Source organism: Apium graveolens, chromosome 10 (assembly GCF_009905375.1).
Source record: "Apium graveolens cultivar Ventura chromosome 10, ASM990537v1, whole genome shotgun sequence".
NCBI classification, from domain to species: Eukaryota; Viridiplantae; Streptophyta; class Magnoliopsida; order Apiales; family Apiaceae; genus Apium; species Apium graveolens.
In genome coordinates, this window is record NC_133656.1 from 238082274 (window position 1) to 238225178 (window position 142905).

At 34.1% G+C, this 142905-nt stretch overlaps 16 protein-coding genes and 1 long non-coding RNA gene across 24 annotated transcripts in view; 7 read left to right on the forward strand and 10 right to left on the reverse strand.

The window, feature by feature from the left end:
• The first annotated feature begins 1747 nt into the window (after positions 1-1747).
• Positions 1748-3608, forward strand: LOC141693673 (putative 4-hydroxy-4-methyl-2-oxoglutarate aldolase 3). Of its 2 annotated transcripts, none has more exons than XM_074498822.1 (2): positions 1748-1902; positions 2970-3608. In XM_074498822.1, the coding sequence occupies exon 2, from the start codon at positions 2978-2980 to the stop codon at positions 3476-3478; it is 501 nt and encodes a 166-aa protein (XP_074354923.1). In that variant the 5' UTR covers positions 1748-1902; positions 2970-2977; the 3' UTR covers positions 3479-3608. The 2 variants fall into 2 exon arrangements, with proteins under 2 accessions (XP_074354923.1, XP_074354924.1); XM_074498823.1 differs by lacking the exon at positions 1748-1902 and adding an exon at positions 1987-2165.
• Positions 3609-12820: 9212 nt separating this feature from the next.
• Positions 12821-15800, forward strand: LOC141693672 (GDSL esterase/lipase At4g10955-like). The gene is made up of 3 exons (XM_074498821.1): positions 12821-12949; positions 13830-13936; positions 14506-15800. Exons 2-3 carry the CDS (start codon positions 13875-13877, stop codon positions 15470-15472), a joined length of 1029 nt encoding a protein of 342 aa, XP_074354922.1. The 5' UTR covers positions 12821-12949; positions 13830-13874; the 3' UTR covers positions 15473-15800.
• A 694-nt stretch (positions 15801-16494) lies between these two features.
• On the forward strand, positions 16495-26902 carry LOC141693668 (peroxisome biogenesis protein 5-like). Its single transcript, XM_074498817.1, has 15 exons — positions 16495-16866; positions 17513-17638; positions 17727-17883; positions 18268-18461; positions 18793-19041; positions 20001-20123; positions 20629-20796; positions 21494-21681; positions 22518-22764; positions 23022-23106; positions 23739-23848; positions 24845-25069; positions 25859-25924; positions 26254-26348; positions 26433-26902. The coding sequence occupies exons 1-15, from the start codon at positions 16747-16749 to the stop codon at positions 26509-26511; spliced, it is 2232 nt and encodes a 743-aa protein (XP_074354918.1). The 5' UTR covers positions 16495-16746; the 3' UTR covers positions 26512-26902.
• A 10542-nt stretch (positions 26903-37444) lies between these two features.
• On the forward strand, positions 37445-39142 carry LOC141693671 (scarecrow-like protein 18). Its single transcript, XM_074498820.1, has one exon. It carries the CDS (start codon positions 37445-37447, stop codon positions 38735-38737), a length of 1293 nt encoding a protein of 430 aa, XP_074354921.1. The 3' UTR covers positions 38738-39142.
• Positions 39143-52170: 13028 nt separating this feature from the next.
• On the forward strand, positions 52171-55360 carry LOC141693670 (uncharacterized). The gene is made up of 3 exons (XM_074498819.1): positions 52171-53160; positions 54584-54829; positions 55134-55360. The coding sequence occupies exons 1-3, from the start codon at positions 52240-52242 to the stop codon at positions 55266-55268; spliced, it is 1302 nt and encodes a 433-aa protein (XP_074354920.1). The 5' UTR covers positions 52171-52239; the 3' UTR covers positions 55269-55360.
• A 1633-nt stretch (positions 55361-56993) lies between these two features.
• Positions 56994-60100, reverse strand: LOC141692120 (pentatricopeptide repeat-containing protein At1g26460, mitochondrial-like). The gene is made up of 6 exons (XM_074496857.1): positions 60031-60100; positions 59778-59943; positions 58899-59148; positions 58076-58546; positions 57796-58002; positions 56994-57461 (listed from the first exon to the last, which is right to left on the reverse strand). The coding sequence occupies exons 1-6, from the start codon at positions 60098-60100 to the stop codon at positions 56994-56996; spliced, it is 1632 nt and encodes a 543-aa protein (XP_074352958.1).
• Positions 60101-64275: 4175 nt separating this feature from the next.
• LOC141693669 (uncharacterized) lies at positions 64276-66991 on the reverse strand. Its single transcript, XM_074498818.1, has one exon. It carries the CDS (start codon positions 66973-66975, stop codon positions 65023-65025), a length of 1953 nt encoding a protein of 650 aa, XP_074354919.1. The 5' UTR covers positions 66976-66991; the 3' UTR covers positions 64276-65022.
• A 3705-nt stretch (positions 66992-70696) lies between these two features.
• On the reverse strand, positions 70697-76575 carry LOC141692544 (uncharacterized). Of its 2 annotated transcripts, none has more exons than XM_074497418.1 (10): positions 76292-76575; positions 75382-75855; positions 74377-74506; positions 73675-74183; positions 72717-72797; positions 72483-72581; positions 72151-72264; positions 71977-72060; positions 71539-71610; positions 70697-71371 (listed from the first exon to the last, which is right to left on the reverse strand). In XM_074497418.1, the coding sequence occupies exons 2-10, from the start codon at positions 75703-75705 to the stop codon at positions 71105-71107; spliced, it is 1680 nt and encodes a 559-aa protein (XP_074353519.1). In that variant the 5' UTR covers positions 75706-75855; positions 76292-76575; the 3' UTR covers positions 70697-71104. The 2 variants fall into 2 exon arrangements, with proteins under 2 accessions (XP_074353519.1, XP_074353518.1); XM_074497417.1 differs by having other exon boundaries at positions 75382-75876.
• Positions 76576-78437: 1862 nt separating this feature from the next.
• On the forward strand, positions 78438-82737 carry LOC141689776 (uncharacterized). Its single transcript, XM_074494164.1, has 9 exons — positions 78438-78597; positions 78703-78805; positions 79542-79722; positions 80284-80356; positions 80446-80625; positions 80760-80857; positions 81060-81148; positions 81246-81419; positions 82328-82737. Exons 1-9 carry the CDS (start codon positions 78567-78569, stop codon positions 82497-82499), a joined length of 1101 nt encoding a protein of 366 aa, XP_074350265.1. The 5' UTR covers positions 78438-78566; the 3' UTR covers positions 82500-82737.
• On the reverse strand, positions 82671-89018 carry LOC141689774 (DNA repair protein recA homolog 1, chloroplastic). Its single transcript, XM_074494163.1, has 13 exons — positions 88631-89018; positions 86799-86890; positions 86540-86615; positions 86259-86321; positions 86004-86133; positions 85773-85858; positions 85557-85682; positions 85332-85436; positions 85155-85211; positions 84970-85032; positions 84815-84891; positions 83858-83930; positions 82671-83156 (listed from the first exon to the last, which is right to left on the reverse strand). Exons 1-13 carry the CDS (start codon positions 88880-88882, stop codon positions 83052-83054), a joined length of 1305 nt encoding a protein of 434 aa, XP_074350264.1. The 5' UTR covers positions 88883-89018; the 3' UTR covers positions 82671-83051.
• Positions 89019-91243: 2225 nt separating this feature from the next.
• On the reverse strand, positions 91244-91717 carry LOC141692121 (uncharacterized). The gene is made up of 2 exons (XM_074496858.1): positions 91459-91717; positions 91244-91383 (listed from the first exon to the last, which is right to left on the reverse strand). Exons 1-2 carry the CDS (start codon positions 91715-91717, stop codon positions 91244-91246), a joined length of 399 nt encoding a protein of 132 aa, XP_074352959.1.
• A 5568-nt stretch (positions 91718-97285) lies between these two features.
• LOC141692122 (uncharacterized) lies at positions 97286-98137 on the reverse strand. Its single transcript, XM_074496859.1, has one exon. The coding sequence runs from the start codon at positions 98135-98137 to the stop codon at positions 97286-97288; it is 852 nt and encodes a 283-aa protein (XP_074352960.1).
• A 3011-nt stretch (positions 98138-101148) lies between these two features.
• On the reverse strand, positions 101149-102786 carry LOC141689503 (uncharacterized). The gene is made up of 5 exons (XM_074493815.1): positions 102627-102786; positions 102401-102558; positions 102234-102315; positions 101474-101605; positions 101149-101331 (listed from the first exon to the last, which is right to left on the reverse strand). The coding sequence occupies exons 1-5, from the start codon at positions 102753-102755 to the stop codon at positions 101200-101202; spliced, it is 633 nt and encodes a 210-aa protein (XP_074349916.1). The 5' UTR covers positions 102756-102786; the 3' UTR covers positions 101149-101199.
• Positions 102787-102884: 98 nt separating this feature from the next.
• On the reverse strand, positions 102885-103939 carry LOC141692123 (uncharacterized). Its single transcript, XM_074496860.1, has 5 exons — positions 103852-103939; positions 103640-103768; positions 103285-103399; positions 103108-103196; positions 102885-103019 (listed from the first exon to the last, which is right to left on the reverse strand). The coding sequence occupies exons 1-5, from the start codon at positions 103870-103872 to the stop codon at positions 102885-102887; spliced, it is 489 nt and encodes a 162-aa protein (XP_074352961.1). The 5' UTR covers positions 103873-103939.
• Positions 103940-117061: 13122 nt separating this feature from the next.
• Positions 117062-120945, reverse strand: LOC141693404 (uncharacterized). The gene is made up of 11 exons (XM_074498499.1): positions 120742-120945; positions 120474-120632; positions 119524-119638; positions 119361-119449; positions 119143-119265; positions 118876-119061; positions 118383-118540; positions 118217-118298; positions 117935-118075; positions 117652-117807; positions 117062-117493 (listed from the first exon to the last, which is right to left on the reverse strand). The coding sequence occupies exons 1-10, from the start codon at positions 120850-120852 to the stop codon at positions 117694-117696; spliced, it is 1278 nt and encodes a 425-aa protein (XP_074354600.1). The 5' UTR covers positions 120853-120945; the 3' UTR covers positions 117062-117493; positions 117652-117693.
• Positions 120946-133543: 12598 nt separating this feature from the next.
• On the reverse strand, positions 133544-136714 carry LOC141693176 (SKP1-like protein 20). 3 transcript variants are annotated; one of them, XM_074498194.1, is made up of 4 exons: positions 136414-136714; positions 135271-136014; positions 134967-135120; positions 133544-134037 (listed from the first exon to the last, which is right to left on the reverse strand). In XM_074498194.1, exons 1-2 carry the CDS (start codon positions 136708-136710, stop codon positions 135877-135879), a joined length of 435 nt encoding a protein of 144 aa, XP_074354295.1. In that variant the 5' UTR covers positions 136711-136714; the 3' UTR covers positions 133544-134037; positions 134967-135120; positions 135271-135876. The 3 variants fall into 3 exon arrangements, with proteins under 3 accessions (XP_074354295.1, XP_074354296.1, XP_074354294.1); XM_074498195.1 differs by having other exon boundaries at positions 133544-133697; positions 133785-134037; positions 134967-136014; XM_074498193.1 differs by having other exon boundaries at positions 134967-136014.
• A 1473-nt stretch (positions 136715-138187) lies between these two features.
• Positions 138188-142905, forward strand: part of LOC141693538 (uncharacterized) — a 6401-nt gene continuing 1683 nt past the window's right edge. The window contains exons 1-6 of one of the 4 annotated variants that reach the window (XR_012563144.1): positions 138188-138268; positions 138808-138944; positions 139078-139200; positions 141133-141285; positions 142226-142318; positions 142830-142880. This is a non-coding gene — a long non-coding RNA (uncharacterized LOC141693538). Of the gene's footprint in view, positions 138269-138807; positions 138945-139077; positions 139201-141132; positions 141286-142225; positions 142319-142814; positions 142881-142905 lie in introns of all 4 variants that reach the window. The other 3 variants (XR_012563142.1, XR_012563141.1, XR_012563143.1) reach the window with 3 other exon arrangements.

The following is a 142905-nucleotide window of genomic DNA, read 5'->3' on the forward strand; positions in this document are numbered from 1 at the left end:
ATATCATCTCTAACCTCTATACATCTATGGACACCTTGGTTGACAGTGCCAGAGATCAAGAGCTTCATCAGGCTGACTTTCTCAAGAAACGAGACATGCAAAATCAGAAAAGAAAAAGAGAAGATGACTTTTTCGAGCGTCGACATGGATTTCAGAAAAATGGTGGTTCTTCAGGTGGATTCAAACCAAATGATCAAAGGTATAATACTCGGAATTTTCAGCAAAAGAATGGAAATCAAGGAAATGAGCAAAAGAGGTCTTTCAACCAAACTGGAAATAAGGAAGCATCTAAGTGTATAAATTAATATTTATAAATTAATATTTTCTGAAATCTGATTAATATTTATAAATTAATTTTGAATTATATATTTCCTAAAAAATAAGATAAATATATTAAATATTATTAAAATATTTAAATATATACGATTTTTGTTCCGATTAATCCCCTATTTGCCGATTAATTCCTAATCGGTAACTAAACCGATTAGTACCGATTACCGATTTTTACAAATATGATCATATTATATCTAATATGCATGGAATTTGATTTGGTTCTGGATTAAAATATGGACCCTTCCAAAATTTTGAAAACCTATATTTTAACCTTAAAAAGATTTATTTACATATGTAATCATAATTTTCAGTATTAATTATGACTAGTAAATAAGAATTAGAATTTCAAAGTAACAAGATTCATTTATATATGACTATATATATCCACGGTTGTGTTATATTAATTTTTACACTAAAAACAACAAAAGTCTTTGTCACATATATAGATGTCTCATTTCCCACTTCATAATTTTTAATATTAAATTAAGGAGCAGATACTTCATAATCTTTAATATTAAATTAAGCTGCAGGTAGATTAGTTGAACTAGTTATCAAATTTGAAATCAATAATAAAGCAAGCAATAATTTGAGTATTTGACAAGGGGTGTTCTTTCTTTTGTATAATTCCTCCGCCCCATTGGAATTTTTATATTGGGGCGAAAAATCTGTATATATTTTAATATTTTAAAAACTCTTATAAAGAATAGTTTTTTAAATTATTTAAATTTTTAATAAAAATATAATAATTAAAATTTTATTCAAAATAAAAGTTAAAAATTTAATTATAAAACAATACTAAATTGAGACGGAAAGAATAAAATTTATTATTTTCCTCTAATCGGATATTTTGTTTTTTATTAATTAGATTTATATATTTTATAAATAATTTTATATTTTAATAAAATTTGTGAATTGAACAAGAATCGAACTCGACAAGAAGAGATTTAGAAATGGCTTATAGCCATTGGAAATTATTGCATGGGTTTTGTATTCTTGTGTTTGATTAGTACAAATACTATTCCCTTTGTCGCACTGAATTCTCGACCGCTAGTTACTAAACATGGTATCAGAGTTTAGACTGGTCAGAGAACTAAGGTTCGATCCAGCCACCCCCAACATTTTCACAATTTAATGTGGACACTGAAGACAATTAATGCCCCAAAGATGTTCCACTCTTCGACCCATAAATGGGTTTTAGAGTGAGGGGAGTGTTAAATATATGATACAATATTGGGGTATTCATCTAACACCTTCATCTAACACTTTAAGGTTTTAGATGAGCCGGTTACTCAACACTTTTCAATACTCCTTTAAAGTATAACTCCATTACATTTTTTTTGAATTTTTTTTAAGTCTCGAAATGTGTGCAAATAGTAAACGTATCGAAATCAATTGGACGGATTTTAGCACTCATTTCAAGGAGAGATAACATGCCATGTTGTCAATCAATGACGATTGATCACTGCTGTCAACCTGCTCTGAATATTTAAACACACACATGTATACATTTATACTTCTTGTGAAGACACTGTAGCTCTTTGGTACTTCAAACTTCTTGCTATATTTCAAGTAAGTTTTCTAAATTTCTCAGTTTTCATTTTTGTATATGATCATTTGTTCTGCCTATTACCCTTGTTTTTTATTTCAAATTTGATATTTATATGCTTGTCATTCTGTTTAAGTTTATATATTCGACATTCATTCGATTCTCGCTCATTTCCGAGATTATACAGGATTATGTACTAACTACCTAATCAAGAAAAATATAATGAATATATCCATGATCCATGTGTTGGTTACTTAGCAAAGCAGTTGTTTTTATTGTGGCTAAGGTAATTGAATTTATGAGATCTTGATTTCAAGATTGCTTAGATCATGTTTTAGATTGGTTTGTTTAATTAGTTTAGTGAACATGATCTTATGCAATCTCAGCTTGTAACTGCTGTGCTGCATCAGGATCGACGATTATTTAGTCTTGATTGTTTTAGTACTATGGATATTGATCGATTCAGGTGATCCGATCCGCGTTGGTGCTTGTTGTTACTACTGTTATTGATTGTGCAAAATTGGGGCAGTATTTTGTTGTTTGGAACATTTCGAATAATAAGTCCTTTGTGCTACTTGATATAGGTTGATAAGTTAAGTAGATCGAATTGGGAAAACATGGATTGTTTTTGTTTCTTAAAGATTCCCCTAATTAAACTAGGATAGCTAGAACTCGGATAATTTTATGTTGGTTGAACATGTGTTGTTTACGTCCGAGGCTTGTTCCCCCGTGTGTCTCGTATTATCGATTGGTTAAATCTACATTATGATCTGTGTCTTTGAACATGAGCAGGCATATTCGTAGAAGTTTTTGTTGAATTAAGTGTGTGTAAGACCTGTATAGTTCAGTATACCATGTAAACAAGCTCTAAGTACGAGATCCATCAAGATCTGTATAGTTTCAAGAACACGTGATTGATGTTCTGTGCTGTTTACATGAGTTTGATTACAAGGCTTGTTTATAATGTAGATGTATGCTACTCTATCCGTAACATATTCCATTTCGTTATATTGGTTGTACCAGAAGTATGATTAGAAGTCCAATTTAATGTAGTGTTTCTAGTACACTACTGATGCATATGAATTTGCAGGGGAATATATGGCATCACTAGCTACAGCTGACGTCTGTGATACACATATAGCGCTTTTAAATAGCGGAGATCTTCGTGTTCTGCAACCAATTTTTCAGAGCTATGGCCTGTGTCGAGCATTCTCAGGCCCTGTCGTGACTCTCAAGGTGTTTGAAGACAATGTTCTGGTTCGAGAGGTTCTCGAGACCAAAGGCGAAGGCAGAGTACTAGTTGTAGATGGTGGAGGCAGCATGAGATGTGCCTTGGTAGGAGGCAATTTGGGACAATTGGCTCAAAATATGGGGTGGGCTGGTATTGTTGTTAATGGATGCATCAGAGACGTTGATGAGATCAACGGCTGTGATATCGGAGTTAAAGCACTCGCAACACACCCCCGAAAATCGAACAGAAGAGGCGTTGGGGAGAAGAATGTTTTAGTGCATTTTGCAGGAACAAGCATTCACGACGGAGAGTGGCTATATGCAGACGGTGATGGCATTCTCATCTGCAAAAGTGAAATCTCTCTTTGAAGTATGGTCATTTATTGTAATGTAATAACACTACTGTGATCAGTGATGAATAAAGTTACAGAGTTGACAGTATATGAACTTGTTGAAGGTGAATTGAACTTGGATTTGATGGTTGCATTATTTTGGGAAATTATATGATTTTTTTTGGTTGAATTTCTGAGAGTCACTCATTTTTAGACTCATTAGATTTCACTGGATACGACACGTGAACACGATACGAAACAATACGAATAATTAGAGTTTGAGTTCGAAAATTTGGTATACGAACACGATAGTACACGAACACGAAAAAACACGAATATAATTAGTGTCGGGCTTGGGTTTTTAATATAGGTACATGACATGGAACGAAAGTACACGGAATAAATAAATAATATAATTTTTAAAAATAGATAATATACAAATATATACTAAATACGAAATGTGAATTTTATCTATTTTAACTAACATATATATAATTGTAAATACTAAAATATATTTTATTATTTCTTGACTACGTGAGTGAGCCCTTTGCCATTTGATTATCTATTGTATTTTTTAACGATTAATATTTTTCGTAAATATATTTTTTAACGATTAATATTTTTCGTATATAATTAGTGTCGGGTTTGAGTTTTTAATATAGGTACCCGACATGGAACGAAAGTACACTAAATAAATAAATAATAAAATTTTTAAAAATAGATAATATACAAATATATACTAAATACCAAATGTGAATTTTATCTATTTTAACTAACATATATATAATTGTAAATACTAAAATATATTTTATTATTTCTTGACTACGTGAGTGAGCCCTTTACCATTTAATTATCTATTGTATTTTTTAACGATTAATATTTTTTGTATATAATTCGTGTACTCTGGTGTATTAAAGCGGATAACACGAACATATTAGTTTCGGTTAGTGTCACCAAATTGGTACACGAATGCAAATCTGGGTCGAGTTCAGATTTAAGTTTTGGTTCACGAAAACACGAAATATCTGTACACGACACCGAATGTTGTCGGGTCAAGATTTCACACGTTTTCAATATAGTCTGCTCGACTTTATTTCAGCTTATTAGTCTTCTTATTGTATCACTTATTTCATATTTGAAGTTCTTGAATCTTTGAATCTGTATTCTGAACTAATACTGGCTTGTGCAAGCTATAATCAAGCTCTATCTTCTGCTACAGCTTCACATCCTTTTCGACGGGATGTTTTCATAAGTTTCAGAGGTTTAGAAACAAGATATGTGTTTACTGATTATCTATATAATGCTCTGCTTCGTGCTGGTATTCACACATTCAAGGATGATGATAAGATACGTGGCGGAGAATCAATCTCAAGTGCATTGGTACAGGCTATCCATGAATCGGAGATTTACATTGTTGTCTTCTCGGAAAACTATGCTGCTTCTACACGGTGACTTGATGAGCTTGTAGAGATGTGCGATTGTTTCCGATTAAGATATAGAATTGTTCCCGATCAAGATATGAATAAAGGAATTATAAATACTTATAAGTTAAATGAGTATTTGGTTAAATGTCATAATGTTTTTTATTTAATTGAGTTAAAATAAATAAATTTCAAATATCATTATCTTAACTCGGAAATTTTAAATTAGAAAGACATGTAAAAACATAAATTTTAAAATAAAAATTTATAAAAAAACAAAAAATAAAAAATAAGTTATAAAAAAGTACGTCGTTGCTAATATTTAACTTACTTATAAGCTGAGTCGACACACTCATTGATAAGTACTTATTGACTTATAAATCAATAAATCACTTAAACGGCATTACTGGGTCGCGTCAGATTTGCAGGAACTTTTAAGCAGAAAGAGGTGATTACTTCTCAATTTCGAAACTGCAGCAAGTGTTGTGCTACATGCTTGTTTGGGTAACCAAATAAGTGGCTTATTGAGACTTATTATCAACTAGTGTTTGTAGAATCAAAGACGACTTTTCTCAACTTATTTCGTTTTTTATTTTTTTAGGGTAAATTATAAACCGCATCCCCCTGCTTATTTCCATTTTCACTTCACCGTAAGTACTTTTGAAAATTGCAGTACACACCCCACAGATGTTTTGGCGCTGCAAATCACAACCCGATGATAAAGTGTCGTTAAATTTTAGCGTTATCTCTCTAACGGCAAGGGCATATTAGACTTTTTACAGTTAAATCTTGCTACTGTGTCCTTTCATGTTATTTCCTAAATCATAATTCACAACCAAAATTTGCACAAACCCAACCCTAAATTCCCAAATCTGAAGATTAAGTCTTGAGAGGTCGATTAAGTGCATAAATTAAGAGCAATGAGAGGCCGATTGAGAGGTGTATTCGATGTTGATGATATTTTAACTCTTGAGAAAGCGAAGGGTGTAGGAGGATCAAATGAAGGCGCAGTCATGATTGATTACGGTCTACCTGATGACTTAGAGATCCCCACATATGACTGTAATTTTCTTTCTTTTCTTGTATATAATTGCCTTGCATGTGTAAACAATTAGGAATCGATATATGTGTTCTTCGTTGCATGCAATATGATATTGGTTTCTTTTTAAATGTGGTCCCATAATTTATGTCTTTTTTATTGAAATAATGACTCTGATATGTTAGGTAAAGTTTGAGTATTTTGTTCGATTTTTTCATTTTTTGTTGCAGTGTATTCACCTTACTTTTCGATGAAATTGCGATTTAATGGTAAATTCAATGTGGATTTTACTGAATGTATTGGTGGGAAGATAGCATATTATGACATGTGTTCTGTGAAAAATTTAACTCTAACTGAAATGGAGGCTATGTATGGAGAGGTATGATGTAGTACTTTGACGAGGGATATGTGGTATTTGAGTAATGAGGCAGAGATGTGTGCTGACAATTTATATCCTCTAGAAACTGGGACTGATTTGGAATTGATAATTGACATGGTCGAGGCTAATTATAAGTTGGTTACAATTTTTGCAACCCTAAATTGTCCTGAAGATGATGAACCTTGGGATTTCCCATTTACTCAAATGGCCATATATGATAGGAATTGCTAGGATAGAAGATATAAGAGTAGAAGTTGAAGATACTCTTATGGAAGATGATGTTGATGTGGGTAAAGCAGAGGCTGAAGATGAAGAAAGAATGAGTTTTCATGGGGACAGTTCCAATATGAACTATAGTGAGAGTGATTGTCCAAAACCTAAAAAGAAAAGGAGAGTGCCACCACCCAGTCCACCTTATAGAGCTAGAAGGACAGGGAGATATTCAATGTTGAGGGGTTTGTTCAAGAACACAGAAGAGACACCTGTCATTCTAGATGATGTTGATGATGAGGGAAGTAAGGGTAAAGCAAAAGGAAACGGTGAAGAGGTAAAACAGTCCAAACTTATGAAAGGAGGTGCAAACAATTCAAAGGGTGATAAAAAAAGGGCAAAGGTAAAAGATCATGTCCAATCAAAGGGTAAGGGTGAAACTGATAAGGGGAAACATGATGATAAGGGTGTGGCTGATCAGAGGAAATATGATGATAAGGGTGAGGTTGAGGTGCAGGCAACAACTGATGAGGAGCATTTGTAGCCAGTTATCAATGAAAAACCTGATGAGAGGAAGGGTGAAGATAAGGGTGCTATAATTGAAGTTGAAGATAGTCCATCTTCAGAGAGTGAATATGATAGCAATGAGGAGACGCTGGCTATTTCTTCTTGTGATGAGCAAGAGATAAAATACCCTGAATTTAATCAACTGAGTGACATGGAAGATCCTCAGTTTGAATTAGGTATGTTATTCAGTAGTGGACAGGTTTTTAGGGAGGCTGTTAGAAAGCATGCAATTGCCCACCAGAAAGGAATTACACTTAAAAAAAACCTAGTTAACAAGATCAATGGATATGTGTAGAAGGCGGTCAGTAGAAATGTTATGGTATTAGACAACAAAGATCATGTAACATCCAAATTAAGACCCTGTACAATAATCACACCTGTAATCCTACATGGATTCAGAAACAGGTGATTTCCAGTTGGATAGCTAGAGCATATGAGAATGTGGTAAGGATGAATCCAGATTGGCCTACATCATATTTTCATGCAAATGTGGTTAATGATCTTCAATGTAACATTTCTGATACCATGGCATATAGAGCATTGAGAAAGGCCAAGGAAACTATAACTAGGAAGCATGAAGATGAGTTTAAGAAGAGGACCAAGAAACCACTCGACCCCGTACCAGTATGCAAATGAGGTGAAAAAGGTGATGCCAACATCCACTATAAAGTTGATGATAGAGGCAGCTGAAGATGGTGTTGAGGGCTGGAGGTTCAAAAGATTTTATATGTGTTTGGCACCTCTAAAGGAAGGCTTTCTTGAAGGTTGTAGGCCATTAATTGGTTTAGATGGATGTCATCTAAAAGGTCCCTTTGGAGGCATGTTGCTAAGTGTTGTTGCTACAGATCCAAATGAAGGTATGTATCTCATAGCTTGGGCACAAGTTGAAGCAGAAAATACATCCAGCTGGTACTGGTTTCTAGGATTGTTGAAAAATGACTTGGGGATTGAAAACACTGGCAATTAAATGCACAGGTCTATCAAACTTGCTGGGAAAGCAACTCCTGTTTGGAATGGTGGAGACAAGTACCATGTGACCATGTCAGCTGGAGGGCATGAGGTGGTAGTTGACTTAAATAGGAGAACATGTGCTTGTAGGAAATGGCAGCTGACTGGATTGCCATGCTTCCATGTTGTGGCATGTATTTTTTTTAAAAGATTAGATCCTTTGGATTTCATTCATTAATGCTTTATTAAGGAGACATATATGCAAGTATATAGGCATATCTTAGAGCCAATTAGTGGAGAAGCCTATTGGGAACATACTGAACAGGAGGAACCTTTGCCTCCTCTGAAAAGGATAGCTGCAGGTAGGCCCAAGAAAGTCAGAGATAAGAAAAATGATGTAGTTCCAACTAGAGAAGGCAATCCACATACTTTGAAGAGACAGGGAACAAGTTTGAGGTGCTCAAATTGTAGCCAGTGGGGGCACAATGTCAGGAAATGTCCATTAAAGGTATATGTTTATCTTTGACTTATTTTTTGTTTGTCAATTTTCAGCACTTCACTTATTTTTTGTTTGTCAACTTTCTCAGAAAGCTGAGGCAAAAGAGGGAGAAGATGAGTTGAACTGGAATGCTAAACCAGCTAGGTGTTCATATTGCAAGGAGGCAGAACATAACTTAAGATCTTGCAGTGCTCGGGTATATGACTTTTACTTTGCAATTTACCCCTATAATTCCTATTTTTCTTTCACTTGTAATTGTGTTTCATGTAAGTGCAGAAGGTGGATATTCAAACTAAGAACAAAGATAAAGAGGTTGAGGAGTAGGCAGCCTTCAAGGAGAAGTTTGCAAAACTTCAGCAATCACAGAAAGAGAAGGCTGTTGCAAGATCTGCAAGAAAGGGGACTGAAAAGCAAGCCAAGAGTGGGAAGCATGGAGGCATTGTCAAACCCTTCAAACCCCCAGCACAAACAGGACCTTCAGGAATTGAATATTTTGAGGGGGATGGTGACAATATTACAACACTTAAACAATTGCAGACTGCCCTCATGAAGAAGCAAAAAATGTTAGGGAAAAGGAAAAAGACCGAGTAATTTGCGTGCCTATTTTGTGTTTTAGTATGTAGTAGACTTGGTTTTTGTTTAACTTTATGCGTGGATTGTAACTTATGACCATGAAACTCACTCCTATGGTACATTGGCAAGTCCCATAACATACAATTAAAAAACTAAAAAACAATTACAAAGCTTTTTATGATTCACATTAACAATACAATAGAAATACTAAATCTCTTCTACCTCGCCATCGACACTATTACAGATGATGTAAATGATAATTGCAACCCATGTCACAATCAGCAAGAAAAGTGCCAACTTGTTTGCTGATTTTTTTTCTTCAGTCTTTTTGCAGCATAAACAAGAACTTTCGGGTGCTTCACCAGCTTAATTGAAGGCACGCTCAGTCATCCTCATGCCATCAACTTCTTTTTCAAGATAGTTAATCCTCCGCAAAAGACCTAGAATGATAATTCTTGCACGCTCACACAACGGACCATCCAACCACCTAAAATAACGACATCGATCGCAAGAAAAAAACAACGACCGACATTTGCAGTTGTCCAAGCTGTTTTCGTCGTTACCCATGCTCCACAAACACACCTCTCAACCATGTATTTTATGAACTTAGTTTTAGCCCTCAAATAAACCATATTACCATGTTTATATATGTTTATATAACTGCAAAAAGGAAGAAGATGACCGTTGCCAAGAAAACATACTTTTAAGACAAATTTACCCTCAACATAATTGAGGATAACGGTCTTAATTGATGGAGCACTAACGGAAGGTTGTGATTTGCAGCGCCAAAACATCTGTGGGGTGTGTACTGCAATTTTCAAAAGTACTTACGGTGAAGTGAAAATGGAAAAAACCAGGGGGATGTGGTTTGCAATTTACCCTTTTTTTATTAGTTTTAGTTTTAAAATATATATTTATAATTATTATTTGAATTTAAAATTTACAAATTAAGATAATTTGTATTTAAAAATTATTTATCATAATTCATTTAAGTAAAAAGATATTCTGACTTATAAATAAATTATTCAAACATTTATATAACTTATAAGTTTTGTTCAATTTATCACTTATAACTAACTCATGCATTTTAAGTTATAAGTTTATGGGCGTGTTTGACCACCACTGAATAAGTGACTTATTGGCTTATGAGCCCGTAAGTAGGGCTGCACAAAGGTCAAAAATCGGACCGGACAGGACCGACCCGGACGGGACCGAAAACCGGATTTTTTCAGAATTAAGGACTTAGGACCGAACCAGCTTTATCCGGTCTTGAGACCGGACCGGACCGGAAAAACCCGGATTGGACCGGGACCAGACCGGTTTGGACTGGTTTAATTAATATTTATATAAAAAAATTATTTATATATATATTTTTTTAATTTTTTTTCCAAATTTATATACATTAAAAAATTTGTTACTTGGTATGTCCATAAAAATTTAAAAGTAAGTACAATTTTATTATTTTAAAAGTAATATAAAATCTTAAGAGTATGAATATCAATATTTTATTACATGAAGTACGAAATTTAGTAATTTAAAGTGTAGTATCGGTCTATTTCATTATATGAATTTATTATCTATTAACTTGAATCAATAAAATATGATATGAGTGAATATTTAACATTTATATATGATCTTATAAGACATAAACTAAAGGTAAAACAATTATATATGAGAATTCAGGTCCATTCAGGTCTGGACCAGATATTTCCAGGTCTTGGACCGGACCGGACCGAAGACCAGATTTTTTCAATTATAAGGACCGGGGACCGGACCGGATATCTCCGGTCCGGTCCAGGTCTTGGACCGGTAGACCCGGTCCGGTCCGGGTTACAGGTCCAGACCGGAATTCTGTGCAGCCCTACCCGTAAGTACTTATTGATGAATGTTTGTCGACCCAACTTATAAGTTGAATTTACAATTTATAAGCTGATAAGTTGAATGTTAGTCACGACGTACTTTTTCTCAACTTATTTTGATTTTTTAATTTTTTAATTTTAGTTTTTAAATGTTAAGTTAATTTAGAAGTCATGAATTAAGATTATAATATTTAAAAATATTTATTTTAGTTCATTTAAGTTTAAAAAAATTCTGACTTATAAGTAAAATTAATCAAACACTTAACTTATATATTTATCACTTTTAAGTCAATTATTAATTTTAAGTTATAAGTTACTTTTTTTTTAAATTTTCCAAACGGACACTATATTATCTTGAATAGCTAGATTAAGCGCGATTGTGAAAATGCAGATACTTCTCAAGTTTGTTGCACATTTTTTTTTCTAATTAAACATATTTTTGTTTACCCGTAAAGTTTGCTTTAACATGTTTCTGGTGTTGTCAATCCGTTGAATCAGCCTGCATTTTTGATTTTTAATACTTAGCGTCAAATATTTGTCGATACAATTTATAATTTGTAAGTTGAATTTTCAGCTTATAAACCGATAATTTTATTGTTTCTCACTTATTTTAATTTTTTACTTAAAAATATTTTTGATTTTTATTTAATCTAAAATTCACAAATTAAGATAATTATATTTAAAAATTATTTATTTTAATTTATTTAAGTAAAAAAGGAATTTGATCTATAAGTAAAATATCCAAACACTTTACAAAATTATAATAATTCATCTATTTATTAATTTTAAGTTATAAATTATTTATTTAAAGATTTGCCGAGGGTCGTTAGATGCAAACCGTCATGGTATAATCATATCATAAATTGAACTGAGTGAGCTGAACTATGGTCAGTTTTTGCTTCCTGGTGATCAAACTAATATTTCCTCCATCCCTTCCAATTGTTTACATTTCTAATGAAGTGTCCGACTCGCATTTTAAGGTGCATAAAAAATATAGTTATGTAACTTATTTTTATAATTTTTTTTTCTGAATAAAAGTTGAATGTTTTAATTTTTATTCAGAAAAACAAAATTGTAAAAAAAAATTATAGAACTATATTTTATATGCACCTTAAAATGCGTGTCGATACTCTCTAAAAAATGTAAACAATTGAAAGGGACGGAGGGAGTATAGTTTTGGTTTTGTCTCGACCTCTTTTTACGCCATTAAATTTTAAATTTTTAGTTAAAATTTTAACACTTAATATATATTATACACATACATACAAGTCTGGGTATTTCAGTAAACAGTCACTTCATCCTTCTGAATAAGTGTACATTTTATCTCCCACAAACTGTGATAATCTTATCACAGACCTTGTGATAGGTGGATATTTTGTTTATATTTGGTTTGGTTTGATAATAATAATATTGATTTTTTCTTAGATGTTCCCTTTTTAAAATTTGAAAATATATAATAAATATAACAAAAAAAAATGAACATAGGAAAAACGAGTAAAGTATAAGTTAAACAATTTTTTTATATAAAATAAATAAAAATAACCAAAATTTGAAGAATAGAGGAAAATCCGTGTAAAATACGTTTTAATCACTTTTTTATATAAAATAAATAATAATAATCAAAATTTGATATCAACTACATGAAATATCAGAGGAATAAATACCAAATAATTGGCGGAGATATTTTATATGAATTGAAATATCCAAAAATTGACCATTTTTTTAAAATACTTTTTTTAATTAAATATTTAAAAAAACAATTGTTTTGCCTTTTTTCACGGAATACAATAATTTTTGATGAATAGATAAATAGTTCCAAGATTCGAATATTTTATTCAAAGTAGAACTAAAAGTTACAAAATATCATTAAGAAAAAATATTGATTTTTTATCCAAAAGATAATATTGTTGGATAGTACAAAAACAAACTTTGAAATGACAATGATTGATCAAACCCTTTTAAAATACAAATAAGCTTTCTAAGATTCAAGAATACATACATCCTTCTTTAAAGGTACAATCTTTTTCTTGTTTCTTCTCAAATTACACACACAAACACACACTAATATGTATGTATACACACAACAACTTAACCTAGTTCTTTACTGTAATCATGTTGTTTTAGCTGTTAATCACTGACCCATTTCATGTAATCTTGCAATTGGTGTTCTTTTTCACTTTAATTTGTGTTTGCTGTGTGCATTTGGGTTTGATTTTTGTCGAAATTGCGTAAAGTAATGTTCTTGATAGGTTTTAGTTGGACTGATGTATAAATTTGGGAAATTAATGAGATTTTGTAAAATTGATGAGCTTGTGAAGAAGGTGTTTGAGTGTGTATTAGTATGTTTGTTGTCGAATTTTAGATTGTGTATTGTAGTTGTAAAAATGGATGAGCTACGATATTTTTGTCGGTTGAAAATGTAAAAGCTTGCTGAATTTCAAGGAATTTTGTGTGATCTACGCGTTATAGATTCTTTAGAATCAACCCTTTGGCTGTTTAAGTATAAAAGAACATGACTATATGTTAATGACATTTTATTCGATGTGTTGGTTGATCCAGATATGCGGGAATGCATAATAGTCTCTTCCTCTTGTTTAAGGGTTGTTGTGTTAATCGACGGATGACTATAATGTGAATTTAGACCACTCAACGTTTTGTGAATTATTTAGGGAGTTCTCAGTGGTAAAGTTTTTTTCGGGCGTTATTAGACCTTATAGGGGGAAGTACTTTGCGGTATTATTTATTCAGTTCATTAAGCTAATTTCAAGATGTAATTGTTACGGTAATGTCATGAAGATTGGTATTAAGTAGATGCATTTTGTAGGGGTTAAAAGTAATAATCTCACTGCCCATGTTGTTGTTCTTTAAACCAGTATTTGTTTCCGGCTTGCAGTGTATTGTTTCCAATTCTATGAGGTAATATCAAAAAGTCAAAGTCATGGACTCGCCAAGGGAAAATTTCAACCTTTCAGGACCGTTACATATAACTACCATTGATTGGTAAGGCATTCTTCCGCATAGTTACAGTTTTCTAATATTTGTTTTAGCTGACGTTAATGATGTGTTTACAATTTTGTAACTTTGTGCATAGATGTATTTTGTTAGTGTCGTTTAATCAATAATTGAGTGAGAGAAGTCAGACTTTCAGAAACTGATTTATGATTTAGTAGACTTGAAGAAAGTGGTTGAGTACATGGTACGTATGCTAATTAGGTCCTCATGGAAAAGGAATATTGGCAATCCCCTTGCTTTTGCTATACGTTGCAGACCTTCCTATAAGTTTGTATTATGACGTTTAAAGGGTTTATAGTTTCCATAAAATCACTTAAAGATGTACGACTGATTCTATATGCATCTCATATTCACACTTCATCCACAATTAAGTCCTTAAAACTAATATGAAAAAGAAAATCTGTGGATGCATTATAGTTTGTATTTCATGGTTGCAAACTACTTTTGGTTAGCCCAAGTGTATAATAATAGCATGGATAAATATTGGATAATTTATATTATCATCCTTTGTTGTTTTGGGCTGGCAAAGTAAGATGTAAAAATGATGCCCCATGCAGGAAAAATGTGGAGCACCAAAGGTCAGTTGCTGCCAGTTTGGTTCAGGGTGTGTACATACTAGAGAGAGACCGTCATGAGAAACGGGAAGGATCTCAAGCGCTTGCTCCTCCTTGGTGGGAATTCTTTCATTTCAAGTTGTACCGCCAGCTTGTTGATGATTCTAATTCATCCATTTTTGGTGCCATATATGAACTGGACCTCTCAAAACAGGATCACAGCCTCTCGTTGAATGAGATGCCACGTTATGTTATCGCCTTTAGAGGCACGATTAGGAAAGGAGATGCATTTTCACAAGACCTTCAATTGGATTTCCAAGTTATTCGAAACGGACTTCATCAGACATCTCGCTTTGAAATAGCTATACAAGCTGTTCGAAACTTGGTTGCTACATTTGGATATTCAACTATCTGGTTAGCTGGCCATTCTCTAGGGTCCTCAATGGCATTGCTTGCAGGAAAGAAAATGGCTAAAACGGGCATATTTCTTGAAGCTTTTCTTTTTAATCCACCTTTCTTGTCTGCACCTATCGAGAGGATAAAGCATAAGAAGGTGAAACATGGGATCCGTTTTGCAGGCAGTGTGATTACCGCAGGCCTTGCTTTTACTGTGAAGGCTAAACAGAAGAGCCGCTCTGAAGATCCATTTGTTGCTCTATCTGCATGGGTGCCTTCTCTCTTTGTGAATCCAGCTGACCACATATGCTCAGAATATGTTGGGTACTTTGAACACAGGAAAAAGATGGAGGAGATCGGTGCAGGGGGTATCGAGAGGCTAGCGACTCAGCATTCAATAGGGGATTTGGTCAGGCGTGCGATCGGAAAGGAGTCTGAAGAGGCACTACACCTTATTCCTTCAGCCAATTTAACAGTAAACCTATCCCCATCGGAGAGCTTTAAAAAAGCTCATGGAATTCACCAGTGGTGGAGAACTGACCTGAATTTGCAGTCCAAGCTCTACCGATTCTGATAAATTATTATTTTGAATTCTTGCGATTGTATCAAAATTACAAAAATAGATGTTGTTTTGTTTAGTAAAAGGCGATTGTGCTTTGAAATTCTTGGTTTTTGGCTGAAGCTTGATCTCAAAAGTTCATACACCGGCAGATTTAAGTACTGCAAGTGATTTTATTTTATGATTATTGGTATTGGTACTGTAATTTTAGTACATATTTTTTTTCCTTGTCTTTTAACAAGGAGAGGAGATATCGCTGGATCAAGAGATCAAAGATGATGATCCATTAAAATTCTTGGTTTTTAGTTGAAGCTTGCATTGTATGAAAATAAAAATTTATATACACTGATTTAAGTATTGCATGTGATTTTCTCTATTTTATGATCACTGGTATTAGTAGTAGATATAATTTTTATTTTTTTATAAAAAATACATTCACGCTCACGCACCCTTCATTTCTTCAACAAAATTTGAACTCTCGAGATCCCATAAAACAACAAAGGAGTTAGCTAAAAAATTTAGACTCTTAACATCTTGTCGATGAGCAAAGGAAATATTGCTCGATTAAAAGGGTGATACTAATACACTTATTTGTTATCTATTTTTTGTTAAAATAGATATCCATTATTCTATATATCCTCTACGAATTGACAAGACTAGTTATCAAAGATTCAAAAAGTAATATTTTTTTTTATTCCTAGGTGACGAGAGGATATTTATTCAATATATGAAATTTTCCATATTTTAAATATTCAATTAAGATTCATAAAAGCATTTAATATAATAAAGGGTTTTCAACAATTTGTGATTTTTAAAAAATTAATTAAAATTTTAGATGGTAAATTTATAAACCCGGTTCGGAACTATCAAAAAATAAACCCGGTTCGGGCATTGAAATCTTTCTCCAAACCGGAACGCTATCGACTGGCTAACAAAAATCGTCTCGGTGAGCGTGCTCGCCAGAAAAATCCAAATAAAACACCAACAAATACATACACCTTCCCTGTATCTATACATTTTATTTTATATTATAGTATTATACACACACACGAACAATCAAGGAAAGAGGATAGTCCAGAGCTTCAATAACAACTAATTTCTCTCTCTCTCTCTCTCTCTCTCTCTCTCTCTCTCTCTCTCTCTCAATTCTCTCCGTCTCTCTCCCCTCTCTCTCTCTCTCTCTCTCTCCCTCCCTCTCTCCCGGTCTCTCTCAATTCTCTCCGTCTATCTCTCTCTCTCTCTCTCTCTCTCTCTTTGTGTCTCTCTGAGAGAATTGAGAGAGACGCGATATGGCGATGCGCGAGCTAGTCTCAGGCGGTGCGGCGTGTGCAGTTCCTGGCTCATCATCGTCATCGAATCCTCTCGGCGCTCTCGCCAACGCTCTCATCGGCTCTTCTTCGAAAACTCAGGTTTATTTCGCTACTCTTTCGTGTTCAATTCGTCGAATTATACGTTAATTGAAGTTTGCTGATGTGGATTATGCTTAAAATTTTGAATTGTGTTAAGTTTGATAGAAGTTTAGACTAGTTGTTTTGTTTGTTTGATGTGGAATTAGTGGATAGTATGTCACAGGAGCTATCGTAAATCAACAAATCACGATGAATTAAGAATTACTGACAATTTAAAGTTGGAGGGAGGAAGAGAGATGAGGAAACAGAAATTAAGTCATAGTTGTGTTTTATTTGTGTGGAATGAGCTCTGCGCTAAATAAGAAATTACGATAAGTTAGGGGGAGAAAGAGAGATGAGGAATTAGAAATTAGGGCATAGTTGTTTCTTTTATCTATGTGGAATTACGGCATAGCTTGTTAGCGGAGATATGGAGCTCTCCTAAATTGGGAGCAATTGGAATTGGGAGAGTGGGATAATCATTGTTGTCAGAGAGGTCGAATTGCAATTTGTCGGCTAGTCGGTCGACTTGGTCGACTAACCGGTCGACTTATCGACTAGTCGGTCGACAAGTGCAAACTCCAATCAAAATTTAAAATTTCAGTGAAATATTATCAGTTGGCTCATTGCATTTTTATGACAGCTTTAATCTTTTGTATCTGAGCAGGAAAGATTGCAGGAGATTCCTACACAATCCAATGCCATTTCTGAAGGGAATTTATATGCAGGAGGTCAGGAGGCCAATGCGCTCCCGGGATCTGAGTTTGATCACTTACAGCATCCGAGTAGCCAGGTCTGTTTTCTTTCCTTGGGTATGTAGATGCATGCTATATTGTTTTTTGAATATTCTGGAAGCTTTTTTTAAGTTTGATTCTTTTCAGGGCTCAGCATTCCTTCAAAATTTCCGATCTTCAGATCAGAATCGATTTGCAGATGCCTGGGATGACATACAAACTCCCCAAATGCCTCTTTTTCAAGGCAGAAATGGTTTAAACAATATTCCGTTTGAACATAGTCAGGTTCAGCCAAATTTAGAAGGTGAATTTTATATTTCCATAAATTGTATGTATACCCATAGCAGGAACTGTTGGAAAGTGCAAAAACAACCACTCTTGCCTAATGTTTATTCTTAATATATATAAACCTCTTGGGGACAGTGACTGTATAATTTGTTTGAAGCTATTGATGATTTCTGTCACTTGAAGGCAATTCTACATTTTGTAGCTTGTAATTATTAATGTATGTATACATCATTTTGGGTGTTATATTACCAATTTTTTTCTCCATTTTAGGTTTATTAGAATCATTTGTGATTAACATGTGGATAAACCCTGTTGACATTAATATCTATGTCTGTTGATTGTAAGACATTTTCACTTTTAAAATTTCAATACTAGCTTAATTTTTTACCCCTAATTACAGGACCACCACAACGAGTATTATCAAGTTTTCTGCATTCTTTTGTCAACAGTGGCCATCAGGGTCTTCCACTCCATCCTACCCAGCTTCCTACTTTAGGATTGTCTGAAGGTGATAAAAAATGCATTCGTGATCGTAGTAGTATAATGGCTCGGCACATCTTTGCTGACAAGAGTGAGGACTTTCTTAATGCTCAGGTCTGGTACTAATTACGTGTTTAAAAGTTTTTTGCTGCTAATTACTGGTAATACCTTTCAATTTGATAATTGAAGTTTAACTTAAGGTACTTCCCATATGTGATCTTTCGATTTAGTTGGCATTGCTCATACTTTGACAAAATTAAAAGTAATAAATAATATTTCATTGGTTGTTAAAACCACAGTATTAAATAACTTCTCATTATTTAGTCCATGGCAATTAATCTTCTAATTGTGAAGTGGGTATCAGAATTATAATATAATAAGTATGAACCCACTATCCTGCATTTCTAAATTATACTGAATATATTTCTCTCTACATTTTTCTCAGGTAAATGCACTGTTGTCTTCTTTAGATATTGATACTGATATCCGATCTCGAGTGGGGCCACCAGGAAGATTTCAAGAGCTGGAGGAATACTGGAATGATTCTCAAGCTATGCAACCTAACCCTCATGCAGCTGATGGATGGATTGCTGAATTTGGCCAAAATAGAGGACAACACGCTGACCCTAATGCGTGGGCACACTCATTTGAGCGTCAACATGGTGCTAATGGCTGGGCTTCTGAATTTGAGCATGTACGTACTACTTTAAGATAAAACTTGAGCTTGGCTAGTTTTTCCTGATGTTAGCATGTTCTCTTGGTTGATGTTTATAAGTGCTTTTGTTGAATCTTAAATTAACTTGGCACTTTTATTAGTTTGTTGAGAACTGGGTGCTTGTGCTGCTGCATATATATTTTAAACTTTAAAGACTTTGATAATCTGCAATTGCTATGTTAGTTCCTACAAAGCTTACACTTGTAAGAATACAACTTCTCATGCAAACACACCGGAATGGGCTGAACTAAATCCCTTAGTACTTTGCATCTTAACTTTGGCTCTCCGTTTTAGTAAATTTAGAAGCACCCCTTTTTCAGCTAATTACTTTGCTTGCAAGCATCATTTAACCAATTGACTACCAAGTGTACAAGCAGTCCCGCCATTGTGTCGGTTCCCCCTCTTTTGGCGCGTCTCTAATGTCCAAAGAACCATGCTCTTTATATTGAAATTTTCTAGCAACCTGTTTAGCACCATCGATCAACTAAAATTAAAAAAAATTATGCATCAGAGACAATCGTGTAATTTTATACCTACAGGAGTCTTGACTAAAGAACACAACTTTTGAGAAAAATGAGTAGACAATGACTGATGACTTTGAGTGCTTCAGTTTTTACATTTGGTATCTTTTTTTCTTTCATACCCTGATCCGAATCCCAAACCCAAACTTTTCTTATGTTGAATCTTACTCCTGATTCATCAGTTAAATTAGTTATTTTGACCTTCCTAGTCCCTTTCAAAAGTCTTTAATCTTAAGTTGATTTTTTTGCAGTGCCTTATACATGATTACTTTTGTGTAATTAGTATTAATTTTTAAGCTACTTCACCGGTATAACGTCTTTATGTATTAAATTAGTCACAAATTAACTTGAAAAATTAGACTAGTAAATAACAATTTAGGTGGAAAAGAAATAACCTTTTTTTATTATTAATTGCAGGAACAGTCTCAACTTACATCATTTGATCAAATGAGGGGTGCAAGCATTCCAAACTTAGCTGCAATGGAGCAGACTCGTATGCTGGCGCACACTCTGGCTCAAAACGAAGACCCCAAGTTTCAGGTTATTAAGCTTCTATGTTTTGTATTATATGTATTATATATTGGGTGTTCCTTTGTTTCATAATAATTGGCTGAGTGACGTTCTCCCTCATCCCCTAACTGAAAATTGCTGGAGGCATGAAAAATTGTGCCGTGGTCTTTTGTTTTTTTGCTAATATTATGCCATGGTCTTGATCGTTGAAGGGGTCTATTTCTCTCCATTTCTTGGTGCAATGATTATAAAATGTTGTTATTTATGTATCATTAAAAGAGAAAGTAGTTAACACAAGAAGAAAATGCGTTTGTAAGGGAGGGAAGACCTTAGGTACTTTGTTTGCAGTAACTAGAATCAATTTTTACACGATTTAGGCTTCTTTTATCAGTGGGAACAGTCAGCGGGAAAAATTATTTTGTGCTTTTCATGTAATGGAATAAATATCTCTGATCGTCTATGTATCATATTTTGTTAATTATGCTGACTTCAGTACTTCTTTTCACCCTTCCCTTTAAATATCTATGGAATGCAGAATTCAAAGTTCCTCCGGTTTTTGTCAAAGATGAGTCAAGGAGATTTTAATATGGATGAAAATCAATTCAGGCCGCCTGTACTATCTGCACCCGGAGACTGGGCAAATGAATATCAGCAACAGTATAATAAAGGTCAATCATGGGCTGACCAGTTTGCAAGTGAGGAGGCAAGTAGAGATGTTTTTCTTTTCGACATTTGTTTATTTGATATTTACACTGTTGTGTATGTTCTCAGATGACTAAATTATCCTAAATATGAGTGGCTAAATTAAATCATTAGCATTTACACTATGCTTGTAATATTTTATTATTCTCTTAGTTCTATGCAGTGCCAAAAGATTCACTGTTGTAGAATATTTTATAATTGGTAATTTCCTCCAACCAAATGTGTTGGATTAGTAGCTCGTATATTTCAGTGCAGTACTATACTAGCAAACACTTATGAAGAGAATGCTCCAGTACAAGTAGGTTAAAATTCATGCATAAATCTCTCTTGCTTTTCAGACTGTTAAACCAAATAGGTTTTCCCTGTATACATTAACTCCCCCGAAGAATAGGCTTAAATCTATTATCAGGGGCACTTTTGTGAAAGCAGGAAAAAGTTAGAACTACACGAAATGTAGATGAGGGAAGTCTAGTACAAGTTACTTGCTCTTCTTTGTGAACTTTCTACTCATAAATAAATTCAAAGAAGCATTTATTGTTAATCTTTTGATGCTAATCTATAGGTTTACTTTTCAATTAATAAATCAGTGTTAAATGTGATGAATTCTTATCCAGTCCTAATATTTATGTTTATGTACAGATATATTAAAAATATTCCTCAAGGAGGTTGATATTTAATAATCTCAATTCTGGTTACAGCTTGCTCATGGACCTGAGGCATGGGCCAATGAATTTAGCACTGCACATCATGGGCCGGTCGATGACCAGTGGGTTGATGAATTTTCTAAGCTACATGTTCAAGACTGGGCGGACGAATTTGGAGATCAAATGGGTAAAGGAATTTTGGGAGACAGTTCTGCTGATAACTGGGCTGACGCTTATGATGAGTAAGTCCACTTGATTTCAGAATGCAACTATGCAGGCTTGTATTAGGAAATTCTCTAGAGTTCCAAAATTGACAGTTCCTCTATTTTCAGTTGGGTGGGAATCAATATGATTTTAACCAATTTGTTAGGTTATAACTTTTCAGTTAATTGTTACCATAATTTTATTTTAATTTTTTAAAAACAATTCTACCACTGTTGGGAATAAATCGTGAAAGCTTGCCTGTTAAGTATATTGCAAAACCCTGGGCTACAACTGCCTCCACTACAATGTGGGTATTATGCACGTATAAGACGAGTGTCATTAGTCTCCTGTGAAATATAAATTCAAGATTACTCCTTTTTTGCTTCCAGCTTGTGTAGTCTGAGCCACCACTACAGGGCTGGTTTCGCGGTTACCCCTCCTGTTTTCCGTGTATGCAGGTTAAGTAGTTTCATACTCCCTCTGTCCCACTGGATTCTTTACATTGGGGGACGGGGGATCGGCATGCATCTTAAGGCTCCCGTAAAACATGATTTCCTAAATAATTTTAAATATTTTTTCTTTTATATAAAAATATAATGTTTAAACTTTAATACAGAAAAAGAAAATTCTAAAAATAAATTATAGAACTATACTTTATAGTAGCCTTAAAATGCGTGCCAAGCACGAGGAAAAAGTATGTAAAGAATCCAGTGGGACGGAGGGAGCATTGGGGGTGGTTAACCCTTATGGCTGTTTTTTCTTCTGTTGTCTCGTGGAGTCAACCCTCATCAGTTTGTGATAATTCTGTTTGATAATAGTGGAATTGCCTTAAGCTATTCTTTTTCACAAATATGTTTCTGAAACCAAATAATAGGTACTTGAATGAGCAAGCAACTGCCAAGCAGCGATCAGAAGCTTCTAGAGGGGTCTATGTCTTTTCTGATTTAAATCCTTATGTCGGTCATCCTAATCCTATGAAAGAAGGTCAGGAATTGTTTCGCAAGGGCTTGTTAAGTGAAGCAGTGCTTGCTTTGGAGGCAGAGGTTTTGAAGAATCCTGACAATGCTGAAGGTTGGAGGTTACTCGGCATAGCCAATGCTGAGAATGATGATGATCAGCAGGTTAGTATGCCATTTCTAATGAGAAAACACCTCATTAATATTCTGTGATATGATTATTCAAGGATAGTCATCTGCCTAGGATTTCAGGGTTGGATACCTGTGCATAAACATTTAGTGTTGCTTTAGATTTATTTTAGTTTTATTTTAATGTCAGCTTATGATGTTTGTATATATTAGATGGTCTACAATAATTTAAATTTCTTCATCAGTTTATCTATGATCCTGTTCTTTTGGTGAAAATATGCTTTGTTACACAGGCAATCGCATCTATGATGCGGGCACAAGAAGTTGATCCAACTAATCTGGAAGTCCTTCTAGCACTTGGAGTAAGCCATACAAATGGTAAGTGTTAGCTACCCTTGCTGAAGTAAATTAAAACTGGTGATTGCTTGTGACAATACTTTCTAAAGCTGAATTTGTTGAAGTTCGTACACAATTTACAATGTTAAAAAATAACAGTGAGAAACTATTGCCCCTACCTTGCTCCAAAGTATTTTTGGGAGAATATTGAGATATTAATTAAATCAAGATCTAATCTTCTTTGTATCTAGTTTGTGCCAACTAGTCATTTAAATTCTTTAGACTCTCTCAGGCACCTTTTACTGTATGTCAAGACATTTTCATAAGGACAGGAAATATGATCCGTGTTAGGTCACGTGGATATAAGCCTGATATATACCCTACACAGCGGGTCATGTTTGTTTCTGAGGACATAAACAGCTAGATAATTTATACTCCTATAATCTTTTACTATTATTTAAAAGTAATTTTGTTATCTTGACTACCTTTTTGAGCAATAAAGGGGGATGCTAGATTAAGAGTTCATGGACTGGCTGTTTTAAATTTGTCTATGTGCTTGGCGGAATAGTATATCATCTAGGTGCTAAAACATTCTATAGAGATCTAAGATCCTATAGGATTTTATATCACTTGCATGATTTTAAGATTTTAACTAGATATCTTTGAAATCTCAGAGTTGGAACAACAAGCTGCATTGAAGTACTTGTACAGTTGGCTAAGTCATCATCCGAAGTATAGCGCTATTGCCCCTCCAGAACTGTCAGAATCTCTGTATTACGCAGATGTAAGTATCTTGCAAAACTCTCTGTTTGTCTCATTAATATTATACATATGTACACATGTACATATGCATATCTATATATAGCTACAGCTACGGAGTTGATGCGAGTCAGTGGTCATTGCTCTGATATATATATAGGGCCCACCTAGGTGAAATCATGCACTCATCTTGATACCTATGGATCCTTAGTAGCTTGCCACTTCTAATTCTTGACCACATTTGAACTTTGTTCAGTGTGTGCGTGCGTGCGTGTGTGTGTTTTAATGTCAGTTGCCAAAACCTTTTCCCCCAATGTATTATGGCCAACTATTGGGCACATGCCAAAATGGGAACTAAAAAATTGCTGCTGCTCAGTTTCTATGAAATTAGTCATTGTCAAGGCCCCCTAGGTGACAGGTGTAGATGCAAGGGAAACAGAATTAAAATAGCATTTGGTTATATTAAAGTTTCACAAGAAACCCTAAGAGAAAACATAGTTGTATTTATAATTATTTTTTATGGCTCGATCTGTTGACAGGCCTATTAGTACATATGTGTTTTGTATATGTGTTTGTTTGAATTTCAAGTCATGTGGTCCAACCTACTAGGCAAGTAGGCAAATGAGCATTATTTCATCAGTTTACCAGCTCAAAAACTAACTTTACTAGCTCATTAAGTAAAAGGCAGTTTAGAACCACATACCACACCAAAGCCTGAAGGTACTGGGCCTTGAATAGGTGGAATAAGCAATAAATTAGTTTTTCAAAGCAAATAAACGATCATGCATGACTAGACATGATATAGTAAATAAAGAAAGATACTTCTGGCTCTAGATCAATGAGGTTTTTTAGCAGCAAATAAAATTAAGTTTTCATTATGCAATGTACATATGAAAGCTAGAGAGCAATGATCATCTCACCAGATACCCTCCAGAAATTGAAACTTGTCAGCATTTCAGCAGGCATCTCTTTCCCATATTGACATTTCGTTCTTCACTTTTTGTTTGTTTGTACAATGAAGGTTTCAAGATGTTTCAATGATGCTGCTAAAATGGCACCTGAAGATGCTGATGTTCACATTGTACTTGGTGTTTTATACAACTTATCCAGAGAGTATGACAAGGCAATTGAATCCTTTAAGACAGCTTTGGAATTGAAGCCACGTGATTACTCCCTATGGAACAAACTTGGTGCAACACAAGCGAATAGTGTTCAGAGTGCTGATGCAATATTGGCTTATCAACAGGTAGAATTGTGTGTACTTCATTAAGTAATAAAGGATCACTAAAGAGATTTTTAAAAGGTTTAGATGTGTGTGGACGTGATTTAACAGTGCAAATAAATTATATCAAGTACACACAACTTAAATTAATAGTTAAACATTAGTTCAATCTCCACCTGTCCTTTGTCCCAGACCAACTTTTCTGAAAAAATTTGTCCAGATCCAGTGTTTGTTGCTTCTCTTGCACAATTTTTATCCTTTCGTATTTTGTCCTTGTTTTAGTTTATTACACCATAGTAATTGCGTTAAGAGAAGAGATGTCACAAAGTTGGTTTTTAGGATAATGGTGATATGTGACTGGGGTTAAAAGAAAAAGCACTGAAAGGAGTTGATTTGCATCTCTTGAGTTACTACTCACTAGTGTAAATCAAGTGGTTGGCTAGCCTACTCACATAACCTTTTTCTGCTGTCTCTCTAATTCTTTGCATAGTTCTGTCAACCTGATTGTTTACTACTATTTCTTTATTTTATCTTGCAAGTAATAATTAATAACTCAACAGTAGTCCATATACAAGTCTTAGTATAGTAAGTTAACCACTACTCTGTTAGAACATTTTTTTCAATTGTGATTCTTTGACTAGGCTTCACTCTCCGTTGTCCTTTTTGTGCTAATTAGCTCTCTTGTTCTTTATTATAAATTCAAACTTATAAACTTAAAGACAGTGATATGTAAGATGCTAAAAAAATTATAATGAAAACATATATTTGACTCTGCAACTTTCATCAATTTATGTTGCTTTAAAATTGATTCAGGCATTAGATTTAAAGCCTAACTATGTTCGTGCATGGGCAAACATGGGTATCAGCTATGCTAATCAGGTAACTTCTCCATGCTCTACATTTATCTTCATCAGTGTTATACTTTTGAGGCTTATTGTACATCAATAGGAAGTTATTAGGTGCTTCATGCTTGCATCACAATAATAATTATACGTTGTTGGTGAATTTGGGAATCTGTGTATCACATTCCTGTTTCATTGTATCGTATTATTAAATATTAATATTTAATTATTTATACACAACTCTCGCACATGCCAACTGCCCACCATTTTATTTGTTTATATTTACCGAAAATTTGAGTGCTTGTTCAAACTGTTCCAGCTTAAGTGGAATTGATACATAATGCTAATGTAATGCTATCCATTCAGGGCATGTATGAGGACTCGATCCGTTATTATGTCCGAGCCCTAGCGATGAATCCAAAAGCAGATAATGCCTGGCAATATTTGAGAATTTCTTTAAGGTAAGTTAACTGAGGAAGTGAGTTTTTTTTTGTTATCTGCCTATTATTCGACATAAATTAATCTCTGTCCTTTTTCATTTGTAGTTGCGCTTCGAGAAACGACATGCTTGATGCCTGTGACTCTCGCAATCTTGATGTTCTCCAGAAGGAGTTTCCTTTGTAATTTATACTCATAGAGTAATTTATACTTGGACAACAGAGGTCTTTTGCTGCTGCTGGGTCACTGAGGTTTATATTCACCGTAATTTGATAAAGACATGTCATCACTTCCTGTCCTTGATTTATAGTGCTGCATCTGGAGGACGACAAATAACTACGGAGCCCAAGTCTGAAAGCAGCTTCTTGGAGCTGGTAGAGAACAATGGTTCCGATTTGTGTACATTTTGAAAATATGTAATACTACATATTACAGCTTAGAAATGGTGATACATATAGTGAAGGTCTCCTATCCATAACAAATGACAAAGGATACAAATAATCGCATTCAAATGAAAAATAAGAGCATCACACATTTGTAATATAGACATGTTCAGATATTGGCTATTTGTATGTTATTTCGCTTGCAGCGACTCAAATATCGACCCGGACTCCCCCCCCTCCGTATTTACGGCTCTCTGTAAGTGACCCTCTAACTAGCTCAACCTTTATTGTTATTTCGGAAGGCAAAGATCATGATAATTGAGTGGTGAATCAGTAGTGTTGTGTCGTTTCTGTGTACAGAGGATTCAGATCCATCTCATGTCCACAACTAAGTCTAAATGTGGGTCTGTTAGCTAGCCTAGTAGCTCATTGACATCTGAAGAACAAATTTGGGAATCAATTACTGCTGCTGTATAAAAGTGCGTAGCTAGGTTACTTAAACACTGAATAATAAAATTTAATTGATCTGATGGTTCCAGGAAAAATAGACGTGTTGTTATGCATATTGTTTGATTGATTTGGGGTCTTTATTTTCCACGTCCATGGGGCCTAAAATCCTTCACTTTTTTGGACAATTGCTACGTACCTTGCTAGTACTATTTTGAAGGAACAACACATTCATTGATTTAGTTGTTGCATCAATCGAATCGAAAACCACTTTTCTTTTTCTTTTTGGTAAATTCTTTTGTGTGTGTGTGTGAGTGAGAGAGAGAGAGATGGGAGGGAGAGAGGGAGGGAGGGAGAGAGAGAGAGAGATGTGTGAGTGAGAGAGAGAGAGAGAGAGAGATGGGAGGGAAGGAGGGAGGGAGGGAGAGAGAGAGAGAGAGAGAGATGGAGAGAGAGGGAGAGAGATGGAGAGAGAGGGAGAGAGATGGAGAGAGAGGGAGAGAGATGGAGAGAGAGGGAGAGAGGGGGGAGAGAGGGGGGAGAGAGAGAGAGAGAGAGAGAGAGAGAGAGAGAGAGAGAGAGAGAGAGAGAGAGAGAGAGAGAGAGCAGGGACAACATTTCATTGATGTGCAAAGTTAGGGATGATGGATGGAGCTATTCACATGTTCATTTGAGGAATGTCTTTTGGTATTATCAGTAGATGTATAAATGCTATAGAAAGATCCATAACTCCACAAGTAATTCTGTGCATATAAGAGAGAGTATATGGTACAGTACTCAAGTGTGATGGTCGGAGCCGGTTGATTGAGACAACGAAACCGAACATTGACACTTTTTCCAAAAATTTAAATGTTTGCAAACTTTTAAACAATATTTTGAATTAGCAGAAAACAGTAACATACAGCTACGGTCAGTTCATTACACATCTTGTTGTACCATATTCAACGATAAAAAATAGATGCATTTGCAATTTAAAGTTATGGACGTGTTTCGATGTTTACGATTTCATGTCGCAGACGTTAAATTACTTAAAAATACATCCTTAACCCGAAATTAAGACATCCACAACTAATTGTAGTAAAAAATTCCGTACTTACGCGAAATTACGATGGCAGATGACTCAGTTTCGATCTCTGCACAATTAATTGTAGTACTTGAGTTTTTAGAGTAACTGGTTTCTTGACATGGTATTAGAGCTCAGGATGACAGATGACTCAGTTTCGATCTCTGCCACCCCAAATATTCTCACAATGGCACGAATGACAAATTAATGCTCCAAATATTAGCGCTCGTGATCCACTATTCGACCCATTAATGGATTCTCGAGTCAGCGGAAATATTATAATATAAAATCCTGAACAGAGTCATTCTCTAACACTTTGACATGTATTATATTCGAATTGGTTGCATATAGAATCCTGAAAATTAAGAATGAAACTTTTTTAAAGTTATACTGAGATTCGATCCAAGTCTCCATCTTTCAGATTAAAACTTGATGAAGCTATCAACCGTATTAGGTCTTTGATATGACATGACCAAGTTCAGTTTTAACTTTCGGCTTTCAGTTAGGATTAGATGCATATAGACAAATCATTGTACTATTAGGCTACATTTAATCATTTATACAAAATTAACCCTAATCATCAAGTGACACTTTGTTCAGTTTCTTAATTTATCTGGTAGATATATGATGGTTCAAATTTGTTAGACAAAAAAATACATTATCTATTGTCAAAATCCAAAGGAGCGAACCCCTTATCCCGTCAACTGTCAAAATTTACCAAAATTTTAGTATAAAATTTTGAAAAATATAAAATAATTTAATTTAGGCCAACGAAATATTATTCGGTCCTCCCTGAACTATATTCCTAGATCCGTCCGAGTTGTCAATGGCACACGAGAAACAAATAATCTCTCCGTCCCAACTTATCTGTCCAGTTGACTTTTATATATAGTTTAAGATGTTTTGACCGCATAATTCCGTTGATTATTTTCCAAATTTTCTTTTTGTGAATAAAAATTTAAGATTTAAATATTTGTTTACAATTATTTTTTAAAAAAATAATCAACGAAATTTTACGGTCAATGCACCTTAAATTACGTGCAAAAGTCAAACTGGAACAGAGAGAATATCTATATAATATTATTATACTTGGGGGAATGGGGAAAAACAAGGACGGGGAGACATGAAGTTTAGGAGCAAGTTAAGATGGGCATAGTTAATGCAAAGGCCAGGAATGAAGGAATTGGAGAAGATCTAGTTAAGACAAAAAACTTGGAAAAAAATAAAATAAATACTCCCTCCTCCGTCCCTCCCAAATGTTTACATTTAAACATTTGGGAGGGGCGCGGAGTTTAAGAAAAATGATAAAATAGTAGAGTAAAGTTAAAAAAGTGAGTAAAATAGTGAGACCGATTAATATTATATGTATAAAGTGAATATAGTGGAGAGAAGTAGTAGATGTAATTATTTTAAAAATTATAAAAAACTTACCATTTTTGGAAAGTTTTGAAACGTAAACAATTGGAAGGGACATCCAAAAAAGGAAAGTGTAAATAAATGGGAGGGACGGAGGGAGTATTCAATTGGGAAGGCAATTGGACATGCAATAATAAATATTGGGGGGCAGATATATGGAAGATTCTGCAAAAGGAGCAAGGTGGACTTTTGAGCATACATGTCAAATCCAGTTACATAATACACGTGAAACAAAGTGATAAATCCTATTGCAGCTTTTTATTTCTTGCACTCCATTTTGTAGTCACTGCAGTTGTAGTAGTAAGTTTACATTGTCCTTTATATTTATTATTCATCTTTTTAATTGTACGCAACTTTACTTACATTCATTTCATACATTTTGCACTCCTTAAGGTCTTCAAACAAATAATTCTTCCGTTTGTCTGTAATTGTTATCGTTTATGGGAAATTGTCCGACACGTAGTTTAAAATAGAAGAGAAAGTATAGTTTTTTTAATTTTAATAAAAAAAAATTATTTTTCTGAATAAAAATTTAGACATTCTATTTTTATTCAGAAAAATAAAATTTTTTTAAAAAATTATAGAATTATATTTTTTATTCATCTTAAAATGTGTATCGGACACTCTCTCAGACAAATATTTTGAAAAAAGTAAAGAGTAGTCGGGAGTTGAAACGTACCGTCTAAGCTGCTTGAGATCATGTTTAAGAACATATTATTCTAAAATCTCAAGTTTTATCGTCAAGCAGCTGCTTAGGATCATGTTTAAGAACATATTATTCTAAAATCTCAAGTTTTATTATTTAAGGTGCTCGAGATCATGTTTAAGAACATATTACTCTAAAATCTTAAGTTTTATTGTCTGAACTGCTATGAGATCATGTTTAAGAACTGATTACTCTAAAATCTCTAGATTAAAGTTTTAGAGAAAAATTTATATCATAATCTTACTAGTTACTCCGTCCCTAAAAACGTTTCCTATTGGTGTTGGACACGTTTGCCAATGCACACTTTTGATTGTTAATATCTTTAAATTCGTATTAGTATTAAATATAAAAATTTTACTGTATTAAAGTACTGATAAATACGAATCCAACGATATCACTCATGACTATGTTTGATATTATAGATTAGACGTAAATTAGTAGTCAATCGTTTACCGTGAACCGTACCGAAAGTCAAAAGAGGAAGAACAAAATGGGACGGAGTGAGTACTAGATAGCCATTCATACTAAAGGGTTCATACTAAACTTTTTGACCTAACCACAATAAGTGTATGCACTTCATGTGTTCACATAAAAAAATAAGTATTATTTATGAATAAACAAGTATGTTTAAACAATCATCTGTAAATCCGAATCCTAAATATGTGTGCTCTAAAATAATTAATTATCATTATAAGTGGTTTATATAGATTGTAATACACACTTGCTCATCTACAAGATAATTACTACTAGCTAGAAAAATTGTATATACACATTATATAGTGGGAGTGCTAATAAGGAGTTAAGAAATCTGAAATATTAGGATTCCCAAATACAGAAAGTAAGAAGTTGACAGATAAAAAGTTAAACGAAACGTAAAAAGTATATATATATATACATATGACTGTTAAAGAAGTTGCATGAACACCTGATTGATGAACTTACAGATTAATAGCTACAAATAGTTGAAGAATATATTTATACTGGTGGAGTCATTTCTCTCTTTTGGCTTTGCAACAAACATTCTAATTGTTTTCTTCTGTTTTGTGTTGTGTTGTGTGCATCAACTATGCATTTTTGTGTTTGTGTGTGTTGCTTGTTTTTTTCTTTTTAGCCTTTGTTTCAATTAGCTTGATTCCAAGTATTCACCCAGTGTTGCGGTCTAATCCCTAACAAGCGATTGTTGTAAACAGATTTATAAAATGAAATTGATGTAAATGTAGAGATAACATATCTAAAATTTTAAGGTGTTAGAGAAAAAACCGAACATGATCTTATAATCTTTAACACTCCCCCTCAATCGTACGATACTTTTCGCTACGATTGACAACGACAAATGCAATCAATATCAATATCAATATCAATATCAACAAACAATATTTAAATTAAATAAATGGGGGTCGAGTCCTCCCTAAACCGAGCTCTGATATCATGTTAAGTAACCAGTCGCACTAAAACTTTAAGGTGTTAGAGGAAAATCCGAACAAGATCTTATACTCTTTAACACTTTATATTTTGATTTCAGAACTATTTTTGCGGACAGATTATTTGCCGATAATCGCTTGACGGGACCACCACACCATAATTGTATTTAGAACTGACAATTTGGTATATGACACGATAAAACGACACGAGAACGGTACGATATAAATAGATACGTGTTCAGTTTTTTGGTCCACAAACACGAAAGTATACGTTACGAAAGAACACAAAATCTAAACAATTATGAATATGTGTTTACTGTTAATACAAGTGGAACACAATTTGTATTAGTGTTCATGTGAAATGGAACAAATGAAGTATCACATAATGCATTAATAGTAAAGTCACCATTGGTGTTCATAAGTAAATTAACATTTCTTTTTTCAGTTAAAGTACACAAACAAACATTTTTTTATATAATTTTGAATAAATGAATAAAAGCTTCAAAGAGGTATGCTTAGCATTTACTGTATGCAGGTCACACAAGATCCAGTAAATTGAAAAGGTTGCTTGTTTGAATCAACATGTCTGTGCCCACTCCTGACAGTGAGAGCTTCACCTTGTGATACCATGACTACCATGAAATGAATTAATCAAATTCACATACTTATTTGTTTTACAATATACTGCATACACTTATACTACCGGTTATTACTCTCCATCCCCGAACCATAGGGTATAAATTTCAAGCGAACAACGACGGAACCAGAATTTATTACTCCCTCCGTTTTACGGGATTTTTTTACATATTTTTTACTAATGCTTGACACGCATTTTTAGTTCTATAATTTATTTTTAGATTTTTTTGTGTGTGAAAGTTTAAATATTATATTTTTTTTTTAAAAAAAATATTTAAAATTATTTAGGGAACCAATTATAAGAAAAAATGATAAAAGTAGCAAATTTTTGAAAAAAAATAAGAAGCAACCAATTATTTAGATTTTTATATTTTTTTGTTATATATCTTAGCCGATATTATAAGAAAAAATGATAAAAGTAGCCAATTTTTGAAAAAAAATAACAAAAATAGTCATTCTGAAAAAAATAGCCAATTTTAGCCGATTGAATACTCCATTGTCAGTTGGGTATCCCAATTTGTATAAGATACTGCACTGGTAGTTGGATATTTCATTTATGCGATACTTCACTGTCAGCTGGGTATTCCATCGACTAGAGTTGACCAACTTTTCAGAAATTGATTATTTTTGTTAATTTTGTGTAAAAATAGGTTAAATTTGTCATTCACCCGTATTATAAAGCTTGAAAAACAGCTCTATTATGTTCAGTTGTTTTTCAAAATCTGAGTAATCGATCGACTTTCAAGTAATCGTTTTTTCAGAACTCAAATACTCGTTTAAATCCGAAAATTCACATCTAATTCGAGTACTCGTTAGAACTAACCGATTTATAAAATACTGATTAGGACTTAAGAATGTGCATGCATTCATAACATGTATGCACAAAAAACAACTGATCTTGAGCCGTAAATGTAAGAGGGTTAACGAAAACGTACAAAGCTCTGCAGCTGCTCTGCAGACCTTGAAATCAATTTCTCAGTTTACCTAGATGTGCATGCAACACACACACAACGACATTAATAAATCTAAATGTGTGATTGGATGAATATACGTTGGCTAAATATCGATCATTGATGCATTTAATCTGGTTCATATCCCCAGACACGAACAAGCTGCAGTATTTTATTTTACTATAATAATAAAAGAAAAGAATTTGATACTATATTCTATTTGAAAGAGTAGGAGTAAGGCAACCCTACCCCACGTGGGCAAGGAGAAATGAAAAAAAACAGTAGAATGATTCCATCAACGAGAGAGATCATAATGAAAACTATCCATACCTACGTATAGTCATATATCCACATACGAGTATGGTTTTTTGCGGGCGGCGGTTACAGATTTCGGAAATTGGAATAATCAGCTGGTTGTAGATTTGCTATTTTTCAGCAATTTTAAAAAAATGGAATAATTTATCGACAACTTAATGAATTAGCTAATTTTTTTGACCGGTTTTTAAAAACTCGGTCGATTTCTATAATCATGTTTACGAGCAATGACTATAGTTATTTGTTTACGAATTTTTTTTATGAATAGATTTAATACGAAAAACTGATATATAAACGGAAATTAGGAGATCGTCTCACTAACCTTATTTTTTTATCGTAGGTAATCCGCAGCCGCTACCCTTCGGGTGTGCACTGATATACTCTACGCGCTCACGCAATGACCTGTAAATCACGTAAATCAAGGTAAATATCACTAACTTAAATTTTTGATTTTGGGAATTTTTTGTCCGCAAATTTTTTCCATAAATGAATGATTTGTCAACTATCGATGCACGTGGACCAGCGTCGTGTATCTATAAATGAAAGGAGGATATGGAGAGAAACAAAGGGCAATAAAATGGGGAAAGATGTCAGTGTTAAGCGAAGCCCGGGGGCGGATGTGTGTTGCCTTAAGCATCTCATCTGGTTTATTATATATATTTGTGTGTGATTATTTTTATATTCTGCTATAAATTTGCATGTTTGTGTGTAGGTGTTTGTGTGCGCTAGTTTCCACACATTTAAGGCTTTGCGTGTGATTGTTGTACTAGGGTTTTACAAAAACCTGCCTCAACCTTAACCATTTCTCAACTCTCTTGCTTTTTAGAAGTATTATTTTTCTTCATTTACCATTTTTTTTTTGTTTCCATACGAAAACTAATTAAGGATTTGTAGATGTCAACAGAGAGGTGTTAATTTGTGCCGATCGAAATCTTGATTTTTCTTACGGAGAATATAGAGTTCGGTATCTGATGCGTGCGTACATTTAACTATAAGAAAATGTTTTCTAAACTGAAACTAATTGTAACTTCTATTTTAATTGTAACTTCTATTTATCACCTCTTTTGCTCTTATTATTATTCAACATTTGTTAATTTCTTTTGTATCCATAAGAAAACTAATTAAGGTTTCGTAAATGTCAACAGAGTTGTTTGTTTGCGCTGATCGAAATCTTGATTTCTCTTACGGAGAATATAGAGTTTGATATCTAACCCGTACGTGCGTTTAACTATGAAAAAAAGGTTTTGTAGAATTGAAAATAACTTTATTTCTCAACTCTTTTGCTTTTATTATTATTCTACATTTACCGATTTCTTTTGTATCCATAAGAAAACTAATTAAGGTTTTGTTGATACCGATAAAGAGTTGTTTGTTTGCGCCAATTAAAGTTTGGGTTTCTCTGACAGAAATTAAGGGTCGATATATAGAGTGTGAACTAATTTAACTATAAAAAAGGTTTCGTAGATGCACAAAGAGTTGTTTGTTTGCGCTAATCGAAGTCTTGGTTTCGATATCTGGCTGTGTGTATTAATTAACTATAAAAAAAGGTTTCATAGAACTGAAAACAGTTGTTTGAATACTAAGCAAATTAAAATTATATGAAACCCTCAAAATAAAATTATAAAAACCCTAAGAATGCTAAACAATAGTTAGTGTACTATGTGTTCAGTGATTCAATGTAACTCTGAAAATGAAATTAGGAGTGTTTGCTTAAGAGGCTCAGATAAAATTAAGCTGAGCTATAGCTAGTAAACCAATTGTTCAGAGTACTTTAACTAAAACAGGAAGAGTTGATAATTATTGACTATGATTTGGACAGTCTTTGGTAGTGACTGAATGGAAGCTTATGTCCTCACAATATTTTATTACTAACTATACCATAAGTGCCACTTAATTATTTGTGTCTTATAGCTAGCCAGATTCTCTTTAGTGTTTAATATAATTAAGAATTTAGAATGCTCTTTTAGATTAATTGGTCCATTCCTTCCACTATCATTTTGTTTTATGTTAAATATATATTCATACATTTTACATACATTAATTTATAATAATCTGTCTAGCAGGCTATTATTTCTGTGATGCATATAACTAAATTTTGGTGTTTGGAACAAACGTTTGTTGCAGAATGTTATATTGATAAAATTTAAACATGTGAATTTTTTCATAATATGTGTGTAAAATAAAAATATTGTAACCCGTAAGGGTGGGCTCACTTCGTTATAAAATGGATAATTATACTCCTGGCCACACAGTTCGAATTCATTAAAGGAGAATTTATGATTATGGCTCATGAACCAAGGTATATCGCTTAAATGCGGTTTATCTTGAGTCACGTGTTTTTCAGGCTATTGCGTAAATCCGTAAGATTTGCCTAAACCCGTAAGATTTACCCAGTACACACCCGAATAGTTAAAAGAAAAATATTATACTGTGCATACCGTAAATATGAATAGCTTCGGATGATCTTTTTTTATTCAAACATTTCAAACCAAGTAAGTTTGTGAAAAAATATATTATGCTACATAATGAGTTGAGCACCAAAGTTCTTGAGCCTCACATGTATATATATGTCTTTTTGGTACGGATCAAACTGCTGCCTTTCCTTGTCGAAAAGTAAGATAGACAAAGGAAGGATATAATTAAGTTATCTTCTGTTTAATTAACTTCATTAATATTGCCATTAATTGCGCTTTCTTTTAATTAAGTGCGTTTAAGCTTAGATTTCCTGCACCTATGTGACCAGACACATTATGTTGTGCTTCCAGCCTTCCAGAACCACTCAAAGCCTTCAGCTACACCATCATAATCAGTCCGAATCTCCTTTGTCAGAATGTTTACTTATCATAGACGTGGTAATTATAAAGACGATCACGAAACAGATCATCACTGTAAAGATGAGTGTTTTTTATTGAATAATTTTTGCGGATGAAGTTTAATTTTATCGGTCAAATTTACGATTTTTGGATTAAAAGAATGTTTTATATTACATACAACATTCGGTAAAAAAAATAATATTGATATTTATCTTTATTTTATCAATATTGGCAGGAAATGACAAAAGTGAGATTAACCGTCATATCTTAACATTGTCAGCACGTGTAATATCAATAAAACGACACGTTTAATTTCATCGGAATAATTTTGTAACTTGTGCTAAGATCCAATGCAAAATTTGCAAAAACAAATTTAAAAATATTAAAAATGACTTCTTTTGCAAAAAAAGGTTTTAAAAAATATGGAGCCTGGTTATAGTTTGTTAGTGTTTCCATATAATTACTTAATCAACAGGGGTCAGAGTCAGTATCTGGACTTGATTAGGAATCAAATGCACATACAAAAAGCTTTATTGTTTGGTTATTTAGTAGGGTTTTGATTGTATGAAGAAGAGAATACTGTTGGTAATACCAACTACTACCTGTACAAGTGTGTGTAAGCAATGAGTTCTTCACTTTCCCAATAATTAAAATTTATTTATTTATTTATTTATATGTCAGTAGATACCTCTTGATACTTTATCCTCCCCTAGCTACAATCATCATCATCATGAGCATCTAGCAATATATCAATCTCTCATTACTCCTCCAAATCAATGCCTAAACCCCTATTCCCTCCACCATTATTGATCTACATCTATATGTTTCTACACTCATCCAGATCCGTAACAGTTTTCGCTAGTTAAACACACTCACACACCGAATTTATCGGATTCTTCTTTCTGAATAGGGTTTTGAACATCCCAAACATTCTATATAGATCTAGACTAGCTTAATGTTTTGTGAGAAATGTTTGGTTGGGAACAAGAGGAATCATCAACACAACACTTAAATATGCACTTTGATCATCACAATCACAAGCATCAACAAAGCTTGACTTCACCATCAATTCATATGAGACAGTTGCTGATTAGCTGCGCTGAACATATTTCTCGCTGCGATTTCTACGGTGCTCACAGACTAATCAACATTTTATCAGCCAACTCTTCTGCTTGCGGTGATTCAACAGAAAGATTAGTTCATCAGTTCAACAAAGCCTTAAGTCTCCGTCTCAACCGCTATGCCGCCACTAGTAGTACTAGTACAAGTAATTACTTGATGCCATCGCTACTGATCCCGAAGATTTCAGCTGCATTGCCGATTAGTACTAGTTCTGGTTCTTCTAGTACGCAACAAGTGTTGGATGATGAATCGGTTGTTCAATCGGCTTACTTGTCACTTAATCAAATAACGCCTTTTATAAGATTCACTCATCTTACTGCAAACCAAGCAATTTTGGAATCTGTTGAAGGTCATCATGCTATTCACATCCTTGATTTCAACATAATGCACGGTGTTCAGTGGCCGCCTTTAATGCAAGCCATGGCGGAGAAGTACCCTCCGCCAATGCTTCGAATCACGGGGACAGGTGATAATCTAAGCATTCTTAGAAGAACTGGTGATCGTCTGGCGAAATTTGCACATACACTTGGCCTTAGGTTTCAATTTCACCCGGTTCTACTTCTCGAAAACGAAGAATCATCAATCTCATCATTCTTCAATTCGTTTGTTACTTTTCTTGAACCGAATGAAACCCTAGCTGTTAATTGTGTATTGTATCTTCACCGTCTCAGCCGCGAAAGATTATCCTTGTTTCTTCATCAAATCAAGGCATTAAACCCTAGAGTTCTCACACTAGCCGAAAGAGAAGCTAATCATAATCTTCCCATCTTCTTGCAAAGATTCGTCGAGGCCTTGGATCATTATTCAGCTTTATTTGATTCTTTAGAAGCTACTTTGCCACCCAATAGCCGCCAAAGAATCGAGGTTGAACAAATATGGCTAGGCAGAGAAATAGCAGATATCGTTGCATCGGAAGGCGAAAGAAGAAGAGAAAGACACGAGAGATTCCGGGCATGGGAGTTGATGTTAAGAGGCTCTGGATTTCACAATCTTGCTTTAAGCCCTTTTGCACTTTCACAAGCCAAGTTGTTGTTAAGGCTTCATTACCCTTCTGAGGGTTATAAACTTGACATTCTTAATGATTCTTTCTTCTTAGGATGGCAAAATCGACATCTTTTCTCCGTTTCCTCTTGGCATTAATTAATTAATAAGCTCTCGACGCTACAAGAAACAGGGTCTTTACCGACTGCCAGAAAAGCAAGACTAATTAGCATTTAAAACCCTAACCCTAATATGGATAATTCTTCATCACCCTGCTGCAGCTTGCATGTGAAAGGAGAGATTTGCAAAGAGAAAGGAAGGAATATTATTAGTAAAGCTATCATGCACACACCTGAAGGAGCTAGCTAGGGAGCTGACTTTTGGATGAATATCAAACACTTCTCATGACTTTTCTGATCAGGTTTTTCTTGGAGCTTGAGCTCAAACTCATGAATGTTTTACTCTTAATTTTATACTACTTGTGAGATTAATATATATATATAAACATATTCTATAGTTGTTTCCATTTTGCACAATTAACACTATTTGTGATTGATTCATGTACCTCATGATTTAGTTAATATATTACATTTAAAGTGTTAAACCTGCACCACCATTAGTTTCATTGAGTGGGTAGTCTTATCTAATTAGTGGGTATCAAATTATGTATTTGTTTATATAATTTCAATATTAAGATTATAGTATTGACATAATACATCCTAATTAATCTTGATCATGGGGTTGTGCTACAATACTTTATTAATTAGTATTCCATTGTCCCACAAAAGTTACTAATACATTGTCTCAATTGGTTGCATATATCTGTGCATGAAATAGAATCTTCATATAGCCACACTTTGAACTTTTTATACTAACTAAAATGTCCTTTGATCAAAATGGCCCTCTAATCTCATCAAATAGTATTTTATATTAAGGTGCTCTTTTTGTTAATGGTGATTATAAAATTAAGTAGTTAAAAGGTCACCCTTATTGCAAACAAAAAACTAATATTCTATGTTCTTGTTCCCTAAAATTCCTTTGTCTCCTTCAAGAGTGGTAATTAATCTTGGGTGTTTTTCAAGAAAAATATGCATGAGGGATCTTGTTTTCTGGATTTTGTTACATACATATATACATACATATATATATATATGATGAATATGGCTACATGTCTCTCTTGTAGATATGATTTTTTTTCAAACATTAACGATAAATCACCGATAATTAAATTGGTCAAATATATTTAACAAATATGATAAATTTCCGATAAATTATTTAATTTTTCAAAAATTGACAGATAAATTATAAATCGGTATCCGAATTAAATAATACCGATTTTCGAAATCCGTAACCAATTTAACTATCTATTTGTGTGTGTTGGGTTAGTTGTCTTAAAAATACAAAGGCAATCCCCCATCTAATACCCTAAAATCAGCCGTGTGTTCCCTCAACAAAACCATGAAAATTCACAACATGCCCTTATTTTGCCCCCCTTATTATCCTATTCTTCTTGAAACCTTGTTTCTACATCCTACAAAAGGGATCTTCTCTTGAGTCTTGTGTCTTGTGACCCTTTTTATATTTTTCAGTTTTTTAATCTTTTAAGGACCACTCCCCCTCTTTAATATCCATACATTTCTCTATCTCTCTCTTAATTATTGTATGTGTCTTCTCAAGTAAAGCTAGGGTATAGCTAGGTAGCAACCCATCTCTTCTTTTCATCTGTCTCTGTATCTATATATTTTATTTAGTATATATGTACATGTACCCCCTCACCTCCACAACAAGACAACTACTTCATTGTTTAGGCATTCCGAAAATCGGAATTATTTGATTAATATATTTATTTGTAATTTATCATATTTAAAAAATTAAGTATTTTATCGATAGTTTGTCGAGAATCGGAAATTAGATAAATATTTTAATCTATTTTTAAAATATTTATTAGTAATTTTTGAAAAAATTGCCGATTTTTGTAAACATGATCAACGCTAAAAAACATTTATTAAAATATTTGATTTGTGTAATGAATTGATAAATGATCTGTTGGTACATCAATACTACTCCATTTTTTTGATGGAGTAGCTAACAGATTGACTGACTTCAATTTTATTGATAAATTAATTAAATACAAACTATATTATTAAACTCCACTAATCCTTCTAAGAAATAAACTTTTTATTTGCATTCGTGCATATTCTCGTATACATTTCATGAGAATACATACCTGCAATACATGTTTATTTCACTACGACAAATTTAAGTATTTACGACAGCAAATTTACAACGGAAATAAGCTTCTTAGCTGTGTATGAGATTGAAATGATGATTTGCTTTCACTTCACATGATTTAAAATCTCATTGAAGTCAACAAAATTTCCATCAGCTTATAAAACAACTAAATATATCAATTCTCTGGACTCTCTGATCATCCCTCTTTTATACCCCATTCATTTTTCAGTGTATTGATGTAACACTTCTGAGTTTCATTGAAAAATAAGCAAACCTAATTTTAGTGAAGAGAAAGAGACATTATAATAATGCTCTGATTCTTTCTTTAATAATTGTAAAAGCAAAAGATTCGGTGTGTATACTATTTGTTTTAAATGAAATAGAATTAATGTACTTGTATATAATAATTTGGGGTGTTTAATTGTTAAAATATAGAGGGGCTAGTAGCTGACAGTGATAAGATGCTTACTAGCTGATAGTAGCAGTACTGTTCTAGTCCAATACAAGGCACCTCTTGCTTGTTATTTCTGATGCTTATTAATCAACCCCCCATGTCCATGCATGTGTGCTGGATATTAAATTTATATAAAAAAAATTGAAATAACTCAGAAGTGTCAATTAAGTTACCCGAGGAAGTCCAACAGCTCCCTTATATGAGTTTTTCTTATGTTTAATTATAAGAATTTTGACACAAAATGACATTCGAACAGTGTCTTAGTTCTTTCTTAAATTACTAAGACATAATTTTCATTATTTCTAATGTTTCATTATAACATTTTTAGTAATAAAAAAATTATCTCTCTCTCTTCTTTTTACTTTTTTCTCTCTTGTTATCCAGATCTTTTCAAATTTATTAATATAATAATAATAAGAAAAGAGTATATGGATCATTGTTGGAGTTAAAATAAAGAATTATATCCTAACTTAATAAGAGCTAATATTTTATATTATTTATAAATAAGCTACTAACATACTATTGTCTATTGGACTTATTATAAGTTTTAAATTTGATTTTAGTGTGATGTTTGGGTTTAAATGATTGACAGTGGATTAATGTGCGGGACAATAATCATATTCGGGATTAGTCAAAATACTCATAAAAATTAAGTATAATATTTAATTTAATCATTAATTTTCAAGATTAAGTAAAGTACTCGTAAAGATTTTCGTATGATATTGATGTGGTAGTTTTTTCCTGAACTAGTCAAGATATAAAGGCATGAAACATCTTGTTAAAAAAAATAAGAACTCACTTTTTTTCGCCAAAAACAAGAACTCACTTAGTAAAAAGAAAAAGGAAAAGAAATGTAAGAATTGTTAGAATAATATAACATCCCGGAAAGTTCATTCTCTAAAACTAAAATCTTGAGATTTTAGAGTAGCCGGTTCCTTAACATGTTAACTCAGGTTCGATCCCTGCCACCTCCAATATTTTTCACAATTAATGAGGGACGAAAGTAAAATTTATGCCCCAAATATAGGCGCACATGATCCACTATTCAATCCATAAATGGACTTTCGAGTAAGGGAAGTCTTAAAATAATATAAGATCTTTCGAAAAAGGGGAGTCTTAAAATAATATAAGATCATGAAAAGAATTATTCTGTAACACCCCGAGATTTTAGAGTAACTGGTCAAAAACTATTTATCAAATGTTGAATAGTGAGGAATCTAGAGCGGTTTAGGATAAAGAAAAAGGGGAGTAGTACTCTAATTAATTATAAAACCTACTTTTTTGTAGTATAAAAAATGTTGTTCCCCTGCAGAAAAACACATCAAATGATACTTCCTTATTAACAACTTTAATCATTGAGTGGTGCTCAACCAAAGTTGATTGATTATCGCAGAGGCTGCAACAAGCTAAGCTAGTTTAGCTCCAAGAATATAGCCTCATTTGGGTTTTGTTTGCGGTTACCCTTAAAAATTGTTGTTTGTAAGAAAAAGTGTCGATAAAAAATATATTGTTAAAAAAATTATATAACTGTTTGATAATATTTTTGAAAATGTATTATTTTTTATTTGATCATTTACCTATATATATATATTAAAAAAAATTGACGAATTTTGATAGTAAAATCAGTAATGACTTCCCGCAAAAATCGAAAAACAGCTTATTTTTAAAAGCATGGAGACATGATTTCTCTTCTAGAAACTTTTAGGTTAAAAAACACTTTAAATTTTTTAATTTTTTTAGTAAAAAACTATAACAATGTCAAACGCATCCTTAATATTTTACCCCTGTATAAGAATTTCCAATTTATATAGCTTAATCATTTATTATGTTTGTAAATTTACTTTTATAACGGATCATATCCGAATTTACATTCGAATCGGAGTATAGTATATTAAAATACATGCCAATTTGCTCGTTCGGTCTCGTTCATTTAGAAAATAATAATATATTTTTCAATTTATTTTTGCATCTCTTCATCTGGTACAATTTTTTTCAATCAAATCCTAATATCAATCTTATTTTGTTAATTTTAATTTGATTTTTTTTCATATTAATAAAAAAAATAGATAAAAATAATGGTATTTTTTTAACCTTCTAAAAGCTTAAAATGGACCGCTAATTAAGACGGCGGGAACATTAGGTAACTAAAAGTGTAGAGTCGGTTGCTCTTAACTTTTCATCGACTCCACTTCTTCGATGAAGATTCTCTTTGGCCGAAGGTTATAATTTTTAACATTAAACACGAATAACTCGAAAAATATTAAAAAACAAATAAGGTCATGACAGTACACACGAGATTATTCTTCTGTATAATTAGAGTCGGTTTCGTTTTGTAAAACGGTCGATTTATATCGGTCGGGTTTATCAGTCGAAATAGGCGATCGATTTCAGTTGACGGGTTTACGCAATATTAAAAATTTTTGGAATGGCAAGTGATATATATATGGGAATGATCAAATATAAACTAAAATTAAAATAAAAACTGGGAACCAATCTAAGTCATTAGATCTACATAATCTTAATATAATGGTCCCCCCTAAATCACCCCAACTCAACTACTCTGCACCTTCCCATACTCAATTTCACCTTTTCCCCTTTGTTTTTAATTAGATTTTTCCCGTCAAAACGTAAGTTTTTTTAAATCCGATTTCATTGCAATTTTCTACATCTCTCAACGATCAATTTGCATACCATATGTGTTATATTTCGAATTAATTTTTTTAAAAAAATATTTGGTTTCCAGTTTCTATTCTAAATTGATTTCTATTGGAGTAGCCCCTATATATATATATATATATATATATATAGAATTATCAAATACAAACTAAAATTAAAATAGAAACTTAGAACTAATCTAAATCATTAGATCTACTCAATCTAATGGTCCCCCTTAAATCACACCACCCAACTACCCTACACTCTCCCACACCCAATTCCAGTTTTTCCCCTCCGTTTTTAATTTGATATTTCCCATCAAACCGTATTTTTTTTAAAAATCCGATTTCACTATATTTTTCTACATCTCTCAACGATCGATTTGCATACCATATGTTTTATATATTGAATTAATTTTTTTTTAAAAATATTTGGTTTCTAATTTCTAATTCTAAATTGATTTTTATTGGAGTAACTCCCTATATATATATATATATATTTATATATATATTTATATATTTATATATATATATATATATATATATATATTTATATATTTATATTTATATTTATATTTATACATTTCATACGATTAGCTTTAGCTCTTTAAATGTTGACATGTTATTAAATAAAAGATACTGGCACAAAATATGTGGCAAACGTATATTATTTTTGCTAATTAAAGATATGCGGCAAATAAGGCTGAACATGGGTTGGGTTGATCCGGTTAAAGGTAATTTTAAAATCCGACCCTTTTAATTCGGTTTGGAATTTTTTAATCTACCCCATAACATTTAAGTTTGTAACACGATTCTACCCGTCGTACATCAGTTTTGGTTGTGTTTAGTCAGTTTACATGGGTTGAGTGTACCTACAAAGAAGTTTCAATACTATATATTTTCGCTAATTTTAAAAAAATTAAATAAAAATAAAATGTGTTTAAGTTATAATTATAGTACTGATATTTAAATTTGATTAACATTATAATTTTATAAATTATATCATGCCATAAATTATATGCACCCGAAAAAAGTAACCACATATATGTTATGGAAAGTGAATGTGCGATCATAAATTGAACAAATAGATTTCCATCATATTAATTAGGAATATTTAGAAGATATTGGAGATAAGAAGAAAAAGATCATACAAAACTCTTTTAGGGGTCGTTTGGTTCAGAAGTTGTTATGAGTTTAGATTCAGGAATCGGGTTAAGCTGGTATGGGGACGAGAAATGATTCCTGATATTATGTGTTTGGTTCAATTCTGTAATGAATCCGTTTAATTTTAAATATAATAGATAGCCCAATTTTGATTCTAATATTATGTGTAAGTATATATTGTGCATTGAAATTAAGTTCTTATACAATTTATAAATAAAAAATTTAAGAAAAAAATATATTATTATTATATAGTTTAACCAATTAAATAATATTTTAATATTTTTGAATAAATTAAATCTAACTTATTGGCATTAAATAAAAATTATTAGGATTTTATTTAAAATTCTTTAAATAAGATATCAAATTAAAAAAATTGTGAACTAAAATTGTATTTAATTGTAGAAAGAAAGATTAATAATAAAAATAAATCGGATACATCATACTCCTTCTCCAAACCCACTTCCCCCTAAGGTATCAAACTTGATTCCTAGTGGGTTTCAGGTATGGGTTTCACCGAATAAAAATCATGAACCAAACACCAGGTATGGGTTTGAAATGGACAAAACCCATACTTGATACGCAAAATTCTTGAACCAAACGACCCCTTAAGATATTGTAGTAGTTATATGAAACACACATGAGGCCCGTAAGGGCTGGCTCGGTTGGTTAAAGAGAGGATAACTATCCTCTTGGTCACCGGTTCGAATCTCACGGGAGGAGAATTTATAATTATGCCTCCCGAGGCAGAACATGTCGCTTAAATGCGGTTTACCTTGGTTCACGTGGTTTGTAGGCTATTGCGTGATCCCGTAGGGTTTACCCAGTGCGCACCCGAAGGGTAGCGGCTGCGGGTTACATACGATAAAAAACACACATGAGAAGATGCGTAAATACATGTCAAACTTAAAAAAAATAAAAAAAAATTATGGTTATATATTAATGTATCGGGTTGAGTTGGGTTAGGGTAAAAATATTTGTAATCCCTACCTAACCCATTTATGTCAGGATGATCAAGTAACAACCCATGTATCATTCGATTTGCGTTTGGGTCGAATTTTTCGGATTAAAAAAAGGTTATATTAGTCGGTTTGATCGGTTTTATCTACCCATGTGCAGCCCTACTGGCAACCATGAATTAGCCTACAAAAATTGAGATTGAAAATTACGACTCTATTTGGAAATACTGTTAAAAAAAATTGCACTAATGTTAGATAAAGTGCTTGCGAAAAAAGTGTTAGATAAAGTGCTTGCGAAAAAACTGCACCGATGTTAGAGTTATATTCTTGATATGTGTATATTTTAATGTAAAAATTAAAATAATAATATTTTGGCGATGTTTAATGATAAAATTAACATCTACATATCGCAAAAGCTGGAAAACAATAGTTTCCAAAATATGGGGGTCTTATTTTTTTTAGGCCAAAAATATTTTTCGAAAAAACAGTTTTTGAATTTTAACAAAATAACTTTTTTTAACTGATTTTTAGCCTTGCCACCAAAAACATCCTAGAATTCTATAAAAATTTTAGGGTGGTGCTAAATGCAGTAAATAAAAATATTATTTGTATTTTTTTTATAAATAAAATAAACAATACGTGTATATTTTAAATTATAAAATATTATTTAAAAATTATATTTTTAACTAATCATTCAAAGTATATTAAAATATTAATATATGTACAAAAGTGAAAATGTCTTATAAAAAATAAAATCAAAAAAGTAGTACTTACAAACACAAGAGGACGTGTGAAATTGGTGTTAGGAAATGAATAACACACATGGGGTGAATGTGTTTTTCTAATTTTTGAGTTTTTCTTGAATGTTTTTTGTTGAACAAAGTAAATTAAATCTTGTAGTAAAATGTGTTCATGCAGAAATTAAGCTTGCAGAAAATAAAGAACACAAATTTTCAAAACTCACTTAATTTTATATTAAAATTAAGGATGTTTTGCTACAAAATTTCTAGACTCTTTGTTGATAAAGAGCTTAGCTTCTTCTTGAGAGAGTTACAATATTTGTGACGCCCTCCAAACCCGGGTCAGATGTTTGGGATCCACAACACATACACAATATATAAACCTGTATATAAAATATTATTTGCAATGACCCTGTTGTACATAACCACGGATCGCAACAGGTTAAAGTATGAAAACAAGCCACAACCTTAACTTTTATTACAACGTACCAAATCCCAACTAATTTAACTTACAACTGATAATGAAATTATTCTTACTATCTTATTATCTCACTACCATATGAGGCTTCTACTAGCTCGATCCAACTCGAACTGGAATCCTAGCTCGCACTTTAGACTGAAGAACTTCACTATCATCCATATCTTTCTTAACTGTAAAATATATAAAAAGATTCGCAAGAGTGAGCTAACTAGCCCAGCAAGTCATATTATCAATAAATGAGGTTAAACAATGATCTAACGAGATGATTCGAAGGAATCAAGTTTCTTGTTAAACAACCATTAGAATTGGATATTCATTTTAAGTTTTCAAAACCAAGGTTAGGCTGTTGATCAGTCACGCACTAATCTCGAGCAAAGCACACAGTACTGCTCTAACTACTGGATCCAAGGCACACATTGGCCTAACTTGACCATCGATATGGTCTGACCACGAATCTGGTCCACACAAAGAAAACTATCCAATTCTAAAGCAGTTCAATATGATAAACAATAGAATTCAATAAAACCAGATCATAATCAATAATAATAAAACATTTGTATAAGAGCATGGTAAAAATTCATGGTTACCGAAAAGGTATGTCAAAGTACATAAAAGAAGTGGCCTCTAGCCGGTAGGATAATCGGGTATTAGATGAATAGTATTTTTACAAGGTTTTAGTACTTTAATATCACAAGGTATGGTTGAGTATAAAAGTTTCTGTATGTTTAAATAATTTTGTTCTAGTGTTTGGTATATGATGGTTATATATTTGTGGAGTAGTATCGTATTTGTGTGGTTTAATATCTGGTAAATCAACAAGAAATGGTTCACAAAGAATAAGGATTGCGGCTCAAAGATCAAATGATGTGGCTCAGGTTCAAGGCTGAAGGATTCAAAGTATTTACAGTATAAAACAGAGCTATTTTGGGTATTAACAGTATGTCACAAGAGAATTTAAAAATATTTGTTTTATATCTCGAGAAAGTTTTAGAAGTACTTGCCTTATCATAATCGATTTCAACTTCACTTGTACTTGTCTAATGACTCCATTCAACAACCACTCGTCTGCTTTATGCCTCGCTTCTATCCTCTGATTACGTGCTGTATTTTTTCTACATGTCAATTCTATTTTCTGTTCACCTGCTTCTCTTTCATACGCATTGCTTACTATGCTAGGCATCATAAGTAAATATTAATATTTAACTCATACGATTCTATTCGACATACACTTCTATCTACCCTTCGTTTTACCCAAATCTGATTAACGGATTGAAAGTTACGCTATAAACAAGTAATCAACGAACATATAGACCGACAGTCAACCGACAAGTCACATATAACACATAGCACGTCACATAATCAATAGTATATCATTTATAAAAAAGTCTTGGGTCATAAACAGACTTTCAGGTATTTAAATTGATTTTTAAAATATTTTTCGGAATTAAAACGGGTCGTTGGATCAATTTCGGAGTAATAAACAGGGTTCGGTTGGCCAAATCTGGCTTCAAAACAATTTTATAATAATTATTGAGCCTTGGAAACAATTTAAAATAATATTTTAAAGCTCGAAACTATTTTTCAGAATTTTTAAATTATTTTTTTAATAATTAAATCTAATTAAATAATTAATTAAAATCAATTAATAATAAACTAAATCAATTAATCAATTAATTTTCAAATTAATTGACCAATTAATAAATTAAATATTAACTGAAATTAATTAACTAATTAATTCAGATTTATTTTTGAATTAAAAATAATTTTTGGAATTAAAATAATAATTTTTGGAATTTTCCGAAATTAAAAACCAATTTTTGGAAATGAATTTATAAAAGAAATCTGATTTTTAAAAGTTTTTGAAACAGAAATCCTATTTCTGCAAAGCTAGGAAACCCTGGGGGACTAAACTGTAAAAACAGAAGTTAAAACTTGATTTTTGCAAAATTTTGGATCAAAATCGGGTCAAACCGGGTCAAAAATCCGGGTCACCAAGAACAGAAATGGGTCGTGAAGAACCCAGTTTCCGGTGACCGGAAAATAACTCCGGCGAGCCCTAAACTGAGCAAAAACAGCACGGTCCCGTGTGATTCAGATGGGGTTTGCAATCCAAATCGTTCCCAGAGTTCAAATCAAGCATCAATCGTACCAAACAACGACTGGAAATAGAAATCCGATCAAAACTCAACAGAATTCCGGTTAACTCGATTTAAAAATCGGCGAAAACTTTAAATCACAACTCACTCCTCTACATGCTTTGTCGATTTGCATAACTTATATGAATCGATTGCAAATTACATAAGTAACACAACCCACCCCTCTAGAATATCAAACAATCCCGAAATAAAAAACCCCCAAATCGAATTAAAAACATTCAAAGTAATATAAACCCTAATTTCTAAATTCCGAGAATCAAACCCAAAATTAAACATGTTATTGAACTCCAAATTTGAAGTATAATATACCAAAATGATCAGGAAAACAAGCTCTACAACATACAACCATCAAATCATACAAACAATTTCTCGAACAAAAATTCATAATTTAACTACCAAGAAATTCAAATATATATAATTAAATTGGAAAATCATCTGATGTTTCTGGGTTGAAATTGATGGAAGATTTGGATTCTAGATTTCAGTAGCTTCGTTTTGAGTATATGTACGCCAAAATCGAATATCGATAACGCCTTCGAATTTGTGTTTGATTACGAAGAACAAAATATAATTATAGTATTTTCTCTGTAAAAAATCTATAAATATTGTTTGCAAATGATTTCCGGTACAAAATAAAATACGGTAGAGGCTATTTATAATTATGGGAAATTAGTATCCCGTTGGATCATTCCGGATATAAAACAAGACGTTTATTCATAAAAACTGATCCAAATGGTACCGGTTTTCGAGATAATTATCCAAATCAGTACAATTTGTACTACGGTCTTGGTCTCAGCGCCTGGTTACACGTATTACGAGGTGATAATTGTGATAGTTTAATAAAAAGCTCCCGTTTATCGAAAATGCGAGTTTTATTGATTTACCGAAATGAATATTGTATTGAAAATGTTCCGCCGGGACCCGCGCAGGACAAACCGTACGCCAGATCGAAAAAGTCGAAATACGGAAAATGCTCGGAATATTGCAATTAGGTTAGGAAGGAGTTCTCGGAAGAGTTTCGGGTTCTAAAAATGTAAAAACGGATGGCGGTGGTTGGTTCACGTTTTTATAAAATAGATTTTAAATATCCGGAAAAAGATTTTATAAAATCCATATGATTCTTATAAATTCATAAATCAACATAAAAATAATTAGGAAGATATGACAATTATCTATATTTTATTTGGAGCATATAAATATTGAAATACTTAATTAATAACACTTTTAAACATTCAAACACATTTAACACTTAACAAATAATTCACAGAATAGATACTGAATACATATAATAATTATCTATTAGTAAAAATAATTCCACGATATATCCCGGATATTACAATATTTTTATCTAAATTGTTACTACTAACTGAAGGACCGGTGTTAACTTTATAATTCAGTTAACTGCTGGTTTACACAGTGTACAGTAGTCAATAAGACATGCTATTAGCTTTTCTAAACTGTCACTTGTCATTTCTATTTATAGAAAAGTAACTCTTCCATTTTTGGCTTAGCATATCTTTAGCATCATGTGATTATCTTGATCTTCCTCTGTCAGTTAATCTTCACCATCGATCTTGCACATTCTTCAAACTGTTTTCTGTAGACTTGTCAATTCAGGTGGTTGGATTGTTTGTTAATTGTTTATCTTGAATATTGAACTGGTTTATGATTTTGTACTTTGAGAATTTCAGTTGAGATATCCAATTAGGCATATAGAGATCTTGACATCTCGATAAGTATAATGACTTATCGAGATCTCTAATGCTCTAGTGAATTTGACTTATAGAGGTCTCTGAGTTCTCGAATGAAACTTTGGCCTGTCGAGATCTCTCAGCATCATGTCTTCACTTTGACTTGTCGACAACTTAGAGTTCTCTAGTGAATTTCGACTTATCGATATCTCTGAGTTCTCTAGTGAACTTTGACTTATCGATAACTCAGAGTTCTCTAATGAATGTAGACTTGTTGATAACTCTGAGTTCTCTAGTGAAAAAATGACTTGTCGATATCTCCAACCTTCATGTCTTCTTGACTTGTCGATATCTCCAACCTTCATGCCTTTTTGACTTTTCGATATCTCTCTGAGTTCTCTAGTAGTTTTCCTGACTTCTCGATAAGTCATTTGGAGTTCTCAAATGACTTCTCTATAACATTAAATCTGTGACTTGTAGAGATCTTGACTTAGAGTATTTTTAATCAAACAGATTTATTCAACTCCAAGTTTCTTCAAAATTCTTCTGAGGCATGATCACCTTAATCTTCTTTCAGATATAATCCTTAAGTTTGATACTGTTTTAGGAAAAAGACTCTAGTCTGCTTCTTTACATTTTTACATATTTTAAATGTTACAAGTACAAATACAAACTAAGATAACAATACAACTTACTTAGTGTTGACAAATTATCTTAGTCTTGTTAAGATACATGCATGTCTTGTACAACAATTTTCCCCAATTTATGAGAAGATTGTTTAACACAAATTCATGACCGTTAACATGACTAACCCCAAGCTTAACAGATTATGAAATGTAATAATTCATTATTCTTCTTAGATTAGATGTCCATTTAATTTTACTTCACAATTTGATCAGGAACACTAATGATGTTGTCATCTTCCGTAATATTTGACATCATCACTTATATATTATAATTGGGAATTGATAAGTTATTCACGACATGTATGTATTTAATGTGTTACTGATTTTTGTCAACTTCGCCTAGAAAAAGACGAGGGACATAACAGTAATTAGTGATTACTGTCCGGAGATTTTTTTTTACGATCATGAACAAAAAAAGTGGCAGTGTTTCTAAATCAAGAACTGGAGATGAAGCTGAGCTTCTCTCGTCCCTCATCACTCGCTTCCATAATATCGCCAATCTTCACTAAACCCAAAATCTACACCCGACCCATTTCATCTTCTTCAATTTCGACCCGACCCACTTCACTTAAACCCAAAACCCCTCTCTTTTTGAGGCCCCCCACCTTCTCAACCTCCATTTCCGAGCTTCAAAAATGGCACAATTGGGCTCAAACCCTAGCTTCTTCAATTGGGTCCACTTTCTTGGACTTTGACAATGGGCCCACTTCAGAAATCTTGAAAAGAGAGATTCTTTGGTTGTTAGAAGATGTTCTTGAAAACCCCAAATCAAATTTTATTAAAAATGGTGTTTTTATTAGTAAAAGTGATGTTCTTGAAAACCCCAAATCAAGTTTAAGTAAAAATGAAGTTTTTATTAGTAATGGGGATGTTCTTGAAGATGTTCTTGAAAACCCCATATCAAATTTGGTTAAAGATGATGTTTTTAGTACTAATGAGGATGTTCTTGAAAACCCCAAATCAAGATTTAGTGAAAAAGATGATTTTGATACTAATGGGGATGTTTTAGTGAAACTGAGAGTTGAATTGGAAGAATTGTATGAATTGTGGAAGCAAAGAGTTGAGGAGAGAAGGCCATTTCAGTATATAGTTGGGTGTGAGCATTGGAGGGACTTGGTTTTGAGTGTTGAAGAAGGGGTTTTGGTTCCGAGGCCCGAGACGGAGAAGATTGTTGATTTGGTGAGTGATTTGGTTGAGGAGAATGAAATGTTGAAGGAGGGATTGTGGGCTGATTTAGGGACGGGTAGTGGAGCGCTTGCTATCGGGATTGGGAGGGTTTTAGGAAGTAATGGGAGGGTTATTGCTAGTGATTTGAGTTACATTGCGGTTCAAGTTGCTTCTTTTAATGTGCAGAGGTATAATTTGCAGGTTGGTGATTTGATTTTTGGTTTAGATTGTATTTCTGTTTGTGAACTTATTAAGTTCTTATCTTACACGAGTTTTATAAAAGTTGGTATTATATGGTATTAGAGCTTAGAGAGGTTTTAGGAGAGTTCTCGATGATATTCTATAGCTTTAAGTGAGTTAGTTAGCATACTAGAATTTATTGTTAGTTGAGTAGTTTGTCCTATAGATATTCCATTTGGATACTTTGTTCTTAGTTATATTCGCAAAAATAGATAATGATACAATCATTGTTGTCACAACTCACAATGCTTGACTAGTCGCGACTAGTCAGTCGTCAACAAGTTGGTCTTGCAGATTACTAAGTAGTTGGTCGACTTGTTTGATCAGTTGATTATACAATTAATCTCGGATCATATCATAACTCTCCTGAGTTGATTAAAACTCAAAACAGTTAGAACCCAGCTAGCGGATGACAGACTATCTATTACCTACATTTGCTACCAACTGTAATTTAAGCCTTACAATCCAATTTACTATTTCTACGTGTCTTCCTACTTCCTAGTGTGCGATACTAGAGTCATTTAGGGGCTAGAAGATGTATGAACTATGAAGTTATACCAATATAAGCTTATGAAGTTATATGTATTAGAAAAGAGTCTTGGATTGATCTTTGAAAACTCATGGAGTAACAAAAACGTTATGTTTGTCAATTTCAATTCTATATAATGTTTTATGTTCATAAAGTACGTAAATTAAGGAATAGGAGCGAGGGAGAAGGGGACATAAATTTTTCGTGTGTTAAATCCCATATTCAGGTGACTAAAATCAACAATAATCTCACTTCCCATAAAACGACACTAACTTCGATTTTTCCTCACGGTTGAGAGAAAGGATCGATAACAAATTATGTGGAAGTCCTTTCAATTCAAGCTTTAAGACCAATTGCAAAATAATAGAAACATCCCAAGATCATACCTGACCTCATTGTTTGGTAAAAAACTTCTTTCTCCCGAAGCAATCTTTGCATATGCTATAATGCCAGTGGTCAAACAAGTAAAAGGCCTAATTTTTTTTAGTTTTAATAAGCTCATCTTCTGGGACTACAGTGAAAAAGACGGAGTTCCTTCTCTTTTTATGTAAAGTCCTTGTGAAAGTTCATCTTATGGCATAGCTTGGAATGACTATATGTTATATGTCCATATCTTCTTCATTGTGCATTGTTTCAGTCTGCAATTTGTCTCCGCAAACACGTTCTTAAGGTCATGTACAAGTTCAACCTACTTTGTAAAAGCAGTGTATAGGTATCCAGATCGATAGGAAATTGGATATATTTCGTATTATACACTGCTTATCTACCCCTACCTTCCCCTGAATTCTTTATTCTAGACTTGTTAGTTCCATTTTAGAATATCCTTTTTCTAATTTATGTTAAAATGTGAATCAGCATAAAATTGTGTTAAGGCAAGGTTCATGGTTCGAGCCTCTCAAGGAAGCTGAAGGAGAACTTGCGGGACTTGTAAGTAATCCACCATACATTCCCAGTGAGCAGATCAGTGGGCTACAAGCTGAGGTTGGTAAACATGAACCAAGACTTGCGCTCGATGGCGGTGAGGATGGGATGAGTGACCTACTCCATCTTTCCATGGGAGCTGCTTCCATGTTAAGACCTGGTGGATACTTCGCATTTGAGGTATCATTTTTGCTTCAGTTCAAGATAATTGTCTAGGAATTACAATGCCCCCGCGATAATGTTTATTATGGCTATAATTGTCACAAAACAAAACTAATTAAAAGCGAGGCATCGTGGATGCACACCAACAAAATTAAGAATGGATTAGACTGAGTTCATTAATTGTGTCAATTTTTTGATTTCTTCTAGTCACTCTTTCTTTTCTGTTAGATAATATTGTATAACGATTAGTGCATTAATAACACTATACCTTTTTTCTTTTTACTGCCTGGATATACCTAAGTTTATTATTCTTGCTTTGCAGACAAATGGTGAAGATCAGTGCAAATTTCTTTTGAATTACATGGAAACCAAAACTAAAGGTGTATTCTATGACCTAAAGATTGTATCTGATTTTGCTGGTATACAGCGATTTGTAACTGGATTTAAAGTGAAGTAGTTTAGCATTCTCGTTTCCGGATGAGTCTTGCCATTTTTGTAGAGAATATTTCTAAAGTTTTATATTTAATACACTTGTCATGTTGATAGTTATATCTCCTAAGTTTAGGTCTTCCATGTAACTTAGCAATGCCCATATTATTCAATACCCGGGGATTCTGTTGATAGTTATGTCTCCTAAGTTTAGGTTTTCTCTGTAACTTAGCGATGCCCATATTATTCCAGACCCGGGGATTCTTATGACTTTATTATATTTTTCTGATATGCTATACAACTAAGTATATGTACAAAGCCCATAGAAATACGGTTTTAACCTCTAAATTATTAGGTGTACAAAATTTTCTGTTCACGTGGAAAAGTTACGGCTATCAACCAGTTGGTATAGAGGACAGTGATTGCTTGGACAGCCAGATCTCTGGGTCTGGTATCTAGGGAGGGTCTTTGCATCAGATTGTTACCAAGCATTAGTTCATGCAAAATAATTCTATTTATTCCCATTTTTAGATGGACAGTCTAAAAATTAGGTTATCCAAATTAGAATCAATCAAAATTGCATGCATTTGGTTTGGTCCGAAAGGTCTAAAATACCTCATGCGATAAACCTACTCATTTCTCTTCTAAACTGTTGCTTATTAGCCTAGAAGTGGTGGTTGTGCGCGTTTCACTGATGTGTAACGATACTCCTGCAAATGTTATTGCAGAAAATATGTTTAATCATCTGGAACTCTGGTGTTCCTTGCAATTTTTCTTGTGCAATCAAGCTTCTGTAGAGAACACAGAGATAATAGATTCTTACAATTGTCCTCTAATGCTTAGAACTTAGTATCCTAGGAACAATGTTGCTCTCCTCTGCAAAAAGCACAGGAATATCAGTGAATTATTGGAATGAGCTGCAGACAAATTTTTACAAAACCTTGTAGCAAAACTTGTCAACAAGGTTAAAGGGTACAACATTCTAGAATATCTACTGGAATTTCAAGAAGTGAAATGTTCATATGAGCTGTATCTGACAAAATTGTAAGGATCTTGTCTTGAGGCTTATAAGATTCCCGTCACGGGTATATAGACAAAATTGTCGAAGATTCAGGACAATTATGCCTTTGTTGTCCTCTAGTAAGAGCTGTTGTCGAAGATTCAGGACAATAATGCCTTTGTTGTCCTCTAGTAAGAGCTGATGACTCCCAATTTTGCGAATCGAAACTTATGTTAAATTTATATTTAATTAACGACTGTGGATGGTTTAGGACAAACCACGGTGGTACGTGTAAATAAGTTATTCTAATTTACAATTTCACGTGGACAAAGGTCGTGACGGGATAAGTTGTAACATACGTTTGTCTAGAAGATCAGCTCCGATAACAATTAATATAACAAATTAATCATCATACAGTAATTCCTATAAATCCTGTACTTGAGGAGATATAATACATTAGGATAGGAACTCCAAAAGATTTGTTTTGTTTGTGTATGTGTCACACATTTTTACATGTAGCTAAGCTAATCAATGGGTTAAATATGATCACTTAAGGCCATATGTCAGTTTCATCACTTTAGTGACTCTAATGATATCCCGTTAAGTTTGATGATAGAAACTGAAATATGGCCTTCAGTTAAGTGACCACTTTGATATTTAACCCGCTAATCAATTAATAACCATCAGAAAGTTCTGTTCTTCTCCGTCCAAATCTAACCAAAGCTCAGAGAAATATAGGCTAGAATTTAGTCACTAAATAAGGAACATGACGTCTGGATTCCTAGAATAATCTTCCTCCTGCTGTTCTCTTGCTTCGAGTCTCCTCGTGCTTCTTAAACTTACTTTCTGGGCACGGAATCTAGATTTGTCTTCCCAGGATGATGATGGAAGTTTATCATAACTTCTAGCAGGCGCTAAGAATGCATACTCATCTATCTCACGAAAGACCTTCTTACTCATTGAGATGTTAAATTTTATCGCCAAGTCTTTCACACGATTCTTGCTGTCGTCGTTCTCCTCCTCAATAGCGCAGGTGTATATCTTTTTTAGAGTCTTCCTTGTAGGTTCCAATCCTGAGTTTATTATCTCTTCTACGACAGAAAGTGCAGATTTTGAATCTGTTGCAGCAACATGAGCTTTAAGCAAAAGCTCATATGTCATTGCGTTTGGTGTAACTCCCAAATATTTGAAGTCCTCAACTAGTTCTAAGGCTTCTTTCCTCTGTCACAAGTAGAACATATCATTCAAAACACTATATGATCAAGTCTCCTTATGAATGTGAGTAGTAAATTACTTCCTCAGTCCCATCCAATTGTTATCGTTTCTGGGAGAGTGTTCGATACGCATTTTAAGATGAATATAAATTATAGTTCTATAACTTTTAAAAAAAATATTCTTTTTCTGAATGAAAATAGAATGTTTAAACTTTTATTCAGAAAAAAGAATTTTTTTTAAAAAAGTTACGGAACTTTACTTTCTATTCATCTTAAAATGCGTGTCAGACACCCCCTTATAAACGATAACAATTGGGAGGGACGGAGGGAGTATGTTTTACCTCATCCGCGTCTAAGTATGCAGAGACTAGACAATTGTAGGAATTGATATCATGTGTCAGTCCAAACGTAGTGCCCATCGCCTCAAAAGTCTGCAAAGCGCGATCAACGTCTCCTATGTTTGCATAACCTAGAATTAGACAATTCAGTGCAGCAAGGGACTTGTACTGAGGATCTTCTTTGCTTGACTCCTCAAGCTGATAGTGAATCTGCTTAATAGTAATTTCAAGTTAAACAAAAGTCTTAAAAGGATAAAGAGCCATTCTGGGAGTAAAAACTTACGTAATCTAAGGTTCCACAGCCATTCTGGGAGTACGCCATGACCAATGGAAAAAGACCGGAAAATGGAGAAAAGAGATCAGAAGCCTCCTCAGTATTACCTCTATACAAGGATTCAAGTTCGAAAAGAGAGTCATGTGCAAGTCTGAGGTTCCCTATAGATGCGTATGCACATATCTTCGCGACAAAAGTATCAGCTCGTGCCACGTTTTGACCCAATGATTGATCAAGAAGTATGCAAGCAATTTCAACTAGTTTACTGCTGCGAGATTCTCCAGCAAGGTGAAGCACCGCGATAATCAGTTCTTCCTCCACAAAGTACTGAGTACGAGAATCCGAACTCTCAGCCGCAGCTATGAACTTTCTGATGAAGTGTAGAGCATGATAAGCTAGCTCACTGTTTTGAGCATCAAGAGACATGTGGAGAATATAGAAGCATAAGTCCCAGCTCGGATAGAATTCTTGGTTATTTTTCTGGTAAGATAACAAAAGAAATATCACGAGATTAAGGTATTTTAAATATTTAAAAGGCTTAGCCTCAAAGTTTGCACCGGTGTACTCATAAAATCCTGAAGTTTAAAAGCGTAAATTTTCAGCCTTCGGGTATCCAAAATGTATTTTTTTACCCTTGGACCGGGGAAAAAACCTGGTGAAAATTGGCCGGTCTAAAGTAAAAGGTTACGTTTTCAGTACCTGAGGAGCAAAAAAGTACGCTAATGAACTATAAAGGCTGATGGGTATATTGTTACAAACTTTGAGGTTTAAAAGGTTATTAAGCATATTTAAAACAACTACTTCCGAGATTTAAAATCAGGCTTTGTCATACCGCGAATCTTTCAATAAAGGATGCTAGTCTTTTGTCCATCTTCTTTCCATACAAAACCTTCTTCCTTATATTCATTTCACCGGTATCCTCAACAATCATTTCACCGGTATCCTCAACAATCATTTCACCACGCTTGCTAAAACAGTGGTGAACAAATTCTGTAAACACGTCTCTGGACATCACGTATCCAGGTTCTAAGTTGAAGTCTATGTACTTCAATGCAGCTTTCGATGCTTTATTTTCAAGGAGCCTGCAGATATGATAACCAAATCAGGGGACATTTTTCTTTAAAACATTAGATACATCGAAAACTAATCATGCATCGCTCACATATATGCATTTATAAATACTACATTCGACATTTTTTTGCTAGTTAAACACACGCACACACCGAACTTGTCTTTGACAAGATTCAAACCCTTGACATCCCGTAAAGGGAGTGACCACGTCAAGTAATGGAGCGAGGGAGATAACAGTACACCAACAGGTGTTGGTCTATATTAGGCATTCGATTACTTTTTCTTCAGTGAAATTCGGCGAACACACGCACACACCGACCTTGTCTTTGACAAGATTGGAACCCTCTATATCCCGTAAAGGGAGTGACCAGACCACTGACCACATCCCGTAAATTAAGTGAGGGAGATACAACTACATCAAAAGATATTGGTCTACATTAGGCATTCGATTATTTACTTCTTCAGAGAAATTTGATGAACACAAGCACACACCGATCTTATTTTTGACAAGATTCGAACCCTCCACATCCCGTAAATGGAGTGACCAGACCACTGACCACATCCCGCAATGGAAGTGAGGGAGATACAACTACACCAAAACCAAAAGATGTTGGTCTACATTAGGCATTCGATTACTTACCTCCTCAGAGAAATATGGTGAACATCAACTATTTTCTTCTCATCTGAAACATTTACAGTGTCACAATATCTCTTCATCATCAAACTAAACAACGTGCTTTGATTCTGCATATCGCTCTGATTCACAACATACCCGCAACTATCAATTTCTGTTGTGATGTTTCTTCCTGAAACATTGCCAAAATTGATGAAAAATTAACTTACAGTTAAATTCAAAAACAGTAAAAAAAACATCATAATTCATAATTACTAACCTTGAAAGCCCGCCAACACTTTACGGTGTCTTCTCAAACCTTCTCCAATCCGAGTAACTGAACGGATCATTATTCCTTATCTATAACAATTGACAAGATCATTTAGTTGTAGTTTATAAAAGAAATATTCGAGCTGAGCAAAAATTGAACCGAAAATTTAGGACGAGAGGATAAATTGTTAGAGTAACTTCAAAGTGTTCACCTGTTAGCTAAAATGTCTAGGTTTCACCCTAATATACATATTACGTAAAAATAATGTCATTCCAAACATGAGACTGTTAGCAATAATTATAGATATCATCTATCACATCTTCTATATTTGTTGATCGTGTAGTGATTAGCTAAAATATTCAGATGACATCCAAGTCACATCCAGTTTGTGAAATATTTAAACATATAACTATACATACATATTTATATTTATATTACATTTAATATATATGGATAAAAATTCTTATTTGATATTTAATATTTTTAGCTTATATAATATTAAGTATAAAAATATTATTTTCTTATTAACCAAATTTATTAATTATTTTGACATACAATTGCATATTTATAAAAATAGTAATAAATCCAATATGATAAAATATAATAGAACTATACATTTTATAATATATGATAGATTTTATTCATTATTATTTTTTCATATTTAAATTTGTTATATATTTTGAGTTTTAATATTTATTATATTGCAATTATATTCAACATTTTTCATTACATTTATATTTTATTTACACTTTTATTAGATTAAGTATTAAATAAATTTATTTTATCATTTAAAATATGTATTTGAGTATCTGAAAAATAGGTAAAAATAATATTTTTGAATATAAGTAATCATTATAACTAATACCATTAAAGCACATGTGCTTGCAGGTTCAACAAAAAATTATAGATTATGATAATCTGGCTAATCATTTTAGCTAACCTGGTCGGAGATGCTCTTAACAACTTAAAGTATACGGTGCTCAATTGCAACTATTTTGAAAATACAAAATAAAATTATCTTACTTTTGGCAATATATACCTGACTCAAGTATATTATATCATCTTCGTATTGTATTTTTTTTAGAAAAAAAAATACATAAATTGAAAATTCCTCGGGTGTGTACAATATACATAAATTGAAAATTGGAGCCAATTTATGGTGCATTATGCAGGAAACTTGGTATGCAAGTAACTAGATTTCGCTATCACGATGAGAATGAAGTAGATTTGGCAAGGGCCTTTCCGATAAGTAATTATTTTCCACATAAAATCACCAACGGGACAGTTATATTCACAATTTATAATAATAATTTAAGAACAAACAATAATCATATACTCCCTCCGTCCCATTGAGATATCTACGTTTGCTTTTTACACGCATTTCAATGTTCAAATATCGTATAGTTACATAATAGTATTTTGAATTTTTTTTTTCTGAATAAAAGTTTAATGTTTAAATTTTTATTCAGGAAAAAAAAATTCAAAAAAATATTATGCAAATATATGATATTTGAACATTGAAAAGCGTGCCAAAAAGTGATGTAGAGAATTCAATGGGACGGAGAGAGTACCGAAACAATCACGAAAATAAGATAATATGAATAATATGTAAGGGCAATTAATAAACGAGAAAAAAAAGGTTCAACTATATTATCGTTTTAATAAAATTATTTGTTGAGTTTATAATAACAATTCAAGAACAGACAATTACTTTCACATAAAATCTAGTAGTAATTGTCTAAAATATAGCATCAACGGGGCAGTTATTTTCACAATTTATAATAACAAATTAAGAAAAAGACAATAATCATATACCGTACAACGAAACAATCACTGAAATAAGATAATATGAACAATATGTAATAGTAATAAATAAACGAGGAAAAATAGAAGGTTTAACTGTAATAAGATCATTAACTGAGTTTATAATAAAAATTTAATAACATGCAAGAACCATACCACGAAACAATCACGAGAGCAAGATAATATGAAAAATCAGTAATGGCAATTAATAAACGAGGAAAAAGAGAAGGTTTAACTATATTGTCGTTTTAATAAGATTATTAGCCGAGTTTATAATAACAATTCAAGAACATGCAACAATCATGTAATGAAACAATCACGAAAATAAGATAATACGAAAAATCAGTAATAACAAACTAGAAAAAAAAGAAGGTTCAACTATATTGTTTAGCCGAGTTTATAATAACAATTCAAGACCAGGCAACAATCATACAATGAAACAATCACGAAAGCAAGATAATATGAACAATCAGTAATAGCAATAAATAAACGAGAAAAAATAAGGTTTAACTATATTGTCGTTTAACAAGATTAGTTGCCGCACCTCAGTGAAGGGTTCTTGAAGAAACTACTGGTATGCCTGTGCCTCTGTTCAGGAAACACCTTAGTTTCTTGGATTTTTAGGAATATATATATTTATGTAAGGATAGAAAATCGAATTATATTAGAAATATGTTTTTGTTTATTTTTTTTATATATTCTTGATTTAAACATTTTTAATATTGTTAAATGGATTTCCTGCCTGATTATCAAATAACTCTTATTTTATAAATTTTTATATATTAAAAATTAAAAATATTAATATGAATAAAAAAGAGGTTTTTCCGATTTTTTTTTTTGCAAAAATACTATTTTTTTTTAGTTTTAGTTTGTAAAAATATGATTTTTCATTTTTTTTTGCAAATATACGATTTTACAACCCGGTGGAACAAAAAAAATCATTACTTTTTCAAAAAACATAAAATAAGTTACATATGCGGTTATTTTTTGTCACAACCCGAAATTTTGTAATTATTTCAAAAGATGGTAAAATCGCTATACACTTAAAAAAGTAATTTGTTTGACATCTCTAAAATAAATTAATCCAAATTAGAACTTAAAATCATAATTTGATTTGACAAAATTGATTAATCACATCTTTTCGGGTCGATGAGCTCTGTCGTACAACGGTTCATAGTTTAGCAAATAAAAAACTTAGCAAAGATTGAAACCCTCCACGTTTCGTAAAATAAGTGAGAGAGATACAAGTATACCAAAAACTGTTGGTCTACATTAGGCATTCGATTACTTATCTTCAGAGAAACTTGGTGAACACACACACCGGTCTTGTTTTTGACAAATTTGGAACCCTCCACATCCTTATACGGGAGTGACCAGACCACTGATCACATCTTGTAAAGGAAGTGAGGGAGATACAACTACATCAAAAGATATTGGTCTACATTAGATTTGATAAACACAGACACAAACCGACCTTATCTTTGTCAAGATTCGAACCCTCCACGTCCCCGTAAAGGGAGTGAGCAGACCACTGACCACATCCCGTAAAGAAAGTGAGGGAGATACAAGTACGCGTTAGATCTACATTAGGCATTCGATTACTTAACTCCTCACAGAAATATGGTGAACATCAACTATTTTCTTCTCATCTGAAACATTTAGAGTGTCACAATATCTCTTCATCATCAAACGAAACAACGTGCTTTGATTCTGTATATCGCTCTGATTCACAACATACCCGCAACTATCAATTTCTGTTGTGATGTTTCTTCCTGAAACATTGCCAAAATTGATGAAAAATTAACTTACAATTAAATTCAAAAACAGTAAAAAATATATCATAATTCATAATTATTATTGACAAGATCATTTAGTTGTATATTATTATTGCAAAAGAGAAAAAAGAGAATGAACTTTTACGAGATTACTCCAGTGATTACAATTTTTTTTGACAAATATGACTTATAATTTATAAAAGAAATATTCGAACTAAGCAAAAATGGGACCCTGAATTTGAGACGAGAGGATAAATTGTTAACAACTTAAATTATACCGTGCTTAGATTGCAACTTTTTTGAAAATATAAAATTAAATTATCTTATTTTTGGCAATTATATATGCAAACTCAATCAAAAAATTATTTTTTTCTCGAATTACATATATCTCTAATTATTCAATTTACTTAACACATATATACATAACCCACGTATATCATGTATATCGTGTCATCTTTGTATTATGAGAACTGATCCCCAGCCACCGTTGGATAGGATACAGCAGCCGCATTGTTTTATTGCGGGTGCACTCACCTGCCGCCGCAATAGTGCCGCAATTGCGGCCGCCCGCAATGTAATATTGCGGCTCGTGTATCCCAACCAAGTTGGTTGTGGATAATTTCCCTTGTATTATATTGTTTTAGAAAAGTTATAAGAGCTAATCTCGAACTTAATTCTCATCACAAAAATATGATTGAAATACATTATTAAAAAATAAAGTCAATTTCTGTCAGGAGTAGAATTTATTAAACTTTGTATCTAGCAATTATGTCACACAAATCTTGTTATGGCACACATCAAATCTACACGATAGATTTGAACAAGCGAATTCCTCGGGTGTGTCCAATATACATAAATTCCTCGGTAGATTGGAGCCAATTTATGCTGCATTATGCTGGAAACTTGGTATGCACGTAACTAATCCAGGGAACTTGGAGTATGTTTCGAAAAGTTGAAGTCTGCCTCTTTAAGAATGACAATGGGCACATAACTCTGCCTCTTTACACACTAAATTCAATATCAACAATTGGTTTTATAATTTTCAGTTATAAGCTTTACCCCTGCTGCACCAAGTATCAGTAGTTTAACTTCTTGAAAACCTTCAAGACTATTCCGCTCATACACAACCAAAGGGTCGATGAACACGGTTTCGGTTCTTGGTTCTTAGCTTCCCATACACTGGTTCAACAAGCCAATCGCACAGTCTAAGTAATTAGCATTGGCAGAACATATTTCCTCCTTATGCAACCAACACCAACACATACAACTGGATTATAGCAAACCCGGGGAACAATGTTGTCCCTTTAAGTGCTTCCGGGTACACAAGCAAATCAATGTGCACTTCTCAATTTTTACAAGTATGAATTGCCGCTAAACAGAGTGAGTATCCCCTCTAATCGTAAAACTTCAAATCCATAATCAACTAAGGATTGTGACATGAACACCTGAGAGCTGAGGTTCGATCTCCAATACCTTGATGGATATTAGTCAACATACCACATACGAGAACATCTGATATGATACCTGACTTTAGCATATCCGCCTGCAACACCATGACATTAAGTATATCTTTAACTTGTAAATGCCCCTTTGTAATGGTATAATAACTGAGTACATCCGGTCTCAAATCAAGGAAACGCATGTCTGAGAAAAGCTTACTGGCTTCAGAGATCTGCCCGTCCCTGCATAGACCTTGAATTAAAGCCGTATAAGTTACAACATTTGCTAAACAGCTCACATTGTCCTTCTGATATATGGATTTATTTACGAAACATTTTATTGCTTCAGTAATCATTCCATTTTTGCAGAGCCCATCAATCATGCAACTTAACGTAAATGCATTAGGCATCACACGTGCTTCTGTCATCTCAGTATACAAATGAAGGGCTTCTTTGGTGTTAGCATCTTTGAAGTGTCCATCAATCAAAGATGAATAAGTAACCACATCTGGTTCAAGACCTTTGATTATAATCTCTGTGTATAACCCCATAGCAGCTTCCATGTTCCCTATCTTACAGTAACCATCTATTAAAGTCGAAAAGGTGATCACATTGGGCTTAATACCCTTTTTCATCATATCTGAAGACAACTTAGAAGCCTCATCCATATTACCTTTTTTACAGTAACCATCTATCAAACTGTTGTAGGTTACAGAATTAGGAGTGATTCCATACTTATTCATCTCATGAAATAAGCGATGTGCCTCCTCTAACCTACCTATACAACAATAACCCTTAATAAGGGTACTAAAAGTAAATGCATCTGGTGCATAACCAAAAGTTTCCATTTCTGAAAATATCTTTACGGCTGCAGTCAAATTGCCTTCCCTGCAGTAGCTTCCAATCAAACAATTATAAAGAATCAAATTAGGAATAGCACCAAACTTGATCATGCACACAAGATAACTATGTGCAGCTGCAGATTTACCTTCTTTGCTGAGCCCATCAATAATTATACAAAACGAAACAATATTTGGCACCACATCTTTTCTCAACATTTCTTGATACACTCCAAGAGCTGCATAAACGTTTGCTAATTTAAAATACCCATCCATCAAAGCATTGTACGTATGTAAATTAGGAACCACGCCACCTTCCTGCATTGTCATAAACAATCTCGCAGCCTCTAAAATTTTACCATCCCCACATAACCCACATATAAGAGTAGTATAAATCACAACACTCGGCTTCATCATCTTCTCAAAAATCTCATCAAAAAACCTATATGCTTTCTCAATATCACCTTGACGACAACAAGCATCAATCAATACACCATAAGTAACAACACTAGGCATCAGCCCACGTTCCAACATACAATAATAAAGTTCCCACATCAAATCAGACCAGCCCATCTTCATACACCCATCCAAAAGCGCATTACACGCTTGCACCGAAGGCAATTTCCCTAATTTCTCAAAAACCCACCTAGCCTCATCCACCAAACCCATCTCCGACAACGCAATTATCATCACCCCAAACACATTAAAATCCCATTTCTCACATTTCACCTCACTAATGACCTCAAAAACAGCCGAACAAGCCCGTTTCGATCCCCGAGTCTTGAGAACCAGTTCTAAGAGGCATTTCATCAAACACCTTGCCTGCAAGTACATTTTAGCACGGTTTAACACATGAATTGCAGCAGAATGAAGCTCAAGAGAGTTCTTATAACCAATGTGTTTGGGGGCTGAGTGAAAAAGCTCAAGGGCTCGTCTCGTGCTTTTGCAATTGAGTATAGCTTTAGTGAGACTCGATGGGTGTGTATCTATTGATGAAGATGGGGCTGAATGTGATGAAAAAGAAGAGATTTTGATAGATACAAATGGGAGTTTTCCGGCGGAGGTTAACTTACTACGTCGCCGGAAAATTTTCAACATTGCTCATGTGAGTATTTTCAACATGTGAAGTTATATATAATGTATTTTCAAGTCTTTTTATATTTGTTAACTTATTTACAAGTATATTTTTGCAAATTATTAATTTTAATAAATCTAAATTTCTACATTTTGTATAATTTTATATTATATTTGTTAATTTTATTTTTAAAATTTATAACATAAACATTGAAAATATATATGTAAGTGAAATTTATAACTAAATATTTAAAATCACCCTAAAAGTTTTTTTTGATAACATGTGGTGATTATTATTTACCAAAAAATAGTGTAGTAAAATTTACATTACATATTTATTATTAATATTTTCTCTTATTTATATCTTTTTAAATTATATTATATAGATACATTTTTAAACATTTCAAGTAATATATAATATATTTTCAAGTTTTTTATATTTGTTTTGTAGTTGTTATGTTATGGTTATTATATTTTATGTATAAACATGTTATATTTTTCCGTTTTCATGTTAATTGTGAAAATTACTTTTTCAAGGAATGAGGGAGTTTTATATGATTTTAACACGTGAAATGACATTGTTAGTCATGACCACCATTGAATTTTACATATTATATTTGTACCTTTTCATATATAGGTTATAATAGTAATATAATAAATGAAATAAATAAATATTTTATATACACCTCACTTTAGCCACTAACGACCAAAACATATCATCAAAACCCCTTACTCCAATTATATATTAAATATAATATAATTTAAGAACGGACAATAATTATATAATGCATATCAAAATAATTACGAAAATAAGATAATATAAAAAATATGTAATAGCAATAAATAAACGAGAAAAAAAAGAATCAAATAAAACAATCACGAGAATAAGATAATATGAAAAATATGTAATAACAATAAATAAACAAGAAAAAAGAAGAAGAAGGTTTAACTATAATAAGATCATCAGCTGAGTTTATAATAACAATTCGATAAAAGGCAATAATCATATAACGAAACAATCACGAAAATAAGATAATATGAATACTAGTAATAAGTAAAAGAGAAAAAAAGAAGGTTTAACAATATTACCTTTTTAATAAAATTATTAGCCGAGTTTATAATAACCATTCAAGAATATGCAACGAAACAATCACGAAAACAAGATAATATAAACAATAAATAATAGCAATAAATGAACGAGAAAAGAAGAAGATTTAACTATATTATCGTTTTAATAAAATTATTAACCAAGTTTATAATAACAATTCAAGAACAGGCAACAATCATGCAACCAAACAATTACGAAAGCAAGATAATATGAACAATAAGTAACATCAATAAATAAACGAGAAAAGAAGAAGGTTTAACTATATTGTCGTTTAACAAGATAATTAGCTGAGTTGCCGCACCTCAGTGAAGACACGGTTGTTGAAGGGTTCTTGAAGAAACTACTGGTATGCCTCTGCCTCTGTTCCGGGAACACCACTCTCGGTCCCGTTGATTTCACTACGGTTATTATTTGTACGTATTTCGAGATCTCTATAAAATATAATTTCGTAATATTTTTTTAATTTTTTTTGAATAAAAGTTTAAATATAAAACTCTTATACAGAAAAAAAAAATTTAAAAAATATATTGGAGTTATACTTTAAATGAGCATTGAAAAATGTGCCAAAAAGTGATGTAGATAATTCAATGAAGTAATATCCCGTAATTTTTAGAATTCGATTAATAATAAAATAATAGAAAAAGTATTAAAATTTGATTAAGATTAGGATTTAAAATTGAATTAGAATAATGGGCTTAAAATTTGGATCAGATTCTAATATGGATAACTTGTAAGTTAAGATATAGGGTTTTGTCTCGTTATAAATACACCATATTCGTCTTCCTCGCCTTAATCAATAAAATTCGTAGGGTTTTATTCACATAAATCAGCAATCTTGTAAAATTCGTAGTAAATTCATCGTGAGTCGGAATTCAGTGATTCTGGACTTTTCGGAGAGGTCTTTTCGTTATCTTCAACTTTCGTGTTTCGTGTTTTCTAATATAACGTCGTTTAGTAGGTCAAAAAGGCTATATTCAGATCTGGTCAGATTTTGAGGTAAGTTTTCGATCGATCTTACTAGTGTTTTCAAAATTATATGTTATACGTTTATATTTGATTATCAAAATATGGGTTAAGTATTGATATTTTTGAATGTATTATGTGTTACAAATATACGTATTGTTGTATATATGTGATGTCTAGACGATAATTTGAGATCTCTGATTTGTGCCATGGTTTGTGAAAATATCGAATAAGAATTTAGGACTGCAGTCACCGGATTGTAGTGACAGTTTTATGAAAATTTAGGACCGTTATCACCGGGTTTGCAGTGGTCGTGGCATGGGTTATGGATTTTGAATTATTGTTGTTTATGTGCTATGTGTATCGAATAAGAATAAGAATGTGTATCGAAAGTGTTTGTTTCGTATATTGTACATCGTATCGTATAGATTATCGTATTTTGTTATATGTGTTCATGTTACTTGGCCTATTAGTTGGATCGATTGGTTTCTTGCTGGGTTGTATATTTCATTCTTACAATTTCAAGTTTCTTCTAAGTTTCAAGTTGGATAGCATTGGAGTTCGAGGACTTAAGACTGGACTAAAATGACCTTTGGACTTCCGGTTTTAGCTGCACGTTTGTAATAGACACCTCTGTAATAGAATTTCGGTTTAATAATTTGTTTTGTATTAGTTTTGGTTTAGAATTAATGGTCAGGAAGTGCGGGTCATTACAAATGGGATAGGAGGAGTATACATGTAAGGATGGAAAATCGATTTATAATAGAAACATGTTTTTTGTTTATTTTTTATATTTTCTTGTTTTAAACATTTTTAATTTGTTAAAAGGATTTCCTGCCTGATTATCAAATAACACTTATCTTATAAATTTCTATCATATTAAAAATTTAAAATAGTAATATGAATAAAATAAAGAGTTTTTTTTTCAAAAATACGTTTTTTGAAGTATTTTTTGCAAAATACAATTTTTTTAAGTTTTAATTTGTAACAATATAATTTTTTCAATTTGTTTTTACAAAAATATTATTTTACAACATGTTGCAAGACACCGTAATCTCAAATGCAACCAAAAAGTATTTCACTACTTTTTCAGAAAACATAAAAAAATTGTATATTGGACTATTTTTACAATTACTTTTAAAAGATGGTAAAATCGCAAACAAAATTAGAAAAAAATAATAATTTTGGTAGTTTTTCTAAAATAAATTAATCCAAGTTAGAACTTAAATTACAATTTGATTTGACAAAATTGATTAATCACATATTTTCGGGTCGATGAGACTAGGATCTATCAGACCCAGATCGGTAAATGATCAGAGCTCTGTAGTACAATGATTCATAGTTTAGCAAACTTATAATTCAAGAATTAAGATAATTATATTAAATAATTATGTATTTAATTCATTTAAGAAAAAAAATTACTTATAAATAAAATTATTGAAACACTTATTTAACTTAAATTTTTTTTTTCTACTTTTAACTTATAGTTCACTTATTCTTTTTAAATCGTAAATTACTTATTTTAAAATTTCCCAAACGGACACTTAATCTAATCTACTAGTAACATTACATAACTACGGGATGACTAGAGTTCAAACCTTGTCAAAGATTTTTGAAGAGTTTAGTAACCGAGAAACACAGAAACAATGGAGCATGATTATGAACAATGAGTGCGCAACTAAAAAATATAAAAATAAAAATGTGCCCAACTAACTGAACTACAAAATAAATAAGATCTAACTAATTATCTTTTTCTTTCTATTATTAAACTTGCATACCAAACACATTCCTGCTACTTAGAAATTACAACTGCAATTAGTATCAGTACAGTTCTGTACATCAAGGTTAACTTGCCTGAGAAAAATCGCAGTGCTGGAGGCCTTAAAACCTGAAACACAAATACTTATGTAAGTCCGAGGTTATATTGAACATCTTCATCAGGCCCCAATGAGCTCTTCAGACAACCTGGTTGATGAATTGCGGTTACTGAGTAATTTTTATATATGGCGTTTGGTTGAGTCAAATCTAGTCTCTATCAAGTTCTTTCCATATGAGATGATCCAGGCAAAGGGAGACGGTCATTCAAGGCGATCTTTTCCAAGGTTTCTTTCCTTTCTTCTGGGGTAACTTGAAGGGACTCCAGCTTTTTCGCCGTTTTGATGTCTCGCAAAAGAGACCAGAGGCTAGTGCTTGTTGAAGCCAAATATCAAATTCTTCATCTTCATCCGTCATTTTAGCATCCAAATCCCAAGGATACCTGCCTGAGTTGGATCTCTGTGTTGATTTCTCCAATCCAACCATGTTTACGTGAAAACTTGGACGATGGGTATTTGGCCTACATGACATTCCCTGCACAGAAATTTTGTTCATAGTCTTATACTAGTCCACTTGAACTTGGCAGACATATTGGAAAGAGAAGACTGAAAATGAATCTCCGCCTTCTACTGATAATTGTTGATATAATTACAGCTTGAATCAAGTATGTTTACAATCTCAAATCTTCATATATCACTAACCTGACAAATAGCCCATTCTGATACATCAAATATCTTGCTTTCGGCACAGACAAATGCACGTGGAATCTCCACCTAATATTAAAGGAAAAATAAAAAAAATAAAGGTCAGTAATGCACATTAATAAAGACTTCAAAATAACCAATATAATCTCAAACACAGCTCTTAGCTAAGCAAACAAAACATAATATATATAAAGAAATAAAAGAAAGGATGGGGCAGCACCATTTCAAATGTTATAAGCAAATACGTGGTGCTAAATGATAACTATTATTTATTGGATCATGTGGAACTCATCTTTGTTTTTCCCAAAGAAATCCTGGGAATCTTTAAGTACAGCCATTTTTCTGTTTACGTCTTTAAGATGCACTGAGCATATTTAATAGACACACAATACAAAGGTAGCTTAAATTGTTGCAGAATGCATCAGAGCTGTGTACCTTTTGAGGTCCATCAAACACCAGAGAACCTCTATATTCAACCCATCCATCTCCATCCTTTGCTTGATGATGTTGACAACAATCCTAAATCCAAAATACATGTATTTTATTATCAAACAGATTCTAAAAACAAGTGAAAGGAACAGGCTAAGGCAAATTCCAAAAGAATCAAACCTGACACCATCTTGCATTTGTCTTCGTCTTATTGGTGCAAACCCAAATGTGAGAATTGCCACATTTTGTGCACTGTATACGTCTAGACTCTTCGGAACAGTAATCTGGTCCACCCTGCTCATTTGAAATATACTGTTAGACAGACAGCCTTCTAAATACATCTTCTAAAAGAGTTTACGTGACTGAGAGCTTATCCCTTCATGATCCTATTTGATTTACTTTACAATATATGCATTTTAGATGATGAAGTATCGTCAGAGACCCCCCTATATTGTTATTCCATATGTAAGATCTTTAGTTACAACTTCAACGACTTCAAATAGCACATATACCTGACTAGAAGTACCAGAAGATTTCTGTGCAACACTCTTATATTTTTCTTTTCTAAGTTGTTCATCGTAATCTCGCTTCTTCATAGTATCAGAAAGAACCTAAATATATACACAGCAAAAGTTACAAACTCAAGTAGTTAACCAACGGTAAAATAACAATCACAGAACACATGGAGTAGAATCAAGGCTTCTTTGCAAAAATGATAAGTAGGATGCAAGGAAGTGGACATTTACCTCAAATGCGCACTGAAGTTTTTTAAATGAATCACTTGCCAGTGGGCTCCCCATGTTTTTATCAGGGTGCACAAGCATAGCCTGACCAAAAATAAATTCCAAAGTAAGTACACCACCAAATATATAATCCATCCATCCTAAGTATGTATAGTAGTATTTTGCAGATTGCTGCACAATCGTTAAGGATTATTAGCGGCTGCTTTTGGTTTTTTAAATATTTTACAAAAATCTTAACAATTAACTTTCCGAACTGCAGTTACCACAATATAGAAATTGTAAAACAGAAGTGACTTCCACAGAAAAATATTATTATTCATAACTAACCAACTTGGTAAAATAAATAAAAGAACTAACAATATGAAACAAAGGAATAAATTGATAACAGAAATTTACGCAGTCATCATTTAGAGTGCAAAAGTACTAGTGTCCAGCATGTGAATCAAATATCTAGTATCATAGAGAATCTCACTTTAGATACATTTCTTCATCAGCATTATCTTCAATATCTAGTTTTTTATTTTTTTAGTTCTTTTCATAACTTTAACATAGTCTTGCTTTTCAAACCTAAAAACTATAAGATATTCAAGTCAATTCATCAATGTCCTGAGCAACAACATCAGTTGATCCACCTAACACATAAAATTACAGAAATTCTTCTCAATTTTTGGACTGTTTCTGGCAAAAGAATACACTAGTCTACAAGCTTAATGGTGTATAAATAATGCCTCTGCGACTTGAAATATATTAATCCATAATAGAGTACTGGTGAAGCACAATTATTTAATAGACCATAATTTAGCTGTTCGAGTAAAGAAATAACTTGTAGCAATCTGCAGCAATTTGAAGGACTCTACATAGACACTGTAGAAGACTTCTTGAGGCCATTCAGTCAAGGACATGTAAAATGGAAGAACCAAAGGGTTCTCCAGCAATTTTAGTTTTTCGAACTAAATCTTACCTTTTTCCGATACTCCTTTTTCAAAAACACAGCATCAATTTTAGAGGTGTGAGATAATCCCAGAGCTTCATAATGATCCACGCTTCCCAATATTCTTTTCATCTCATCAAGAGAATTCACAGCTTCTTTCTCTAAGTGATTAGCAGAAGATTCTTTCTGCTTTTTGACAACAGCTGGAGCGGCAGTATTCTTGCTCGGTGATGACTTAGTGCTAGAAGATTTACAAGAATGAATCTTTTCTTCTTTATCAATAGGAACAGAATAGTCACGATCTTCCACAAAGTCGTCATCACTAAATGACACTGATTCTTTCTGCTCTTCAAAGCGCGTGCTTCCCCGCATATTGTCACACCATTGAATTACATTATTCAACAAGTCATTAGAGAGAAACGACAGAATTACTGATACAACAACACCAAGCCATCCCACTCGAACCTTTACAGAATAGATAGCATAGATAGCAGCAATTAAGACAACTAAACGAGCATGGTTCAGGGATATCAAACTACCTGCGAACAAATAATAGTAACAAGGAAAATTACAACACATATAAGATGGTATGAACTATATAGACCAGTTTAGCAATCACTATTTAGATAAAGGTCTAAGCTTGTCACAGTTTCTACGCTGTAGTCTCTCAAAGATAAGACAAACCATAAACAACAAAAAAACTCAGGATTCAGAAAGGTAAATGTGGCATACCTCCAACTATGAATAATGTACCCGTGATCCAAAAGTTAGCATACATCCATAAAACTAGAATAGCACAAAGCCCTACAATGGAAAGCCCGGGAGTATAACCCAAATACTGGACAGCAACCCCGGCAATCCCCTGAAAAAAATAAAATTAAGATGGTTGAAGGGTTGAAGCATTATTTTTCCAATCTACTTTTATTTTTTTTCAAGGAGACAGAGTTAGAACATACTGGCAACACAAGATCTCTAGAATTACATTTTCCTACGGGGCATGAATTCCAAGACAAAATAATATACCAGATCAAATAAGATCTTCTTGGCGAAGTAGATGTCAATGAAGCCCCCGACAATTTTTAAATAAAGACTGAATTCGCAGAGGAAGACTCTAACAATTCTTTCAAGGAGTTCGTTAACAATGGTTATAAATTTATAAACCATAAATATATGAAAATTTGCTCTGAAAATACCACCATTTTTTAAAATAAGCTGAACACACAGACACAAACATACAAGCACAGGGAAGGTGTCATTGTGCAAGAGAAGGGAAATCACAATAGTAGCATACAAGTGTTAGAAGTTAAAGCCCCCCGATCTTTGTTATTGACCACTGCAGTAAAAAATGCTAGTATACCTTTTGATAGTATCTTTCCTGAGTACTAGTGAATCAAGAAGTTGGTATTTAGCAGTATAGGACTAGGTTACTGAAATCACATTCAACTCTATTATCTCTTCTACATCAATCAACTAGACCTACAACACCGAGAATACCAATAATCAACATCATTCAAATGAATTTTTTTCTCCAAAGCTCAACCATCATAGTTTAAATGTTGATTGACCATTACAAAAAAACAATAGTGTAGAACCATATAGCAAACAAAAGTATAATAAAGCAAGAACAAAGATGCCCATCTTTCCATTTAAAAGTTAACAAGGAGTAGATAATCCATCCAACAGTCAACAATATACTGAAAATATTTTGAAGGCAAAAGACTGCATAAGTAGGCGTACCATACTGAGAACTGCTTGGACCAGGCAAGACATGGATGTCAAACTAATAAAGCAACTCCACATGATAAAAAGTAAAGTTGCTGAACCTAGCCCAAAAAACGACCAAAATCCTCTAATAAAACAGTCCTTCCAATAAATCAACAAGAAACGCAGGACCCTCCCTAGTCTTGCACACACACAACAAACCACCGGCCAATGCCGCTCTCTAAAAATCCCAATTTTGTCCCTCAAACAAGTAGCCACCCGTCCCGCAACCGAGTAAAATTGTTTCTTCGATTTTAACCAGTTCCACCCTTGCTTAAACAACCCGATATCCTCCATCATCCCAAATTCTTGAAATCACTTCAATCCACCAAATGTCAACCACTAAATCTCCAAGACTCAAAATCAAAACCCATCAACAAGATTCGATTACATTCTCCATCTCCAACACCACGCACTCAACATTACAATATACATCACCCAATCAAGAAACTGCAATTACACAATTCCCATCTACATTCAGTAAAAAAGACGAGATTTTTATCAAGAAAACAGCCCAAGAATGTGAAAATAATAAATAATACTTCACAAGTACGTTTCACAAAAAGAAACACATTGAATAAAATAAATATAGTCTTGTGCTTTATGACTCAAATAATGCCAAATTTATCTTTATTTTTCCAACTGCATTAGTCCTTTTAGTATTATATCATTATATGTATTGTCGCTCACATGTTTTATCTATCTTATTTCCCACTCAACAAATAAACATTAAGGAGAGAGAGAGAGAGAGAGAGAGAGAGGGAGGAGAGAGAGAGAAACAGAGAGAGAGAGAGGGAGGAGAGAGAGAGAGAAACAGAGAGAGAGAGAGAGAGAGGAGGAGGAGGGGGAGAGAGAGAGGGAGAGAGAGAGAGAGAGATGATCAAACCTGAAGGGTGGGGTTAGATTAAATTGCAAGATTAAGAAGAAGTAACAGAAAAGAATTGGGTGGGGATTGAAATAACAAAAGGGTAGTTATTCAATTAAGTTCTTGAAAGTTAAAGATTTGAGCTTTACTGTGAAGGAACCCTAGTTTTATATTTTAAGTTCAGGCTTTGCTCGTGAAAAAGAAAACAAAAGGCTTGCAAAAGGTTTCAAAAAGTTTAGGAGAGAAAAATGGTGACAGTGATGATGCTTGATGACAGAGAAATTTATATATACATTACATTTATCCATATTTGTGTGGATTGAATTTAGCTAAGCAGGGAAACAAAATCAATCTACAACATAGATTTATGTTTAGGTACATCTTACTCTTTTTATATTCTAATCTTTTATGAGCACATAATATATACAAAATTTATAATTTTAATTATTTTAATTAATTTTTTCTTTTTAATATCGGTGGACTTCTTATATATATAAAAGATATATCAATTAAAATAAATAAAATTTATAAATTTTCACACGTTTCCATTGACACATGCTAGAAAAACCGATTTATATTATATACACGAAAATCTGACACAAAAGTTATAAAGTTTGGCTTGTTTTTTTTCTTATAAAGACTAAACGGATTAATTTGATGTCTGTTTTTATAAGAAACAAAATAAAAATGCATGAAATAAATTAAAATTATATGAATACATAATTTAAAATAATGTTATATATAATTTTTTATAAAAAATAGATACAAAATATGTTCGAATTTAAATCACACGAATTGGAAAAACTATTATTCTTAAGACTTGACAACTAAATTTTAATATTTCAATATATTTTTATTTAATTTGAAATTATACGACATATGCCACAAAACATACATGATTATGAAATAAAATGAATAATTAATATGTGGAGAATTATATTTGTTTTGATTTGATTTTTTGTGGCAAATTCTACCGTTAAAAGTGATAATCGGTTAACCAACCACAAAAGTTAGATTCCAATTCTCTTAGGATAATTTTTTCGCGAAATAATTATCCTGGCCACGTGTACGAATTTTACGGAAAAGAAATTTATAATTATATCTCCTAATTCAGAATATGTTATTTAAATATGATTTATCTTGATTGTACGAATAGTGATAAAAAGATTAATTTTTTAAATTTTGATATATGGTTGAAATGTTTCCCGAAAATAAAATGTTTACTATGAGATTTAATATTTAGCTATTTAGAACTTAAAATAAAATAAAAACTAAAAAATGTCATGTCTTCTTGTATGTTCACTAAAATACATGGTGTTGTTGAAGATAAACATGTGGGCCTTCAGGTATGGGCTGACCCGGTAATAGTAATTATTGAGCAGTTTAGAACAAGTCCTTTATCTTCACGTATCTTCTGTCATGCGCCCCAACACCAATGATTGTATTGGGCCCTGGGTTTACTTAAAATAATTCACTGGTGGCCCAATTATCAGTTGCTCCATTTTAATAGTCGCTTGACTTTTCTGCACTTATTTCTAGGTGCTTTGACCGCATAGTTAAAATAATAATTTTTAAAATTTTCTTTTTCATGAATTAAAATATATAACTTAAACTTTTATTTACAAAAAGAAAATTTTAAAAACAATAATTTTTACTATGCGGTCAATGCATCTTGAGATGTGTGCAAAAAAGTCAAGAGACAAATAAAATGAAACAGATGGAGTATTATTTTGAACATATATTTCCAATAAACAAATTTTCAGGACGAAGCTTATCCAAAATTTGTTAATTTATAAATAATCAAGTTTATTAAAATATACAAAAATGAATATATACAGAACGAATTGATTGAAAAATATTCGACCCAAAATACTATCCGATAAGAAGTTACAGACTATGACAATAATAAATGGATCGGATTTGAATTTAGGGTCGAAGTACTTTTACGCTAGTATAGCCTTAATAGTACTTCGAAGAAAAATAATTAAAGATGATTTCCAAAAATTATTAGCGTTCCGGTAAAACCGTAACAAAATTTCGAGCAAAATGTTATACGAATCAATGATTTAATAACGATATTTATTTTCATTTTTTACGATATGTCACGAGTTCGAACCCGTAAGTATCAAACATATTGAGATAAGATAAGATACATGAGTGTGACATAATTACATGCGGTCCTGTAACAGGTTGGCCTAAAAATAACTGTCTCAACTGCCTCAATCATTTCCTCTTTCGGACAATCTTATCATCGTTCAGTTGGATCAGAGTTACTGTCTTTACGTCGGAGATCATCATGAATAGGGTGGCAGTTATTGGAAGTGGAAGTAAGCTGCACATTTATTTATAAAATTTACACAAATATATTCATTATGATTTCTTGATAATACATTAATGTGTGTTTGATTTGGCCTTGTTGTTGTTATAATGAGTTTCGGGAGCTGTATGCGCGTCGAGTTTAGCCGGGATAAATGGCGTTTCGGTCACTATTTTCGAGTCTGCGAGAGGCCCTGGTGGTCGTATGTCCGGCAGAAGGTGTTGTAATCCTATGAACTCTCTCTCTCTCTCTCTCTCTCTCTCTCGCTCTCTCGCTCTCTCTCTCGCTCTCTCTCTCTCTCTCTCTCGCTCTCTCCCTCTCTCTCCCTCCCTCTCGCTCTCGCTCTCGCTCTCCCTCTCCCTCTCCCTCTCCCTCTCTCTCTCTCTCTCTCTCGCTCGCTCTCTCCTCTCCCCCTCTCTCTCTCTCCTCTCCTCTCTCTCTCTCTCTCTCTCTCTCTCTCTCTCTCTCTCTCTCTCCCCCCCTCTCTCTCTCTCCCTCTCCCTCTCCCCCTCTCCCTCTCTCCCTCTCTCTCTCTCTCGTTTCTATTGCTTTCTACTGTTTTTACATTTTTGTTAGTACTTCATTGGATTTGCTACTATGTTCGATATCGAAACTTTGTGTGATCGGTGATCCTTTAGAGAGTTCAATGTTTTAATTTATAAATCATTTAATCTATTCATTGTGAATTTTGCAAATTTATTGTTTAACATTCTTTGTGGTAGCTAGAACTTGATCCATTTTTGTGTATAAATTTCCAGTTTCAAAATTGCTAAATGCTCCCCAGATTTAATTCTCAAACTCGAATGCACAATATGATCTTGCACTATGTACTACACTATCAGAATTCAGAGTACTTGTCTGCTAGAGGAATGCAACTTGTTAAATGTGACTTGCTTTCATACCTAATTAGTGTCAGATTCCGAATTGATTTTGGTTTTTCACACGTTTTGTCAGAGAGACTACTGAGGATGGGAAGGAGCTGGTGTTTGATCACGGTGCTCCTTACTTCACTGCCACTAATGCTGATGTACGGAGCGTTGTTGGGGATTGGGAAGCGAGGGGTCTTGTTGCTGAATGGAAAGAGAGTTTCGGATCTTTTGAATTTACCTCCAGAACATTTTCCGACTATGAAAAGGTTTTTCCCCTCTTTCTGTTATAGTTATCATTTTCAATCTCATTCATCATCCTTTAAGGAATGTTAACAGCCAGTGTATTGTTTCTATGTCCTTTCAGTTTTGATTGTTAAACCATCTATTGCTTCATCAGCACATAGAAGTTCTACAAATTTTGCAGAACTAAAACGTCTTTTTGGGGTCTTTTATCTGAATTTCCGCTTACACTTAACTTCCATATGAAATGGTTTGTTCAAAACTCTCGGGTATCTCTTCATCCTAAAGATTTGGCTCATTGGAAAAGCTTAGGCACACTTCATTACTTATTATAAAATCTGGACAGGCCCGTAAGGGTTGACTCAGTTGGTTAAAGAGAGGATAACTATCTTCCTGGTCACATGTTTGAATCCCACGGGAGTAGAATTTATGATTATGTCTCCCGCGTCAAGCTGTTGCGGTCCGAAGGGGAGCGGCTGCAGCTTACCTACAATAAAAAAAAAAAAAAACTGGACAGAAATTTTTTTTACTCATGTATTTTTGATCTATGTGAGAATATAATGTTTCTAAATGTCAGCTCTATTTAGGATGGATCATGCAAGAAATATGTCGGTATCCCAAAGATGAATTCTATTTGTAGAGCATTAGTCTCTGAGCCAGGTATGCTTTGGATTGCTGATAATGTAGTCCTCACAGTCGACGTTTTACTGCTAAGGATTTCTCACCTGGCCTTTTTGTATTGTCCTCAGGAGTGGAAGCTAAGTTTGGGGTAGGCGTTGGATCGTTAGAGTGGTTGGAAGATGAGGGCTCTTGGTCCTTGAATGGATTAGATGGACAAAATCTTGGACACTTTAAGGGAGTTGTAGCATCTGATAAAAGTGTTTTCTCTCAGAGGTTTACAAACGTTACAGGACGCCCACCTCCTCTTGGTATGGCTGATTTCTTATCTGCTGTTGTTTGTTCAAAATGCAAATGTAGGCAGTACGAAGATTGCGAGATTATTAGGGCTAGTTTTCACGGTGTGGTATTTAAAAAGCATACTAATGAGTAATATTTTGCACAGACCTGCATCTGGTCCCAGAATTAGCTTCAAAGATTAAAGAAGTTCCTGTTGATCCATGTTTTGCTCTTATGTTAGCATTTGAACAACCTTTGTCTTCGGTAAGATTTTCTCTTTAAATTCTGAAAGTAATGTATGAAATATTTGAGGGTGTTGCCGCTCATATACCTTATGATATACAATTAACCCTCAGTTATCCATAAAATCAAAATGAGCCACTTCAAAGAGGTTCATTGTCTTTGAGGTCTAATAGATTTGGTTCAAGATTTTGACCCCTTTACTGACTGAAGTTGAATCATTCAGATTCCGATGAAAGGATTCTCGTTCTTGAATTCTAAAGTTCTGAGCAGGGCATACTATGAAAGCAGCAAGCCAGGCCGTTCTACACAGAGGTAAGCCTTTATCAGTCAATTTAGCAGAGTAAAGAATAATATGATAATAATGTATATCAGTTACCTCAGAAGTTGAAGTTTGTTCTTTTATGCATAGTGAGAATTGGGTATTGCATTCTACCGCGGAGTATGCAGAGAATGTTATAGCTGAAACAGGACTTCAGAAGCTACCAGCTGCAACCTTGGATAAAATTGCTGAAGAGCTATTCCAAGAATTCCAGAATACAGGGCTTAGTATTCCTCGGCCATTCTTCAAGAGAGCTCATAGGTGGTTAGTATCTGAATTACAATTCTCCTGTAATACTTGTCAATTAAGTAATCTTGTTGATTTTCTTCTGCACATTCAAATAAACCTGTATGTTAAGCCTACACTAAGTCTAGAAATCCAGCTAATCGGTACTTGGTTGAAGTAAGAATGTCATTGCATGTTATTGTTCAGTACCAGCTGTACCTATGTATATCCCAATTGCACATATTTCTTACATATGGAGATAGGTCTGATTCAGCAGAATAATGTGCAGACATGATTAACAAAAGAACAGATGAATGTGTCTGAGAGAACAAAATTTTTATGATCAGATGATGAGGTTGCCTGTTTGTGTCTGAGTTATGAATAATAAGCAATGTACATTGAAATCTTCCCGGACCCTGCTATGTAGGAGTCTTGTGCAGCGGGTACAACTTTTTTTGTTGATGCTGGAGCCTCGTTCACGGGGTACAACCTTTTTATTTTGTTACTATGTGTTATGATAGATGACAGACGTCAGACAGATAGTCTTCCCTATGCTGTTACTGGTCTTTTCTGGGAAGCTGTCAGTGAATTCTAAATAAACCAAAGTGTTGAAAATATTATGCCTAGTCTGCTATGAATAATTCATAAAAAAGCTATTAAAATGTTTCACTTTTGGCTTATTTTACTCTACCTTGCAAATTTCTTTCCTTTGTTCAACCTCCAGTAGGCTCATCTTTCTAGTTATCAGTGACTGTATCAGTGGAACAATTTTTAGGATTACATATTGTATCTGATTCTTGCTGATTGCTGCTTCAGTTCTTTATCTTGTGCTCCTGTAGCCTCTACTTTATCCTACATACGTACCAGAACGTATAATAAACCCCGTGCAGCACACACACACACACGTTGTACTATTCTATACAAATCTGACCGTATATTATGCACAGGGGTAGTGCTTTTCCAGCGGCAAGCATTGCAGAGGAGGAGAAATGCCTCTGGGATGGGAAGAAGAGACTGGCAATTTGCGGGGACTTTTGTGTCAGTCCTAATGTTGAAGGTGCCATTTTAAGTGGCCTAGCTGCAGCCTCAAAATTCAATGAAACTTTCAGCTGCTTGTAATCTTACTGCCAGCCTTCTGTACTCAACTCTTCGCGTTTAACCATTCATATGCTTTGCTACCCTGTTGAATGAATAGACCAGATTCATACAAGAGATCTCAGATCAATACATGTATATAATCAGTAAACATAGTTTGCCTGCTGTTAAGTTTGGCAATTGCAATAGTTGACATGTAATAAATGAACTGCAGCATTGGAATATATCGCGCAAGGCGAGTTTTACATAAGGAACAAAAGAAGTTGACTGATGAATCACTCAAAATACATCAGCTTTTTGTCGCAAAATTAATTTACATAGCTAAAACTCTGCTCATTTCGTTTATGGCTCTGAAGTCTAACCCTTTTAAAATTCTAATCTTAGTCACTATCAGCTAATAGGAACAATACAATACAACATCGCTTGCTGTACGATTTTACAGCAGCAACTCTAAGATACAAAATTTGTATATTTCCAATTTCTTGCCACTGAATGTACTCTGGCAAAACACACAATCAGTGAACTATATGATCATATGCTGCCAACCTTGCCAATAGAGATTTAAAATCTGTATTACTAAAATTCTTCAGCAATGTCCTCTTCTTGAAGCTGCAGAGGTAAGGACCTGACGTTAAAGGAGCTTATTTGCCCTGTTCCGTCCATCATTGCAGATCGAACAATCTGCAAATCAAATCAATTATCATACATTTAAAATATGGTTAATATCATGGGAATTAGATTTACTAGACATGTATTTAGATCTAAATCCAAGACAACCCCAAATCAGAAATGTTAATAATATAAAAAGGTCACTCAAATTTCGGAGCACTTGCAGTCTGGCACCAATAAACTACAAGTAAATCTTTAAGATGATATGAAAGTTCTACTATTTAAATATTAATACTTTTTCCTCGATATTTGTTTGCAAATGTTTTTTATAAAACATACAGGCTTCGTTAAGATTTTGGGAAAACCTTAAGACTGGACAATTTGCTCTGATTTTACTCTAAAATGGACATTCTGATTCCCATAAAGTTCGTGTCACTTTATTTCATATTATTGGAGACAAAATAGTTTCACGGAGAGTAGAGGACCTCCATTGAACATAATGAGAATAGTCCACTGAAGCCATGCTTAATAATGAGGTCCTAATGGTATATGGATATAGATATAGATATTTACATTTATTTACAGGCTCCACTATTATGACAGAAGATTTGGCAATTATTAAGCTATAGGTAGTTAGAACAGGGCAATATTGTACTATAATGGCAATGGCAATGCCTTCATTATTAAGCTTTACATAATTCAATATGCAGATATATGTCCATCTGTATCTGTACAGGTAAGTATCTTGTGTGTGTGTGTGTGTGTGATTCTACCTTTTCTATTTCAGCCGAAAGATCAGGGTTGTCTTTTAAATGCTGCAAAGATTTATCTCTTCCTTGTCCCAACCTTAAAAGAACAAAATTAAGAAACAGAAGAGCACAATCCATAAGTAAAATGGAAAATTGGAGGCATTTTTCATGAAAGGGATGGTAGCAATTATGTACAATCAACAATGACATGTAAAAAGTTAAATACTAATACCTGAATACCAAGTTGACCGATACCATTTGCGGCTGATTAATTAATTGTAAAAATATGTGACAAGAAATTTACACAACACTTGACTGTTCGAGAATAGAGAGTAGAGGTCCTAAATCTGAACAGGGACTCAAGATCCTCATTACTAATAAAAGCCCACCTCAACCCCAAAAAAGTTGACGTTTCAATAGATGTATGCAGCTGCCACATATTCTATAGAACCTACCTAACATACTTCTGATCAGGTAAACATAAACATTACTAACTGATCCTCTTGGACACATAATAATTCCCAGTTTTGCCGTCCCAAATGCATATTTCAACAAGCAGATTATGTGACGTATACTAATGTGCTTTACATTTACTTATTACAGGTGTGCTGGAATAAAACATATTATCACACAGCAGTTACAATCTGTAAGCAATATTTAGCAAATTATCAGTTTAAAAATTGTAATTGAAAGAAAGGATGGTGTGCAGCAATTTACGTATGTGTTCCAAAAAATTGCCCTGATCTTAGAAACTAGTTTCATTATGTATGCCTCTTACAGAATTACCGGACGGCGGACACAACATAATAGCGACTTGATAACAAAAACTGATGGCACTAGATTCTCCAACCAAAACTAGATCAGAAAGATAATAAAAATCTAATCCACTCTCAAAAAAACATGCAGTTCATAATTTTTTCTTATTTCCTTCTTTCTATTTCTGGACGGGGGGATATGAGGACCATGATTAAAAGTACAAACCTTTGATCTCCATAACTATACCAAGAGCCCTTCTTCAGCACAACATCCATCATTTCAGCACAATCCAATATGCATCCCTGCAAATCACCTATAATTAGAACATAGAAGGTGATCCAACACAAAAGAAACACGAACATTAGCAAAGCACAACAGACCAGTTTGCTGACTCCTTCTCCAAATATAATTTCAAACTCAGCTTGCTTGTATGGCCTTGATACCTGTAATAAGAGATCAGATAGTCCAGCTTAAACAGTTCATCTTATGGCTATTAGGCATAGCTGAGTAAAATTTCAAGGCACTTGGCATCTTTGAAGAATATTTGACCAACATGTTCTTATACCTTGCTCTTTTGAACTCTTACACGAACTTTAACCCCAATGTCTTCATCCCCTTTTACCTGAAAAATTGAAGAACATTGAGTCGTATATTTTGCAAACATCTTTTTTTTTTGCTAATTGACAAGTATCATGTTTAATGAAATATATATCACTGATGGACTGATTGGTCATGTGCTTACAGACTTTATCTTCCCTGTTGGACGTATCTCGAGCCGAACTGATGCAAAAAACTTTAAAGCAATACCTCCACTGGTAACTTCAGGATTTCCATAATATACACCAATCTGATTGTATTAATGCAGAGAATTCAAATCAGGATTTCCAATTAGGAAACAAACAATACAAAATCAGACACAAGATCACCTCCTCCTACGTGGACTTTAGATATCTATCTAAATGCATACCTTATGCCTTATTTGATTCAGAAAGATAAGAGTGCATCCAGCTTTGGAGGCATTTCCTGACATTTTGCGCAATGCTTGGCTCATAAGACGTGCCTGCAAACCCATTTGCTGCATTCCTATCTCCCCCTATGCATTAACAAAGAAACTATACCAGTCAACCTTTGTGAACTTTGCTATTATTTATATAATATATTAAGAACAGAGCTCTCCACACACTTCAATCTCAGCTCGAGGAGTAAGTGCAGAGACAGAATCAACACAGATGAGATCAATAGCACCTGATCTACACATACGATCTGCAACTGATAAATAAAAGAGCAGGGGAGGGTACAGTTAGACGAATGTAATAAGCACAATTTGTATCGATCATTACATAAAATAATAAGATTCATGATTTAAGGCAAATCCAATAATTTTCAGTGTACAAAAGCAAGAAGATAGTCGTACTCTCCAGAGCCATCTCCCCGTTATCAGGTTGACAAACAATCAGATTCTCTACATCTACTCCTACTCCTCTTGAATATGTTGGATCAAAGGCATGCTCTGCATCAACAAGCATAGCATTGCCACCTAATCTCTACACATTAAACAAATCGAAATATTAACATCAATATAGAAGCAGATAACTACTCTCTATAAGTTCAAGTGATAGATGAGCTTTCCTAGCAAATAACAAAAAAAAATTAAGCAGAAACATAATACCTGCACTTCAGCAATTGCATGGAGTGCCAAGGTGGTCTTACCACTACTTTCTGGTCCATATATCTTGAAAGAAAAGCCATTAAATGTAAAGAGATTAGATCTAACATAGTGAGTAATGCGCACACAGAACAAATAATCATAGCAATAAAAAAACATGTACAATAATTTATTTGAGTTTAGATCAAAAGAACCAAAAATCCCAATAAAATTTTGAAAATACAAGAGAAAGTCGCAATTAAAGTAAAGGATGGGATAATTGAATAAGTTAAAAAATTTCAAACCTCAACAATTCTTCCCTTGGGAAGGCCACCGCCCAAAGCAAAGTCTAATGTCAGACAACCACTTGGAAATGTTTCACTGCATTAGACCAATATGAAGAACATTGCAACTAATTAGGTAACTAAAAATGTAAGTTTTTTCTCTTTCATCTAAATAATTTAGAGAGAGATTATGGACGTTCATACTGAAAGAAACATGTTCGGGTACTATTTAATATAAACAGAAAGTATAGATCTCATTTAACAGTGTTCAAACACTTACACGAGAGCCCCACCGGCACTGCCTAATCTTGTAACACTTCCTTTTCCAAATGAGCTGTTTATGTCATTCATTGCTGCTTCCAGTGCTTTTTGCTGAACCAAAATGTTGTTAGTTCTAAGGATTTAATCAGAGATTATAGTTGTCAATAAGAATCAGCCATCATCATTCAGCTTTCTGGAATAGAAAATTTACTTTTGTGTGTATTTACTGAGAACAAAACAAGGCCATGATACAGCCACAATAGCATTAGGTTACTACCTATGATCTAGTTCACAGTTAGCACGCCCAGATTCTTTTTGAATGGCATATGTCTACTAATTTCATAATAACACATACCTATAAAGTAAATGTCTCCTAGCAACTGGTCCAATACTAATATTTTCAGCACCCAAGCAGGTTAACCCATTTAGTAAGCAAGAGAATTATTACAGCCTAGTGATGAAACAGTTGTTTTGTTGGTTGCTGTAAAGAGACGGGGATCGGTATCATGATCCTTGTCCAATTTCCCCCTCCCATTGCTACTCTACTTGAGGCATATATAAATATCTTACTCCTTTTAATAAAATTTCTTAACCCTGGCAAGATATTAGTGTTTACCAAAGCCAAATTAAAAAGATCGCATTATATTTATCTTAACAACTAAGACATCACTAAACATTCATCAATCTTGAGGATATCAAACTATCAATTTTTTTATCTCACTGCCACACGTAGGGAAAGAGTTGCAACTGACCGTTCACTAATTTGAGCTCCACTTTCTTCTTAAAACGGAATCAAACCATACCCAGCACCCATTTCCAAGTTCCAACATAACTAGCTAATGCAGCTACACAACTTTGTCACATATACTATACGTGTTCTAATAACCAAGACAATCAGCATTAAACAATTAAAATTCTAGGCAACACCCCACCTATTATATATTTATACTCCAAGTAATAATCCTGATACTATCTCTTCCTCGAGCAATCCTTCAACTTTACACAACAAATAAGCCCATGGTGAGAGTTGAGACAGATTACGTGGTCATAAGCGGCTAAAAATCTATAACATCTAAACATTGTAAAGAACCAACCAAACCAAAAATAGTACTAATATGTAAACAGATCAACTGAAAGGTGAAATTCAACACCCAATATATACGTTATCCGAGGGGAAAATAAACAATTTTACACTAAAATCTCAAAAAGTTAACATCTTTATACTAAATTATCAGAAAAGATAACATTTTCACTAAATTCTTAAAAAGAGTTAACATCTTTATACTAAATTATCAAAAATATTAACATATGTACATGAATTATCAGAAAATATAACGTTTTAATACTAAATTTTTGGAAAAGTTAACATCTTTGCACTAAAATATAAAAAAACAAAAAAAAACCTTTTTACACCAAATTATCAAAAAAGGTAACATCTTTACCCAACATTACTAAAACCCTGAATATCCAAACTCGAAATATCAAGAAACAGGTCATGGGTTCGAACCCTCACCCGAACCGCAACCCCTCTACTTAAAAAATAATTTAAACTACAAAAACTATCAGAAAAGTTGCATTTTTACATTAAATTCTTGAAAACTTAACATCTTTATACCAAATTATCAGAAAAGTCAACATCTTTACACTAAATTATCAAAAAATTCAACATCTTTACACTAAATTATCAGAAAAGTTAACATCTTTACACTACATTACTAAACCCTAACCTTCTAAAACCTCAAAAAAAATCAAGAACCAGGTCACGGGTTCGAATCCTCACAACCCCTAACTTTAAAAAAACAATGGAAACAACAAAAAGGGCAAGCAATAAAGCAAGAAAAGAGAGCATACCCTATCAAGAAAACGAGGGTCAGGATCACCAGAAAGAACCCCATTAATTTTAGCATCAAATTGAGAATGAACCCTAATTTTTTCCAAATGGGTTTTGGATTTTGACAAGTAGGGTTTAAGAAGGGTACAAGAAGATAAAAAGGGTGAAGCTGAAACAAGAAAATGGTTATTATTATTTTTATTATTATTAAAATTGTATATTTTGGAGGGGAAATAATGGGTTGATTTTAGGGGAGAAAATGTTGAGTTCATGGTTGTAGAATTGAAGGTTAGAAGTTGAGTTGATTAGAACATTTGTGTGTGTGTTTTGTGTGTGTGTTTTGTGTAGTGGGAAAAGAGGGAAGGTTAATGAAGAGAAGAGGAGGCAAGGGAGGAAATTTGAGGAGAGTGTTAGACACACTACTCTAAGCATATGCCATTTTAGGCTTAAGAATATTAAATCCAATAAATATTTTTAAAAAAGATAAAATTATTTTATCCTTTTTTTGTTAGGATAAAAGTACACAATTCTAAAAAAAAAATTCACAAGCATGCATTTAATTTTAAGGTAGTTATGTCTAGGACCGTAAATGTGTCGGTATTTGAAAAAATTCCGGCACTAATGAATAGATAGGTGTTCGGTTTGAAAAAAATTTGGCTCGAGTTTGATTAGATTTATAAATGATTCGAAAAAAAAACAAAATTTTAACGATATGAGCTGAAATATGAGCACTAAAGAGTTCGGTTCGGTTCGGCTCATTTAAAAACCATAATTACATGCATAGTGTATTTAAATAATAAAAATATAATTATTTAATTAAATGATTAAAAAAATCACTTTGTGCATATACATCTGGGTTATTTGTATTTGACCTGAGGTAAGTACTTGGCTAAAAATATAATTTTTTACAACAATAAAAAAAAATATTAATATATTTTGGCCACAGATCAAAATATTACGAGAACTCGACACATATTTTAACGCTCCTTAATAATATAGTTCCATAAATTATTTTAATTTTTTATTCTTCTAAATAAAATTTTGATGTTTAAAGTTTAATATAAAAAACAGAATTAAAAAAATAAATTACGAAACTATTCTTTATATCCATCTATAAATATGTGTGTAATACAGAAAAAAAATACATAAAATTTAATAGAATGGAGAGGGAGTAATATTATAGTCTTTCTGACATGCACATTTTTTTTGTTGGAAGTCAAAGCAATAATTGTCAGAGAGTATATTAACAAGTTTTCTTTTATTTATTTTTTTTTTTGCCAAGAGAAGAGATGGTTTCATTAACAAATCAAATGGTTCATCAATACATCTCCGAAGTATGACAACAACACTCCAGAACTTCTCAAAGCTTGCACGACCACGAGACAATATGTCTCCACTACCACATTGCTATACTGTTACTCTTTGATCCAGCTTAGGGCTTCTCGAACCCCCATGACCTCTGCATTTTCTGGAGGTACATTACCCATATTACACTTTGAAATAGCATGAAATAACTCCCCCTTATGATTCCCGGCAACAAGAGAGAAACTATAGCAATTCGAAGTTTCAAAAATTGCAGCATCATAATTAACTTTAACCATATTATCCTGTAGAAGTGTCCAGTGCTCAATGCCATCCGCATTGGTCATAAGACCAAGATAGTTGTCGAATGTTTTATCCTGAGCATATTTTCATTGGTTAAAGACCACTCTTGCTGAAGCTACAACATCTGCCACTTCTGTACCACGTTGATTCCAAACTAATTCATTCATGCACTTCCATAGAGACCAACAAAACATTGTTGCTTCCTGTCTCTGTTTGATGTTCCAACTATCAAAAACGTGCGATAGCCAGTCAATAAAAGACCCCTGGGGATTACTATCCGAGCTTCCCCTAAGTTGATACCAGCAATCTCGAGCAAAAGAACAAGATAGCAGGGCATGAGTAATTGTTTCTGACTCAAGCTGACATTGAGGACACAAAACATCTATGTTGACATGCTTAGATTGCAGTTGAGATTTAGTGGGCAAACAACCTGTTGCAGCGCGCCATACCAGGTGTTTCACTTTCAATGGAATCTTTAGAGCCCACAATCTTTTCCAGAAACGATCATTAGAATTTGCAGTAGTAAGGTTCTTTTGTTCTTGCAACATCACATATGCAGATTTGACCGAATAATTGCCTATTCTTTCTTTTCTCCAAAACCAGACAGCCTGTTCATTGCGGCTCAGAGGGATAGAGAGTATTAAATTAGTATCCCTCTCTTCAAACAAAGCGTAAAACATATCCACATCCCATATATTCTCCCCTGTGACTAATAGAGATGACACAGACTTACCTTCCAACTCTGCATTCTTAGTAGTTGCAAAGGCATTTTGTGAATCAGGCAGCCAGGGATCGTTTAGAATACTTATTCTCTCACCAGAACCCACTCTGCAAACAGCTCTCGACTTAATAATACCATGTGCTTCCACAACACTCCTCCAAACGAAACTTGGACTTCCACCAAGTTTAGCAGCCATTAAATTACTTTGGGGATAATACCGAGCTTTAAAGATTCTTGTCACTAAACTCTCTGGCATCGTCATCAATCTCCACCCTTGTTTTCCCAATAGAGAAATATTAAAGTCATTTTAATGCCTAAACCCAAGACCACCAACAGATTTAGGCTGACACATACGCTCCCACGACATCCAATGTATACTTCTATCTTTCTTGGTCGATGATCTCCACCAAAACTTACACATCATTTTCTCCATATCTCCACACATTTCTAAGGGCAGTAGAAAAACAGACATAGCGTAATTCGGAATTGTCTAGGCTACCGTTTTCAGAAGAATTTCTTTACCCCCCTTAGAAAGCATTTTTCCATCCCAGTTCTGGACGCTATCCCTCACTTTCTCCTTCAGATACCCCGACATAGCCGATTTTTTCCTTCCAATGAAATTAGGAAGTCCTAGATAGTGACTTCCTTCATCTGCTTCCTCAAAACGCAGAACCTCACAAATTTCCTGCTTACAGGGGTTACTTACATTTCTACTGAAAAAGACACTGGACTTTTGATGATCAATTTTCTGACCAGATGCTTCCTCAAAAGTTTTCAACATTTGCACAACTGTAGCTGTCACGCCCCCAAATCCGGGGTCAAGGGATTTGGTCGTCACTATAAAACCTCAATCCAAATTAACCTGTTAAGTCAATAATTAAATGCCAGCGGAAGATATTTATCATAAATGACCCCAAACTAATCCAAGATCTTTTAAGGTTACAGTTCTAGAAACAAGAAATCCAAATTCCATAAATAAATTTTCTCACTTTCTTTTAAATCTCTTTTCAATAAATTCCAACTCAAAACTAAACACACTAGTATAACTTCGAAATGAAGTATACTAGGCCCAAATAAAATATAAAACTATAATATAATATAATATAATATAAACAACTTTACACAATAAAACTTACACTAGATCGCAAACCCTGGACCAACCACCTTCCAATAGCTTCTTCATTGCTTCCTTGAATTACGGAGCTAAACAGCGCAAGCTAATCCTCACTGGAGGTTAAATTTGAAAACAGGCAAGTATGAGCGAAAGAAATGCTCAGCAAGTTAATTATAGCATATATAGGGTCGTTTTGATATAAAATGGACATCTGCATAAGCGCAGAACATTTTTAAAATCAAATCATAATTGCTGAATCATAAAACTCTTTTTGATACTTTCCAGCGAAAGGCTTCAGCAATACTTTGAATCTTGACGAGAATAAAACTCGTAAAACAGTGTTTACGGAAATATCGTAAACAACAACAACAAGAAGCAATGATCATGGAATGAATCATAAACTTTACTCAAAACCGAACTCTTGAAATTAATACTTATTTTGTTGTTATATCAAATTAGATATAAATACGAACTTTGATGCTCACAACATTCCATACTGAAGTCAACATCAATCATCTATACTAATACCACCTTTGATATTTAACAACAACGTAAGTATCAGCAAAAATAAGAAACTGAATCAAAACCACAATTCACTTTAATCCAAAACAGAATCAGTATTTTTAATCCAAAACAGAATCAGTACTTTTAATCCAAAACGGAATCAGTTGATAAATCATTTATTCTATGAATATCAAAACAATATCATAATTTAGATTGGAATCCTCGAACGACGGTGTGTTGCCGCCGGTGATCAGTCGCGGAGCAACACCGGTATGCCTAAGCATATCCAACTAAACAAAGGGGTACCCAAGGCACATATCGGCCTAGCAAGGTGTTATATCCTGTATAACACATAGCTCACGCTGGACCGCCGCCACGGCCTCTTACGCAACCATCCAATCTTAAAAACATTTTATTGAGAGGGGTCATAATACTCGACACCCTTAAAAACTTTTATTCGCCCTTTCACTTGGGCAGAAAACCAAAACAACGTCATCTTTCTCAAAATCCACAAAATTTATAAATCCGATAATTGGGTAAGTAAAATCACTTAGCTACTCTGAACATAGAATAGTTGAAGAATACTTGCATAAACAGAATTATTTAATTCAGCGATATGTAAAACATTTATCGATTCTAAACTGAGAATAGGAAAAGCAATACTTGCATGATACGATTCAAAATAAATATCACTTGAACAATAATTGATTATAGGGATACTTGCATAATATGAATCGAATTAAACGTCACTTGAATGATAAGTGAGGTTAGGGTACTTGCCTTTGGATTTTAGCAGTTAGTCACACTCGCAATGACGCATCTATTCTGACATTCTGTATTAAAGTATCACCGTCTTGTTTTTCAACACCTTACTGATATGCTGCTCCTGCGATTGCTAGAAGCCAGATATCCACTTCCATTCCATCTCACTCTTTATCCAACACCTTGTCCTGATCAACTCAAATGATCCACATCTATAATTAAAATATAGAACTTTAATTGACTAATCGATAACCACTCGACGAATTACGCGTCAAAACCCTATCGTCTACCCATACGATAGCCCACACATAAAGGAAACAGTCAAACACAAGACTCTTGACCCACGTACGCACATAATTCACGTAGCATGTAAACACATAACTCACGTATCACATAATTCATATCACATATGACTCGGTTCGTCAAAAGGTTCGACTCGATAAGTTTAAAACTGAAATCGGGTCAAAAATGTGATTTATCTATCAATAATCGACTCAGAATAACTTGTAAAACAAGCGACCTTTCGAAACAAAATGATTTGGGTCTCGAAAGTATTTTTAATGAAATCGGAATATTTTTCTGAGTCTGTACGCGTTCGTTTCGTATTAAACGGACGAACGGTTGATTTATTACGCATAAAATAAGAATAAATAGAATTAAATCAATTAATAATAATATTAATTGATTTTTAAATACCAAAATATAATTTTTAAAAGCTTAAAACAATTTTAGGAATTATTTGAATTATTTATAAATAATTGTATTTTATTTAACTATTTATAAATAAAATTAATTGATTAAATGAATTAATCAATTAATTGAATCTATAAATAATCAATTAAAATAAATTATAAATAATTAAAACAAATATGGATTTTTGAAAATAATAAAAGAAATAAATTTTTAGGATTTTAAAAATAATTCAGTTAATTATTAAATAATTAACCAAATTAAATGTAGAATTTAAAATGATTTTTAGAAGTTAAAATAAAGAATTTTAATTTAAACTAAAAAGAAACTGCAGAAACATGTTTCAGGGCTGGGTCACCTTCAACCTTGGATCAAATCAAGGTTTAGGGGATGAACTTCGCCGGAGTTTCCAAGAATCATCGCCGGAAATTCTGGAAATTCCAGAATCCGGTCGATTTTCCGGCAATGTCCGGTCGAGTCCAATCGGCTCAAAAACATCACGGTTCGAACCCAATTTCTCAGCTGGAATCACGAGGAACACCCTCAGGAACTCGATTGCAGAACCTATACGCACAAACAAGCATTCATGGTCGTTTTCCGATCAAAATCTTAAGCTTTTCCGGCTATATAATCGGAAAACGCGAACCACCAAAATCAACTCCAAACTCAACAATCCATACATGAAAACGAAGCTTGTGAATCATATAATCTAACACAATGATCCTTAATATCAACCAATCAACCTATAATTTAAAAAAAATCGAAACTCGAAATTGAAAAACCCAGAACACGGTTACAACAATTCGGGAATCAAACAATTGAAATAAACATATAAATCGACTCCAACAATCATTTTAAAGCTATCTATGAACCCAGAATCATTCGACAATCATCACAAATTCAAAACCCAATTCGAGCTCAAGAACACAAAAAAATCGAATTTCTAAATACTTAACCTCGATTTGCAAAAGTGGTATCAAAAGATCCGTCTCCTCGAGAGGATTGTTTTGGTTATTTGAACATCAAGATTGGATTCCTAGAACTCCCAAAATCATTGATCAAAGTTTGAGCAAGAATTTTCACCCCCAAAAATGTTCTTGGTTTCTTTCTATTTTCTGAATTTTATAAAATAAATAAATAAAATGAAAATTTCAGCAGCTATTTATATTAATCAGAAAATTATACCCCCAAAATTAATTAAGGGTATTTTTATTCCCTATTAAAATAATTAAGCCCCAAAATTATAATTACGGGGAATATTTTAAAAACAGTAAAAACAAAATTCGTATCAAAATTCCCCAACAATTGCGAATAATACAAAACTGCAAAAATACGAGGTATTTGAAATACGAATAATTTTATAAAAATAAAAACACAGGTTTTGTGGGGTTTGACGTCCCGGTGGGTCCTGGTTCGTTAATTTTTAAAACACAGAAACGATTCCTAAATTAACAGAAATCCCCGAATATCTATAAAACACAACCAGACTCACATAAAACGAGTAACGCAAGTAACCACGCGTATAAATTACGGATCGATTCATATAAATACATTTTAAACACGTAACACGTATCATATTGGATCATATCGGATCCGAAAATACATTACTTAGCCACTAAGTAACTATAAAACGATGCCATTTAATACTAGATTTGGATAATTATCAAAACAGAGCTTTTTATAAAATATTATATACGAGAATAATATAAAAATATCCCGTCTCTCGAAAATACGGGTTTTATTGATTACCGAAATAACTATCGTATCGAAAATCTTGCGCCGGGCCGCGCACGGGTCAAACCGTAATCCGGATTGAAAAAGTCAAAACACGGAAAATGTCCGGAATTACCAGATTAGGTTAGGAAGAAGTTTTCGGAAAAGTTTCGGGTTGTAAAAACGCAAAAACAGTTGAAGTCGGACGATTCCCGGCTTTATAAAATAATTTCTGGTAATTATTCAGAAAATAATTAATAATTCTTAAATTAATATAAAATTATCTAACAGTCCAAAAATTACCAGAAAAATATCACAATTATCTATATTTTATTCTGGACATATAATAATTCAAATATTCAAATAATATCACATATAAACACCCAAACATCAATTCCACTTATCAGATAATTCACTAAAATTCACATAAAATCACACAAATAATTCCAAATAATTATAATAATAATATTTGAAAATATGGGATATTACAGTAGCTGCCTCCTCAGTTGAAGCTTTACAGAAGATGTATGAATCGTTTGCGAAGAGCATGTGTGAAACAACCGGAGCTCCCCTTGCAACCTTAATACCCCCAAGCAAACCATTTTGTTCATGCCTTTTTAAGATTGCTAAAAAAGCTTCTGTGCATATTAGAAACAAATACGACGACAAAGGGTCTCCTTGACGGAGTCCTCTACTAGGCACAATATCTTCGAATTCTCTTCCAGAATGACAGATTCTATATCTAGCAGAGGTAACACACTACATAAGTAAATTAACTACAACATCATTGAACTCCAACTTATGTAAAACAGCTCGAAGATACCCCCATTCAACCCTATCGTAAGCCTTGCTCATGTCAAGCTTTAACGCCATCCACCCTTATTTTCCTGTAGTCTTCCTCTTCATGTAATGTATCACTTCATGAGCGATCATAATATTGTCGGATATCAAGCGCCCAAGAATAAAAGCGCTCTGTGTTTCTGAGATAACAAGTCCAATCACATCTTTTAATCTATTTGCAATCACTTTAGATACCATTTTGTAGACTACATTGCACAGAGAGATTGGCCTTAGGTCTGACATTGTTGCATGACTTGATTTCTTTGGAACCAGCACAATATTCGTATCAGTCACTTGGTCGTCAAACTCTCCTTTGTAAAAAAACTGCTGAACGAGCTTTGTAATATCATCACCCACAATAGTCTGGTATTTCTGATAGAATCCAGGACTCATTCCGTCGGGTCCTGGTGACTTATCAGGATGCATGTGAAATAAAGCATTTTTGACTTCTTGATGTTCGACTGATTTCAGTATATGACTGTTATGAGCTTCTGTCACTGGACTATGCATATAATCCACCACCCTTTCCCAATATGTTTCCGAAGCCATAAACAAATTATCAAAATATGCCACCATAAGCTCTTGTAAACCCGTGTCCCACCTCACACTATTACCTTCATCATCCTTTAGCTCTCTGATTTGATTAGACTTTCTTCTTGCTTTGGCACTAGCATGGAAGAATTTACTATTTTGGTCTCCTTCTTTCAACCACAACTGCTTCGATCTTTACTTCCAGAATACTTCTTGTTGCGTCAACACCTCAGTTAGCTTTTTGCTCTCTTCTTGAAATTGTTTGACCGATAAATCATCCCTACGACCCCTTGTCGTCCTTATAATTTTATTACTGTGAGCTATCCTTCTCTTAAAATTATCCGTGATCTCCTGGCCCCAACCTGCTAGAGATTTCGAACACGACTTAAGTTTGTCATGAAACAGACCTGACTGTTTCCTCTCCCATGTTTCTTCCACAATCTTTTTACACATTGGTTCTCGAAGCCACGCGTTTTCGAACCAGAACCTTTTTGTACTCAATGTAATCTTCTCTATCATTGGTTCAAGAAATATAGGACAATGGTCTGATGTTGACACTTCGAGATTAGTCAGCTTTGCATCCTGGAAAGTTTCCATCCATTCTTTTGATACTATTGCTCTGTCTAATCTTATTTCCACCCACTTCTCTGTACCACGTCCCCTTTCCCATGTGTAAGGGTACCCCTGCATATCCATATCAGCTAGCTCGCATTCTTCTAGAACAGTTTGGAATCCTTGAATCAACCAAGTTGGATACATTCTACCACCTCTTTTATCGACTTGTCCTAACACGTTGTTCATGTTGCCTATTAGACACCAAGGCAGATTATTATCCCTTGCTAAGTGTCTAATTAAATCCCAAGTTACTCTTCTACGAGTTCTATTAGGCTCACCGTAAATACCTGTAAGGCGAAAACAGCTCCACCCCTGCACATTCACCACTGCATCTATGTGATTCAGACTATAAGATCTAATCGGGAATTCATTCTTATATTTCCACAGCATGGCTACTCCCCTTCTTTGACCTTGACAATCTACTGCCACCATGCCTTCAAAACCTATATACTTCATAGTACTTTCTACTCTGTCTTTTTTACATAATGTTTCACATAAGAAGACGATACTGGGTTTCTTTTGGACCACAAGATCCTTGAGGAATTGAAAGCCCCATGGGGTCCCAAGCCCATGGCAATTCCAGCTTAACACGCTCATAATACTAGGCGGGCCCGACTTTCGGAACCCGCCACTGTTACGTTTTTTGGCCCATTTTCGGTTTCTTGATCCATATTTTCACAATCTTCCTCCTCAGAGTCGACATCCAATTCTGTATTTAGGCCCATGACATGACCCGTGTCCGTTCTCCTTTTTTTATTTTCTAAAATTGTAACATTTCTTTTTCCCGCCTTTGTACCTTTCTCTCCACTCATTATGTTGTTCGAATTTAAAATGGCTGAGGTATCTCCAACTACTTGCATCATATCCGTAATTGCTACAACCTTATCGTTTATCACATTTAGATCCGAATTTTTAGCTCCTGAGATTGCTCCATTAGCCGAATCTCCAGGATCCTGTTGTTGGGAACTCTCCCCTGCATCATCTTTCGCCGGAAATTCACCATCACCGTTACGTAACCATTTTGCTCCGATCAATTTAGTCTGCTTCCTCAGAGGAGCTCTCATCCACATGCCATAAGGCTTTACAATCTCGTTTTCCGGCTTCACAAACAACTGACTGCAAAATTTCTCAGAATGACCCAATATTCCGCAAATAAAATAAAAGATTGGAACATTTTCATATTTAAAGTTGATTCACACCCATTCATTCCCAGATTTCCGTATCTTCATCCGGCGTTTGAGAGGTTTTGATAAGTCCATTGTAACACGCACACGCATATAGTCTCTCCATACTCCTTTAAAGTTTGATGGACATGAACAAACAAACTGGCCTATCTGGTTACCCACTTCTGTAATTATTTTCTCCGTTATAAAACCTGGTTGCAAGTCGTAGACTTGAACCCACAGATCAATGCTATTCAAAGGTACACACCTGGGATTAATTCCTTCTTGCATACGTGAAATGATAAGCACCTTCCTATTAAACGTCCAGGGACTTCTTTCAATCACCCGTTTGATATCTATTTCATGGTAGAACAAACATCCCTAGCCAGCATCCGTTATTCTTCGATCTTTTCATTTATTTTCCGTCAATGACGTGATCTTGATAAGTCCGCTTCTTATGGTTAAGATTTTAGAATAACTGGTAACTTAACATTTCGTATTATTATGTCGACCTTGTCACAAGATATCATTGTTGCACATGTACTAACTCGTTTGCCAGTAAAGTCTCTAATGCGATTCAAGTATGTTTGCAAATCATGGAATCAAATACTCTCCAACCCTGATCCTGAATTTATCGATTCACATTTAACTCACACCTCGAAAAACCCTGATCATGAGTGTCTGGTAATGACAATGCATTATCGTACTGGTCCTCAATCTGCTCAATCCCCATACCAAAACCATGTTGATATAAGCAGGTCCAGAATGTCGTTTACTCGCTTGGATAACGCTCCTTTTCATAGCTGTATAGGTGGTTCCATCAATGGTTTAATATGTCTTCTTCATTAACATAAATTCTTGCTGTGGAACGTCCCTGTTACGAGTTTAGGTAGGACTATTAGTTAAGTTCTTGCTGTGGAACGTCCCTGTTACGAGTTTAGGTAGGACTATTAGTGTGCCCCGAGAGTATGTAGGAAAAGATTGGTTTTATGAAAGGTTTTTCGGGTTATGTTTGGATAATCATGTGCAGGGGGAAGAGGTTGAATTTAAGATTGTTGTTTGCTACAAAGACCGGAAATTTTCAGCACAAAGTTTTGTTTACAGCTTTAGTACAGATTCATGGAATGAACTAGTTATCCCTGATACTTACTCTAGTGAACAAACAATTGTTTCGAGCAATCCTGATATCATTGTGGAAGGCTGTCCTTATTGGACTGCTATTAGGGGACCATATAGGTTTGTATTTAAGCTTTCACAGTGTTTCAAGTATGGTGGTGAGATTGTCTTTAACAATGCCAATATGTTGTATGATCCCGAAACAAAAAGGATAAAGGTTATAGGCTATGGCCACCAGGAGTTTGTAAGTGGCTATAGTTATACGCCAAGTCTGGTGTTTCTCTATGGAATGGAGCCGTTGCATACACAAGGTCACTGGAGATCACCAGCAGGAAGTCCGTTGTGGAGGAGACGCCCAAAAAGCCACCTGAGTTATGATTATAGGGTCCATGATTGTTCTCGATGGTCTGGACCAAATAAGCTATTCAGGATTCTTAGTAAGGATTTGCAACTTGTTTTCAGCTGGAAGTAAAATTCTTATTACAACAAGAGATGCAAACCTGTTAAGTCATTTGAATGTTGATATATCACATTTCGATTTGTACTTGGTGAGTGAACTGGGAAATACTGATTCACTAGAGCTCTTTAGCTATCATTCCTTCAAAAAGTCGGTGTAGCCTGAAAGTTTCAAGGAGCTCTCCCTAAGCTTTATAACTCATGATGGCGGTCTTCCATTAGCTCTTAAGGGTGTTGGGTGCATCTGTGCTCGGTAGGACTCACGAGTCATTCTGGAAAGACAAGCTTGAAAAAGTTAGAGTAGTTCCGGAGAATGATATACAGAAATTTCCTTGTTTCATCCAAGATGACAATTTATTTTAAAGAGATGGCGATACCCTGATTTCTGAACTCATCTGCCTGAGCTTATAGTCATTCCATACCCTGACCTATATGGGAAAATTAAATGTTGTGACAAATGATAATACAGATTGATATAGTTGTGACAAAAGTTACATATTATTCAAAGAAAATCTAACCAAGGATACCCTGTATATTGTAAATTTCATTTCCCAAAACATAACAATCTAGCAATTATACCAAAGACCCAAAATCAAAGAAAATTGATATCAAATAAAACTGTTAAAACACGAGGGGAATATCTTCACCACGACTATATAAGACAAAGCTGTAATGTTAAAACATTGTCGTGTAAGATTATAATATTGTGATCCTTAATCTGTTCAATCCGTTTACAGTACACATTCCAATATTGTGATCTTAAATCTGTTCAAATTTATCAATGAGCCTTGATGCAATTAAAATTGCACAGGCTGCCTCCAACTTCACATCAAACTTAGCCCCTTCAAGTAGGCTGCAGAGATTATGTATCAAGCCGGCTTCCTCCAGAGCCTGTAAATATTAGTTACAAGATTAGGTAGTTGCAACTAATTAAACACAATAAAATTGACATGTAATTTACACATGACATTAGATAATGCAGCAAGGATGACTTGTAACTTAATACAAAATGCATTGAATTATAAAAACCTACTTCTATGAATGTTCCGTCCTGAGCAGAAGCTATCTCTGAAATTATCCTACAGACTTCCTTAAGAAACTCCTCGGGTTTACATTTCATGGCCTTCCCGAGATATTGAAGAAAATCATTGTCTTCAGCCAAAATCTGAAGAATAAATAGTTAATTTAGCATATGGAAGAGCACTCCATGAACAAACACGTAACATGGAGAACATTGTAAAGATCAACACACCTCACACAATCTCAATACTGCTATAAATAAGAATCTACACAATCTTCTGAGCTAAGTTCTATGAATTATAGGGACATGACCATCAAAACTCCATATGTTTAGATTGACTACGCCTTTTGACAGTTCAACAAAGTTGGTCGCTTCTCGCTTATACCATAATCTTTGATAAAAGTGTAATTGTATGTTGACAACCTATGTTATATACATTAATGTATAATTTTGAACCATTATGATGGTTAGAATATAGGAAAGAAGCTTATAATAGGAACATAGCCGATGCAACACAAATATAAGGTAGCACGTAGGAAGGACAAGTAAGATGTTGGCATCTTCTCCCCAACGAAATAGCAAGAGAAACATCAGCAAGCAGGCAAGAAGCAAGATCACTCTAACAGTTATTAAATGAAAGCCAAGATGTATTTAACCATGAAAGCTATATACACTTGAGCTTTTGTCAACTGTTTCTTCTTAAAAAAATGTGAGCCTGAATAATAATATATTACAAAATATGTCCGTCGATTGATCATAGGATTAATCATACCTGAAGCTGGTCAGCCCTACCCCATCTCGCAATATTGCCAACTGCTTTAAGTGCCGAACTGGAAACCTCAGCATCAGTGTGACTGAAACACCGGTAAACATTAATATTAGTATTTAAAAAATACAAGGACAAAATGGCAACAAAGAAAGTAGCCCAAATCCACTTACTAGATTAATGCTATTTGCCTTTTAAACGCTTGTTCTTCAAGTTCCACTTGCTTTTTAAAACTTAGATACTGAAGTGCGTCACATGCCCTCTCTATATGGTAATGATAATCGTATTCAACTTGAATTATCTTGTCCAAAATTGTAAGAGCCACCCGTTCCTGAAAACAATTGATTATTTTAAATGCACGGAGTTAGAACTAGCAAAGTGGAAGAGCCGATAAACTACCTGATCAGGGGAAAGCTTAACTTGGCAAACAACTGTCATAAGATTTCCCACGCAATTCATTGTCTCAAAGTGATTATTGCAATTTGTAACAACATCAAGCGCGGCATTTAGAGCATTATTTTCAACCATGACACCTGCGTGACGTTCTAATCTTATCAATGTATACATAGCCTACACATTTAGATAATACCTCCTTGTTACGGGTGCATTCACACAGTGACCAAAATAGTGACCAAAATACAGAAACCAACCGAATAATTAAGTGAATCTTACTCGGAGTGCAGTATCGCGATTATGATGCATAAGATCCACGAGGTATTGAATTGCGTCGTTTATAATTACAGCATCACATTTATCAAGCCTTGAAAAGGCCAGAATGTAAGTAGCTGCAAACTGGTTTAAACGTGTAAAAAACGTTCAGCGTCCTTAAAACAGAAACTAATACTAACTATAAAATTCAGAATGTATCATGACATCAAACCTTGATGGATTTGTTGTCAATTTCACGGAGGATCTTAACAATGCGCTCAAGAACAACAGGCTCGAAGGCAACTTCAGCAACTCTTTGATCTGTTTGTCGAAATAATTAAGCTCAGTACACAAAATATTTATATAATTGATTAAAGGAGGGACAGTGAAGAATAACCAAATAGTTTACCACGAAAAATAATGCTTTTAATTTCTTTAATGGCACTTGATAGCTGCGGCACATTGACGTTCATAGGGTCGCTGAACTTCATAAAATCTTTTACATAAGGTTCAAGCATTGTAATCTGTAACGAATTCATTGTCAACAAATATAATCAGAGTAAAGAATAGATACTCTGTCCGTGCTATGTAATATACTTTTACTATTTGCACGTATTTCAAAGCTTTTAAAACATATTTTGAAAAAAATATTATCAAGTTATGCTTTAGAGGAGTATTAAAAACGTGCCAAAAAGTAATATACAGAGGCAATACGTAATACAAGTGAATAACAAAATCACAAACAACATATATTATAAAAATACCTTTGGTTGGAGATTGAATGCAAGCCTCTCCTTGACAAAAGAATTATACTTGTCAAACCTGGATCCTGGTGGCGGTTTCAAAAGATCTTTTTTGCGATTTACAAATTGCAGAAACATATCATCAGAACCCTAAAAAAATTTAACTGATCAGATAAGAATAATTAATTAATCATTGAATAAAACAATTATATACAGTACTATTAACTATATACATGGAGCTCATGATCATGCATAACGATCAATCAAGATGATGAAAATAAGGTGTCTTGGTGTCTTGAGTTATAAGGTGTCTTCACTTGGACACAATGTTATTCGTATCCCTAAATATTTGCTTGATAAATATAGAGGTTTTTCGATAAATATATAAATAAAAAATATTTTTTTGCTCACTACAACAAATCAGGCCATTTACGACGTTTTTTTAACTGAAATCGTCGTAATTGAGGCATTTACGCCGAAAACTTTTCGTCGTTTTTGCTCGAGTAGTAAGTTCAGTTTTGCGTCACAAAAAATAATTGCGTCGCAAGTTAGTGAGTTGGGGCCACGTTTTTAATAAAATAATAAATCTAACTTCCGACGGAATATATTGTCGTATGTTATGAACTTACGACGGAAAATATTGTCGTATGTTATGAACTTACGACGGAAAATATTGTCGTATGTTAGTTACTTACGACGGAGGAATCGTCAGATATTTTCTTGTGGGACCCACAATTGATAAAATAAAACATAAATTTACGACGCAACTTTATGTCGTAAATTAGTAACTTCCGACAGAAAAAACTGTCGTATGTTAGAAATTGGGGCCAACTTATGACAGAATATGTGATGAACAACCGTCGTAAGTTTGAATTTTCAAAATAGCCAAATTCTGATTTTTTCAGTTTCCAGCCATTTTCGGCTTCCAATTTAAATTCTAAACCTGCAAAGTCTAATGCAATTCTACTCTTTTTTAATAAAAGTTGCAAAAATTCGGACAAACTATATATCGATTTATTAGTTTAGTTATTTTCGTTTTTACTATTCTCTCTCAATTAAAACTCTCTGAATTGAAGAATTGAAGAATTAACTTCATCAAAAAACCATCAACTTTCATGCTATGTTCATTTGTTGAAAAGGTATTCTCCAGAGGCTAATTACTAAGTCTGATTACAACCGAAATGATTAGAACTAACTAAGACTGTTTATTCTGGTTTAGCTGCAAAAGTTGATTCAAATCTTCAAATATTAATCATAAAGAGAAGAGATTAGCCCCAGGTCAGGCTCTGTTGATGGAGATGTTTGTACTTAATGTACTGTGTGAGGTAAACTCAAGTTGCGAAGCTGGTTTTTTTATACAATTTTTGACATTGTCGTCTCTATTGCTCAAGACTTAATTTTTAAATTGGAGTAAAACATGTTTATTTATTTCTTAATTAGTCAAACATCAAAATATGTTCTTACTGCAGATATATATTGATAGGGATAAATAAATCCTGATTTTATTAATAATGGGCTGCTGGACCCAATAATAAGATGTATAATATTCAGACCAGAAAGGTTAAGCCTGACGGACCAGATCAGGCCTGGTGGAATAAAAAAAGGCCCAAAAAGCCCTGATTATTAATTAATTTCGTAATTAATTAATAAGGGAGAAATCAGATGTTGAAAAGAGTCCCGATGAGGATATAAGTCCTTAGAGATTAGCCTCAAGGGGACCTAAAAGGATAAGGAATCAGCTTCCTACTTCCTAGGACTCCTAAGTCTATCCTAATTCAGAGGCTTATCCACCAAGTCTCCTATACCAAGTCCAATTCTAGGACTCCCACATCTATATAAGGGGTCTCACCCCCACCAATCAGAACTACGTTTTTTGACTTGATCCTTGGCAATCAGCAAGGTACGTAGGCATCTTGTTAAGGCAGATTGAGTCACGAAACACAAGAGCAGTCAAATCGAGCCTCGAAGCTCACGTTCCTTAGTATTAAATACAGCAATTATATATAGTAGTTTTAATCCATAACATTTGGCGCCGTCTGTGGGAATACGCAACAACAACCATGGCGAGAACACGGAGAACAACCAGCACTCTGGAGGAGGGAACACCATCAGGGACAACCCAGGTGATTTCATCAACCGTGGAGGTTCCTCCCCATTCAACTTATGCATCTACTCAGGGGGAAGCCCAGACAGGGGCAACTCATCCTCAGCCACAAGGGACAACTCCCCCGACTGTTCAAGGTACGAATCCTCAAGTTCAACAAATACATATACCTGTGAATTCTCGACCCGTCGGGTATGAATACTCAACTATTGTTACTACTAACCCCCCTTATGGGATGCCCCTTCACCCTGAGGTTGGAGGAAGTGGATATGCTGGGCGGAGCGAAGCACGAGGGCGGTCGCCCCCCTATATACGAGGTTTGGATCCTATCCCTGAGGATCGGGAATTTTCTGGTCCATACACTGAGAGAGACTCCGAATCTTCGGATGATGAAGTGGCCCCGAGAAGGAGGCGTCCTGGAAAAGAGCCAATGGCCGATGGAAGGCAACGCCCCCAAAGCACCCCAGGGGCGAATCCCCAAGAAGTGCAGGAAAAGATCAGGGCTCATGAGGCTGAAATCCAAAGGCTGAGGCGTGATTTGGAGGCTTACCAAGCCACCAGATCCCACATACCTCCTAGGGGGAGAAATCCTCCTCCTATCATAGACCTGGATGGTCCGGTAAGAAGAAGGGCTGCTGTCCCAAGAACTGATCCAAGCAATCTCCTTCCCCTTGGAGATCCTGATGATCCAACTCCACCCTTCACAGAAGAGATAATGAATGCCCATATCTCAAGAAAATTTAAGATGCCCACTATCAAAGCCTATGATGGCACGGGAGACCCCGCTAATCATGTTAGGACATTCTCTAATGCACTGCTGCTGCAACCCGTGAATGATGCTATAAAATGTCGGGCCTTCCCTCAAACCCTGTCGGGTATGGCTCAAAGATGGTACAGTCGCCTACCCCCAAATTCTATTGGATCATTCAGAGAATTAAGTCAGGCTTTTATTAAGCAATTCATCAGTGGAAGAGTCCATGAGAAAAGTTCAGCATCTCTTATGAGTCTTGTGCAGGGAGCTAAGGAATCCTTAAGAGATTACCTGAATCGTTTTACAAAGGAGGCTTTAAAAGTCCCAGACCTTGATGATAAGGTAGCCATGATAGCACTGCAACAAGGAACTAGGGATGAGTTTTTCAAGATGTCTTTGGCCAAACGACCCCCTGAGAGCATGTTGCAGCTCCAAGAGAGGGCAGGGAAGTATATCAAGGTTGAAGAAAGTATGAGGAAGACCGTAGTAAGTAATGAGCCCACTGGAGGCAAGAAACGAAAAACTGATTTGGAGTATATTGCTAAGGACAAATATCCTAGAACCGAACAAAACCCTGATTCAAACCCCAAGAAGGGAGGACCTGGGCAAAAGTTCACTGAATACGCTAAGCTGAATGCTCCCAGAAGTCAGATTTTGATGGAGATTGAGAAAGACAGAGATATTCGCTGGCCTAAGCCCTTGAAGGCTGATCCCGCCAAACTAGATAAGGGCAAGTATTGCAGGTTTCACAAAGATGTTGGTCATGACACCGATGAGTGTAGGCAGTTGAAAGATGAAATTGAGTTTTTGATTCGAAAAGGAAGGCTGAACAAGTATACTGGAGATGGAGGAGACAGAAACAATAATGGAAGGAAGAACTTTGAAGATCGTAGGAGGGACCAAGATGATCAGGGGCGGAATCCCCAACCTAGAGGACCAGTTATAAACACCATTTATGGAGGGCCGAGACCTCGAGGGCCTGTGATAAACACGATCTTTGGAGGTCCAACTGCTGCTGGATTATCCAAAAATTCCAGAAAGGCATATACTAGAGAAGTTATGCATATTGTTGGAGAAGCCCCGAAGAGGGCCAGGACAGAAGTAACATTGGCTTTTGATGATTCCGACCTAGAGGGTGTGAAGTTTCCCCATGACGACCCGCTGGTCATAACGCCGATAATAGGAAATAGCCCGGTTAAGAGGGTCCTTGTGGATAATGGTGCTTCTGTGGATATCTTGCTCCACGACACCTTTCTAAGGATGGGGTATAACGACTCCCAGTTGACACCAACCGACATGCCGATATATGGATTTGCTGGAGTAGAATGTCCTGTGGAAGGGATAATTAAATTACCAACCACCATAGGTACGGAGCCAAGGCAAGCAACGCAGATGCTGGATTTTGTGGTGGTAAAGGCTAGTTCAACTTATAATGCTATCATGGGGAGAACAGGGATACATGCCTTCAAGGCAGTCCCCTCTTCCTACCATTCAGTCATGAAGTTTCCCACCCGAAACGGGATTGGAGAAGAGAGGGGAGATCAAAAAATGGCTAGAAGCTGTTATGTGGCCTCTTTGAGGGCAGATGGAGTCGGGGGGCAGGTTCTCCCTATTGAAGATATGGATGTTCGAGAAAATGATGAGAATAGAGGAAGGCCAGCAGAAGAATTGGTTTCGGTTCCTTTAGATCCCAAGAATCCTGAGAGGATGACTTTCATTGGAGCTACATTAGAGGAGCCCCTTAGAGGGAAGTTAGTGAAATTTTTGCAAGAAAATAGTGATGTGTTTGCATGGTCAGCAGCTGATATGCCAGGCATAGACCCGGGGTTAATTACCCACAAGTTAAACGTGGATCCAAGCCGGAAGACAGTGAAACAAAAGAAAAGAAATTTTGCCCCGGAAAGACAAGAGGCTATAAAGCAGGAAGTGGAAAAGCTCTTAGAGGCTGGTTTCATTGAGGAGATTCAATTTCCGGAGTGGTTAGCAAACCCTGTCATGGTGAAGAAGGCTAATGGAAAGTGGAGGATGTGTATAGACTTCACCGATCTGAATGATGCATGTCCCAAAGACTGTTTTCCGCTGCCTAGAATTGATACTTTGATTGATGCCACCGCTGGACATGAGATGCTGAGTTTCATGGATGGATTTAGCGGATACAACCAGATCAAAATGCATAAGGATGACATTCCAAAGGTATCATTTATCACTGACTTTGGTGTTTATTGTTATCTTGTTATGGCGTTTGGTCTCAAGAATGCAGGAGCCACCTATCAAAGGTTGGTGAATAAAATTTTTAAGGATCTTATTGGGAAGACTATGGAAGTCTATGTTGATGACATGCTAGTCAAGAGTCTAGTAAAGACTGATCATATAACCCATTTGAAGGAAGCTTTTGAGGTCCTGAGGTACCACAAGATGATGTTGAATCCCACGAAGTGTGCTTTCGGAGTAGGATCTGGAAAATTCTTGGGGTTGATGGTCTCAAAGAGGGGAATTGAGGCTAACCCCGATAAAATAAAGGCAATCCTGGACATGGAACCCCCAAAAACTGTCAAGGATATTCAGAAACTCACAGGAAGGGTTGCTGCGCTAGGACGATTCATCTCCAAGTCAGGAGACAAGTGCTTGTCATTCTTCAAGTCATTAAAGAACATTAAAGACTTTGTATGGAGTGAGGAAAATCAGAAGGCATTTGAAGAGTTAAAGAAGTATATGGCCCAGGCCCCGTTGTTGGCCAAGCCAGTTCTGGGTGAAGTTTTATTCTTGTACTTGGCTGTTTCAGAAAGCGCCTTGAGCGCGGTGTTGGTTAGGGAGGAACTGAAAGCCCAGAAACCCGTATACTATGTCAGCAAAATTTTGCATGGTGCTGAGTTGAATTATTCAGCCATTGAGAAATTCGCTTTAGCCTTGGTGATGGCTTCAAGAAAACTACGTCCTTATTTTCAAGCTCACCAAATTGAAGTGCTAACAAATCAGCCACTGAGAAATATCATTCACAGTCCCAAGGCAAGTGGGAGACTAATTAAGTGGGCAATAGAGTTGGGAGAGTTCGATCTCAAGTATAAGCCACGTATGGCCATAAAAGCCCAGGCACTAGCTGACTTCGTGGTGGAATGTACCATACCCAACCAAGAAGTCGGGGGGCAGGAAGATACCACACCTCAAGACAAGGGAGTCGACCATGGGGACAAGGAGAAAGAATATTGGGTTCTCTATTTTGATGGAGCATCAAAAACAAATTCCAGTGGAGCAGGGTTGGTTTTGCAAAGCCCTGATGGATTCTTAATTGAGTATGCCATGAAGCTAGACTTCCCAACCACAAACAATGAGGCAGAGTATGAAGCCCTGATTGCTGGCCTTGGTCTAGTTGGGACACTTAGAGTCAAAAACTTAAAGGTCCGTGGAGACTCGAAGTTGATCATATCCCAGGTAAAGGGAGAATTTGAAGCAAGGGATGATACGATGGCAAAGTATGTTCGCTTAGTAAGGGCTGTGATGACCCAATTTAATGAATGCCATGTTGAACACATTCCAAGGGAAGAAAATGCTAAAGCAGATGCGCTATCAAAGTTTGCTTCATCTGAGATTGAAGAAAGTTCAGGAAGTGTGTACTTCCGTGTTTTGAAGACACGAAGTATAGATGTTAAACTTGTGGCTCCCGTAGGCTTGGGGACGTCATGGATTGATCCCATCAAGGCTCACATTCAGACCGGTTGGTTGCCAAGCGATACAATTGAGGCACGGAAGTTAACTGTTCGAGCACTAAGGTACTCTTTGATAGATGGGATTCTATATAAAAGATCTTTCGTGGTTCCTTACTTGAGGTGTCTCAGGCCCGATGAGGCACGCTTGGCTCTTGAGGAAGTGCATGAAGGCATTTGTGGGCAACACTTGGGGGGCAGGGCCTTGGCTCATAAGATAACTCGTTTAGGCTTCTATTGGCCAGAAATGATGGCTGATGCCAAAGAATATGTAAAGAAGTGTGATCGTTGTCAGAAGCATGCACCAGTCGCCAGACAACCCCCCGAGATGCTGACCTCCATCAACTCACCTATTCCCTTTGCTATGTGGGGGATGGATATTCTAGGGCCTTTTCCTATGGCCACAGCACAAAGGAAGTTTCTGATTGTAGCCATTGATTATTTCACCAAGTGGATCGAAGCCAAACCTTTGGCCAAAATCACAACTAAGCAGGTTGCACAATTCCTGTGGGAAAATATTATGTGCCGATATGGAATTCCCCGTATCCTCGTCACTGACAATGGAACGCAATTCAATAATGAGGAATTCAAGAAGTACTGTGAAGAAAATGAAATTGAGTTACGGTTCACCTCTGTCGCTCACCCACAAGCTAATGGGCAAGCAGAAGTTGCAAATCGAATAATTCTGGACGGATTAAAGAAGAGGATCGAGAAGTCAAGAAATAATTGGGTGGATGAGATACTTCCCATATTATGGGCATATAGGACTACCTGTAGAGTCACGACAGGTGCGACCCCTTTCATGTTGGCATATGGGGCAGAAGCAGTAGTTCCCGTGGAGATATCACATTCTTCTCCAAGGATTCAGGCTTTTGATGAGAAAGAAAATGAGGAAGGGCAGAAGCTAGCCCTGGATTTAATCGATGAAGTGCGAGATAAAGCACATGCAAAGATAGTAGAATATCAGAAAAAAGCTTCATTCTACTACAACCTAAGGGTTAAAGAAAGGTTTTTTAAACAAGGCGATCTAGTCTTGAGGAAGATAGAAGCATCTGGTGTAGGACAAAAAGGGAAGCTTGCCCCAAATTGGGAAGGGCCGTACAGAGTCAAGAGTGTTCAAGGTAGAGGAACCTACAAGCTCGAGACTGTGGATGGTTTTGAAGTCCCGAGGACCTGGCACGCACAAAACCTGAAGGTTTACTACGTGTAAGATAGGCGAAGTACGATTCTCACTTGTCATTATGGCAAGTAGGTTTAAAAGCACCTGGAAGCTTTGCTTGCGTAGGATTTTATATTCCAGTAGAATTTACATTGTCAAGTTATTATTGATTAGGGTCGAACCCATGCTATGTAAGGTTTTGAAAAACCAGACTTCAAGTTAAAGAGTTTTAAGTTATTTCTATCTAAAGGATGTTTAAACACACATTAAGACTATAATGATAAGAGGCCAAAGGAGCAACATACAAAATTTAACCCCAAAGGGTAACAACTTCTGATAAAAATAAAGTTCATAAGAAAGATGTACAAAAAAATTAGGCCTTGGAAGGTTAAGATTCTTCAGAACCACTATCCGACGACTCCTCGGAAGTTTCAGTCGTCTCTTCAGAAGTCTCAGTCGAACCCTCCGAAGTCCCTGTGGAAGTTCCCTCTGCAGGAGATGATGGCTGTTGAGGCACTACTTTTGAAGGTTCTTCCACCCTTGCCTTCTTAGTAGCAGGCTCGAGTTCCTCCTCAGAAGAATCTTCCTCTTCTCCATCCCTGATCATGCCAGCAAGCTTCTCAGTAACGCCCCCAAGCTCTGGAACCCGCACAGGGCAGGGAAAGGGCGACTGCTCAAGGATCTCGGGAAACTCATCCTGGATAGCCTCCACAGCAGCGTCCCAACCCTCCTTGTAGCTGACTGGGTGAAGAAGGGCGTCATGTTCCACCATCAGGTCTTTGAATTCTTGGGTATCCATCCAGCCGTCAAAGGCTTTGTCCTTCTGCGCCTTCAAGATTACGTTTTCAGCCCGGGCCGTCTCCAGGTCAGAAGTGGAAGAAGCCAATTGAGCTTCAAGGGCCTCAATTTTTTGGTTGGCCTCCTCCAACTTCTTGTTGGCATCTTCCAGGCCAACCTTCCAAGCCTTAGCTTGGTGAATTGCCCCTTGAAAATGGGCGTTAGCCTGCAAGAGAAATAGCAAAACTTTAGAAAAGAAGCATGAAAAGAAAAGTGTAAAAGGCATAAGTAAAGTGCGTACTGTCGCCAGGGCTTGGGCTCCAAAAAGCTCGTTCCCCTCTAAGTCCTGTTGGAGGACAAAGTCTTTATAGTCCACCGGAGAGATGGAATGTTTGGACCATTCCTTGGACAGGGCTGTGCTGCCCAATATTGAGTCCTTGCCCCGGATCCCCCAGGCAGGTTGAAAATAGGCCCCTGGCCTCTGCTTGGTGCGCAAAACCTGGCTGGGACCTTCCTCATTTGGCTCCATAACCTGAAGGAGGAACTCAGGGAAGCGATCACCAAGCCTAGGATCTTTGAAAATCTTCCCAGCCCTTTTCATCCTGGTCGTTTCCAGGTCCTTTGGCTTCGTAGCCTCCTCAATCTTCTCAGCCACTGCGGCAAGCAAAGTCAGTTGAAAAATAATTGGAATAAAAATGCAGGAAATAAAGTAGATGAAGGTAGGAACTTACTTTTCTTATGAACGGGCGAGAGGCCGCGTTCAACCAGGACAGTCTCCCGGATAAGATCCCAAGAATGAGAGGTGCCGTTGTCTTGCGTCAGGAGGTTGAAACCTCTAGCCTCCTCCTCAGACAAAGCTATGTCATTTGGGCTCCCATCCACGGCAATCCCAAAAGAAGATCGAAATAGGGAACCCCAGTCTCCACCCTCCCAAACTATAAACAAAAAATCCTTCTTCCACCCCAAATTGTTGTCAGGGATGGATTTCCCATTCACAATATGGGGGATAGTGGGGCGTTGGTTGATAGAAACCCAACCCGGACTTTTATCGGGGCTGTTCTTGAACTGGAAAATCTTCCTGAAAACAGCAACAGATGTGGGGATGCTGTGCTTGGCGCATTGCGACAGATAGCATAGGATCAACCTCCAGGAGTTGGGGGGAAGCTGGCAAGGGCTGATGCCTACATCAGCCAAAAGTAAAGGAATGAATGGATGAAAAGGGAGTCTAATACCTGCCCTTAGAGTATCCCTATAGACGCATAGCGCGTCCTTCTTCCACTGACAGGCCCTGTCGGCCGGACCTGCAAGAACCAGCTTAAAAGGTTCTTTGATTTTGAAGCAGCCGCTCAACTTTTCCAGCTCCTTGGGATCCCGTAAGGCGCTGATATGATCGTGTGCGTCCAGATGCGCATCAGACGGATACTCGTCCCCTCGAGTGTTGATCATGTCGATTAAGGAAGTATACCTCGATCGAATAGGAAAATCATTGGACTTTCTAGCCACGTTCATCTTGGCCAAACGAGTCATTCTTTTGTCAGCCATCTGAAAAAAGGTATGAGGCACGTAAATAGGCTGTCTTAAAATGGCACACAATGGAAAAATGAACACAAAAAACAAAGGGAGAAATCTTACCTGAAAAAGCACTCCTGAGAAAGGCTTTGAGCTCCGACTTGCTGTTATTGCTCTGAAAATCTTAGCAGGAGAATGAAGAAGAAAACAAAGAAATGAGGAAGTGAGGAGTAGTGACCTTTCCTCATTCCTTTATATAGGAGGAAAAAGAAGTTGAAGGGACAAAAAGCCCATTAAGAACAAAGGCCCATGAGAAAAAGCCCAGGAAAAAGCATCTTCCAGAATATTCCTAGGAATTCTAGGGCATTCTAAACAGGGTGTGATAGAGCCCAATAAAGAGGCCCAGTAATATTTGATAAAGCCCAGTAAAGAGGCCCAGTAATATTTAATAAAGCCCAATAAAGAGGCCCAGTAATATTTGATAAAGCCCAGTAAAGAGGCCCAGTAATATTTGATAAAGCCCAATAAAGAGGCCCAGTAATATTTGATAAAGCCCAATAGAGAAATCCAGGCCCAAATCCAATTAGGATTTGGAAAATTCAGTTTTAGCCTTAAAAAATGTAAGGCCCAAATAAAAAGATGTAAGACCAGGATTCAGGTCGAAATCCAGGTCGTGAATCCTGCCCAAAAACTTTCGAGCAGACACCCGAAAATAACGGAGAAAAAAGACCAGGATTCAGGTCGAAATCCAGGTCGTGAATCCTGCCCAAAAACTTTCGAGCAGACACCCGAAAATAACGGAGAAAAAAGACCAGGATTCAGGTCGAAATCCAGGTCGTGAATCCTGCCCAAAAACTTTCGAGCAGACACCCGAAAATAACGGAGAAAAAAGACCAGGATTCTGGTCGAAATCCAGGTCGTGAATCCTGCCCAAAAACTTTCGAGCAGACACCCGAAAATAACGGAGAAAAAAGACCAGGATTCAGGTCGAAATCCAGGTCGTGAATCCTGCTCGAAATTTTTCGACTAGATTCACGAAAAAAGCGGAAAAAATAGAATTGAATTGAGGTCGAAATTTCGACTAGGATCCTGGTCGAAATCCTAGTCGAAGGGCTCAAAATCAGAAACTAAAAGTGGGGATGACGACCTAGATCCAGGTCGAAATTTCGACTAGGATCCTGGTCGAAATCCAGGTCGTGGATCCTAGTCGAAATCCTTCGACCAGGATGATAAGGCTGACCCCTATTTTCGACTAGGATCCAGGTCGAAATTTCGACTAGGATCCTGGTCGAAAAAAGGGCTGGAAATTTGAAAATCCCAGAAAAATTAGGGAAAATTCCAGAAAATAAGGAAAAATCCCAGAAAAATTAGGGAAAATTCCAGAAAATAAGGAAAAATCCCAGAAAAATTAGGGAAAATTCCAGAAAATAAGGAAAAATCCCAGAAAAATTAGGGAAAATTCCAGAAAATGAGGAAAAATCCAGAAATTAGGGAAAAAATCCCGGAAGTAAGGGAAAAATTCCTGGAAATCAAAATAATTCCTGAATAAAAGGAAAAACTCGTTGTAAACGTGTAGGTCGCTCCACACTTTACGCAAGAACGAAACCCTGTAAGGGAATGAATAGACTTAACTTCTGTGAAACCTAATCAATGTTTCCCAAAAGTTGGGGGGCAAATGATAGGGATAAATAAATCCTGATTTTATTAATAATGGGCTGCTGGACCCAATAATAAGATGTATAATATTCAGACCAGAAAGGTTAAGCCTGACGGACCAGATCAGGCCTGGTGGAATAAAAAAAGGCCCAAAAAGCCCTGATTATTAATTAATTTCGTAATTAATTAATAAGGGAGAAATCAGATGTTGAAAAGAGTCCCGATGAGGATATAAGTCCTTAGAGATTAGCCTCAAGGGGACCTAAAAGGATAAGGAATCAGCTTCCTACTTCCTAGGACTCCTAAGTCTATCCTAATTCAGAGGCTTATCCACCAAGTCTCCTATACCAAGTCCAATTCTAGGACTCCCACATCTATATAAGGGGTCTCACCCCCACCAATCAGAACTACGTTTTTTGACTTGATCCTTGGCAATCAGCAAGGTACGTAGGCATCTTGTTAAGGCAGATTGAGTCACGAAACACAAGAGCAGTCAAATCGAGCCTCGAAGCTCACGTTCCTTAGTATTAAATACAGCAATTATATATAGTAGTTTTAATCCATAACATATATAAATGTGGATTGGTGTTGCAAATATAATATCAATTAGTTTTTGATTTATATAGTCAATGTTGATCAAGTTAAATTTTAAAATAAGTAACTTATGACTTAATATGAATACGTGTCTTATAACTGATAAGTAGATAAATGCTTATAAGTTATATAAGTGTTCGGATAAAAGTCAGAATTTTTTTTACTTAATTGAACAAAAATAAATAAATTATAAATAAAGTTATCTTAATTCGTGATTATTATATTAGAAAAATAGTTTATAACACATTTTTTAAAACTAAATTTAATAAAAAAACAAAAATTTAAAATAAATTGAGAAAAAATACGTTGTTATTAACATTCAACTTATCAGCTTATAAGTCGTAAATCCAACTTATAAGTTGGGTCGACAAATAAGTTGTTACGGGTTTATAAATTACAAGTAACTTATAAGTTGATACACAAACGGGACCTATATTACTAAGAGTATCTTATGTTGTCTACAAATTATGCAGTGAATTTGTGTAGTTGTTTAAAATCAACTGCCGTACAAGTTGATTTAGTTGTTGTTGTGAGTGAATCGGTGTATATTTATGTTTATTTTGAATAATTTAGTTATTTAGTTCTAGTACCACATGACAAAACCATAGAAAGTTGACAAAAAAGTCAATCAAAAATGGAAAATGTTTGGTATTCGGAATTTGTGATGAATTTTAATTGGAATGACCCCTACATTTACATCAACAATATCAATTAAAACACCCCACATCAAGTGCCATGTCATTCTGTACAAATTTTTATACAAAATTCTCTACACCTAGCACTACTCGTCAGAAATAAACTCCAACCAATTATATGCCACCTGCTGAACAGAGAGCAACCGAGACAAAGACTGAAGAATGTTGTGACTATATGTGCAAATCACAAACAAATGTGAAGCAGTCTCAATTCATCAACACAGAGGTAACAATGTTTTAACAAATCAATGCCAAAAGAAGCCAAAAAAGTATAGCACAGAGGTCCACCTTTTGACCTCTATAGTATCCGTCGTCTTCATACCTTTTAACATTTTTTCCTTAGTATAAGTCGATTTTACCCTCCGATATTCACCGATATGTCGTTTTGAAGCGAAAAAGAGTTAAAAGATACGATACTTAATATTATAGGGGTAAAAAGGTATGACTTCATACTTTTGGGGCTGATGGGTAAAACGATCCATACTTTAGGGGCCAAAAGGTCATTAAGCCAACAAATTATTAAATAATTAAATCTGCAGCGTTGAGCGAAGGGTTGAAGATTTTAAGTATATGTATAGTTTCAAGTGTCAAAACATGGAACCTGTTTATACACTATCAAAACTCTTGATATGAATAAAGAAATAATGTCTACCAGAAAAGCTACTCTCAGGCTCATTTCTTCTCTGATTGCACTTCCTCCTACATCCTAAGCTCAATTAGCATCTAGTTCTACTACTTCTCTGCATTCCTTTGCTGTCGACTACTTCAGCTCTTCTAGTTTGGTACATTGTTTCAGATGCTCCTTTTCAGATTTCACTTCTATGAAATGTATATATAGTCATATGAACTCTTTGCCTTGTAATAGAACTGGAGCAATTACATCGAGATCATTATACAGATAATAATAGGAAGACTGTTGGCAAAAATTCCTGCATTAAGATTCTTAGAATTTAGTAATATGGATATGGTATAAAGCATTAGAACCATTTAGCGCCTGCATATATTTTCCCTCAAACAAATATGCAAATGTGCAGGTCAAGTTTTACGTATATAGAAACGACAAAGCTGTAATGTAAAAACATTGTACCGTATGATTACAATATCGCGCTCTTCAATCCGTTCAAATTTATCAACATGCCTTGATGCAATTAAAAATTGCACATGCTGCCTCCAACTTCACATCAAACTCGGCCACTTCAAGGAGGCTGCAGAGATTATCTATCAAGCCAGCTTGCTCCAGAGTCTGTTAATATAAGTTGCAATATCAGGTAGGTGGCGACTAATTAAAAACAAAAAAAATATACATAATTTACTCATAACATTAGAAGTCATGCAGGAAGGATAAAAAATTCATTAAAACATAAACCAACTTCTATGAATATTCCGTCTTGAGCAGCAGCTATCTCTGAAATTATCATACAAACTTCCTTGAGAAACTCATCAGGTTTACATGGTTTACATGTCATGGCCTTCCCGAGATATTCGAGAAAATTACTGTCTTTAGCCAAAATCTGAAAGAAGAAATACGTAACTTAGCATATGAGCATTCCATGAACAAACACATATATCATGGAGAACACTGTAAAGATCAGCACACCTCACAATCTTAGATACTGTTGTAATTAAGAATTTACGTAATTGTTTCCCCATACCTCAAGCTGGTCATCGCTTCCCCATCTTGCAATATTGCCAACTACTTTAATTGCAGAGATGGAAACCTGGTTATTAGTGTGACTGAAACAAAGTAAACATCAATCTTAGCAAATAAAATTACACATACAAAATGGAAACAAAAGAAAGTGGGTCAAGTCCACTTACGAGACCAATGCTATTTGCCTTTTAAATGTTTGTTCTTCAAGTTCCAAATGCTTTTTAAAACAAAGATACTGAAGTGCATCGCATGCCCTCGCTATATGGCAATGATAATAATATTCAAATTGAATTATTTTGTCCAATATTGTAAGAGCCACCAGTTCCTGCAAATATAATTGTTTTTTTAAGAAAGATACTGTGTTAGGCCTCGTTTGGTATTGTTGCAGACAGCTACAACAGTTTTTTGCTGAAAAGCTGTTAGAAAGGTGTTTGGTAAATTCTATAAGCTGTTGTCTGGAAAAGCGTTTTTGGTCTAAAAGCTGCTGTTAGCAAAATCATGTCCCCCTTACTTTTGAAAAAAGCTACAGCACTTTTTCCACCAGCATTTTTTCTCACAGCACAGCAGTTTTCAACAACACTCCCAAACGGATCCTTAGTTAAAAATAATTCTCTATGGCCGGGAAAGAAACACTAGAAAAGTGGAAGAACGATAACCAACCTTATCAGGAGAAAGCTGGACTGGGCAAATAACTACCATAAGATGTGCGACGCAATTCAATGTCTCAAAGACGTTCTTATTGAAATTTGTAACAACATCGAGCGCAACATTTAGAGCATTTGTTTCAGCTATGACATTTGCATGCTCGGGGTAACCACGCGCTAAACATATCAATGTATACATAGCCTACACATGTAGATATAATATCTAGTTACAGGTGTCAAAAATAAGGAAACTATACATATCAAATTAAGTGAAGATAATTACCCGGAGAGCAGTACAGTTCTTCTCATCATGCATAAGATCCACAAGGGATTGAATTGCCTCTTTTATAATCACGGCATTACATTTATCAAGCTTTGAAACGGATAGGATGTAAGTAGCTGTATACTGGTAGAACGTGCAAAAAAAGTTGAGTGTGCTTAAAATTAAAAAAAATAATTTTTAAAAAATTATAACATTCCTAATGTATCATGAAATCAAACCTTGATGGATTCCTTATTGGTCTCACGAAGGATCTTAACAATACGCTCAAGAACAACAGGTCCAAGGGCAACTTCAGCAACTCTCGGTTCTGCTTATCGAAAAAAGCTCAGTACACAATATATAAATGAAAAAATATAATTGATTAGCAGGGGGATAGTTTACCATGAAGAACAATTTCTTTAATCTCACTCATGGCATTCGAGAGCTGTGGTCCATCGAGGTCCGTAGACTCGCTGAACTTCATCATCTCCCTAACATAAGGATCAAGTATTGGAATCTGGAATTCATTGTCGGACAAAACATATGTTAGAATTCAAACCCTCTAGAAGTAATAGTTGGTTTGTCAAGGATTCACAAAAGTACCGGAAAATCAAAATTGAGCTATAGTTGAAAATGAGTAAGTAACCAATTAATGCAGAAGCAAATAAATGAAACAGCCAGGAGAAATCTGGAAGCATAGTATATTGCAAATACAATGAAAAAGCTGTGTGATCAGGTGACTACAGATGTGGATGGTAGATAATGTTCCTTACATAAAGGAAGCTGTGTGGAAGAGTATGCAGACTACAAGAATTGCAGCAGCAACTAGTCATATGTTGAATCCAGAAAATAAGGTGGCTATGAAGAAAATTAACACCAGGCAGCTTTGATATTCAAATAAATAGGCTGTAATAATAAATATGCTGATGCAAAAAATTAGGTCACCTAGCAGATTACATATACACTGAGGCAATCATTTGAGAGCCTATAAATTGAACCTAACAGCATGCTTAATAAATAGACTGAAGTGAAAAAAGAGTAGAAGCTCAGAACACATCAAAGTGTTAAGGAAAAATCAGAGAGATAGAAAGAGCTGTAGCTCTAGTCGAAAAAACATAAGGCTGAAGCCTGGTGAAAAATTGTATCCGTGTGTTTTATTAATATATATATATATATATATATATATATATAAGTTGTACCTTTATTATTGAGCGAAAGAAAAGTGTTATTATTTTTGTCTTAATATTATCGAAATTTTTGATATTCCCGTTTCCAACAACATAATTATTAAAAAGGAGATAATTGATACAAGTGGATTAAAAAAACCGATTATCATAAACGTTTATAAATACCTTTCTTTCGGTATTGAATGCAAGCCTCTCCTTGAGAAAAGAATTATACTGGCCAAATCTCGGTCCAGGTGGCATTGTCAAACGATTTTTTTTGAGATTTAAAAATCGGAGAAACATATTATCAGGCTTTGACATAGGTTCAATTCCAAAGAGTATACCCTAACAAAATTAAATTGAATTCATCAGATACAAAACAAATAAACGACACGAGAATTGAAACCAGATCAAGAATAACATCTAATTAATCAGGATGATAGAAAAATTGTACCTTTCCATGATAGATTATAAGCTGCTTTGAGACTTTACTAATGCTCCTCTTTTTCTCATCCTCCAACTTGGTTTCGTACGGTTTACAACGGATCCTCACAGTTTCTATCATCTTCAAGCTAATAGTTCGATTAATGCTCAACCCTAATGAGAAGATTGACAGTTTCGATCGTATGTATTATATATGCTATATATATATAGGGTTGTAGTTTGTACATGGGGATATTATTATAGTTATTATTTTAAACTTGAATTGGGATTTTTATCCATTCAAAATGGGTATTTCTGAAAAAATATCCGAAAAATATTTTTTTATTTAAAAAAACGTACAATATGATTAGGTACTTATAAAATCTATCAACTAAGGCGACTAGTTTCAGTTGAAACTGAAACAATTGAAAACGGAAGTGTGAATCCATATATAGAGATATTAAAAAGAAAGGTCGAATAAAATTAGCAGTTATTATATTTAAATTTATGTAGTATATATAAATAATATAAATGTTTGTTGTTAACGAAATTTGAACCTCATCTATTACTATCTATCTATTACTATTATATAAAATACGAAATATTGAAAGTTTTGGTACGGTAAGGTACCTGTTTTTTGGTACACGTTTAATTTACTGAATTACACTTCTTTTACTTAAAAGTTTTATTAGTCTTAGTAATCGAATTATAATAGAAAAAGGAATAAAAATCATTTTCAACTATAACACGTTACCTTTTTTATTTCTCTCAAATAAAACAACTTCTCTAAATATCACGGACAAGCTTATTTAATAAAATAGAATAATAATATTATAACCACTAATAACTAATAAATTACATTTTTCAGCTACTTAATTATTTATTTTATTTAATTATTATTTTACTTAAAGATTTTATTAAATTATCCGAAAGGGTAATCTATTATAGATGGTGTATGTCGTAAATTAAATCTATTATAAAGGGCAATCTATTTATGGTGTATGCCATAAATTATTCATAAATTTATTTTACTTAATTAGTTTTATTTAAATAATTTTTATTTAAGTTATTCGAAAAAGAATTTGAAATCAACCTGTAGAAAGCTAACGATACAATACCCGTACAGACCCGAATAATTTGATTTGATAGGTTTATAATTTGAAAGGTTCAAAGTTTATATACTCTCAAATTCTGGATTTTGGAATCATCAATGTCCTAAAATTAGTTATTTTTTCGCATCTATTGCTTTTTTATTTTTCATGAATAATACCTTTTTTCTAATATTTTATTTTATTTTTTATTTGTAATTTTAAAATTTATTTTCATGGGCTTGTCTATCTATACCCCCTATATTGTATAATTGACAAAATATTAAAAATTTGGTTGATATATTCCTTTGTTAATTTACTTAATTACCTTATCTTATAATTTAATATTTACTTAATTAGTAAATAATTCAATTACTTTTAAGTAAAGCACTTTATTTAATTGTTTGTACTTGATTATTTTAATTCTAACTGACATTAATATCAACTTATCTTAAGATTCCAATCTATCTATGCTATATTAAAATATACGCGACATTAAAATACATCGATTCAACATACGTTGATCATAGTATTATAAATATATCGATCCAAACGTTGTTACAAGATTGTAACTAATCGATTTGATGATGATATTTTTTATAACGAAAACAGGTATACACAAAATAATACACCCCGCAAGGGTTGCCTCACTTGTTAAAAAGGGGAAAACTATCATCTTGGTCACGGGTTCGAATCCCACGAGAGGGGAAATTATGAATATGCCTTCTGAGTCAGAGTCTGTCGCTTAAATGCGGTTTACCTTGGTTCACATGGTTTGCAGGCTATTGCGTGAGTCCGTATGGTTTACCCAGTGCGCCTTGGCCAAAACTATTATATATATTATTGAACCGACTAAAATATTCAAATTAGAAATTAATTTGGCATGTGATAAAAGAAAATAATATTAATTATTCATACAGACTTAAAAATTTAAACTATTGATATGAAATTATGTCATTGATCCGGGCTAAAATAACAAATATAGTTAACTGAATTTGTTGCATTGAATTAAAACAAACATGCAATGTGGACTAAAATAATATACTAATCATCCGGAATAAATGAAAATAATATTCAAACTTGACTAATATAAAATTCAAAATAAACTAAATATAATTATTTAGATATGGTTGCTAACGTGCTTATATAATTACGGGTCGTAGATAGTGTTAGAATAAAACAAAACCTTATATACTATTTACCATGGCAAAAAATGATTTATACAATTATTCAACTTTAAAATAAAATTAAAATCAAAAAATATTTAGATCAACTAAAACTAAATAATTTATACTTTTTCTAGCTAAAAAAATTATAACATATATTCGAGCTTAGACAAATTAAATCAAAGTTAAAAATAATTGGTTTGATTTAGTCAGTATAATTGGTCTTAAACTAAAACAATAATTATTTTGATTTATACATACCGCATAACATATATCGAAATTAGTTATTATAATATAATAAAGAAATACATCCGGCTATAATTATTCAGACATATTGATTCTTTGAAAAAATAAATTTTATAAAATTTTATAAAAGAAATTATAAAATTATTTTTTTTAAAACAACCGTGCATCGCACGGGTTTTAGACTAGTAACTTTAATAATACATGAATAATAATATAAATGTTGGTTGTTAGGGAGATTCGAATCCAGAGTAGTGTATCATTTTAATATTTAGATCGAATGGTTATGATCATTTGATTAAGAAAATCTGAGAGCCGTAATTGAAAGGATAACCAAATCCACCGAAATAGGGGTATACAAAATTATACCATATTTTGGTTGTTATAATTTAGTATAGATATAGATTCTATGAGCATATAGTTTATTAGAATACATGCAACACACATATTAATTTTAATACTATATAATTTTTTTGAATCGAGATTTTAATATATGAAATTTATCTTTTAAAATATTTATTAATATGATTTGGTGTTAATTATATATATACATATACATATATCATAGTGATATATTTGAAATAAAATATATTTTGTAAAATATAATATTTTTGACTGTGATATAGTTTTATTGATATTTATAAGTGTGTATATAAATGATAATTATGTTTTAATTAAAAGATAAATTTCAACCTTAATCGAATTAGTTTAGTCTTGTTTTAGCTCGTATCAATTCTACACATGATTTTGTTTTAATCTAAGACCCATTATACCGACTACTACTAACTAACTATATATTTTACCGACTACATGATTGACTTATTTAATACTACTACATGATTAACTACTATATATTCTACACATGATCCTCACAGTTTCTATCATCTTCAAGCCAATAGTTCATGCTCAACCTTAATGAGAAGATTGACTGTTTCGATCGTATCTATTATATATGCTATATACATAGGGTTTGTAGTTTGTACACTGGGGAATATATTGTTGTTATTATTTTAAATTTGAATTGGGATTTTTACCCATTCAAAATAAGTAATTTTGAAAAATATTCGATTATTATTTTAAAAAAATTTATAAAAATACTTTTTATTTAGAGAAAATTTTCTTTCAATTTTTTTTTACAAAAATACGATTTACAAACTTCAGTCAAACTGATAATGTCTCGTACTTATTTAATCAATTTTATCCAAAAACCTTATCCTAAAACACTTAACAAAATGTCATAATGAAAAATATGGTTCTAAGAAAAGAGAATCTTGTTGCAATAAAATTAAAATAATACATGCCGTCTAGATTTTCATTTTCCCTTTAAAACTTTAAAATCTACTGCAGAAAAATTAACATTTTTTTTTAAAAAAACGTTTCAAAAAATTGTGTAAAAAATTTAAGAGAATCTTATGACTTAAAATTAGAATAATACACTGAAGTTAAATCTTAATGCATCCAATAATATTAATATGATTCGGAGAATCTTACCAAACTTTTAAAAAAAATCTTACCAAAAATTATTCAACAATAAAACTAAAATTTCTAATAAAATACACCTAGTTGTACATTTACATTTTCTTAATAAATATCTAGATTTCTATTACTTGCTTCTTGGTATTCTACAAGCAAAATTTTCTTGATAAGTTTTATATAATATTAAAAAAGCCAACAATACAAAAATATTTACAACAATGACCAACTTTTTCTAACTTGAGACTTAATTTTTACTATCTTTAACACTGTTAATTTCAAAACATTCTTGAACCTTGAGGTAATCAGATTTTTCGTGCAATACTACTATTTATACGATAAAATACTTTTAAGAAAAGTCCTTCAAATGTATAACTCCAGCCCATATATTAAAACATAGCTAAAAATCATTCACAACTTTAATTCATGTTGCTATAAAAGCTCCAGCATTTTCAAACGCAAGATCTGTAACATCCTATTTTGTAGCAATAAAGCTACACTATATAAATAAGTCTAAATTATATTAAACTGCACTAGTGTAGTAAAACCGAACAACATAATAAAAATTCATGGTCTAATCCTCCAATAGTAATAGATAAATGATGTAAAATCCACAAAAAAGATGTTCTCGAATTTATTAAGTCCACTAAGCTGAATCAACTAAATATTGGGTGTCACTCATCACTCTTCCGGTTTACCCCTAATTACCTGCGAAAAGGAAACAATAAATAGTGAGCCAAATGCTCAGTACAAATATAATTTAAACAATTTACAAAATATAATTATGAATAGATTGTGTCTTACCAACACAGAGAGTTGATCTGAAAATGACAAAAAGGTCAACAATATAGTTTTGAAATAATTTATCAATATTTATCAAATCAGTAGGATAAAAGTTTAAAATAATTGGGCTAATAATGAATCATAAAGTAAGGCTGAATAGCAAATAAGGTGGGTAAAAATATGGGTCTCTTACACAAACTATACTCGCTAAACTCCAATCACCAGCGAAGTATAGGACAATAGTTTCTTCCTCGATAATCCAGAAGAAGAAATAAAGAATGCAAAATACATCCCAATAATACAAAGCGATCATGATCTAATCACATCTCATATCCCAGAAATGCGCTCGTATACTCACCTACCGATACGAGTTGGTGTCTAGTTCACATTTACTCCGAACTCCATGTGAACATTATCTGTGATTAACCCACACAGATCGGTCTAAGAGCCCAACAAATAGGTTACAAAGGTCGCTTGACTCGTTGCACGAAACAAAACAAAGTAAAATAATATCACAAGAAAAATGTGAAATAACAATATAAACGAGTCAAGACAACGATAATCCAAGAATAGGGAATTCAAAATGAAAACGAAAATGTGTACAAATAGGTACCCATTGAGTACAATAAACTCACAACTTTAGAAAACGGATCAACAATAAATTTAACGAATATTTTAATACAAAAAAGAGAAAAATAAAGAATTCGTACCTGATACAAATATGAAGTTAACTTTAAAATATCCGAAATCAGGTATGTTGCTATCAACCTCTATTTAAATCTAAAATTGAAATTTAATAACCAAGTATTAGTACTAGTTAAAGCGTACATGTATGCATAATAAATATATTAATGCATAAATAAACTAATCATTTACAAATCTAAGAGATATATTTAAATAACCTTAGATGAAGATATTTAGAGGTCACAAAAATGTTAATAAAATAATAATATAATTAGTAGTAGGACCTGACCAACTGGACAAGACATACACGAATCTCAAGCATGTGAATCCTAAAACTATCAACTGAACGACTAGCAGTATCTAATAAATAATCTCTATCCCTCTTAGCCGGCTCCCTTCTTTCATCCTCTCTGTTAAGGTTTGTCTATTTTCAAGTAAATCTAGGGGCTTTCACTGGTTTTCTCCGGTGGAAAGCCCCAACCCCTTCATTCTCTGTTATTTTCGTTTATTTCCTTTCAATAAAACCCAATTTTTTGGGTGTTTGTGTGTCTCTCCTATTGGAGTGTGTGTTTTGTCTCTACTTTTGGAGTGTTTGTTATATTTTTATTTAGTCATGCTTGGGTTTATCTGGTAAAGGATCTGTTGAGGACGAATTTATTGATATTTTTGGTGATCTGCAAAGCCTGCATCGGATCTGGGACGGTAGTGATTATTGCAAGAGCTCACCTTTCACAACTAAAGATTGTTCATCTTTCATGGGTTTACACTTTCGGCATGTCTATAGCTAGTATCCGGAATGTAGATAGCTGGGGTGCCTTCGGCATGTCTATAGCTGGTGTCCGGCATGTAGATAGCTGGGGTGCCGCTTCTCCAATTTTATTTTATACGATTGGTGTTTCTGAACACTGGGCGAACCATAGTTTTTATGTGATATGGTCAATTGCGATGTTAATATTTTCAGAGATGCTGCTGCAACTTGGATCGCTTGGGATGTCTTTAATTTCGTTTTTAATTTCAAGAATTTTTAAATTCTATGTGTTAAACGATCAGGAAACAAATCATCTAATTGTTTTTAGTATGTTATTTGTTTTATCACCTGGTTGTATCGACAGTTTGGGGTTTGTCCCGAATTTACTATATTCAATTTAATGAGAACTTTCTGCATTTGTCAAAAAAAAATAAAATAAATAATCTTAAGATTATTATATAAACATTAACTAACAAGTCAATAGCAAATTTTTATTAGCAATCAATGAATATTACTAATTAATAATTAATAATTAATAATTAGTAAACATTAGTAGATACCATCACAACTCATTAAAAAAACAAAATTTATTCCATAAATAGATCATACCGGTCATAAAATAGATTGATCTAACCCCACTTTTACATCATCAAGACATGAAAGCAACAAAGTTTATTCCATAAATCAAAAACAAGTAACTAAATATTATTTTAATCATATGAGTAGCAATTATGCAAAGAAAATTAAAAATTTACCTCTATTTTTCTCTTTCATACGTGGCCGGAGTTACACTTAGGGTTTATAAAGACAATAAAAATGGAGCGTAATTTGGTCTCTCAAATATGATTATGTATTATTGGGTTTCCATGTTTACAAGATTCTATTCTGTAATTTTTTTTTAATTTTATTTTCTTATTTGAACAGTATAAAAATCATAAAATACATTTGAATAGATTAAGATTGACCTCAGTGTTCTACTAATTTACATACATGCCATTATTTTTTGCTTTTTCAATTTGTTGATTTTTTAATTAATAGATGGTCAGGATTAAGGTCTCTAATTCTTTTAATAAGGATGATCTCCCTATTATCCTATATATATAAATATATATATAATTAAAAAGTTTGATTCTATCTCAAAGAACAGTGCATTAATCAGTTACTGTTACTGTATGTGTTTTGTTTTATGTTTTTTCGAATCAATTGTTCTTGTAAATGTTGTAGATTCTTTATTATTAAATTATTGTTTCTTAAAAAAGGACCTTGACGCTAATTATGTAAATTACCTATTCAGGTAACTAACCAAATCAAACATTTGTTAAAAAAAAAACAAATAAAACACGTTCTCTTTCTAAAAAAACTCAATCACATTCTTAATATAAATTTTGGCGGGCTAAATTCCCAATATGTATTAATCTTGAATTTAGGCCTAGTAATACTGGACCCAGACCCAGCAATGTTAGAAAAACCCTATATATAAAGAAAAAGAAAACATATTGCATAAGAGGTTGCTGTTGAGAAGTCGCACGATGAGATTGTCCATCAAGTTTTTTCCTTATTGCAGTGTTATGTACTACAGAAAAAAGGCAATATTTTCATCACAGGGAAACATTTACCGTACTAGGTTGATAATAGATCCGGGGAAGAGACTTAGGGGCTCGGACAGAGAGATGTTCGGATAAATCTTAGTTTGTGGTGGGAAAGTAGAACTGTAATTTCTAAGGTCACAAAGATGTTTCAATTTAATTAACCATCTGAGCTTATAATCCTGACAACTTTTGACAAAGAATCTGGAGACATGTAACTATTAGTAGTTTAATGGATTTGAATTATGCCTTTTCCCTTTTATCCTTTTTAGACTTGTTAGACGATGCTAGCAAACATATTGCATTTCTCAGCCAGGCAAAGCAAATTAAATTTAAAGCTTTCATGTCTGAAAATTTAGACATAGTACCTTATGTTGGAAGACAAACCAATGTCGACTGAAAGAGTCCAGAATGTTCCAGATTTAACTAGAAGCGATGATATAGCTAGATAATTGAAAAGTCTGCTGTAATAAGTAATAAAGAATAAGAAACTGTTCAGCTTCCGATAATTCATGAACCAGCAGTAAAAGATCATTCTAGAATAGGCACTGATGTATAAATATGCACTCTTTTATCTATGGTTGGAATCAAGTTGAATAAGTTTTCTGATTTAGTACAGGTTTAGACTCTTATTTTCTACAAGTGGTATCAGAGCGAGGTTGATCTGTTCATGTCATATCGGTGTTAACCAAGTTGCAATCACGAAATTGTTAATATGGCAGAGATGGGCACTTTGGCTGGAATTGAGAAGTTAAATAACAACAATTACAACTACTGGAAATCATGCATGGAGTCCTATCTTCAAGGGCAGGATCTATGGGAGATTGTATTGGGAAATGATGTCGTTCAACCTGAAGAGACGTCTAACAATACAACTGAGGTGAAGAAGTGGAAGATTCGTGCGGGAAAAGCTTTGTTCGTCATAAAGGCCTCTACACAGAAAGATCTGATGGAGCACATCCGTGATGCAAAGACTCCGAAGGAAGCATGGGATGCATTTGCAACATTATTTTCGCGAACCAATGATGCTCGTCTACAATTACTGGAGAACGAGATTGGCAACATTAAACAAGGTAATTTATCTATTTCAGAATATTTTATGAAAGTTAAAAATTTATGCAATGAGATTTCACAACTGGATAGCGAGTCTACAATCAGTGAAGCTCGAATGAGAAGAATCATTATTCGCGAACTCCGGCCTGAATTCAACGGGTTTATTACTGCTATTGGTGGCTGGCCTACACAACCAACATTGTTGAAACTTGAAAATCTCCTGGTAAATCAGGAGACACTTGCTAAGCAAATGAGTGACCTTTCCGTGAAAGATCATGATGAAGCTTTGTTTTCAGAAAAAGGAAGGAAGAGACCAGCCTTTCAATAGAGGAAACAGAATAACTATAAATTTGGAGGATCCAAGTGGCGGTCTTCTAATGGCCAAGATAAAAGAAACGAAGAAACCAACAAGTGGAAGGAGAAAGTTTGTTTCAACTGTGGCAAGCCCGGCCATTTTGCTAGATTCTGTAAAGCAAAATTGGTAGAGGGCAATACAGCTGAGATAAATTCTGACAAAAATAAGAATGTTGCAGAAGAAAGTGACGAGGAAGAATGGGATGTTCAAGCTTCATATGCAGTGACCGAAAAAAAAGATGAAGAAGAAGAAATTGATTTTGCTTTCACTTCAGCAATTGAAGAAACGACAACAGATGCCAATAATTGTCTATTTACTAATAAAAGAATCGACTATGCAACTGATTGGATAGTTGATTCAGGTTGTTCTCATCATCTAACTAGTGATATTAATAAGTTCACAAATTTGCAAAAATACAATGGCAATGATGCAGTTGTCACCGCTGATAATACAATTCATTCAGTGGAACATGTTGGTGACTTGAGAATTTCAACTACTCAAGGAAATTCTCATATTCTGGAAAATGCATATCATGTTCCAGGAATGAAAAAGAATCTGGTATCGGTTCCACAAATTACTGATGCAGGACATTATGTGTTATTTGGTCCAAATACTGTTACAGTACTAGCAAATGCAGAGGTTCATGGTGATGTTTTAATGGAAGGAAAGAAAGTAAAGAAGTTATATGTATTATCAGCGGGAACAGCATATGTTGATAAAACACGTCAACATGAGACAACTGATCTTTGGCATGCTCGACTGGCACATGTAAACTATTCCCGCTTGGAGTCAATGATGAAGGATAAATCTGTTCTCGGCTTACCAAATCTAAAGATACTTCATGACAGAGTTTGTGCAGGTTGTCAATTTGGTAAGGCACATAGACAACCATTTCATGAATCCAAGGTACGGTCTTCCAGACCTTTACAACTCATTCATTCAGATTTATTTGGACGTGTTCGTACACCTTCTTGTTCAGGAAAGCGCTATATGCTCACATTTATCAATGATTTCTCTCGATATGTATGGGTTTACTTTCTGGTAGAAAAATCAGAAGTATATCAAAAGTTTGTCGAGTTTAAAAGCGGGGTAGAAAATGAGTTCAAACAAAGAATTACATGCTTAAGGACCGACAATGGGGGAGAATACACATCACAAGATTTTGAGAAATATTTGATCAAAGAAGGAATTTATCATCAGTTTACTTGTTCCTACACGCCCCAACAGAACGGGGTTGCCGAAAGGAAGAATAGGCATTTGGGTGAGACTTGTAGAAGCATGATTCATGCGAAGAATGTCGCACCCCGTTACTGGGCTGAATGTATGCTAACAGCAGCACATGTCATAAATCGATTACCTCAAAAAAAACTTGGTTCTCGATCACCTTACCAAGTTTTGTACAGGAAAAGGCCTACTGTATCACACTTCAGAGTATTTGGTTGTGTTTGTTATGTGTTTGTTTCTGAACAATTAAGAACAAAATTAGAGAAGAAGGCAACAAAGTGTATCTTTGTCGGCTATGACCAAAGGAAGAAAGGTTGGAAGTGCATTGATCCTTTAACAGATAAAGTTTATGTATCTCGAGATGTTGTGTTTGATGAAGCATCATCATGGTAGTCACCTGATAACAAGATAATTTCGGAGAAAAAGATGTATGATAACACAACAACCATATCTATGGAGTTTCAAGATGACTCACTTGTAGGCAAATCTGGACAAGAAACGCCTGAGGTTGATGAACCGAATTCTAACGCGAGAGAAGATACAAGCAATGCCCAAGATCAATGTCCCAATAAACAACCAGCGGCAAGGAGGTCTACAAGGATAAGGAGACCTAATCCTAGGTATGCACATGCTAGTTACGTTGATGTTATATCACTAGCTGAAAGTTATGCATCTGAAATACAACAAGAGGAGCCTAGAACGTATCAAGAAGCTAAAGGAATTCATGAATGGGAGGGTGCAATGAAGGAAGAAATTTTGGCACTTATAAGAAATGAAACTTGGGAGCTTGTCCCAAGACCAGAAGGAGTAAAGCCTATTTCTTGTAAATGGGTATACAAAATAAAAAGGAAGAATGATGGTTCTATCGAGAGATTCAAGGCACGACTAGTTGCACGAGGATTTTCTCAAGAATATGGAATTGATTACGATGAAACATTCTCACCGGTGGCGAAAATGACAACGATTAGAGTGTTAATATCTTTAGCGGCTAGCAAGTCATGGAAACTTTGGCAAATGCACGTAAAAAATGCTTTTCTGTATGGTGACTTGGATCGAGAAATTTACATGGAACAACCTGCAGGATTTGTTAATAAAAGAAATCCCGAATACGTGTGCAAGTTAAAAAAAGCTCTTTACGGACTTAAACAAGCGCCGAGAGCTTGGTACGGAAAAATTGCAGAATTTCTAATATTTTGTGGTTATCATATATCAGCAGGTGATTCCAGTCTTTTTGTGAAGAAAATTAGAGGAAAAGTTGCTATCATTCTATTATATGTAGATGATCTTATAATTACTGGTGATGTTTTGGAAGAAATTAGAGAAACACGTGTAAATCTTCAAAGAAGATTTGAAATGAAAGACCTTGGAGAACTGAAACATTTCCTTGGTCTGGAAATTGAAAGAACTCCAAAGGGGTTGTTTTTGTGCCAGAAGAGATATACCGAGGATATGCTAAATAAATTTGGAATGGAGAATTGCAAACTCATTTCTACACCAATGGAAGTAAATCGAAAATTAAGAAAAGAAGATGGTGATGAATTGAGGGATCCGTGTTTATATCGGAAGTTAGTTGGATGTCTCATGTACCTAACCATTACCCGTCCAGATATTTGTTATGCAGTGGGAATTGTAAGTCAGTTCATGAGAAGACCAAGAAGACCACACTTGCAAGCAGTTCGGCGCATTCTTAGATATGTCAGAAGTACAATGGATTATGGTATTTTATATGAAGCTAAAGAAATTAAAGAGTTATTTGGTTTCACATATGCGGATTGGGCCGGGGATCCGTCAACAAGAAGGTCTACGTCAGGTTACACTTTTAGCTTGGGATCCGGAGCCATTTCATGGTGTAGTAAGAAGCAACCAACTGTTGCTTTGTCATCTACAGAAGCCGAGTATCGAGCTGCAACAATGGCAGCTCAAGAATGTTCATGGCTCTTAGGAATACTTCGAGATATTGGTACAAGTGTTGACTATTCTGTCGACTTGCTTCAAATCCGGTATTTCATGCCAGGACAAAACACATAACACATTGAGGTTCAACATCATTATATTCGAGAGAAGGTTTTAAGTGGAGAAATTGATTTGAGTCCAGTAAACAGTGAACAACAGGTTGCAGATATTTTCACCAAGAGCTTGCCAGTTACAAAGATAAACAAGTTTCGCTCCTTACTTGGTGTATGCAACAGGTCGTCGACATTGAGGGGGGATGTTGGAAGACAAACCAATGTCGACTGAAGAGTCCAGAATGTTCCAGATTTAACTAGAAGCGATGATATAGCTAGATAATTGAAAAGTCTGCTGTAATAAGTAATAAAGAATAAGAAACTGTCCAGCTTCCGATAATTCATGAACCAGCAGTAAAAGATCATTCTAGAATAGGCACTGATGTATAAATATGCACTCTTATCTATGGTTGGATTCAAGTTGAATAAGTTTTCTGATTTAGTACAGTTTAGATTCTTATTTTCTACACCTTACATTATAAAGATTTCATTCAGCGAGGTTACAGATGCCAACATCTTTTTCTTCCATGCGCTCAAGTCATCTTCTTCTCCAACTTTGCTGGCCCACACATGTTGAACTGATATTGTAAATACAGTACCTTAATTAGTAAAGTATGAGGTCATAAGTCCCTTTTTTGTTCTGATCCTACAGCATTCAAGAATACCTGGAGGCTCTCAATAAAATGAACCACGGGTCCACGACATTATGCTGACAGAGAAAAAACAGAGGCTTCACACTGTGTGTTACTATCCACATTTATATGTGGCAGTTTGTAGATATATACACGGTGGCAACCTGCAGTTTAGGCACCATCTCCATTAAATTTGTGATTCATAATCACAGGGCTCAATCAGATGTTGACTACAGAAGGCAAGGGGACCAGTAATGTAATCCATCTGCCTAAAGGAACGAGAGATCTGCAAGTAGTAGGATGTTAGTACAAATATACAGTCCAAAGGGTGGATACTGTACATATAATTTTACAGTGTGCAGAGCTAAAATCGGACCAGTGACATAGGTATGACAATGAGTTCAAAATTGAAAGTTTTATGATTATTCATCGAGCAAACCAACATCTGGTGAGGAATTCATTATATTTTATTTTCAGTTTTGCTGATACAGAGAAGAATCTTGGGAAAAGAGAGGTGAAAGGTGATACAGTAATCATAAAAGATGGCTCTCTAATACAAGATAGATGCTGTAAATCCAGAACTTAATTTTCTATCCTATGTTTCAACATTTATCGTCTGATCTCTAGAAGATTGAGAACCAAAAAAATACAAGTATCTACTAATCCTGCTAGCAAGCAACCATATAGCAATCAAACGCAGTTTATAATTCCTTGTAAAAGTGAAATTGTGAAATGATGTCCTCCTAGAATACTTTTATAGAAGCGGTATTCAGATTATATTATCAGAGATTTTTTTTTTGGTGGCCACCATGGACTTGGCATTTCCATGCACATCTATCATTAGATTACTGATCCTTAGTGGCACGCAAAATTGGAATATAGCAAAATTATATGATTTGCCAAAGTTTCACATCAGCGTAAGACAAATTGAAGAGAAATTTTGACAAACTTAATCCCAAAACGTATGCCAAGAAACACATATTATATAACCAAGCAAAATTTCCAAAAAAAACAGAAAATAAAAGAGCAAAAAGATACATCTATATATAGTTGTGACGAAAGTTAAAATTTATTCAAAGAAAATCCAACCAAGGATACCCGGTTTAATTTTCCAAAACATAACAATCCAGGAATCATACCAAAGACCAAAAATCTTAGAAAATTGATATCAAAATAAAACCATCAATCTAAAAAATATGAGGGGAAAATCTTCACCACGACTATATATCATTCAAATAAGGCACTCTCCATTATCACTCGAGTTCTCTGACAGTCTCCTTAACTTTGCAATGCTCTTTCCCTTGATATTCTGTGACATTGTTCGACATGTCAAATCCATCAGAGAATATATTTTAAGGTAGTATGCTGCCTGAAATTACAAGAAAAAAAAGTATAAGTACAGTTTGCACAAGCTGTAATAATACTAAGGTTCCTTTTTTGTTCTGATCCCTTAGCAAATTAGTAAAGTATGAGGTCATAAGTCCCTTTTTTGTTCTGATCCTGCAGCATTCAAGAATACCTGGAGGCTCTCAACAAAATGAACTACGAGTCCACGACATTATGCTGACAGAGAAAATACAGAGGCTTCACACTGTACGGTACTATCCAAATTTATATGTGGAAGTTTGTAGATATATATACACAGTGACAACCAGCAGTTTAGGCGCATCTCCATTAAATTTGTGATTCATAATCATAAGGCTCACACAGATGTTGACTACAGAAGGCATGGGGACCGGTAATGTAATCCATCTGCCTCGAGGAACGGGAAATCTGCTAGTAGTAGGATGTTAGTACTATAAAGATACATTCCAAAGGGTGGATACTGTAATGTAATCCATCTGTCTAAAAGGCTATTGTACAAATCATTATACAGTGTGCAGAGCTAAAATTGGACCGGTGACATAGGTATGACAATGAGTTCAAAATTGAAAGTTTTATGATTATTCATCGAGCAAACCAACATTTAGTGAGGAGTTCATTGTAATTTATTTTCAGTTTTGCTGATACAGAGAAGAATCTTGAGGTTATGCAGTGGTCGTAGAAGATGGCTCTCAAATACGAGGGGAAAACCATCAATAATTAAAAATACGAGGGGAAAATCTTCACCACGACTATATATCATTCAAATAAGGCACTCTCCATCATCACTCGAGTTTTCTGACAGTCTCCTTAACTTTGCAATGCTCTTTCCCTTGATATTCTGTGACAATGTCCGGCATGTCAAATCCATCAGAGAATATATTTTAAGGTAGTGTGCTGCCTGAAATTACAAGAAAAAAAATGTATAAGTACAGTTTGCACAAGATGTAATAATACTAAGGTTCAATATATATATACTTTCAAGAAGTAATCATTAAATGTATAAAACAGATCATGAATAGTCCAGCACATTGGGGAGCTTAAGAACATCAATTCAGATACCCATTAAGTTCATGTAATAACACAGACAGGGATTGAGAAGAAAGTATTGCATTCTTTTCCTACAGTACAGTGATCTCCATGAAACCCTAACACATGATTCAGCTGAGTTGGGCCTATAAGCTTGAAAATCAATGTAGATTAACTAACGTCGATAGAATATTCAATCATGAATCATCCCGCAATTATAGTACCAACATAATTAAAAGAGAACTTATAATAAGGGTACAAAGAAACGAACATAAATGAGCTGAAACAAACTCGTGTTCCCATCAAACTCGAAAAACTGAGCATCAAAAGAGTCGAGAGCAGCCTTATCATTAGCAAATTCAGCATGATGATTACAGTAATCTATAACCTTATTCAAGGTCGCTGTGTTGATCATGTCAAGATCAATAGGAGGGTACGCAGGATCAGCCTTAATAAACTTCATCTCTCGTCGTATAAACAAAGACTGTATAGCTCCTGTTTCCCTAATATACACAACATCGCCTTCGCAACTCTTGAGTGCTATCATTCCCTCACTAGATGAAGACATGGTTTCTAATCAATTCTTATATAAAAAACTGTATACTACTTATATAGAGATAGAGCCGACAGTGATATGGAGCTCTTGTAAATTCCCATTGGAAATCGAATAGCCCAGATCCTAAAATTTATTTATTTGTAAATAATATTAAATATTCTTATTTAATATTAGATTTATAAACTATTTATGCATTTTTAAATATTAAACTCTAATGGAAATCAAGTAACTCCCAATCCTAAAATTTAGTTATTTGTAAATAATCCTAAATATTCTTATTCAATTTAAGATTTATAAATAATTTATAATGCGATTTTCAAATATTAAAATCTTAGAATTTAATATTTATAAATTTGTTTTCTTTCTAATTTTTATGTTATAGTGCGATAAATATTATTCAATTATTCTAAGAAAGTGACTGATTTACGGCCACATTTGCTTAGTGCTTGTAAGTAATTTTTTTGGTAAAAAAGCAACTGCATCTCTAATTTCGAAGCTAAAACTTATCGGCAAAGATTTTTCAAAGAAACAATCTGGGGATTTTTTTCTCGAGAAAAATATTCTCAAAAAAATGTTTTGGGGAAAAATTCTGGAAAGTAGTGTTTTCTGAAAAATATTCCCATAAAAATTATTTCATAAAAATTTGTAAGAAAATCCGTAGAAAAGTTACAAAAAATATTATTCAAAATATTATTTAGGAAATATTATTCGAGCAAAAGATTTTCAAAAATAATTTTTTCTTGAAAATATTTGTCTAAATAAATATATTAAAATTATAATATGTTTCAATGAATTAGTTTATTTCACATGTTTTGGATTGAATAAAATTTATGAAAGAATGAAATGAGTTGGACAATTGTCCAGTCTATTCATTTTCATCAAGTTAACAACCTAATTTTCATTTGGGGGAATGATCATTCCATTCACAAGTAAACATACTTGAATCTATGAAATTTAATTAACGCACAGTAGTTGTCTAATGGGATTAGAAAAGGTAAAATGTGAGAGATATAAAATTTAAATAAAGTTGGGTACACACGTGTCACATTTTTATTGATTACAATACTCAATCAAATGTAATGGATTCATATGTACTTTGGTATCTAGTATTTTGATTGATTATGTTTAGGTGATTATTTATGTAGTAGTTTTCATATTTATTAGAGTTGTAATTAATAATTGTGATTTTGGGTGATTTTGTCGTAGTTGGGTAACGGCTCGCTCCCGAGTTTTTTAATGATAAGGAATGAAGTGATTAGGAGGTAAAATATTTTCATCCCATTTTTGGAGTGAAACTTTTGGAGCGAAAGATTGCCAACACTTGCTTTAGCTCATTTTATAAACTCGGGAGCTCCGGAGGGAAATGAAACTATTTTATTTATTCTACACTTGCTTTCCTTCCACGTCAATGCCACGCAGGTCCGCGTCAATACCTTTTAAAAAAAGTATATATATATATATATTTACACATTTACACGCAAACTGCGGTTCTTCATTTTCCTCCACCATAGTACTCCTCTTCTCAACTCCCCTCAACAGTTGATTATCATCAATTAAAGAGCCTGTGCAGGTAACTTCTTGTAACCAATTTGATCCTTTCACTTATTCGTGATATAAGTTCTCTTAATACATATTTAGCATTCAAATTGCTTTTAAATTCACAGGCATAGTCAATTGTTTACTTCCGATTAAAATACATGTACTCTTATAGTCATTTGCTTGTGTTTTGATTTCAGTCTTTTGTGTGTATTAACGAAGTTGCACAGTTATACACATGTCAACGAGGTTAATGTACACCGAGAGCTGATTGATAATTTTTTTACACTATTTTTATTTTTATTTTAGGGTAAATGTTTCATGATTTAATACATTTTGCCTTTCGTTACATATGTCACTAAGTTTTAAGTATTTACTGTTTACTGAGGCTTCCCAAGGATTCAGTTAAATTCTGCAACAAAGTTCTGATAGTAGTTTATTAATTAATAGTCAAATTACTAATTTTATATGCTAACGCAAACCATGATTAATTTTATGTAGCGTGATTGAGGGATTAGGCGGCAAAGAGCTGCATTTACTGTGACTGATGGATATTTTTGGAATATCATGCAGGTTGCTTCATTTCTTGTGCACGTCTTACTCCCTCTGGATTATGTACAGTCAAATTTATCCTCTATGCGGAAGCTAATTGGAGTTTCGGGGTTCAAGTTTATATCATAAATTGAATGATTGTTATTTTTAAGGTTCTTGTAAGCTCTCATTTTATATGCACAAGTTGTATTTATGAACTTCATTTGATGTACCAATGTCAATGGAAGCTCTGAAGTCTATATATTGGTAAATTTAATTCTATGGTGAATTTACTTTGGGTGCTTTGTGTAGGCTCCCTGAAGTTTAAGTTGGTTCTTCTTCTAAGTAACACATGTCCCGTAAGCACAACGGTTAAGCACCCTCCAAGGCGGTGGCACCCAGCAGTTATCGTGGCAGAAGAAGTGTTCAAAATGCGTAAGTTATATATCTCAACAGAGGTGAAACTTTCAAGAATGCGGGTAATCTTACCAAATTACTGGCTGGAAAATATTACATAATTTGCGCTAAACATTAAGGTCTTAGTAATATTATTGTTTTTTACATTGATTTTGTATTATAATATGCAAGGTTTTGGCGTGCAATTTCGCGGCATGCCTTCATTTAATAAATATGTGGTAAATAAGACTGGAGTAAGAATTGGGTCAGAAAAAATGTTGTTTTCGGGGCTTAGATTTTAAAGTTGTTATGTTAGAGTCTAAGTTTCCCTTTCCATCTTGTTTGTATTTGTTGGAGTCTCAGTCTTCTTTTGCGGCTTGTTTGCAGTGGGACATTTGGAAAGAAGGTGATTAGCAAACAAACTTAATTTAATATACAAGATTAGCTTATAAGATTAGCAGATAGACATAAGGATTTACTGTAAGAGTTCTGATTTTAATTTGGTTCTTTTAGCTTTGAGATGCATAGTGATGCAAAACTAGCAATGTAGGTTACAGATGGAGTGCCATATTAATTTAATCAGCGCCCTCTATAATTGTTAACAATGTCCATTCCTCATACTCATATTTTAAATGAATTATAATTTTTTCTATTGTTTTGTTACATAATTTGTGAGCATATGATTTTTATATTGTTGTATTATTTTTTGCAAGTGGATCATATCTATCATTCAGTGGTGGCGCTATCTTGCGTCATCTCAATTAGATTCCAAGGTCGTTAGAAAGCTCCACTTTTGCCAATTTTGGTACAATGGCTACATTAATCTTACATGTCTTTTTAAATACTTAAAATTCAGTCAAGTAGCCACATTGGAGTGGCATATCTATACCGTAGGCATGTATTTGCTTAATTTTACATGGATTGATAGGCATAGGAGAACATGGGTAAAATGAGCTAGAAAAAGTCATGTGAAGTTACTGAAATGCCTTCGGTTTTTTACTCAATTACGTATCTGCTAACCGTCTTGATACAAATCATTCAGGTTCATTCTTTACCAGTTAGTTTAGGCGCATCTCATTTTTATGGCCCCAAGTCTGGTCTTCACTCTTTAACATTTCTATTCGCGACTAATCTTCCAAACCACTCTTTCATGGGATTTTTCACTCCCCAGGCTCTATCTCAATTTTAAATTCATGTTTATAGGGAGTTGCTACTATGTATATATGATTGCTGCATCATGTTATTTTTTACAAGCACCCTCCATCACTCAATGCCAGTGATTGAAAACATGGTTCCCATTTTTTGATTTCCTTGGGGAACATAGGAAATCAATGCACGTTTTCTGTTAAACCACAAGGAGAATTACAGCTGTAAATAATACCATGTTAATTAATCGCTGATTTAAAAGAAAAACTTTTAGAAAAATAGGGGAACAGTTAAAACTAATTGCGGAAGACCCGAACAAAGCTAGAACATGGTATCTGATTTGGAATATGTGACTGTTTATAGGATTCCAGGTTCATAATATTTTTGGGAAATCACTGTACTTTTTATGTTAGACCACAAGGATAATCACATCTATATCTATATTAACATCTTAAATAATGCGGCTGAGAGAAAGAGTATGGTGTCAGAACTCAAGGGTAATTCTTTATATTTTAATAAAAAAAAACATCTGAATTAACTCTTGCCTTTCACAAAAATTAATACAGATGTATAAAAATTGCAATTGAATGGACTATGCATAATCAGAAAAGACTGGATGTGCTCTTTTAGCATTTAACTGCATTTAAAGTAGCGGATGAACAGTTCCCTGCATATTTGTTAGAATTCAATGAATATACACTATTCTATATAGGGAAATGTATATAGTGCTATGCAATACTTTGGTCAATGTCCACTTCAAGTATAGTATATTGAATATCTGCTATAAGGTAAAAACTAAAAAACTGTGATATCTGTTAATTACAGGTTAAATGACGGGGAATACACTGTAAGATCGGAGAGGATGGAAGCTAAGATGCAGTAGTTTATTACCAGAGGTGTTTCTTATTTCATTTATCTTGCGAATAGAGAATTATCTAAGCCAGTTACTTCATTAACATACACATATCAATTTGTCTGGTAAGCCTGATCATCAATTTGGCTTAATGTTGATATTTTTTTGTTATCACATAACCCCTATCTTCATTCAGGCACTCTGATAATGTAAAATGAGTCATGTTTGAGTTACATAGGGCATATACAAATATCCTTATAGATAGTGATTGTAGTGATAAAACGGAAGAAATCCTTTAAGAGTCTCAAAGATTCGACTGAATTAAAATTCAGATCTTTGGGATGAGTTAAAATCAACCAAATTCGTTGTCTGTTTATCAAGAAAAACTAGAGGTGGGATTTTGTATGTTCATTACCTGACATACAAATTTAAAATGAGATGGTTGATTATGATCAATATGGTTCATTATAGTAGTATTATGTTAGCCCTAAACCATCTGAGAATAGGTATACAAAATTGAGATCGAATATTAACATGTGTGGGTAAAAACAAAGATTAATTTTTAGAGCTTAGATGCATAAAAAGGGTTTCAGATCGTCTCAAACTAAAAATCAGAAAATGGTGTTAAACCAACACTTATTTATACCACACTCATGGTGGTTAGTGTGTCCATTGACAATTTGACATTGAGTGGTGATGTTGTTGTATACAATTTAACCTTTTAAATGCCTTTTGTTAAACTGAAATTAATAAAATCGTATTTGATAAATAATACTAATCTTTTATATCCGTCAATTTGCTATGCTGCCTTATGGTTTTGTATTCTTTTATCAGCAAGGTTGATGTACAGTTTGGCTTTTTAGGCACCTAGCTTTGAAAGAACTTTAAGTCAGTACTCATCTTAAGCGCTGTTGGTGCATTATGCGGTCTAATGTCATTTTTATGTTCATATATCAAGAATAATTTCTTTAGTTATGTTCATATATTTAGAATTGAAATATATTGATTTAGGTGTGTTATATTTTGTCTCTTTTTGGTTAATTATCTGCTATAAATTTTTCCCAGGAAGTGTTAATGTATCTGGTGCTCTTGCTTTGCTTTTAGTAGCGGAGGTCCGACAGGTGGTCCGTCCTCAAATTGCACCCAACCCAAGCAAAGGTTGTTGTTCTGATATCATAAAATTACAAGGTTTTTTCTTTGGCGCAAATATTCTTATTTATGTGATAATATGTTAATATGCCTTGAACACATTCTCACTTATGCCATAATCTATTTGTTTACCCCTTGACCCGTAATCTTTGGTTATTTCTGCAAGACATTAAATTTGTACATGTTTTTTGTGTGAGCAGAGGAGTTCCCTAGCCCCAGGCTTACTAATTTTGCCCCCATAAGAAAAGAAATGCGTTAAGTGTTTAATGCAGGTGCGGGAGAAAGTACTACAAGTATCTTTTTCCACAAACGTGCTTCTTGAGTCACAGTCAATTTTATCTGCATAGTGTCTTCACTTGTATTATGATATATGCATTGCCTAACAGTATTTTCACATGTTTATTAAAAAATAATATATTTTTTATAATTTTTTAAATATTGATAATAATTCTCAACAAAAAATAATTGATAATTAAATTAATTATACATTTATTTTATTTATCAGTGAAACAACTTGCAGGAAAATACTATGTGCAGATTGCTCCTAGGAATTTACTTCCTCTGCACAACGGTAAAACATTCCTCTGTATTTATGC

Bases quoted from the DNA above. Each gene is read 5' to 3' on its own strand.
- LOC141693673 (XM_074498822.1), top strand. From the start codon at position 2,978: ATGGCATCACTAGCTACAGCTGACGTCTGTGATACACATATAGCGCTT.
- LOC141693672 (XM_074498821.1), top strand. From the start codon at position 13,875: ATGGACTCGCCAAGGGAAAATTTCAACCTTTCAGGACCGTTACATATA. The intron at 13,937-14,505 runs GTAAGGCATTCT...TGCCCCATGCAG, and splicing joins CATATAACTACCATTGATTG to GAAAAATGTGGAGCACCAAA.
- LOC141693668 (XM_074498817.1), top strand. From the start codon at position 16,747: ATGGCGATGCGCGAGCTAGTCTCAGGCGGTGCGGCGTGTGCAGTTCCT. The intron at 25,070-25,858 runs GTAGAATTGTGT...AAATTGATTCAG, and splicing joins CAATATTGGCTTATCAACAG to GCATTAGATTTAAAGCCTAA. The intron at 26,349-26,432 runs GTAAGTTAACTG...TTTCATTTGTAG, and splicing joins TATTTGAGAATTTCTTTAAG to TTGCGCTTCGAGAAACGACA.
- LOC141693671 (XM_074498820.1), top strand. From the start codon at position 37,445: ATGTTTGGTTGGGAACAAGAGGAATCATCAACACAACACTTAAATATG.
- LOC141693670 (XM_074498819.1), top strand. From the start codon at position 52,240: ATGAAGCTGAGCTTCTCTCGTCCCTCATCACTCGCTTCCATAATATCG. The intron at 53,161-54,583 runs GTTGGTGATTTG...AATGTGAATCAG, and splicing joins TGCAGAGGTATAATTTGCAG to CATAAAATTGTGTTAAGGCA. The intron at 54,830-55,133 runs GTATCATTTTTG...CTTGCTTTGCAG, and splicing joins GTGGATACTTCGCATTTGAG to ACAAATGGTGAAGATCAGTG.
- LOC141692120 (XM_074496857.1), bottom strand. From the start codon at position 60,100: ATGATCCGTTCAGTTACTCGGATTGGAGAAGGTTTGAGAAGACACCGT. The intron at 59,944-60,030 runs GTTAGTAATTAT...GCAATGTTTCAG, and splicing joins AGTGTTGGCGGGCTTTCAAG to GAAGAAACATCACAACAGAA. The intron at 58,003-58,075 runs GTAAGTTTTTAC...ACTATTAAGCAG, and splicing joins GCTGTGGAACCTTAGATTAC to ATTCACTATCAGCTTGAGGA.
- LOC141693669 (XM_074498818.1), bottom strand. From the start codon at position 66,975: ATGTTGAAAATTTTCCGGCGACGTAGTAAGTTAACCTCCGCCGGAAAA.
- LOC141692544 (XM_074497418.1), bottom strand. From the start codon at position 75,705: ATGATGGAGGATATCGGGTTGTTTAAGCAAGGGTGGAACTGGTTAAAA. The intron at 72,265-72,482 runs GTATATGTGCTA...TCAAATGAGCAG, and splicing joins CTTCTGGTACTTCTAGTCAG to GGTGGACCAGATTACTGTTC. The intron at 71,611-71,976 runs GTACACAGCTCT...CTTTAATATTAG, and splicing joins TGTTTGATGGACCTCAAAAG to GTGGAGATTCCACGTGCATT.
- LOC141689776 (XM_074494164.1), top strand. From the start codon at position 78,567: ATGAATAGGGTGGCAGTTATTGGAAGTGGAA. The intron at 78,806-79,541 runs GTGTTGTAATCC...ACGTTTTGTCAG, and splicing joins GGTCGTATGTCCGGCAGAAG to AGAGACTACTGAGGATGGGA. The intron at 80,626-80,759 runs GTATGGCTGATT...TATTTTGCACAG, and splicing joins AGGACGCCCACCTCCTCTTG to ACCTGCATCTGGTCCCAGAA.
- LOC141689774 (XM_074494163.1), bottom strand. From the start codon at position 88,882: ATGAACTCAACATTTTCTCCCCTAAAATCAACCCATTATTTCCCCTCC. The intron at 86,616-86,798 runs GTAAGTGTTTGA...GGTCTAATGCAG, and splicing joins AGTGCCGGTGGGGCTCTCGT to TGAAACATTTCCAAGTGGTT. The intron at 86,134-86,258 runs GTATTATGTTTC...TTTAATGTGTAG, and splicing joins ATGCAATTGCTGAAGTGCAG to AGATTAGGTGGCAATGCTAT.
- LOC141692121 (XM_074496858.1), bottom strand. From the start codon at position 91,717: ATGTTGAAAACTTTTGAGGAAGCATCTGGTCAGAAAATTGATCATCAA. The intron at 91,384-91,458 runs GTAAAGAAATTC...TACTGCCCTTAG, and splicing joins AAAAATGCTTTCTAAGGGGG to AAATGTGTGGAGATATGGAG.
- LOC141692122 (XM_074496859.1), bottom strand. From the start codon at position 98,137: ATGGTGGCAGTAGATTGTCAAGGTCAAAGAAGGGGAGTAGCCATGCTG.
- LOC141689503 (XM_074493815.1), bottom strand. From the start codon at position 102,755: ATGGTTGAAAATAATGCTCTAAATGCCGCGCTTGATGTTGTTACAAAT. The intron at 102,559-102,626 runs GTAGTTTATCGG...AATTGTTTTCAG, and splicing joins TTAAGCTTTCCCCTGATCAG to GAACGGGTGGCTCTTACAAT. The intron at 102,316-102,400 runs GTAAGTGGATTT...CCGGTGTTTCAG, and splicing joins AGGCAAATAGCATTAATCTA to TCACACTGATGCTGAGGTTT.
- LOC141692123 (XM_074496860.1), bottom strand. From the start codon at position 103,872: ATGCATGATCATGAGCTCCAT. The intron at 103,769-103,851 runs GTATATAGTTAA...AAATTTTTTTAG, and splicing joins TGCATGATCATGAGCTCCAT to GGTTCTGATGATATGTTTCT. The intron at 103,400-103,639 runs GTATTTTTATAA...AATTCGTTACAG, and splicing joins CATTCAATCTCCAACCAAAG to ATTACAATGCTTGAACCTTA.
- LOC141693404 (XM_074498499.1), bottom strand. From the start codon at position 120,852: ATGATAGAAACTGTGAGGATCCGTTGTAAACCGTACGAAACCAAGTTG. The intron at 120,633-120,741 runs GTACAATTTTTC...TAATTTTGTTAG, and splicing joins TTATAATCTATCATGGAAAG to GGTATACTCTTTGGAATTGA. The intron at 118,299-118,382 runs GTAAGTGGACTT...ACTTTGTTTCAG, and splicing joins AGGCAAATAGCATTGGTCTC to TCACACTAATAACCAGGTTT.
- LOC141693176 (XM_074498194.1), bottom strand. From the start codon at position 136,710: ATGTCTTCATCTAGTGAGGGAATGATAGCACTCAAGAGTTGCGAAGGC. The intron at 136,015-136,413 runs GTTCGTTTCTTT...TTGTAATTTCAG, and splicing joins GTTTGTTTCAGCTCATTTAT to GCAGCACACTACCTTAAAAT.